Below are 121,896 nucleotides of genomic sequence, written 5' to 3'. Positions count from 1 at the left end.
CTGACATTGTCTAGAAGAGCAACCATGGGAGCCTTTCACAATAACTGGAAAAAAGTCCATTTAGGGCAAGCCATCAACATCTAAAATGGCACTTACTGTGGTAGAGAATTGCTAGCTAGTAGGTACCTGGTCAGATGCCCTTTCTCACTTACAGAAAGGTTGTGGTCAAGCTGGAGGTGCCAAGCGGCGAGAGGTGGGTGGGAACTAGAGGGGCAAAATTCCAGAGGCATTGGTCACCCTTGGGCTTATTAAGAATTAGTGGTATTTCATCTGTGGTAGCAGAGTTACTTAGTCAGAAGCATTTACCCCAACATGCATTAATTAATCTTCAGGCAAATTGTACAAAGATAGAACTTGCAGTTTTATTGAGGTAGATTCCATTGAGGGGATTCTCTTAGACTGCTTCACATCATCAGACCAGACTGAATGAATAAAAGGTCTTTATTATGAGATTACCACCATTAGAGCACAGTACAAAGCAATTGCCAGGAACACCAGGGCAAGGGCTAGTTATACTCTCCTCTCTCTTCCCCCTTTTTCTTAAGCAGAAGTCTATTAGACTTGACCCACGTTTCCTAGCAGGAAAGCTGGAAGGGGAAAGAGATGCAAGCACCGAGGCTCCAAGGTCATTCGTCTGGTTCCTAGGCGTCTCAAGCTCCATACCGCCCCCCCCCCCACACCTACAGACAGGGCTTTTTTTCTGGGGAAGGAGGAGGTGGAACTCAGTGGGTTGCCCTCAGAGAAAATGGTCACATGGCTGGTGGCCCCGCCCCCTGATCTCCAGACGGAGGGGAGTTGAGATTGCCCTACACGCCGCTGAGTGGCCACCGACCATGTGACCATTTTCAAGCGGTTCCGGAACTCCGTTCCACTGTGTTCCAGCTGAAAAAAAGCCCTGCCTACAGAGAAGACAGTTGAGCACAGAACAGCAGCAGCAGATAAAATAGCAAGAGAGCAGCAAAATAACTACAAACCATCCATCCCCCACCATAAAAGACATCGCTGAGTATGGCAGGCAGGTCGCAGGCCTGGCTGCCAGTCGCCTATTCCATTAGGGCTCAAGTCCTGTGATTTGTTTTCATATGGCATTTGTGTTGGGTCCAGGTGATGTGGAGGGAGCCCCAGAAGGGATGTTTGTCAAAGGGCTCATGGTGTCTCCCAGTAGTCCCAGCTAGGATTGCTAACTCTGGGTTGGGTAGTTCCTGGAGATCTGGGAGTGAAGCCTGAGGAGGGTGCGGTTTTGGGACAGGCGAGACCTCAGATGGGTATAGGGCATTATACCACCCAAAGCATCCATTTTCTGCACCGAGAGCTTTCTCCCTTGCAAGATTCAATGCGATGCCATCTGCAATCTTATACGGTAGCTATAATAAGATTGCATATGCAGATAGAGTTTGCCACTGTGACCACGGCAGTATTGAGACAGTTTCGCACATTCGGCTTTATTGCCAACTATATGCAGACGTGCGTCTCAAATACTTAAACTCAGAATGAGTTAATAGGAGGGGCCTCCCAGATTCCTTAAACGTCTCTCGCCTTCTGAATGAGTCCCTGCCTAAAACCACCAAGAAAGTCAAAATGTTTCTCTATACGGCTATAAAAGTCCATCAGGAGTGGTTCCAGAAATAGCCTTGTTTTTCTATGTTTTTTATATTGTGCCAACTGATGCCAAGAAAGGCTAACTGGCTGACATTTTCTGTATAGTATTAATCTGTATAGTCTGGTGATTTGTAGTAATTTTGGGAGATCTCCAGGCCACAGAGGTTGGCAACCTCGACTGAGAGTTACAGAAGGCGCCTGTGCTGGGCTAGTTTAATTCTGAGGCTCCCCCTTGGTGTTCCTCCAAGCAATACCACTAACAACTTTACAAATCCCTTGTGGCCTCAAAACTAGCTTACCAGACAATATGGTGGCTTCTCCAGAAAAACCACAATAAACTCCCTTTAGGTTTGTGGAATGAGATTCACAGTTCTTTGGACCTTGGTCTATCCCTGCTGGGCATACTGGGATTGCTTGGTGGGGGGCAGGGGTTGTTACATGCTACCTGAGACATACAGGTGCTGCCTGTAGGTGTCTTTCAAATACTGAGATGCGGGGCTTTTTTTCAGCAGGAACGCGGTGGAACTGAGTTCCGGCACCTCTTGAAAATGGTCACATGGCCGGTGGCCCCGCCCCCTGATCTCCAGACAGAGGGAAGTTGAGATTGCCCTCTGCGCCATGCCATGCAATGGCAATTTAAACCTCCCTCTTTCTGGAGATCAGGGGGCGGGGCCACCGGCCATGTGACCATTTTCGCCAAGGGTGATTTAAACTTTTAACCCCCCCTTGTTCCAGCTGACCCAAAGTGATGTCATTGTGCAGTCCTGAGTTCCACCACCTCTTTTCCCAGAAAAAAAGCCCTGCTGAGATGTGTCTGGTAAGCAAGAACTTGAAGGCCAGTCAAGTTATAGCTCAAGCAGGGAGGAGGTGGGGGGGCAGGGCAGTAAACAGAGGCCAACATCTTGGAGCTCCCCCGAACTGTCCACCACTTGTCACTCTCGGCACCTGTTGCCAGCTCTTCAGTAATAAAAAACAGTGCAGTGTAGTGGTTAGAGAGTTGGACTTGGATCTGGGAGACCCAAGTATGAATCACTTCTTTGCCACGGAAGCTCACTGGCTGACCTCGGGCTAGTCACACTCTCTCAGCCTCACTGCACATCTGAAGCGTAAAAACCTACTTTGACCTTGGTGGGAAATAGTGGGGAGTGAATATGCCAAAAAGACCCCTGCCAGTTCTGCCGTTGCCCGCAAGTGAGGCCGTCAGATGCTTGGACTCTCCAGTCTCCACTGGCCACTGACCTGCCTGTTCCTCCGCACTAATTTGGAAGGATTCCTGCGTGCCTCAGCCTGATATTGCCTGAGCCTTTGAACAGCAACAATCTCATCTTTGTCCTTCCAGATTAGCTGTTGAGCCAGAGCCCAGTTCGAGTCACATGCCCTTCACCCCGAGCAGCAGCCACTGTGCAAGAAGAAAGGATCTGTATCCCCTCGTTGACGGTTGCTGCCATTGTCCATTGCCAACAAGGTTTAATGTTTCTCTAGTTCATTATGTGCGACTTGGCCTTGCGCTCAGTTGGTGAGGGAGATTTCTTCATGTCACTCTCCAAGGGGAGGCGGCTTGAATTCTCTGCAGCAGGTCTGAAGTAGGGAGCCTTCTGTTACCTCCAAGCCACGGCCCTGGAGGGCTGCAGGGAGGCAGAACTGTGCATCATTTGTGGTGCTGGTGGCACTTCAGGGACCACTCGTCTCAGCTTGCCCCAAGACTGTTTTAAGGTCCCAGTCTGCCCTTGACAGGAAGTGAAGGTAAAAGTGTTAGAAGAGGACCAGCAGCATTCCCGGAGTGATGGTGTGATTTTGGTCAGACCAGCAGCATTCCCGGAGTGATGGTGTCACTTCCGGCATGACCCGGAAGTGACTTCATCACCCTGGCTTGCCCCCTCCTCCATTTAACCTGTCCTTTTTTCCCAGCTGCCCAGCTGGGCATTGCGAGGCAGAGGATGGTTTCCTGTTGGAGCAGGGGACCCTGTGGTGAATTGGGGCCCTCTTTCTTCTGCCACCCCAAGCAGGATTTGGATCAGGGAAGCTGATACTTAACTCTTAACCAGGGCTTTTTTTCCGGGAAAAGAGGTGGTGAAACTCAGTGGTGGAACTCAAGACCGCACACTGACATCACTTTGGGTCAGCTGGAACAAGGGGGGAGTTTTTAAAAGTTTAAATTGCCCTCAGCGAAAATGGTCACATGGCCGGTGGCCCCACTCCCTGATCTCCAGACAGAGGGGAGTGTAAATCGCCCTCTGCGCTGCCAAGCGGCGCAGAGGGCAATCTCAACTCCCCTCTGTCTGGAGATCAGGGGGCGGGGCCACCGGCCATGTGACCATTTTCAAGAGGTTCCGGAACTCCGTTCCCCCACGTTCCCGCTGAAAAAAAGCCCTGCTCTTAACTCATATGCCTATTCCCCACCTCAAAAAACTCCCATGCCACGTCTCCTCCAGGTTTCCAGTATGTTTGCTTCTCCAAATATGCCTTTGGAACTCCACGGAATAAAAGTAGTTTTGAGATGAACAATTTTCAGAGAGGAAATGGTCTCAGGAAAAGAGTTAATTTTCCCCTTCACCCCTAATTTGCTCCATTAAATTTCCCACCCAAGGGACTTTGTTGGACCTGAGATCCATGCATATTCATGTTCATGTAATTCCCTCCCAGAGACCAAGAGCATTCCCTCCCAGAGCATTCCCTCCCAGAGCATTCCCTCCCAGAGCATGCATTTTAAAGCACTTTAATGATAATTCAGGAATCTGAGTGGTTTACCAGGAGATTCCATGGGTCGTCTCTTGCTGTCTCTTGATGCGGGAAGCACCTAACTAGTGTGGGATTCACAGACAAGGTGCACCATCTCTCATTTAGCCTACCTTGGACCCTTAAATTATTCATTATTCAAAAAGTGGAAGGCAGTGGGCAAAGAGAAAGACTTAAAGAGATGGCTTGACTCAGTAAAAGAAGCCACATCCTCCAGTTTGCAAGATCTGAGCAAGTCTGTTAATGATAGGACTTTTGGAGGTCTTTCATTCATAGGGTCGCCGTCGGTTGGAGGCAACTTGACAGCACATAACACAAAACACACAATTCACACACAGGCCATTCTGAGCCCTGGAGGGCTCAGGGTTGTGTCTGGAACACCAAATATGGAATTCAGTGAATTCCCCAGGGAACTCACGTGCCTGGAATGCCTTTACTTATGGCTCCTGATCCCCTCGTGTTTTATCTCTGCTCTTATTCTTCTAATCACATGCAGTTCTTAGGATGTATTTATAAACTCAAAACATTTATCCTAGGCAGAGTTGGGCACTAAGAAGCCTACTGAAATCAGCAGGCTTAGTCACACCTCTCTTTGCTTAGGACTGGGCAGTACATCCTGAGCCAGGGAAGCCTGCAGCAGCTTACAATAATGAGCATAATACAATTTAAATTCAAAGCCTCGGCAAAGCAGCAGGCCTTCAGCACAAAATTGGAATAACAAGCGAATGGCTCAAATCCCGTTAGGACAAGTGAGAGGTTCAACAGGTTGGGCCTGGTTGGGTTCGTTCTTGCACGCTGAAGCCTTCTCCTGAAAGAACTGCCTTCCCTCCTCATGTGTAAGAGCTAGTTTTGGTATTGCACAGCTGAAGGACAAACAGAAGCACAAATAATTTGGAGGTGAATTGTGCTCTCAGAATGACGGACCAGACCTCTAGTCCCTCCAGATGCCTTCATTCAGACATGGTGCTAAACTGGAGTTGAATCAACCTGTGTTTTAAAACTGTATTTTGTCTTGTCTGAATGTAACTCCTCCCCAGGGCTGCCAGCAAGCATCCGGCACCCACTGTGAGACTGGGGGGGGTGGGGGCGGGGGAACGACACTGTCACATTGATGGTGTGTTGTCATTTCTGGGGAAAACCTGGAAGTGATGCCACACCGTTCTAAAATTCAGCAAAAACGTGCCATTGACATGACGGCATTTAGTCCTTTATTTCCCCCCTAGCAGTGGCAGGGGCCATGGGGTTGCTGGTGGGAGGTCTCCCACCATAGCAGGAGGTCTGGCAACACACAATCCAGCCTGATAAAAAGTGACACATACTAAGAGTCTCTCTACACAAGTTGGGGGGTGCAATGTTAGCCAGGAAGGGTAGTTTAAAAAGACAGAGCCAGCAGCAGGGCAAAGGCTTGGCTAGACACTGGAGCTGTGTGAAGGGGCTGTGAAATGCCAGAAGGGAAACTTCAGCCTGGTTCTGGAAGGCAGCTGCAGCCCATTTCCATTCCTCGCTGCCCTCTGCTTGAGATCCCACACAGCTGGAGAAGTGAAACTGACAGAGCCTTAAGGGAGGTGAAGATGAAATTAACAAACTCTCTGAGGAGCAATCTCCACCAGCTCTGTCTTTTTAAACTATGCTTCCCGGCTATCATTGTGTCTTCCTACACTTGATGAACACGTGCCGAGGCGTCTCCTGTAGAGAGATTCTAAGATTGCTTCATACAGTATAATTGTACATATGGAAATGCACGTGCATTCTGACAAGGGACTCTGGGCTCCTGCTACTACTTGGAGAGAAGGGGTAAAAATGAAGGAGGTGGTGGTGGTATGTGACACCACAACATCACTTCTGGTTGTGTATCTGGAAGTGATGTCACTTGATTACCTACAAATTTCTCAAATCCGTAAAAACCACAGAGAATGGGGGAATTCCTGCAGCATATGGTGATACGGGGATGTGACTTCCAGGGACACCCCTGGAAACAATGTCATCACGGTATCACACAACCCTGGATTCCAGAGTCTCTGCCCTCTTAGCACTGCTCAGGGTTGCAAGCTAAGGGCTGGTCTTCTGACAGTTATGAAGGGGATCCATCTGGGAAAACTGCACTTTAATCCTGAGCCTGCATGGGGAGAGGCTGTGGCTCAGTGGACGAGCCTCTGCTTTACATGCAGAAAGTCCCAGGTTCAAGCTCTGGCAGTTCCAGTTAAAAAGGACCCGGCAGCAGGTGATGCGAAATCTCTCTACCTGAGACCCTGCAGGCAATACTGATCTTGATGGACTGGCCGTCTGATTCACTACGAGGCAGCTTCATGTGTGTTCATGTATGTGTGAAATAAGGGCCGAGCAAGTATGGAAGAAAAAAGGGCCTGAATTCGTACGGATATGGCAAGAGTCTTCCAGCCTATTCCAGTTGTATCCATGATGGTCAAAAACTACCAAAAGGCAGGGCTTTTTTTCAGCTGGAATGCAGTGGAACGGAATTCCGGAACCTCTTGAAAATGGTCACATGGCTGGTGGCCCCGCCCCCTGATCTCCAGACAGAGGGAAGTTTAGAGTGCCCTCCATGCCGCTTGGTGGTGCGGAGGGCGATCTCAACTCCCCTCTGTCTGGAGATCAGGGGGCGGGGCCACCGGCCATGTGACCCTTTTCTCTGAGGGCAACCCACTGAGTCCCACCACCTCTTTTCCCAGAAAAAAGCCCTGCCAAAAGGTCATTTCCAGGATACAATCAAAGTCTTTCTCAACTTTTCTGACTGACGCTGGGAACTGGCTAGTTAAGATTTTAGACCCAGACAACACCTTTAGACACTCGTCCTACGCCTTTCTGAAGAGCTTGTGAATGACATCTGGAACCAGGGAATGGATCGTATGGCAATTCAAGTGATTGGAATTGTGTTCTACCTGTTCTGCTAACAGCTCTCTTGCTGCCTTCGAAGTCTGGGAAAGGCTTCGGAGGTTCAAACTGCACAGCTCTTCTTGGCCCCTGTGACTTCAGTGGATGCTGGAAACTGATTAACTCCACAGCTTTGACATTCTTCCCACAGTTAAACATTCACCCATATTGCAATGCAGTTGTAATGAACAAAAGGTACAGAGAGGTCTCTCATCGTCCTCTTTGAAATGAATTCTGACTGAAAAGTGAAACAGCTCCATAGCATTCCTCTCACCGAACTGGTTGCCTCATAACTCCATCTTCGATGTTGGGTCAAAGGCCAAATCCTCCCTGTCACTCTCCAGGCCAAAGCACCTTGTGCAGAAATTCCAAGTGCTGCATTCCAAAGGATTAGAGATATAAAACTTCAGAGGATGCAAAACTCTTGCCCACGCCTCAGGACTGAGGAGAATTCCTTAGCAATTTACAACCACCTCAGGACAGCTGGAACCAGCTGCTGGTGAACTAAACGCTGTACAGAGTCCACACTGTGTCTTGTGACTTCCTTTCTCCTTAGCAGGCAGCTGAGGAGAAGGAACCACAGGCAGGTCCCTTGGCCTTCTAAAGCAACCATGGTTGTCTCTTGCACAAGTGACTCCGAATATTGTGCCTCCACCAGCTGAACTTCTGAAAAGCCCCCCAAAGTTGGACTGCTATCAACTGAAGCACCACTACAGGCTCGTGATGGCAGAGGCTGTGTGGCTCAGGGGTAAAACATGCACTCGGTATATGCTCAAGGTCCCAGGTTCAATCCCCAGTATCTCCGGTCTTAAAAAAGACAAGTCAAAGGCATTTTCTGCATGCCCACCTTCCACCGGTTTTTCTGGGTATTTGTATTCACACAGCGTTCCCCTTCCAGAGTTTCAAGAGCTATCAAGAGGAGAGACCTTGAGTTCTTCAGTATTTCTATTCCAGGTTTCATTGGTAGCTCTAGATGAAGTGGAAAGGATAAAAGATCAGCAGTGGAGTCCAAAGGAAAGGCCAGGCAAGTTAGGGGAAATACAGAAGATTATTCGAGAGCGTTTCCCTGACCTAGATAGCCCAAGTGGGCCTGATCTTGTCAGGTCTCAGAAGCTAAGCAGGCATTGGTGAGTAATTGGACGGGAGACCTCCAATGAAGAGCAGGATTGCAGAGGCAGGGAATGACAAACCACCTCTGTTAGTCTCTTGCCATGAAAACCCCACCAGGGGTCGCCATACGTCAGCTAGGACTTCAGGGCACTCTCCACCACATTCCAGAGTGTTAGGCACGTTAATCTATTGCAGCAAAAATGAATAGGAATCTGGGGACACTTGAAAGACTATTCCAAGAGCAGCTTTGCTGCCTAGAGCCCACTTTACTCTATCCAGTGAAATTTTATGCTGGAATGAAAATTTGTGAGTCTTTAAGAGGATACTACACTCCTATTTATTTTACAATTTATGTTTATGTGACTTTCTTCCAGGCCTGTTTCTCTGCCCATACTCAAGAGTTCTTTATCTTGGAGAAGTCCATTTGGGAAAAAAAAAGCTGGTTGTGTATAAGATTTCTCTTCCACCTTGATTGAATTTACAGATTCCACTTTGTATCTGACAAATAGAGCTGTGGTCCTTGAAAGCTTATGCTACAATAAGGTTGGTTAGTCACAAAGGTGCCACTGGACTCTTTACTATTTTGCACCTACAGACTAACACGGCTAACTCCCCTAGATCTATCACTTTGGTTAAGTTTTCATGACAAAGCACCTGAAACTTTGCCCAAAGCAACAGGATATTTCAAGTAGATGCCTGGATGTGCTTTTCATCAGGTGGTAATTTTAACATAGTGGGATTGCCATGGGAGATTACGGCAACCCAAACCTTGATTCCCAAAAATGTACCTTGGACTGCAGAAAGGAGACACAGTTTGGTTATCTGAGTGGTGGTTATCCATCTCTTTGTGATGGTTAGTTTGGGACAGGGCTTTTTTTCTGGGAAAAGAGGTGGTGGAACTCAGTGGTGGAACTCAGGACCACACAATGACATCACTTTGGGTCAGCTGGAACAAGGGAGGAGTTTGTTAAAGATTAAATCACCCTTGGCAAAAATGGTCACATGGCTGGTGGCCCCGCCCCCTGATCTCCAGACAGAGGGGAGTTTAGATTGCCCTCCGTGCAGAGGGCAATCTAAACTCCCCTCTTTCTGGAGATCAGGGGGCGGGGCCACCAGCCATGTGATCATTTTCAAGAGGTGCTGGAACTCCGTTCCACCGTGTTCCAGCTGAAAAAAACCCCTAGTTTGGGAGGTGGGGAGTGTTTGGGAGGTGGGGAGTGTCTCTTGTGTGGCCCTTTTTGGACAACATCATTGAAACTTTGTAGGTACAGGAGAGCAATACAAAGCAAAGCAGAAAGAATAAGGAGATTTGACCAGTGTCAAAACGATTCACAGCAGCCTACATGTCTGTTCCACTCTCCCCGACCTGGATGTCACTTCAAGGTCACCTGGCAGAAAATGGCTGGTTTTGAAGATGCCAGCTAGTATTCTTCACAGGAGCCATTTCCAGCACTGTGATCCAATTGTGTGTGTGTGTGTGTCTGTCTAGTGTCAAACTGCAGTCTCCATAGCTCCCGGAGCTAATCCAATAAATTCCAATGTTACAAATGAAAATGGAATTTGAGAGAAGAGAGCCACTGATTCTGTTTGTCTCCTCCATTCTTCCAAAGAAATTGGAACAACTTTTGAGCCTCACATGAACCATGCAAACAAGGTTTAGTCCAGGGATGTAGTAGATTTGGCAAGGGGAGCCAGATTTGCTTGATCCAGACTGGCCAGGCCTGGGCAGATTGGCTGTTAAAGCTCCGGGGAAGAGTCATTGGCCTGGGGGGGGGGGCATACCACCACATCAGGTGAAAGAGGGGGTGCGCCTGCCCGGCCTTGCCTGGCTGCCAAGCTCGGCCAGGCACCTTCTTCTTGGGACTGGCTGGAGTGGACAGGTTCCCCTCCCTCCTTTGGGGTACAGGGGCATTTTCCAGGGTTGACCCTCCAATCTGAGCCTGGCTGCAATGGAATAAAGTGGGTTGTGGGAAGTGTAAGTTTAACATCAAAGGGGGCACTGGGATGAGACCAGCTGACCCCACGCCCGTCACCATGTTCCATTGCTTGAAGCAATTTTCTCCAAGCCTGACTCACTTTTGGAGTCAATGTACTGAGAGAGAAAAATGTTTTGGAGGATCAATGGGAGGAGAGGAGGTGTGTGTAGGGCAGAGTCTAGGGTGGCCAGCTCCATGTTGGGAAATTCCTGGAGATTTGGGGGTGGAGCTGGAGAGAGTGGGGTTTGTGGAGGGGAGGGGGCCTCATTAAAGTATATTGCCACTTTCTCCAGGGAACTGACCTCTGTGGCCTGAAGATCAGTTGTAATTCCAGGAGATCTCCAGCCACCACCTGGAGCCTGACAACCTCAGCCAGGGGACAGAAGATTCAGCTCCCTTCATCTGTGCTTCCCTAGGAGGTAAAATTACCTCAACCGCTGCTTTATGCACCAATGAGAGGAAGTGACACCACCCCTCTGAAGATTTGAGTCTGGCTGTCCCTTGTCCAGTGCCAGCATGGCCAGTGGTTGCTGCCCTTCACTGACTAACAGGCTCTGGATCCCTCCGCCCCCCAGTTCCAGTTCCAGTTCACTGGAACCAGGCCCGCAGAGACAAGAGACCAAGGCCTGCTCTGTGGTCCTCAAGTCTCCTTGGAATGGTAACTTCGAAGGATAATTATTAACGGGAAGCTCATCACTTTCATATTTGGCCATCAAGAGCTTCCCAGGGGAGGAGGCACAAAACCTGCCTTGCCCTGCACAGCTTTCCTGGCTTGCCCTGGGACTCGTTGTACTTTGCCACTCCTTGTGCCTGATTGAGTAACCAGATTAGCCTCCCATAAAAGTAATGATCTACAGAGCCATTTGCTTATCAGAAGGTACATGACTGAATGGAACTTTTATGAGGAAAGGATTTGAGGGGAAAAAAAAACCTTGGACTTTTCAAGGCTAAAGTGCACCCAGCCCCTCCCCTTTCCTTTCTCTCTCATCTCACCATGGTTAGCTGCAGGGCAGGCTCGGTCCCTCCCTGGCAGCTTGGAAAGCTGCAGGTCTTCAAGGAGGCATTTTAAGTGTTTGAGAAGATTTCTAGCTTGGGGTGCAACAAACAAAAGCAAAATCCTAGGGAAAAACTAGAGAAGTCAGGCAGGGGAAAAAACTCACTTGCTCCCCACAAGGGCTTTCCCCCAATTTTTCCAAGCATTAACAGGAGTGTCAGCTTTGGTTTGGAAAACTCCTGGAAATTTGCAGTGGAACCTAGGGAGGCTGGAGTTTGGGGAGACAGGGGACCTCAGGGGACTGTAATGCCGTACAGTCCACCTTCCAAAATGGCCGTTTTCTCTAGGGGTACTGATCTCTGTTGTCCAGAGATCGGTTGCAATTCCGGGAGCTCTCCAGCCACCACTTGGAGGGTCACAACAAAAAGAGAGAAACATGGTAATGGAAAGTTTAACTCAACAAAGAAACCCAGGAAAACTGACTAAATCTACTTAAAGGGAAAAGAGTATATGAAAAAGCTATGTCATACATTCAAGAAATCCATTTTAAGTAATTTAAAATTTTTGCACTTTATATATTCCTGTGCAATATGTTCTTCTAACTGTTATTAGCACTTTAAGCACCAGCACTTATTACTTATATATCCTATATAAATTATTTGGTCTGTATTATTAGCACCTTAAGAATTCACTCTCTCACAGTACAGAGTCACTTTATAAATATAAATATAATTGATTGTTTCTAATATTCTTCTCAAAAGGTTCTTTATTACTTAAAACAAGATTTCTTGAATGTATGATACAGCTTTTTCATATACTCTTTCCCTTTAAGAAGGTTTAGTCAGTTTTCGCGGGTTTCTTTGTTGAGTTAAACCACTTAGAGGGTGGCAACCCCAGATAATGAATGATCATTCCTGTATTATACTCTAGCTGTGCAACATATTTCCAAGGATATGCTTATTGTTTAACAGCCCAATCCTAATAAGGGCACGGAAAGTGAACAGGAACCGAACTAAGGCTTGCGAGGGCGCATCTAGCCCGTACGCCCGCGTAAGTGGCCTTCCGCCCGCGCTGGGACGTGGCGCTGGCCCGCCGGCGGGCCAGCACCGGTGCAAGCCACAGGCGCCCGGGCGGCGGCGCAGAAGTGGCGTAGAGCCCTACGCCGACGCAGGGGGGGGCGGGGAGCAAGGCGGGGTCAGAGTTAGTCCGCTCCCTAAGCTCCTCCAGAAGCGGGAACGCCCACAGCGGCGCAAAAAAGCTACGCCACGGAAAAAGAAGGCGTAGCCCATAGGCGTCCATGGAACGGCGAAAAATCAGCCCCCTCTCTGAGCGCCTCGCCCCGCCCCTATGGCCCGAAGGAGCATAGGATGAGAACTATCCCGGGGACCAATCAGCATGCGCGCCCGGCGTGGACGAGCCCCCCTCTCTGCACCCAATCACCTGCGACCGCGCCCTACAAAACATCCGGCCAGCGCCACCCAAACCCCCAGGTAAGTGAGCACTCGGCCGGAGGCTCTGCCCGTCTGCTGAGTGGCATTGCCCCTTTGAAAACCGAAACGGGCTGAGGGCATTCACATTGGCAGGCGCAGAATGCACTCCGGGGACTTTGCGAAAAACTGGGGGAACTTCGCATAAAGGGGAAGAGGTGCAAATGTCTGCCTAACTCTCTTTCTACCGTGATAGAAAGAATGACTCCACAGCTAACTGATGCATGCTAGTTGCTTCTAACTAAGCACAAACAAACTAACCCTTCCGTGGCAGAAGGGAATGACACTTTGCAAATTAACCGCATGCTCTCCCGTTTCCTTGCAGGTGCCCTGACTCTGGCGCTCCCACCTGGTGATGACCGACGGAGCGCTGACAGGTAAGGAGGAGGTGGGGGGGCATTCCGCAGATTAGCGCAAACCGCCCATTCACCTGAACCCACCCGTTCACTTGCCGCTTTGGGTGAGGCCCAGCAGGGGTGGGGGGCAACCATGGCCGCCCCTGGCTGCCTCAGAGGCAGGCGCCTCGAAAACCACATGTGGCCAGGTGTTTGTTGTGACCAGCTCATTCTCTCCCTTAAAGGTAAAGGCTTGCCAAGGCCGAGTGCATCCTCACCAGACCGTCATGCATCAGCTGCTGCCCTCGACCATGTGCAACCCCCCCCCGGATGGCGGAGTGTGGGGCTTGCCTTGCCAGTGGAATGAGGCAAAGCCCACACGTGTCTTTTTCCCCCACAGGCACATCCAGGGCATGGCTGCTCCCCCGCGCCCCGCCCTCCCCAAACATCTCTGACGGACGGTTGGCTGCAGCCCAGGAAGCACCGTCGCGCCGCGGCCTGCATCCCAGCCCCGCCCCTCCGAGCGGGAAGGAGGGCTGTGTGGAATGCTCCGGCTCCCTCGCCAGCCTAAACGCAAGCCCGCTCTTTCCAGTGCAATAAAACGAGATGTACAACAACTGTTTTCTGTGTCTGCGAGTCTGACTTCGTCCTCCGCCCCTCCCCCAACACTCCCGTCACATCTCCCCACCTGCACATTGCCACAAATGTATCCGACACACCCCGTCTTGCCTCCCCGCCCCCTCCCTCCCTCCTCCTCCCCCCTCCTCCTCTGTATTTGACCAGTGTCTGTACCACCCATCTGCCGAAGAGAACTTGATTCTCAGAAGCCTATGCCACAATAAAATTGGATAGTTGTAAAGGTGCTACGGGACCCTTTTTGAATTCGCTACCACAGGCTAACACGGCTAACCCCCCTGTATCTATGGCCAGGTAGAGGGTTGGGGCGGGGCATGTGAGCGGGGATCCCCGGTGGGGAGAGTAGCTGGCACACGATAAGCCAGGGAGAGGGTGGTGCGAGCTGCAGCTTCAAGGGGGCGGGAGATGGCAGGGCAAACGGTCCGCTCGCTGGAACCCTAGCCCCCACCAATGGAGAATCCAGGGTGGTGGCAGGTGGATGCCATATCCCGGGCAGGAGGTCTCGCGCGCCTGGGGAGGGTCGCCCCCATCGCAGCCGCAGCCCCAGCAACACAGTCCCATGAGCGGCCGCCTCCCAGAGTGGGTCCAGCCCCTCGGGCGTCTGCAGCAGCCCCATTGGTCATTCCAACACCTTCCACCCCAGGGCGTCCTGCCTCGCATCCAATCCCGTGGAGCAGTTGCCAGCCTCCCACGCCCACAGGCCATGGTTGTTGGGAGGGGTGGGGTGTGCCTCTCAAGTCCGTGCCGAAGCCCTGCTCGGGCGGCTCGTCGCCATCCTCGACCCTCCGGCCCCACCCGCTGCAGCAGCTCCACCCGCCCCAGAGGCACCCCTCCCTCGGGCCCAGTTGCGTGCGAGAGGCCGGGCCCGTGGACGGCCAAGGGGGTCCGGCCGCCGGCCTCGCCGGTGACCGCCGCTGCCGCCTTGGGGGTGGGGTGGGGTGTTTTGCTGCACAGGCGGCTCTCCTACACGCCTCCCCTTCCTCACGTCTGCTGGGGGAGGTGGGATGATATAATAATAAAGGCTGATTTCTGTGCAATGGGTGTCTGTGTTCTTTGCCTTGGGATGGGGACGAGGGGGCAGGCCCGCTGTGTCTGCCTCTTGGTGGCGGCCTCAGGCCAGCCCTCCCCTTCGGCGCCACTGGGGGGCTGTCCCCTGCTGCCAGAGACTGGCTGCTGCCCTGGATTCCTCATGGCAGGGCGCCTGCCAGTCCCATGCCAACCTCTCTGGACGCGGCCGCCAGGGACTTGGTGCTACATTGGGCAAACGGGGGAAAGGCTTCTCAGACTACGCCCACCCCTCTCCTTCCCGACTGCGAGCCCCGCCCGACACACGAGCCGAGGCAGTCTGCCAGCATGGGCGCGGTTTGCCTGCTGCTCTGGGGCCTGGCCGGGATCGCGTGCTGCCCATAGGCTGCGCCTTTCCTGGCCCCTCCCCCTGACGCTTGTCAGGAACAGCGCCCTTTGGCTGCGCCTGGCGGCGGCCGTGGATCAGACCCGCCCACAACACTTTCTGGTTCTCCAAAATTGCATCTCTGTGCCGCTGCGGGCGCCGCTGCGGCCACACTTTGCTGGCACAGGATCCGGCCCGGCGGCGCCGCCACACCACCAGTGCAGCCGCGTCGGCGTTGGGGCCGGCCATAGGATTGCGCTGTAAATGTCACTAACTTTGTCCACAATAACTTGCTGGAATGCCCAAATCATACACTTTCTTTTGTCCACCAGAAAATTAGTTTCATATTTTCAACTTTTGTTTTTCCTTACCTCTGAGGTCAAAAATTAAGATGCATGTGATAAGGTAGCATGGCATGCAGGAATTTAGAGCTTTCCCTGTCTTTCTTTAGTATTTAGTAGACAGACACACAACTTTGAGTGTAGAAATTTAAGGCATTTATACATTAATTTCATAAATATGCCAAAGAGTACAATTTTATACGCGAAGTTATAAATGGATTTTATGTTGTTCAGGTATTAAAGTAGGTTTGATTGCTAAGGAAGTATTGCATACATTTTTAAAGGGCACTTATCCAAAGAAGGTCAATATGGAGAAAATATCTCTTATGAGCCAATGAGAATCTTTATCGACTAGAGAAATTATGTTTATGGACTGTCGAATGTTAAGAGAGAATTAGTATAAAATATTTTTAGATGGTATATTTTTAGATGGAAATTGCAAAACCCCACGAAGACTATAGTGGAAAGTGCTGGAAATGTCAATGTATGGATGCAACATTCCATCACATGTGGTGGACATGCAAGAAAGCGAGAAACTATTGGATAAAAATACATGAAGAGATGCAAAAGATTCTAAAGCTCTGCTTTGTGTTAGACCCCAAAATATGTTATTAAATATTTTACCAAGTAATATTGCAAAAGAACACAGTAAATTTTTTCAATATATGGTGATGGCTGCGAGAGTAGTATATGCAACAAAATGGAATTTTGTCCAGATGTGACAGAATGGATTAATAAATTGTATGTTTACGCAACAATAGTTAAATTAACTTCTTATATGCATAATAGATCAATTTCAGAAAAACGGAGTCTTTTTTGACTATATGGCCAAAAGATAAGTTTTTTCTTAATATGCTGAGTATAAAATGGCGAGTATTATGTATTTTAACATAAATAAATGAAGAGATGGAGAGGAGAAATGTTATGTAGTTTTAATAATCTGCTGTACACTCTGTTTTTGATATTATGTTTATTCTCTAATGTTCCTTTCTATATTATGTAGTTTTAATACTTTGTTACATATTTTGGTTACTGTCTAATATTACTTTGTTATATACTCTGATTTTGATATTCTTTCTACAATTCAATGCTATTCTGTTTTAATAAATTTTTTTAAAAATTCCAGAAATTTTACACCTCCAGTTTCAACTTTGCCCCTGAGAGTTTCACAGTTTATCTCGATGGGATTTAAAGACGAAATCATTACAGATTATTGTAACGGTGTATGTAAGTGAAGCCTTTTGCCACAACCACTTCCCAATGAATAATTAGAGTGAGTAACAATATGAAATGCATTCCTAAAACATCCCCCTGCTTATTCTGTATGGAGTAATTGCTGTTTTTGCTTTACTTCCCCCCCCCTGAAGCAGTTACAGTAGCAAAGGAGAGCAGAGAATCTGTTCTTCTGGGGAAGATGTGATCAAGACGGGCCAGGGGAGGGCATGTAAATACACTCACATTATTGTTGGTGTTGCTGAATTGTGAAACCAGGTAGGTAGAGACAACCTATCACTAAATCTGAAATAATTGTGAGAACAGCAAGGCTTTTAACCTTCAGTCTCCAAAATTTATTTATTCAAGAGACTTACATTTCCCCCACCCACAGTCCTGCTCAAGGTGGCTTACAAGTAAAAATATACCATAAAATCTTAAGTGTTCAATATAAAAACAAAAGCCATTAAAATCAACCTGGGGCATAAAAATAGCAACTAGTGAGGACTCTGAAAAAAAACACCCATAAAACAGACCACAAACCAGAATGAGACCATAAAACAGCTAAAAAGATAAGCCCGTAACCAAGTTTCCCTCGGAGCAACCGGAGAGCTAATACCGGATGGAACTGGTAACAAGCTAACCAAATAACTAACTGTCCTGTGTCCCATTGTTAGGAATATAAACCTGCTACTGTTAATGCTCCCCACCCAAAATCTCAAAATTAACCAAGTGTTTAAATTGGTGCATTTGAGCTTCAGCCATTCAGCTTCTCTCTCTGGGTGTGTGGGGGGGGGGGGAACTATCCAAGATTAATGAATCTTCTTGATCCTGGCTTACATCTGTTGCACATTCCCCCCCCCCCCGCCCCTTATTGCTATAGCCTCCATCAGTGGTTCTTTCACTGGCCGACTACCAGCGCACATCACTGCATGAAGGAAGAGGGGGCTGGCCTTGTGGCAAAGTGGGAGAGCAGCAATAGGGGCTGCTACTTCAGCACCATGCAAAGGCATGGCGAGGCAACCCAACCAACTCAGCAGCGACTTACCTTCCTAGCAAAGACCCAGCTAGCCCCCCCACCCCTTTCTCAGCTTTTTTTCTAGGCTCAAAGGAAACTGCTGGGGAAGGAGGCAGGGAAGATCCAGCCGAATAAGGGTAGGATAAAATACATCATTTCCCAAAAGGGCATTCTGTTTCCCCCAGGCATCGCAAAACATCCACTGTCATCTTTATTTTTAGCCTATGCCTGGAGTTGAACTGCTTCAGTAGGACTGCGTGCTCTATCTTTGGAAATTCCTGGAGGTTTGGGAGGGATTCTTGTGGAATGTAGAGTTGGGGAGGGGAGGGGCTTCAGTAGGAACGGAATGCCATACAGCCCACCCTCCAAAACAGCCATTTCCTCCAGATAACCCATCTCTGAAGGCCGGAGATCAGTTGTTGTAATTTCAGGAGCCCTCTGGGCTCCACCTGGTAGGCAACTCTTCTTCAGAAGGTGAGGAGAGACTCATGAAGCCAGGCTCGAGACTCAGATTGCAGCTGGTAGGTAGGTCAAGATGGTAGGAGACGGTCCTATAAATATTCATTTATCTACTTCCTTACTTCATATAGTCTGCCTTTCTCACTGAGACTCAAAGCAGATCACCAGATTTTCAAAACTGTGATAAAAAGAGTACAAATATACAGTAAATGAAAAAAAAACCCTGCCTAAAAATTTCTACTGACAATAACTGCAATACTATTTCCTTTATAAAAATGCCCTCCTGAACAATTCCATTTTGCAGAAGGATAAAAGTCTCTGTGTGTGTGTTGTGTGTGCCTGCCTCCCCTGTCCCAAGCTCTTTATGGCCTTAAAGGCCAGAACCGGCAGTAGCGGCAAGATTGTACAAATTGTACCAGGAACTGTTACAAATCCTGCCTTTTGGCATGAACTTTAACAATCTCAATGATTGTAGCGGATAAGCTTGTACTTCGGAAATTGAAAAACGATGTTCCACTATTCATTTAATTCTTCTTTCAACAATGTTTTTGTGCTCCTGCTGAGATAGACTTGGGATACTTCTGGGCAGCCAACTTGGTGACACCAAGAATACATGCCGAGACTCCACCAATGCAAAAGGGACCTTATAGTACCACCCTGACAAGAATTATAGCCAGAACCCTAATTCCCCCCCCACACACACACATATTGTTCAATGCTTTATTGTGCAGGCTGTACGATGGAATCGAGTTCTCTGCAGCCGTGTTTTCTCTTCTAAGCAGGTTAAGATATAGCAGGAAAACATATTTGTCCTATAAGACATCAGCAACAGTACAAAATAGACTTCTGTGTGAAACTGCAGGCTACGAACAGCATGGTGTCTTAGAATTCAAGCGCAGGCAACATGTGTCCTCCTCTCCCCCATTTTAGTGATTTTTAAAATTTATCTATTGAAAATATTGATATCAAACAAACATAAGGAGGGACAGATCAAGATGGGTAGCCGTGTGAGTCTGTCTGTAGCAGTAGAAAAGAGCAAGAGTCCAGTAGCACCTATAAGACTAACAAAATTGGTGGTAAGGGGTGAGCTTTCATGAGTCACAGCTCACTTCTTCAGATACCTGAATACCTGGATATCTGCAAAAGTGAGCTGTGATGAAAGCTCACCCCTTACCACCAATTTTATTAGTCTTCCTATGCCAGAAGGGTAGAGGTTGCCAATCTCCAGATGGAGCCTGAAGTTCTCCTGGATTCAGGGACAGTCCTTAGAAAAGAGGCATCTGCCCATTTGCACTGGAGATGATAAATTTGCTGCCTTAGAGCCAAAGCAGGACACCGCTTTTTCTTCCGGTACTGTTACAGCAAATAGCATCTTTTCCTTTTGCACATAGAGCCGGGTGTGGCTCCAGGACGAACCTTCAAGGAGCCACATACACTAGATCCAGAGGAGTTAGCCGTGTTAGTCTGTAGTTGCAAAATAGTAAAGAGCGCAGTAGCACCTTTAAGACAAACCAACTTTATTACAGCCTGTGGCGGAACGGGCGCTGGCTCTCAGTCTGGGCAACTGAGCCGCTGTCAATGGCCTGCTAGCCCCACTATCCGCCTCCCACCGTCCCTGGTGGGCGTGGCTCACACTCTCCGTCGCTGCCACCACTCACTGATTTGTACACCACCTGACTGAGGGGCAGCAAGCCCCCTCTGGCTGAATTTCCCTACTGGGAAGTGAATTCCCCAATCTTTGGGTGGGCCCTGGAGAATTGGCAACCCACCCAGGTCTGGCCTGATCAGTTCTCCCCTTCTCGTAGCGGGCCAAGTGGGGGAGGTTACGTAGTCAGAGCACCACAAGGTCCTTTATATTCAAAAAAATATAATTTAATACCTATATACAGAGCACTATATACAAAGCAGGTAAAGGCACCACACATAGGGGCAGACCCCCCCCTTCAGCACTCATGGGGCAGAAAAATAAACTGAAGAGAACCGCCGTCTGCTTTCCCTACCACACTGTTCCCTGCTCTGCCTTAAGGGGGGGGGGGGTCTGAAGGAAGGTTCCCCCTTTTATTTCCTCTCTGCTGCCTCCCAGGCCCCCCACATTTAGGGCCCAGGCACCTGGGTCTCACCCCGCAGCAGGAGCCTCTCCCTCTTCAACCGAGAAGGCGACTCTTTTTTCTCCTCAGGATCGTCTGCATCTCTCCATTCAGGCTCCACCCCTTATTTTTCCCGCCCTTTCTTGGCCCGGGGCAGCTGGGAGTTGTAGTCCAGGAAGAAGGGCATCCCACACCAAGACTCCTGCAGGCCTCTCCCTGGCCCCACAGGCCATCAGACCTCATGGGGAACATTTCCTCCCCTTTCTTTAAAGACAGATTAACAGCAACTGGCACTCATTTCACCCCGGTAACCATTTCGTTACATAGCCTAAGCTTTCGAGAGCCAGAGCTCTCTTCGTCAGATGCTACGGGTGCTACTGGCCTCTTTGCCATCATACGCTAGAGGGACCCTTGTTCAGAAAATGTAGCCCTCGCTTCGCTCCATCATTTCTTACCTGGCAGCAAGAAGGAAGGAGGAGGAAAATTGTCTCTAGAGCAACCCATCTACGCTGTCAACAAGCAAGTCCCAGAGAGCCTCTCTTCAGGTAAACAACTGCACTGCCGGCACAACCAGCGAAAGCAGAGGGGGGTGAGGGGGGGGAGCGGGATTGGAGCCAGAGCCCTTTGAGAAGAAAAAACGGTACCTAACTCCTGATATTTACCTAGCAAATATCATCTCTTCAAATGCCCCACTTAATCCTCAACACAGCCCTCTAATGTTGCATTATTTCCATGTTGCATATGAGCATGGGGTGGGAGGCCAGCTGAGGGACCAAGAGACATGAGGCTTGCCTAACACCACCCAAGAGGATTGTGGCTGCGGTGAGATATGAGCTGAGGAAATCCTGGCTGACAGCTCCCCAGGCATTGTCCTCCTCTGGTTCCTGAAGGCCTTTGTAAGCTCAGTGCCCAGAGTTTAAAAACATGGATGACATTTGCAGCTTTGCCCTTTTAAAGGATGGCCCAAGAGGTCATGGTTCTTAATCTACTCAGCTATAAGCAGTAAAATTACATATCTTTGGTGAAGCTTTCTGAAGGCAGTTCCTTTAAACAAAAAGCTTTGAATCCAAGTTCAATTAAAGGTGTGATTTAAGATCTACAGAAATTGAAGATAACTGTCATGGCTGAAAATTGGATCTTGGAATATTATTGCAAGTTCCCCGTTTCCTCAACGATGAAAAGTCCCAGAATACTCCAGGCAGTTTCCTTTGAACTGGAGCACACGAAAGATTTATGTCATTGTAATTTTTTGAAATGCACAAATATAAGTGGACAGACATTCCTGCAGAAGTTCTTCCCATTAGATACCCAGACAGCAGCCCATGCAACCTCCTGCCATGCTCCTCCTCTGCGCTTACCTAAGACACGATGCTCTCCATTTATCTAACACATTTTCCCTCCAAGGGCAGTATTCTCACACGACCCTGCGAGGTAGGTGAGGCTGAGTGTGTAACTGGCCCAAGGTTACCCAGCAGGCTTCCATGTTAAGAGATCCACATTCAGTATAGAGCAGTTTAATCCTTCCTATTTGAAATGCTATTTTCATAACCTCAGACAGGATCCTGAATCTATTTGCTCTACTGGAAAAGAGTCACATTGTCTGTAGGGATCTACAGACCGAATGCTTCTAATCCAATCCAAACCAAAGCTGTAAATGCTCTAAATCTATCTATATATATAAAGACACGTGCCCTGACTGACTCATCAACACCCAGCAAAAGCCCCTGGACCTAGAAACATGAAATTTGGGGAGAACATTCCTTTCATGATGTAAACACCCACTAAGAAGGGGTTTGAAGAAATTCGCCCCCTAAGGAGGAAAATAGGGGTAAAATGAGTTTTCCCAAAGAGATACAGCTTCCCTGTGTGGCTGGCAGGCTACTGCCTGCTTCCTCCCCGCCCTCCCCACCCCCAGCCACTACCAGCTCAGCCACTCTTCCCTGATTGGGCCAGCCTTTCAAGGTACTTTGCATATGCATCCTGATTGGTCCTCAGTCCAACATTCTGAAGTCTGCGATTGCTATTGGGAGTCATTGAATGTGTCCTGAGGTCAAGTGCCCCTCCCAGTCTTCCCCTCAAAGTTCACTAGGGTTGCCAATCTCCCTGTGGGGCCTGGCTTCCCTGTGTGGCTGGCAGGCTACTGCCTGCTTGCACCTCCCTTCTCTCTGATTGGAGTCTTGTAACATCTTTCTTCAACTGTCTGCAGTTTCCGTGAGCTGATTTTTATCTCAGAACACAGTTCCACAGCTGACCAATCAGAGAGAAGGGAGGTGCAAGCAGGCAGGAGATAGAGATAACATGCTTTGCTTTATTCAAACACCTTTGTGAAGCTCAGGAACTATGCTGTCATACTACAAAACCAACTAACACCCCCCCCCCCAAATGTTACGTGCCCGTTAAGTATTATAACTGGATTTAAAATAGTTAAAACACCATAGTGAAGCACAGGTATCAAGCTAGGCTGATTATAAAGCGTTTCTGAAATTCATTAAGATTTTCCCTTCTAACAGTTCTTTCACTAATTATATTCCACCTTTCTCTTCAACGGAGATCTGAAGCAGCTTAAAAAAATAATTAGAAACAAACAAATAGGAGAAAAGATGGGAAGGCTTCTGTATACAGGACAGAATGCACTCGGTCTCTGCTGGCAGATTTCTTTCTATGACCAGGAGCCCTTCGGCTTGTGCTTCTGGGCACACCCAAGCTGTAACCCAACATGTAGCTCAGGCAGGCAGCTCCCTTAGCTTGGATTAACAAGCACAGTGATCTACATGAAACCTGAATGACAATCTAGGATCAGCTCCATGCTTGCATAATGGCAGGCAACTTCCCTGTGCGGTGCTGCCAAAGGTCCCAGAGTCTTGGCTTCGCCTTCCTGAGGCAGCCTGCACTTCACTGGCTCAGTGCGCACTCCATGGGCGGACGGGAGGGGGCAGAGGAGGGTGGCCAAGTCATACGATCCATAATTGATTTATTCTTCTAAAATGTACTCTGACGACATGTCGATGAACAGCTTGACCGAGGCAAGGAAAGAACAGTTCTTTGTCTGCCCCATGGGAACAAAGCCCTGTTTGTGAGCTTGGCATGGGGGCAAGATCAGCTGGCATGGCATCCTGCCCTGTTGGCACCAGGAAGGGAGAGCTGGGGGCTCGCGAAGGCGCTGGGCTGATCTACCTTCTCTCTGTCCACAGAAGTGATGATAGAGTTCAAAGATGGAGAACATTGGTTGAAGGCCAGCAGACGTTCAGGTGTATGAAAAATCTGGAATCCCTATTTTTAAATGAGGCTTTTGAATTCATTGGCAGCTTCTCCTTAGATGGGGCTCCTTGCTTGCAACCTACTTATCTTGGGAAAAGGTTTTTATGGACTCTTGTAACAGCTCTCCTTTAATATCTACATAGCAGTAATTGGTGTAATTTTGAGTTAGTCATTGTTAACGAAGCAGATAACTATGGAAAAGAGCAAGAGTCCAGTAACACCTATAGGACTAACAAAATTACTGGTGGGGTATGAGCATTCCTGAGCCACAGCTCACTTCTTCAGAAATCGCTGTGGCTCACAAAAGCTCATACCCTACCATTAAGTTTGTTAATCTTATGGGTACTTCTGGACTTTTGCTCTTTTCCACTACTACAGATAAACATAGCTACCCATCTTGGCAAATAACTATGTTGTAATAAAAATCAGAATCAAAGATTCTCTAATAGTATTGCTTCTATAACCAAACCTGAAACCTTGTACCTCTTGCCAGGAATTAAATGATCTGATATGAGAAAGCCAACTAGACCGCTAAGACTTCTTGCTTATATCTGAAAAAGGCCTGGCCAGAGTAATCCAGAACAGCCCGTTTTTCACCAATAGCAGAGTATTTTCAAAACTCAAGCAATACAAAAAGACTTTGAGACAGCTTTGAAATTCAAGATGTGTTTAGTAATTCAAGTACGATGCCCCAGCAGTAGGGAGGTCAGATTCCAAGATGGGGAAGCTCAGTTTTCCGTAACAGTCCAAAAGGGCAGAAAAAGGAGCTGGACTTACATTTAACCCGGGACTGATAACCCCTGGCAACAGCAATGCCCACTGCATGAACCACCCATTAATGGTAAGAAGAGGAGCTGAAGCAGGCAGCAGTTACCACCTGGCTGGCACCACGGTTTGCCTTCTAAGTTGCCAGCCCCATCCTCCAACAGTCCCTTTAAGATAAGAGGGCAAAGCACATTCCAGCTGTTCTCCGAGATCCCCAACCACATTCTGGGTTCTACTGCAGGGCTGGCCTTCTCTAAAACTCCACCATAACACTCAAGCTCCAGCTGCCACTCCCATGAGGCAGGGAAGACCCCGCAACTCACACAGTGACAACAAGTGACGAATGACACAGGTTGGACCCAGGTTTCTCTGTTGACAGAGGAAAAGCAGACAGGCTTAATGACTTTTTTGCCTCCGTTTTCTCCCTGAAGAAGTCAGGCACATCTAGAGATAGTAGAAAATGTGGCAGGACACCTGAGTGGCTAATTGACATTGACAGAGAGGTAGTGGAGAGGCATCTGGCTGCACTGGATGAATACAAATCCCCTGGGCCGGATGGGGTGCACCCAAGAGTGCCGAAAGAACTTTCCAGAGAACTTGCAGAACCCCTGTCCATCATCTTCAAGGCCTCCTGGAGGACTGGGGATGTGCCACAAGATTGGAGAAGAGCGAATGTTATCCCAATCTTTAAGAAAGGGAGGAAGGATGACCCGGGAAACTACAGGCCGGTCAGTCTGACTTCTGTTGCTGGGAAGATATTCGAGCAGATTTTAAAGGGATCAATCTGTAAGCATCTGAAGGACCACTCAGTGATCCGGGGAAGTCAGCATGGTTTTGTTCCTAACAGATCTTGCCAGACCAACCTCATTTCCTTCTTTGATCGAGTGACCAGCTTACTGGATCGGGGGAACTCTGTTGACGTGATTTATCTGGATTTCAGTAAAGCTTTTGATAAGGTCCCCCATGACATTCTGATGGGCAAACTGGAAGGCTGTAGAGTAGACTATAGGACAGTTCGGTGGATGGAGAACTGGTTGGAGGACCGCACTCAAAGAGTGGTGGTCAACGGCGTTTCATCAGATTGGAGGGAGGTGTCCAGTGGGGTGCCGCAGGGCTTGGTTTTGGGCCCGGTACTTTTCAATATTTTTATCAATGATCTGGATGAAGGAGTGGAAGGGCTGCTCATTAAATTTGCTGATGATACCAAATTGGGAGGGGTAGCAAACACCCAAGAAGATAGAATTAAAATTCAGCAAGACCTGAATACTCTGGAGAAGTGGGCAGCTGTGAATAGGATGCAATTCAACAAAGACAAGTGCACAGTATTACATCTGTGCCACAAAAATGAGAAGCACAAATACTGGATGGGGGATACACTTCTGGGCAGTAGTATATGTGAAAGGGATCTTGGGGTAAGAGTGGACTGTAAACTGAATATGAGCAGTCAGTGTGATGCGGTGGCAAAAAAGGCTAATTCAATCCTGGGTTGTATCAAAGGGGCCATAGCGTCAAAATTGCAGGAGGTCATAGCTCCTCTCTATACTGCCTTGGTCAGGCCACACCTGGATTATTGTGTGCAGTTCTGGAGGCCTCACTTCAAAAAGGATGTGGACAAAATCGAGAGGGTGCAGAGGAGAGCGACGAGGATGATCAGGGGTCTGGAGACTGAGCCCTACGAGGAAAGGCTGAGGGCCTTGGGAATGTTTAGTTTGGAGAAGAGGAGGTTGAGGGGGGACATGATTGCTCTCTTTAAATATTTGAAAGGCTGTCATTTGGAGGAGGGCAAAGAGCTGTTCCAGTTGGCAGTAGAGGGTAGGAAGCGAAGCAATGGGCTAAAACTACATGCACAAAGGTACCAGCTGGATATTAGGAAAAAAATTTTCATGGTCAGAGTAGTTCAAAAGTGGAATCAGCTGCCTAGGGAGGTGGTGAGCTCCCCTTCACTGGCAGTTTTCAAGAAGAGGCTGGATGAATACTTGTCAGAGATGATTTAGGCTGATCCTGCACTGGGCAGGGGGTTGGACTAGATGGTCTGTATGGCCCCTTCCAACTCTATGATTCTATGACACTTGTCAGCTTCCCTCAAGTTTTGATGGGAAATGTAGGCAGCTCGGCAGAATGTTGGACAAGTGACAGTTGAAAAGTCCATTGGACAGCAGTCGGAGAGCCAAGCTGCAAGACCAGGATGCCTACATTTCCCATCAAAACTTGAGGGAAGCTGACAAGTGTCCAACCTGTGTCATTAGTCATTTGTAGCCGGCCCTCCTCAGCACTCTTCTTGGGGCAGAATCCCATTGTCAAGTTAAAAGTGAACCGGAAGAGGAAAGAACATGGCCTGCAACTGGCCAAGAGTAGCTCCCCAGCAGCAAGCAGGCCCTCGCACAGTCTCCCAATTTGCTTCAGTGCAGCCAGACTGCAAGGTACTTTCCGAATGAAAGCTCTGAAATGCAAAGCAGGCTGTAGCCTTCTGCAACACTAGATGGATTGAGATGCTTGGTGCCACAGTAGTATCTAGAGGGGATGTTTTACAGGGCATAGAAATAAAGGGGTGTGTGTGCGCGCATTTTGTAGCAAGGCCCCTTTTCAGCACTGAGGAGTTCTAGCTCTGAATGCCAGATAAATGATAAAGATAAAAACAGCCAGAAAGCAGGCAGGAGCTTCAAAAGGGGAAGGAGTAAGGTGCCCCTCCTCTCCTAAGGACCAGACATGGGCACGAACGGAAGAAAAAAAACCATACATGGTGTTCGTTGTCATCCATAAACAACGAACAACGAACATTGATGAACATGACCTGTTCACGAACATGTTCGTTGTTCGTGGGGGCCAGCAGGCTCTCTTCCAGCCATCAAGATCCCTACTGCACCACTCCCAGAAACCTTACCTGAGCAGGCAGCAGGAAAGGTACCAGTAATAAATAATAGCTTGGCCCAGAGCCTGGCAGTAGCCCTGGAACTTGAAGAGGAAGATCCCTATCCCACCACCCAAAGAAAATTCAAGCTCCAATGCACTCTCCCTGTCTCTCTCTCAAAATGCCAACAGCAACTGTCTCTCCCTCACTGTCTGCAAAACCAGAGCTGGGCGCCCCCCTCCCCCCTGCTGTTTGCTTCCTTGTAACAAATTTGGAGTTCCACACTTGGAAGGAAGACCTGCCTATCAAGCTAAATTGGGCTTAGATTGGGGTTTCCAGGGCAACAGCAGGAGTTCAGACAGAGTTCAGGCAGTCCCTGCCTCTGGTTGCCAACAGAATTGATTGCAGGTGCCAAACTGTCTGGCTTGACGAACAGCAACGAACGAGACTTGCAACGACCACCTGTTCATTTAGAATGGGGCCTCAGGAACAGCTTGTTTGCGAACAGCAGATTGGGCTGTTTGTGGCTTTTTTTAGTTCGTTTTGCTATTTGTGCCCACTCTAAGGACACAGTTGGGCTAACGAGGCATGCTGGGGAAGTACCTGATCCTCCATCCGGCGCACTACCAATAGCTAAACCACAGCCTGAGACATGCCAAGAAAATGTTCTGCTTCCGTCCCCCGTCCCCCCAGGAAGAACCAGTTTTGAGGAAAGGAGGAAAATACTGAATCCCTGCGGAAGAGGAAGGGGGTCCTGCATCACATTTGATACTGATCTTCTGGTGGGCGGTAAGATCAGTTCTGCATGCAAGCAAAGACACGAGTGGAGACAAACATCCTCTTATGATCCATCTTTATTTGTAAAAGTCCAGATATAAAATCTTATCAGTGTCTTACAAAAACAAAAAGGCACACTTAAAAGTTACTCCAACTTCTCCCTCCCCACCCCCCAGTACTAGGCTGGAAACACTCCCTCTCCCCCTCCCGCGTCTAGAGCCTTCCGCTTTCTTCAGACAAGGGTTCTTGCATCCTCCTATATTCCAGAAGTGCACACAATGGAGAAGTACTTTAATAATAGGTTTCCTTCTCTACCCAGCCTACAAAGGAATTGGGGAGAGAGAAAAAGAAAGAGAAATGCATTAAGTTACTTTTCATGTTTCTGAAATGTATATTCCCCTTTCCCCCGCAAACATCTGAGATGGGCCGGGCCCCGTGCATGGACTGCTCAGAAACGTCTTTTCTAATCTCATGGATTTGGACAGCACCAGGCAGCCACAATCAAGATCCAGGCTACAGAACCGGTACCAACAGTTCTCCCCCAATTCTTGGCAAAGTCATGTAGTTAACAATGTAGGGGCTCAAAATCATGTGGGCCTCTGACCCACACATGCTCTGGACATGGCAGCAAAGTCATCTGGTCAAACCTAGATCAAGCGGCTGATCCTGAATGGCAAAACATGCTAAAGTTCTATCCAATGCAAAATTTCAGAAGAGGTTACAAGGAGTCAAGCTGCTTTTTGTGTGGTTGCATACTAGGATGCCACCAGGATCCAGGTTTGCAGTTTAGAAGAGAACTACTCAACATCACACACCCCACCACAAAGAGGGAAATCCCTCTAAATCAGAGAGGCTGCCGAACCGCCACAAATGGCACATTCTACGCACGCGTGTTGTCAGGCCACCAATTCTTACCTCCAGGGCTGCGTCTGAGGATGAGTTTTCTTACTTCATCATACAGAAAGATGAGGAGAGAGTACGGGAAGGCACAGAACCACCATGTCGGTCTGCAAGGGAAGGAGACTCCAATGTAGAGTGCTCTTGGGCATGGCCTGGTCTTGTGCAAGGCTCCACCATCAAGAGCAAGTTTCCTACTTACTTAAGAGGATACATCCTCAAGGCGATGTCCATCCCAGGGCAGTAAGAGAGGAAGGCGGCCAAGGCTGTCTCTTCAAAGAGACCAAATATAAGGATCTTGTTCCTGGGGAAAGATTTGAAAGAAGTCAGCACTCGGAGACCAACCCAGGCCCGCTCAGTCCTGGGACCAAGTAGAACTTCCAAGCACATCCTTGCTGGCAGTTCTGATCTTTGGCCCACATGATCTTCCCCATTGGGCACCCATCGAACTCCTGGCCCCTTTCATTTCAAGTCAACTTCTCCAATTCCCCTGCTACGCTCTGGTATCATTTAAGAGGCAACCCATCACCCCGGTACTCACTTCATGCCTTGCTGGAAGACAGAATTCCTTCTAGTCTTGCAGATGACCAGGTCAGCCCACTGCACCACCACGATGCTGACGAAGAAGGCCGTGTGACACGTGAACTCCACAATTTTCCGCTGCTCGTAGGTCTGGGGGAAGAGAGAAAAGAGGGGAGTTGGTTCTCCTGCCTGCATCACCCAAAGCCAACCCGCCTTGCCAACATCCTTTGGGGCTACTCGGGACACTCACCCACTGCTGCCCATAGCTGTCTTCAACGTCGTTGATCCACCGGTCATCCCAGCTCACTCTGATCCCCAGCAAAGAAGAGGGAAGGAAACCATTCTCAGCGAGGATCACGAAGTAAGTGAAGAATCCGCCCAAGGCTTGGATCATCCCTAATCAGATCCAGAAAGAGAGACCATTTTAGTTCGCCCAGAGTGGACGTCGGAACACGTTTTATGGATGAAACCACACGCAGATACCCAGCAAAGTTCAGGGTGCCTCTTCTAGGTCAATCAGGGAGACATACCTGCTTGCATACGGCCTCCTCACAGAGAAGCTGTAACAAGCTTTATTCTGAACTTCTGCTGTGATGCTCTGCTGCGCTCCTTTGCTATGACAGCTCAACTGAGGCTCCGCTGCTGCATCCCACGAGGTCTGAAGCCTCAGCGCACAAGAGTTTCCGTCTTCTGAATCCCAGCGAATCTTTAAGCCTTCCTCTGCCACCCCCCACCCCCACCCCGTTTGCAGAGAAGCCGGCTGGCTGCTCCTAAAGGAACTCTCCTCACCCTCCAAGACCCGAAGACTCCCAAGCACAGCATGTCACCAGGACTGCACAGAGACCATCTATGGCTGTTTTCACACTGCTTACCAGCCACGGAACATTGCGCCGAGCTCTCGGAGCAACAGCGTGTTCGTGGCGCAATTTTGCTGCTGTTCTCGCACAAAATTGTGCCAGGAAGACGCTGTTGTTCTAGGAGCTCGGCGCAATGTTCCGTGGCCGGCAAGCAGTGTGAAAACGGCCTGTGTCTCCAAAAGACCTTAACTGGAGTCTGCAACCTAAAATTAAGGACCCTTCTTCCTATTACTTCTAGGCCCCGGCACAGCCCTTCCCTCAGGCATCTGCTCCTCTACCATTCATTCTCAGATTCTAGTTCATGTGCACTCTTCTTTTTATTTATTTATTTTCTTTGGATTTCTAATTCTGCCATTCCCACAGTTCTGTACATTGTCGAAAAATAGCGAAATGAAGAATGCACTCCACACACGAGGTGTGTGGAGTCAAAGGTGCCACGGGGATGTCTCAACACCCTTGCTCATTAGGAGAGCTGCCAATAATCTAAAAGCCACATATCAAACCATTCATCAGTCACGCATCTTCCGCTACTTCCTGTAACCAAGGAAACCTTTGGCTTCCAATGCGACACTTGGGCAGCTTCTGGGACACATGCAGTCGCCTTAAGTAGTCCAGCTGAACGGATAATACATAGCCCAAGTACTGTGTATTCAGACTGGTACCGGCTTTCTCGGGTCTTTAACATCACCCACCACCCGATACTTTTAACTGGAGAGGCCAAGGATTGAACCTGGACCTTCTGTATGCAAAGCAGGTCCGCTACCATTGCGCCATGCCCCACCCACCCCCTGTAACCCCAGGAAAAGCTTTGGGCCTTCTTTGCCATTCTCCCCACTACTTCCTTCAGTCCCTCTGCCTCCGGGCAATCTGTTCTTCACCTGACAACTAGCAACCACATTTTCACACTGCGATAAAATTATAAGACACTCCACCCCCCCACCCCTCTGAGCATGCTCAGAGAATGCACCTCCCATCCTGACACACGAGAGGGCAGATGGCATTTATCAATCTGCAGATGCTACAAGGATCAAGCTAAACCCGTAACATATATTCAAAATAAATATTAATTACACAGCATTACAGTAATTGGGCCTGAATGTCAGGCTACATAGGAAAGCTATAGATAGCCGATAAACATGTTGAATAAATATCACAAGACCATAAGCGTTTTGATCCAAGGGCCTTCCTTAGTGATCAATAATACACACTTTAGGTCTAGTAGCACCTTTAAGACTAACCAACTTTATTGTAGCATAAGCTTTCGAGAACCACAGTTCTCTTCATCACATGCATGGAGGGTATGAAGAAACTGGTCAGATATACAGGTGAAGAGGGGAGGGGGGAGTAGATGCAATCAATGGCTTCTGATAATGGGATCAGTTTGCTTCTGATAATGAAATCAGTTACTTCTAATAATGAGATAACCATTCATAAACTCTATGGTTATCTCGTTATCAGAAGTAACTGATATGAAGTTTCTTCATACCCTCCATGCATCTGACAAAGAGAACTGTAATTCTTGAAAGTTTATGCTACAGTAAAGTTGGTTAGTCTTAAAGGTGCTACTGGACTCTTTACTATCATGGCTAACTCCTCTGGATCTTTAGCAATAAACAGACCCACACACCCAGAAACCAGTATGTATCAATGCTGCCCTGGTATTATTATCTCCTATATTGTCCGGTGTGATGTAAATTATTCCAGCAGGCCATGGATCCCTCCACATGGTAACTGAACTCACACCAAGCTCTTCACTGCTGTTATATTCTGGTATTAAGTTTTGGATATTTCTGGATGTGTATATCATCAGTCTGTAATTGAAGTCAAATAGTCTGTTTATTGCAAAAGTGTGTATTATTGATCACTGAGGAAGGTCCTTGGGCCGAAATGTGTATGGTATTGTGTTGACCTCTTGACATGTTTATCAACTGATTTTGGAGAACGTTACTGCTTATCTAAAGCTGTCCTATGTAAACTGAACCTTCAGGTCCTTCATTTTTAATTTTTTAATTCAGTTATTGTGTACATGGCATGATAAATCTTTTGAATATATTTTATGGTTTTAGCTTGACCCTTAGCTTATATTTTATGGTTTTTAGCTTGACTCTGAAGTATATTTTGCGTTGAGTTGTGGTCTTCCCTCTTTTCTTTGTTTGCTACACTTACCAATCTGGCCATAAGCCATGCTGATCAACCTCTCATTCACCAGTTTGTCCGTCTTGGGGTTCCTTGGCTGCCTCTTCATGATGTCGCTTTCGGCCTGCTCATATGCCAGAGAGATGGCAGGGACCTTTTGAGCAAAAGGAGAGAAATGTCAAGTTCTAGGCCGTGTTTCTCGCACTCATTTGGTGCTCCAGAACACGGGAGGTTTAGAATGTGGGCCCCAGGAAACTCCGCATGGGTGGGAGTGGGAAAGATTCCTTATGGTGGAGGCTTTTAAGCAGAGACTAGATGGCCATCTGACAGCAATGCTGATCCTGTGAACCTATGCAGGTCACGAGAGGGAGGGCAGGAGGGGTTGCACAAGTGCTTAGTTCTCGTGGCCCTTTCTTAACACTTTGGGGTAATGCAGATCGCCACTTTGGGGTCAGGAAGTAATTTTCTCCAGGCCAGATTGGTTAGGGATCCTGACAGTGTTTTACCATCTTCTGGGCATGGAACAGGGGTCACTGGGGCTGTGTGTGTGCGGTGGTGGTGGCGGGGGGGGGGAGGTAGCTGTAAATTTCCTGCACCGTCCAGGGGGTTGGACTACATGAGCCTGGAGGTCCCTTCCAACCCCACGGTTCTCTGATTCTATGCAAAGACGTCTCACTAACCATGTCAGTGCCCAAGTCAATGCACAGGATGGTGACAGTTCCCAGTGGCAGGGGAATGTTGGCGATGATGAAGATGAGGAAAGGGGTGATCTCGGGGATGTTGCTGGTCAAGGTGTAAGCGATGGACTTCTTCAGGTTGTCAAAGATCAGGCGGCCTGAGAAGGAAGAGAAGAGACTGCTGTGCGGTGGAGGAGTGGCTGCTGGCACCAGAAGTTGGGGCAGGTCAGGATGGATCGAGTTGCCTTCCAAAAGCAAGGCAACGCCCACCACAGCAAACGCAAGTTCCTAAATCCATGCCATTTGGGCTGCCAGCTACATTCCCACCCAAGGGCTAAGCAGGAGGAGGAACCCCCAAGGAGAAGGGCGCCATTCTCAAGCCACTGGGACCGCCAAAGCAATAAACACCACAAATGGCAGGGGCCTACCCTCTTCCACTCCCGTCACAATAGAGGCAAAGTTGTCATCCAGCAGAATCATGTCAGCTGCCTGTTTGGAGACATCAGAGCCCGCAATGCCCATAGCGACACCAATGTCTGCCTTCTTCAGCGCAGGCGAGTCGTTCACACCATCTCCTGTGACAGCCACAATAGCACCCTAGAAAGAAATAAGAGTTTCAGCTCCCAGCCCGGAGAAGATCTGGATAGTCTGATAAGGGGGCCTTCCCACCCGGCTGCCAACTCTGGCACCGGAAATGCCTGGAGGTTCAGGGGCAAACATAGAAAGGTTCTCCATACACAAGTAAGAATTGACCAGGTACAGCAACATTGTGGGGTACTTCGGATGAGAATATGCAACCGGTCTAAAGTCACTTGAAGACCGTTGCAGCCGAGGAGACATCAGAAGTGATTCTTATTGCTCTGATGTCAGTCCTGCTCTCTAACCACTACACCAATCTGCTCCCTGTCTCACTCAACAACTGTGGACCACCATCATACACTCAAGGAGGCTTCCGGGAGAGAGACAGGATTTTTTTTTTGCCTAACAACCTTGTTAATTAACTGACGCTGCCCGACTCCTGCCGAGAAGCCACACCGCAGGGGCAATGCCCTGCCCTTCCCTCACCTGCCGCTGGCAGCCTTCTACAATGATCAGCTTCTGCTGTGGAGAAGTCCTGGCAAAGACGATCTCCGTGTGGTGCGTCAGAATCTCATCCAGCTCCTGGCTCGTCATGTCCTTCAGGTCCGAGCCGTGGATCACGCAGGCCTTGGCGTCCCTGAAATTGAAACAAGGCCCGCTGAGACCGCCCAGAGTGTTCTTCCCACTCTTTGTCCTGAAAGCGCTGCTCGAGAGGAACACCCCCTTCCCCCTAAGTTGGGGGCCACTGCGGTAGCTTCAAGGGACAGGGGAGATGCCCCAAAGGCTCAGAATCTCAGCACTCGCCAAGTTTGCTACAGTGGTTAAGAATGGCGGGACTCTAATTTGGAGAAGTGGGTTTGATTCCCCACTCCTCCGCTTGAAGCCAGCTGGGTGACCTTGCATCAGTCACAGCTCTCTCAGAGCTCTCTCAGCCCCACCCACCTCACAGGGTGACTGTTGTGGGGATAATAACAACATACTTTGTAAACCACTCTGAGTGGGCACTAAGTTGTCCTGAAGGGCAGAATATAAACTGAATGTTGTTGCTGCCATTATTATTACCACTGAGAAGTAATGAGCTGCCTGGGTTGTGTTGGGGATGGGAGAGCTGAAGAAAAAGTGCTTTTTGTTCAGATTTGGCCCTGGCATTGTTTACTACCCTCTGCCACACTCTGCAGATACAGATATTTTGAGGTGGAAAGCTGGAATTCAAGCGTCCTCCCCCTCCCAGCAGCCTAGAATAACAATAACAAAAATAACCGGCCCTCCAGATTAGAGTCCTGCTGCTCTTAACCACATCACCCAACTGGCTCTCAGGTACTAAGCTTCTGCACATCAGTACCTGGGGTTGACTTGGCTGACGGGGATGTTGAGGCGAAGGGCGATATCTTCCACTGTTTCATTGCCCTCTGAGATGATGCCAACTCCTTTGGCGATTGCTTTAGCTGTGATAGGATGGTCTCCCGTCACCATGATCACCTGCAAGGTGAAGGCAGCCATGATGTTTTGACAGCAACACAAAGGAACGGGAAAGGGAAGGGCCTCTCTCTCGCTCCCAAGACGGCCTGCCGCTGAGCACAGGCCGAGAGGTCGGGGTTGCCACACATTGTAACAGGCCAAGGCTCAAAACAGAGCCAGATTTGCCTCATCTGGGCCTGGGCCCACTCCACACTCTGGTGCCATTCAACAAGCATTCTGGCAAACAGCAGCCATACCTTGATGCCGGCACTTCGGCATTTACCAACAGCGTCTGGCACAGCGGCACGAGGGGGATCGATCATAGAAATCAGTCCAACAAAGCAGAGATTGTCCACTGGGAAATTCACTTCATCCGTGTCAAACTGAAAGCCTTCTGGAAACTGCTCGTCCGGCAGGGCCAGGTGGCAAAAACCTGTAAAAGCCAGATGGGTTCGAGTGACTTCCACATGCTGGTATAGTGGAGAACAGACGTTAAACATCTTGAGTTTAGACATTCCTGACGCCTAAAGAGCCCATTCAGAGAAGCTTTAGAAAACTCAGCGTTGGCCAGCTAGGGAACCAATATAAGTGTTCTTCAGCCCCCAAATGCCATTTCCTTTCTTTGCATGAGACGGCAGCAGGCAGGCAAACCTCCATGAAATTAAGCCAGAAAACTACAGTTCCCAACATGCAGTGCTCCATGGCAACCATGTGATCTCTTGATTGCACTTCCGCACGGAGGCAAGCAACCATATAGTTGAATCGTGCATTCTTAAAATGGATCTTGGTGTATCAGACCCAAGCATCCCTCTGGCCAGCAGGGATCAACTAGATGCTTTCTAGAAGATCACAAGCAAGACCTGGAAGCGACAGCTATGGAGAGACAATTTCACGTGGCTATCACAACTACTTGCCACTGACAGACCTGTTCTTCAGGTGTGTGTCTCCATATGGCTATCCCAAGCTTAACTATCAGCTCCTATTAAGTAAAAGTTATCTCCACCTCACAACAGAAAAGCTCCAACCAACCCCATTAGCTTTCCCTTGTAGCAAAGATGCTCCAATCTCTCAATTATTTTTGTTTGCCTTTTCCTGAACCTTTCCCCGATGTAATATATGATTTCCCCTGGTGCTCTTTGGCAGGCTCAGGCAAGTACCCCTTCAAAATAGGGTATGTCCTTGTGAATCAAGGGCAAGTCCTCAATTCACCGTCCCACATTATTCTAGAATGCCCTCTCTTTGGTCTATTACGCAAATAACTCTTAACCGAACTCCTCCAGTATAATACTTCTATCAAAGGAGGAATTTTAGTCCACCTTTTAGAAGATCGTAACCCTTGCATTGTGGCAACATTTCTAGCAGAAGTTTATAAAGTTAAATCTAAGCATATTGCTGCACCTGATCGCTGAATGTTTATTAATTTTATTATTAACTGTTACTAGTGGCTTCTGCCTTATTGTTTATTAGACTTTGGTCTTTATCTCCAACTGTAGACTATTATTATTTCTAATGCCAATAAAGGTGATTGATTGATATAATTTCCCCATATAATATTCCAAACACTAGCGGCACCAGAAGAAAAATCACACTATACAAAGGCATGAAGCCACAGATCACTTTATGTTCAATTGCCTGGCGCCTTTTTCTTCCTTGGTTCTGCAACATGCTTCACCACTGAGGGATCCATCACAGCTCCCAGATCTTTCCTGGTCAGTCACTGCCAATCCAGACCCCAGTGTGAACTGTTTTGTTATTCACTTCCCAACCTGCATCACTCTATTACCAACCGACATGAATTGCCCCTTGCCATTCGCGTTCCACTGAGTCCTCGTGGGAAATGTGCTAATTTTAACTGCCATTTTTCTGCATTTTCCCCAGTTCTACAAAATCACAGGGCAGGGCTATCATTGTACCCCTCCGCAGAAGGTCTGTCCGAATGCCTTACCCAGCACTCTCTCCCCCAGGCCTCCCAGTTCGAGGTAGGCATTTTGGAATGCATCTTTGGCCTCTTCGTCTAAGGGCTGTTCTTTCCCATGGATCAGGATTGTGCTGCAACGGTCCAATATTCTCTCCGGTGCGCCTTTCATCACAAGCAGATATCGCGATTCTGATGGGTTTGCATTCATGTGGATAGACAGCTGCGTGTCAAAAGAGATTTTGAACAGTGTTACAAACTGACTTCTCTGGACGCTGCCTTTCTTGCCATCAAGTCGCAGACAACTAATGGTGAACCCGGAAGGTATTCCAGGCAAGAGAGGAACGGAAGTGGTTTGCCATTTCCTGCCTCGGCGTGGATGCTGCCATGGCGGTCTTCCATCCAAGTACTAACCAGGACTGAACCTGCTTAGCCTCTGAGGGCCAAGCCAGACGTGGCAAATTACACTTGAATGGCGAGTGAACAGGCTCACATATATTCCTCCCTGTTCACTTGCGCTCCACTTGCACTCCACTTGATCATGTGGAGTGCAAGTAGAGTGCAAGTGAACAGGGAGGAATACACATGAGTCTGTTCATTCAAGTGTAATTTGTCACTTCTAACTTGGCCCTGAGATGTGACAAAATAAGGGCCGCCTAGGCCACTGGACGCTGCTTTATGAGTTTTAAAAGTCTAGTTTTGGACCCACAAACTACTGTTTTATGCTTTAACCACCCCAAGTACTGAAGGGAGAGTTGCCCTCTGATCAGTAAACAATGCAATTTCACAGGGGTTAAGTGGAGCACAAGCTAACTCCACAATTAGTCGGAACTAATTTTTAGAAGTTTCCTACAAGGCTGCCTCCTACCTGGTATTTGTTAGTTGAGTTGAACGGGATCTCCACCACCTTGGAGTTCTTTTCTCTCAGTTCCTTGACGGACCCACAGCATAATTCAATGCATTTCAGGAGAGCCGACTCAGAGGCATCGCCGGCCACTGACCTCTAACAAAGGAGACAGAGCAACACATTAAGGGGGTTTTCCATGTAGGTTTTGTCAGTCCTGCCCCGTCCTGCACACGTTTTTTGCCTTTAGTTTTCATCCTCCCAATCCCCAGTTCTTTTAAGACCACTTTTAACCCTGATCTTTTTGGAGAAGTCGACTTTGAGTCAACTTTTTCCTCGTGCATAATGTTTGTTTCAGTTGTTTGTCCCACCCAGTCCCATCCACCTCCAACCCACTTTTTGATTGATAGGACATTTGTCATTATTGAAAAACTTCTCCCCGCTAACCTGGTTTTGTTTTTGAATTTTTTTAATCATCCATTTCATATCAATCTATCAACCTGCCATTGTAATAACTGGCCATGAAAACTAAGTCTCCAATTAAAAAAATATATATCTTACATAGTCTAAATGGAAAATTTTAAAAACCAGAGGCAATGAAATTAGGAAAATATATAATTAATACTTAGAAGGATTTTTTCTTAGCTAACACAATTCTCTAATAGTTCAATACACTCTTTATAACAACAGGGTTAGGTTAGGTAAACTTCCAAGCCACTCAAAGCGCCGCATGAGCGTCAATGAGCGTTAATGGCCACGCAACCAAAATTCCTATGTACAACAAGAGAATCTCAGACCAAGAAAGTGCATGTGCGTTTTGACCATTCACAAAGTATACAATCATTGTATGCCAGTTTGTAGAAAAATATTTCACAACTCATTTAGACTTCATACAATACAATAATCTTAAAGAGACAGTGCAACATAAGAGCCATTCAAAAATAGTTCATAGAGGCTCATAAACTGGCATGCCGTATTGCAGAAATTCCAGATCGGTCCTTGACTCCTTTTCAAGCAGAATATTTCCAGATGTGACCACAACAGGCAATCCGGAGCATTTCCCCCCTTTTCCAAGCATCACGTCCTCATCCTCTCACCTCTCACCCAGGGAAAAATGCACTGGTTTACTCTTTAACTGGGGAGAAAGTGGACACCGGGGAACACAACTGGCTGGTGCCACAGGCACCACAGTAGACATCAATGGCCTCGTGGGCACTGCCAGCTCTGCAAGAGGAATCGGCAGGGCCTTTTTCTTCTTCTTGTGACCTTGAAAACCCGATGCTTGTTAAGGGAGCAGAGAAGGAGTTTGTATATCTCTTGCATTGGGTTTATTCACAATTTTGTTTGTAGAAAATTGAGATGCTTCTACTTTGAAGTAGCATAAATGTGCCAGTTGGTGCACCGTGTTATATACTGATGCATTTTGCATTTTTAAAGCAGTCAACTTCAGGCTTGATAAATATTACACAATTTAGAAAGCTGGCATGGCGACCTACGTTTAAATCCCTGCTGAGGGAAGGGAAAATAACTTACCCGCTATAATCCACCCTGAGTCTCAGTGAGAAAGGCGCATTATAAACAAATACATTTTCTATGGTTTCTGTAAGCTTCACCTCTCTGGCCCACCAATGACCTCCATGAGTTTCATGAGGACCGTGGGGCCAAGACACCGCCCCCAAATGAGATGCTGCTGCAATTAAAGCAAGCAAAAGCCAAGGTGGAAGCTGACCTACCTTAAGAATGGGAACATTCTCCTGGCTAGCCTGAAAGACGGCACGGTTGCAGAGGCCGGCAACCCTGGCGAGGGCGGTCCAAGTTGCAGAAGTCTTGTCAAAAGTGGCCCCTGGGAGGGGAAAAGCAGAGATATTTGCTTAGCTCACAACCAGATTCATTCCACTCTACTTTTTCTACTCTACTCTACTTTTTTTCTTACAAAAAAGAAGAAAACGGCTGCAATAAACACTTAGGAGGGAATAAACGTTTCACCGTAGCAACATTTAAAGAGCAATTAAAGAACCGCAATTTATAATTGTGGATCTGTAAGCGTTTATATAAGGTGCAAGTGCAAAATCAGTTAAATTCACAGTGATCCACCATCAACATCCTATTACAATTCATAACATCCAATAACAATACAAATACATAACATCTGTTTCTGGCTTCCAACAGAAAGGTTCCAGTCTAACAATTAACAAAACAAGTCCATGTAAGGCACAAATTTTATTCTAGTGTGTTGTTTATATTTTGCAGAAGCCACGTGGTTCGGAGACTGTAGTGGCCGCATAATTCAACAAGGATCCTGGCTTGATCCTTGTTTCGCGATCTCTCTCAAGAATGCCACAGGCTTTGCTCCATCATATGTGATTTCTTTCTTTCACTTTCAGAATAACAACCAACATATTAACGACCAACTTTTTTTCTTGACAACCCCACTGGTGTGGACTCACACCAACCACTGGGAGAGTAATATCCAGCCTGAGGAAGTGTTTTATAAAGTTGGCAATTTATAGCTTTGTAACTTCCACCAGTCCTGATAAAATCATACGTGGATGCTCTTGGGCGGGTAATAAACCCAAACTCTGCAAAGCTCCAGGTAGGATATTACTGCTACTACTATAGCAGGCAGTCACTAAGTGGGTTTTCATTTCATAGCGAAAGGAAACTTAGGATCAAGCTTCTTTTTGAGGCCGCAGCAAGCCATGTGCCAAGCTATCAGCATATTTTCCTAGATTAGACCAAGAATAATTTGTATGCAATGTTAAAGACTTTTCCTGCAGTCGCTTAGCCACACAAGAGGGTCTTGCTGGCTTGCATTTTTGTCCATAAGCAGAATGCAGCCATGCATTCCCTCGTTAGCAGAGCAATCATCTTACCGCTCTGGTTTTCTGTCGTGTCAGCCTCGTGGATCTGGTTATCAAACCACATATGAGCAACAGTCATGCGGTTCTGCGTCAGAGTGCCGGTTTTATCAGAGCAGATGGTCGATGTGGAGCCAAGAGTTTCCACAGCTTCCAAGTTCTTCACGAGGCAATTCTTGCGAGCCATCCGCTTGGCTGTTAGAGTCAGACACACCTGGAAAGCAAAAGAGAGGGGTGCTCGTAGATAAGAGAGGCAGCTCCTGATGTCTTTGTTTGGGAGTTGCAAGAAGCTTGCTTCTGATACGTTCAGTGCTCAGCAAGCGAGCCGGGACTTCACAGAGCAGCTCTCTTGCCAACCCGCAGGACCTGCGCCAACTTACCGTGACAGTAGCAAGGAGACCCTCAGGGACATTGGCGACAATAATGCCAATCAGGAAGATCACGGCCTCCAGCCAAGTGTACTCCAGGATCAGCGAAAGGATGAAGAAGGAGACGCCAAGGAACACGGCCACGCCAGTGATGATGTGGATAAAATGCTCGATCTCCACGGCGATGGGCGTCCGCCCTCCTTCCAGTCCAGAGGCCAACGACGCAATGCGGCCCATTACGGTGCGGTCACCAGTGTTAATGACAACACCACGAGCAGTGCCTAGAAACGGGGACAAAGTTTTAGCAAGCACAACCATGTGCTTCCGGCAGAATGAGGACATGCATACATTTGCAAGGGAACTGAGGTCCACTGTTCTTCCAAACCACACTGTGCTCTAGTGCAAATAGGCAGGCACAAGGAAAGGTATTCTGGGGTTACCTACAAATCCTACAGTTACCCTCTCCAGTATCCTTGTTCTTCACCCTTTGGAGCTGCACAGGAGGCTGTACGCAAAACAGCCAGCAACTACTCTTGCTTCATCACCTGTAAAAGGGTTACTCATGCTTCGCCACTTTAGTGAAGCTGTCATTACTTATCGTATGGCGAGAACATCGTACAGGTTTCCCAGTATAGCATGGCAAGCTGCTTGAACCTCTGGGCAGAATGCCATCACTGGCCAGAGAGCACACTTGCAAGCAATTTCATGCTCTGCAAACCATCTCCTGCCACCTACGTCACGCCAAGTGAGAAGGTGCTCTTATTAGTAAAGAGTCCCAGCTCCCAGCTCTCTTTGTCAGATGCAACTTTATTGTAGCATAAGCTTTTGAGAACCACAGCTCCCTTCGTCAGATGCAACCTGACAGTTGCATCTGATGAAGAGAGCTGTGGTTCTCGAAAGCTTACGCTACAATAAAGTTGGTTAGCCTTAAAGGTGCTACTGGACTCTTTACTATTTGCAGCTACAGACTAACACGGTCTATGACCACTGCTTATTAAAACATTTCTTCCCCCCTTTTCCGCACCAGCACCTTCCAAGATCTAGCACTGCTGAAGCCTTTCAGACCACCAGCTCTTCTTAGTTTTCCGAGACTGACTACAGGGCCACTAGATTTAGATTAAATTAAATTTGAATTGTGGTTCTGAGTAGAAGTGTGTATTTACATTTTCCCCCATTCCAGTTTTACATATCTTAATATCATAGTTTTTAAAAACTTATAGATTTATATCTGTTTTATTCTTAGTGAATATTATATTTAACTATATACTATCTACGGTTTTATCTCCCATTAAGGTGATGGTTTTATGATGATTATTTTTGAATGTCTTGTATTCTGTTCTATTTCCAGTTATGTATCATAGGTTAAACCAGGGCTTTTTTTCTGGGAAAAGAGGTGATGGAACTCAGTAGTAGAACTCAGGACTGCACAATGCCGTCATTTTGGGTCAGCTGGAGTAAGAGGGGAGTTTTAAAAGTTTAAATTGCCCTTGGCAAAAATGGTCACATGGCTGGTGGCCCCGCCCCTGATCTCCAGACAGAGGGGGGTTGAGATTGCCCTAAACTCCCCTCTGTCTGGAGATCAGGGGGCGGGGCTACCAGTCATGTGACCATTTTTAAGAGGTGCTGGAACTCTGTTCCACCACGTTCCCGCTGAAAAAAACCCCTGGGTTAAATGGTAGATATGTATGATCTAAGCCTATGAGCTTGAGACCTCTGGTCAAATGAGCTAATAAATAAAGTTCTCACCTTCAACACAGTTGGTGGAGAAGAAAGCAATATTCCTGGTCTCTAATGGGTTTTCATTGGTGAAGTCTGGAGATCTGGTCTGAGGCTCTGATTCACCAGTAAGGGACGAGTTGTCCACCTGCGCAAAGAACAAGATGGAGAGAAGCATTCAAGCGGGTGCAGGGGGGCAGCTCAGACTGCAGAGCGGAGCTTTCCGTGGCCTCTTCTGGCTTCCTTACTGATGCACACGTACTTTGCAGCCATGGGCAGAGATGATCCTCAGGTCCGCCGGGATTCTGTCTCCTCCCTTCACCTCCACAAGATCTCCAACCACAACTCCTTCCGCATTGATGCTCAGCTTCTCTCCATTTCTGACCACAAGAGCTTGCTACAAGAGGAAGAAACGGCTTTCAATGTGACTCTGGGCAATCACCATGGTCAAGAATCAGCCACAAACCCCCTCTATGCCCGGACAGAGGCCAGGAACAGACTGGAAGCAGAAGAAGTGACATTCCCCTACCTGGGGCACCATGTTTTTGAAGGACTCCATGATCTTGGAACTCTTGGCCTCTTGGTAGTAAGAGAAGCACCCCGTTATGATGACGACAGCAGCCAGCACAACACCCAGATATAACTGCCAAGGAGATCACATTCATTTGCATCAGTTCAAATGAAATCTCAAAGTGCCGTTTTCAAACAACGGAACCAGCCTCATCAAATCTGTAGTAAATAGCGCGGTTGGTGTATGTGTACATGCGCACATTAAATCACTAACAGCCTTCTCTCCACCCCTGCCCACTGTATCAGGAAATAAAAAAGAGAAGAAATAAAGACCAGAAGTAAATGGCCAACTTGTTGATAACATTTCCATTGGCAAAGAGCTTGAAGTAAGTCAATGGCATAAGAACAATTGGGGGGGGGGGGAGAATGGGACCCACTCTGAAGATTGTGGCCTCGCTGCCAAGCCACAGGCCTAGCTCTCATCTTGCCTGACCAGCTAGCAGACCTTCAAGCAGCCTAAGTTGTTCAGGACTGCCCAACATAGGGTGGACCTCACAAGTTTACATCAAAGCACAAAGTGCCTGAGAAATTGGAGGATCCATAGCAGGTCACAGACATCTTACCTTGTTTCTCTGATGCAACTGAAACACAACAGTGTTGTTAAGCTGCACAGCACAACTAAGTCTCACCCATTCCCCCACCTGGGGTGGGGGGGCTGGCCTTTCACTTGGTGGTGGTGGAGAGTGCTGTCAAGTCATAGCTGACCTATGGCAACCACAGGCAGGGTTTTCATGGCAAAAGACTCACAGAAGTGGTTTGCCAGTGCCTGCCTCTGCAACCCTGGTCTTCCTTGGAGGTCTCCCATCCAGTTAATAACCAAGGCCGACCATGCTTAGCTTCTGAGATCTGACCAGATCGGGCACTCCTGGGCTATCCAAGTCAAGGCAAATGAAATCCTGCCCTCAAGTGATAGTTGATCTATGGCGACCCCTGGTGGTGTTTTCATGGCAAGAGACTAACACCACCATCATGGCTGCAGCCCAGGACCTTGTGGCACTGTCAGCGCTGCAAGGGCCACTCACTGGGCTCAGCCTGCCCCTCAGTTGTGCACATTGACTCACGTTATCATTGTTGGGTTCTTCCTCGGTTGCTGCTTGAATCCCATAAGCCAGAAAGCACAAGATGGCTCCGATCCACAGCAGAAGGGAAAAGCCCCCAAACAGCTGCCGGCAGAACTTCACCCATTCTGGGGTCGTGGGAGGGGGTGTGAGGGTATTGGGGCCATCCCGAGCCAAGATCTCAGCAGCTCTGGTGACTGTCAGACCCTAAAGACCATACAGGAACAAGAAGAACTCTGTTAAAGCATCATGCTTGGGGAGACAACTGCTCTGCTCTCTCACACTGTGCGGCAGACTTAGCTTTGCAAGGAACATTTCAAGGTTCCCCCCCACGGCTGATTCTTTCCCCTTAGAAAATAGTAAAAGAGTCCAGTAGCACCTTTAAGACTAACCAACTTTACTGTAGCATAAGCTTTCGAGAACCACAGCTCTCTTCGTCAGATGCATGGATGTGTCTTAAAGGTACGACCGGACTCTTTACTGTTTTGCAACTAAAGACTAACACGGCTAACTCCTCTGGATCTTTTCCCTTAGAAACACTTTTCACACAAGTTAAGCAATAAAACAGGCCCATATAAGACATTCCAACTTGCTTGATGTTCCTTGTTAATATGAACAACCCCGCCCTGCCCCGGCTGCCTGACCAGTCTCCAGCAACGAACAAGGCCCAGGTGCGATTTTACAGCACAATAGCAAACTAGCATCACACAGCAACAGAGCACACAGCAACAAAGAGCCTCTTGCTGAGACTCTGAATCCAGCCAGAAACAGTGGCAAATTTTAGCTGGGACGCTGCAGGAGGCAATACCCAGTCGAAGCAAGCACCTCAAACGGAGATAAAATATTAAGCACAAACACGTCTTGGCCGTGACGAGAACCTTATCTCCTTACCCGGCTTAGGTCAGTTCCGTATTTCCGATGAAGTTCATCAAGGCTGAGCTTGTGATCGTCCTGGCAAAGGCAAACAGAGCAGTGAGATGTGTTCCAGACGCCCCAAGAGCGTTTGTGACATGAGAAGGGTGTCAGCAAACAAACCACAGCAGGAGCAGGTCACCTTATTGCTAGAAGATCTCCTGCCCTGCTGGGCTTCAGCCAAACCCAATCTCCACTAGCTTACTGTTTACTGACCAAGCAATAAAGACTGCACACAGCTCTGTGGAATCTGCAAAGATACATACTGATCTCAAATATGCAACTCGGAGCCAGTACTGGCACTGCTAGAATTGGATCCAGCTTTAAGGCATTCCCTAGCCTCAAACTCTAGCTGCCCTTGGCCCAAGATGGAAATTTGTGTATGTTCCCCCCTATTCCATTCTCTGATTCAATTATTTGACCAATTGTGTAACACATTTACACTGAAAATTCAAGGCCATCCTTCGATTGTGAAAGTACTACCATGAAAAAAAAAAGGATCAAGGCCAAAAAGCATCTTCCAGACAGTTCAAGCAGGCCTTCAGCAGAAAGCAGGAGGGTCTACCTACAGGAACTAACCCTGGGCTTACCTCCCCCTACCCCCCCACCAAAACTACCTATGGAACACATTGCAGGATCCATGTGCCTATGTAAGGGCACCTACCCTATCACTGCACCCTCTGGTCATTTTCAGACTTGCAGTTTTGCCCCAAACACGTATAAGCATTTGTGCTTGACTGCAGACACAAGAAGCAATGGAAGCCACCAGACAGAAGCAAACACCTGAACTGTATGCTTCCACTTGCTTGCAATACTCCAGCCCTAGATTTCGGGGGATCGAGTCAAAGGCTTTTGATTTATTTTCATACAAACGTAAAAATCAATACCGCAAGACAAGAGCAGCTAGCATTTTTTAAAAGAACATACTCCTGCAGGAGGATTGGTCCATTAAGATGGAACTTCTGAGTTCAGAGGCAGAGCTCTTGTGAAAACTGGGAAGGGCTATTGCCTTCGGTGCCATGTTTGTGGAGGTCTTGAAGGCCTTTTAGCTGATCGCTATTAGACAAATGGGTTCAGGGCTTTGGCCTGATTCAGCAAAGGTACCCCCCCCCCATTTTAGATACAAGAGATTTGCGGCAGACAGGTAGCAGCCATGGGCCTCTGGAAGCTTTAAAGAGGGAGGCACATTTGGTCCAATGTGTTATGACCCAACAAAAGTCGTCCTTACATTCAGGTTCTGTTCTCCAGAGAATACAACCCAATTTTTCATAGCAGAGTGAATCGTGAAACCAGATAAAGCTTCATTTCAACAGCCTGTGGGTCAGCGTGCAACTTTTGAGTAAGCATAGCTAACGGTTACTTGCTGTTACTCCAGTGGTCCCCAAACCACTCCAAGCTTGGTTGTAGCAGGAGAAGAACGGAGGAGGAATGGAGAAGAAGTAGGAGGTGCCAACCAGGGTGCTGCTCATCCGAATTGGCCGTTTCTCTGCCAACAGTACCCAGGGTACAAGCTGAGGAAACTGGCTAAGAAGAAATGAGCGACAACCTAGAAGGTCCTGGGTGCTAACCTGGCCTCTGCTATGAACTCACTAGATACTTTTTAGGCAAGCGCCTCTTCGCAATGCAGGAATGTTGCTGACCAACGGGATTACAACATGCTAAGCAGCACTTAAAAGAGATGTGCTAAGTAGCATTGCTGTCATAAATGGAAGAGGCTCTCTGTCATCCATCTTAGGCAGCCAATAGAAAATGGACGCTCTACACTGTAACATCGATTTACCACATACAGTGGGGAGATGCCATCTAGGATTGCTGAAGAAGAAGCCAACAGCAGAGGATGAAATTTAGGAAACAACCTTTCTGAACCTGACAGGAAATATTACACAGCTCTGCACTCCAACCCTGACTTCACAAGTTTATCTTCTAACATTGCTATGAAAGCTGTAAAGTTACTCACCAATGAAACTTCCTTTTTCAGCTCATCCATGTCCTTCTCCTTCTTCCCTTTTTTCTTCTTGGCGCCATGCTCAGATGTTGCTGCAGGCTCATATTTGTCACGTCCAGTCTACAAGAAACCAGAGTGGCAACAGTGTCACAGATTTGCTTTATTAAAATGTTGTACATGTGCAAGAGTGCGCGCTCTCTCTCTCAGCTCTGTCCCCCTCCATCAAACACAGGTGCGGTTCTGTGTTTATTTAAGAGTATTTGGGGACAACCAAGTCCCCACGATCGCCGCATGAAACAAAGCAGCAGAATCTCAGGACCAGAAATACACGCAGGAGATTCAGCCGATCTCCTGCCTCCTCCTTCCTTAAACACACACGTGTTGCTATCAAATGATTTCTACCATTTTCCCAGGCGGTGCCCTTTTCTGTTTGAAAATTGGAGTGACAAGTACGTACACTTTTCTCAAGTGGGCAGAAAAAGCAAAGTGGAGCGCTGGTTTTCACCAGGAAAGGGTCTGAAGGGAAAGAGTTATGTTGCCAGCACAGATCTGCCCCCCCCCATACTGTAGCAGCAAACAACACACACATGAACACACACACACACACACGGATAATCATGAACTAAACAACACATGTAATTCTGCCCTAAGGGGGTAAAAAAAAGCATTCTACAGAGCTGGGTTTGTAGAGTTTGTGAACTCATCCCTCCCCTTCTGAACTTGTGCCGCCGCCAAGGTCTCTTCAGCAACACTCTAAGAGTCTCTCTACACGAGACATCTGACACACGAAGAACATGAGTCGGGAGATGTAATGTTAGCTGGGAAGGGTAGTTTAAAAAGACAGAGCCAGCAGCAGGGCAAAATCAAAAAGAGTCCAGTAGCACCTTTAAGACTAACCAATTTTATTGTAGCATAAGCTTTCGAGAACTTGATTCTCGAAAGATTATGCTACAATAAAATTGGTTAGTCTTAAAGGTGCTACTGGACTCTTTTTGATTTTGCTACCACAGACTAACACGGCTAACTCCTCTGGATCTAGCGGCAGGGCAAAAAGCTTTGCTATACATTGGGGCTGTGTGTAGGGGCTATGAAATGCCAGAAGGGAAACTTCTGTCCATTATAACCTCTCCAGGTTCAAACCCGGCTCTGGAAGGCAGCTCCAGCCGTTTCCATTCCTCACTGCCCTCTGGTTGCCATGCCTCACAGTTTTAGACTGGAAATTGACAGAGCCTTTGGGAGGCGAAGATGAAATTAACACACAGTCAGAGGAGCGATCTCTGCCAGCCCTGTCTTTTAAAACTACACTTCCCGGCTAACATTGCGTCTCCCTACTCTTGACAAACATGTGCATTTCATGTAGAGAGACTCGGGGTGAACAACTATGCAAGCCAGTCTGGTGTAGTTAAGAGCGATGGGACACTAATCTGGAGAACCGGGTTTGATTCCCCACTCCTCCGCTTAAAGCCAGCTGGGTGTCCTTGGGTCAGTCACAGTTCTTCAAGAGTTCCCTCAGCCCCACCCACCTCACAGGGTGATTGTTGCTGCGGGGATAATGATAACATACTTTGTAAACCGTTCTGAGTGGGTGTTAAGTTGTTCTGAAGGGCAGTGTATAAATCGAATGTTATGTTATTGTTAAGATCTTTGCACTGCTGCCGCCAAGCCCCCTTGCCCCACGCAAGGGCAGGTGTTGCGGAGATGGAAAAATTCAAGGGTAAAGTTTTGGGTTTTTCCCCCCACTAAAGCCTTTGAAAAACAATTCTGACAGAAGAACTGGGGGAACAGTGAAAAGAATCTCCTATGAAATATTCTTTTAGAATGAGTAAAATACTGAGCCAAGGCATAGTTTCTCATATTCAAAGTGTATAAGCATGCAAAAAAGTCTGAGGTTTTTAAAAACTTCTGCAATGGAAAAATAGGGTAATTGATGTTGCACTGAAAAAAACCACCTGTGAAATATTTGATTTTTTTTGTTCCATAAAGTATTCCAAATGTACTGCATTAAAAAGTTGAGGGCTTAGGGAGCATTTTTTTTTGTTTAGAAGGTCTTTTAGGAATTGCATTGTTGTATTTATTGAAGTTTTAATCTGATTTTAAATTAATGTGTTTATATATTTTATATATGTTGAGCCCGTTTGTGGGGAGAGTGGATTAGAAATATAATTAATTAATTAAAAATGTTAATTTTGGCAATGACAAGCTATAATGTGTTGAATAACTTTAACTTCCAAACCTGCCCTGGCTCCGCCACCATCTGGAGCAAGCAGAAATCAGTTCATCATGTTTGTTCTTCACTGTTTCGCTCACAAGGCCCTGAAAACTCTGAGGAACTGAAGAGGCAAAGAGGAATATTTACGTTCCTCATACTTCTGGAGAGCTCACGGGGCCATGTAGCTCTTGGAAGAACACCACCCGCCTATTTTTAATAAGTGAAATGGAACTTTGTCCCCCACACAAAAGGCAGAGCGGAGCGTAAAATGCCGGACTGAATTCACGTTCAGAAAAAATCTATTCAGACTAATTAAAAACAAAAGTTTCCAGATAAACATACATAGTTATTTCCACTTTGGTTCTTTTGGCCTTTTGCTTTCAACACAATGAGATGGAAGGGATGCTGGAGGAACACTCCAGACGCTTAACACAGGGTGGATTTCATTACTTCTTCCTTTTCCAGCCCCAAACGGAAGTGCAGCTGATGAATCATAACGGTGGCAGGGTACACAAAAGCCCTGTTTCATTCTTCCAATATCCTCTGCAGTCTCTCTCCCCCCCTCCCTGCCCCGGCCACTGCCATTACAAAAAGTAGGTTGTATATGCCAGTGTTCTCCATGCCAGGAAACCGCCCCCCCCTCCGGCCAACGCAACTCACATGGCTGGAAAACTCTGCAATGCCCCCTCTCTCGATTTCCTTATGAATTATTTCAGTGTACTTAAAACATTCCACAGCTTGTGTAGGCCGTGGTTGGCCAATCCACTCCAGACCGATGGCCTGACGTGCACTTCCCGTTTTTGGTGAAGGGCTCATGGGTAGTTGGTTTAGATGGAGTGCGGCGATTGTAAGAACTTGGGCACAGCTACCCCATTGCTTCACTGCTCAGCCGGGACCCATGACAGGCCACAGAGAGGGAGAGAAAGCAAGTCAACATAGGCGAAGCGTCACAAAGTTGCCTGCTCCTGAGTAAAGCTACAGGGCAACCAAAGAAGTGCAGCCCGGAGCAATAATGGGAGCCACAACACTGCTGGCAGGGCAGACAGGCTGTGCATTCCTGGGAGCTTTACAAAAAGCTGGTAACAGAAACCAGATCTGCAGGGGAAGAACTGAACGCGAGCCAATCCAAACTGACGGCAGGCGATCACTGAAGTTACCCGTCAAAAGGAAGCATCTTGTATCTATGAGGCCAATCAATGGTTCTCATTTACAAAGCAAACGTGGTCAGTATGTTGCGTAGCCTAGATCCACCCACACAAAGAAAATGCAAGTCTTCTTTAAAGGAGAAGGCGATTTTTGCTCCCTCCTTCACACTGACCCCCTTGCTATTTCTGAAGGCCCATTAACTCCACTGGATAAAGTGCCAGGGGCCTAAGCGACTGTACTGGGGGAGAAGGAATCAGCAAAACTCCCCCCCCCCTAGAAATCTTAAGGGCATTTATGTTTTCTTAACTGCATGATTGGATCCAAATCCATGTACCCTGGAACAGCTCACCAGTGTTTGAATGAAAGCAGAGGGAAGATCTGTCACCACGAATGCGACAAGACTTGATGTACGCACACAGATCTTCTACAGTTTGCTGTAGAGGCTAAGAGCAGCAGGACTCTAATCTGGAGAGCCGGTTTTGACTCCCCACTCTTCCGCTTGAAGCCAGCTGGGTCAGTCACAGCTCTTCCAGAGCTCTCTCAGCCCCACCCACCTCACAGGGTGATTGTTGTGGGGATAATAATAACACACTTTGTAAACTGCTCTGAGTGTTGTCCTGAGGGGTATAGAAATCAAATGTTGTTGTTATTATATCAGATTTTCATGGTCCTTCAACATCAGGAAAAGAAGTGAAGAAATGCATTTTGTTTGCAGGATGACAGGCCAGGACCCTCACTGCCTACAGAGGAACAGGCTTCCAAGCATTTTACAAACACACAAACTCACAAAACAAAGTACTCTGGGAAGGACAAGAGTTTTGCCGCATGGCCTCATCTGTTCCCAGCAGCATGCACAGCCTCAGGACAAAATCTCACAAGTTATCACATGCCAAAAATCATCATGTTAATAACGCTACGTTTTATGCCAGCTGTTCGCACTTGCAACAACATTTTTAAACACCCCAAAGATCTACACAAACACACACGCCGGGCTGTGGAGGGAGGTTCTATTAAGTTGCAGCAGGCTTTGATATCAAGAGCAGTCAGATGATACCCTTCCAGCCAGGATACTTCAGCTCCCCATCCCCCGGCCATAAAAATATCTCAGGTAACCGGTGTTGGGAAAAGCCAGTTCTCCCACAGGTTGCTGCCGGTCAAAGCTGAAAATATTGAGCTAGACAGACAAACGGTCTGACTCAAGTTTAAGCCAGCTTCTTATCTTCACTTGCGAAATGGGGATAATTTTGACCTACCTCACCAAACTGGTGAAAGAACTAGTAAGATAAGGCATGTGAGAAATAATGATGGCCCCACTCTTGCTTTAGAAACCTACATTGGAGGCAGCGATGGCCACAAACGAGGCAGAGGGAGTCAGACACATTAATGGAGGACAGATCCTCCAATGGCTACCAGTCATGGGGACTGGAGGAAGCCTCCACATTCAGATAGATCAAGACGGGTAGCTGTATTAGTCTGTCTGTAGCAGTAGAAAAGAGCAAGAGTCCAGCAGCACCTATAAGACTAACAAAATTGGTGGTAGGTTATCTGCCACCTTCAGATCTGAAGAATTGAGCTGTGACTCACAAAAGCTCATACCTACCACAAATTTTGTTCATCTTATAGGGGCAACTGGACTTTTCCATATTCAGAGGCAGTAAATGGCTGAGTATCAGTGCTAGGGGGAAAAACCAGGGGAAGGCCTCAGAGCCAAGCTACAAGTGATGCCTTACACGGGTTGGACACTTGTCAGCTTCCCTCAAGTTTTGATGGGAAATGTAGGCGTCCTGGTTTTACAGCTTGGCTCTCCATTACAGCTGCAAGACCAGGATGCCTACATTTCCCATCAAAACTTGAGGGAAGCTGACACGTGTCCAACCCGTGTAAGGCGTCACTTGTAGCTTGGCTCTCAGCTGGCCGCTGCATGAAACAGGACGTGGGACCAGACGGTCCGCTGGTCTGATCCAGCAGGGCTCTTGTGTTCTCAACACCACTTCCCAATTGAGGCATTCCAGTTTTGTGATTCCAACTTTGTGAAATCAGTTTGGGCACTTGAGAATAGAAAGTCAGGAAAAGGATCTGTAGCCAAACTGCCCCACGATAAAAATGTACTTTGGGGCCCATTCCCAGCCATGGTCACGCTGTACGAGAAAAGCAAGACTAGAAACAAAGCAGCTACCGACTGCAGGAACTGTGCTGGGGGTGGGAACAGGCAAGCACGAGAGCCTCTCTTTCAATCAGGAAAAGATAAACGCTCGAGCACATAAAAAACAAAGTCCCTGGGAATCTGCTCTGTTATTACGGTGACCTCATTAAAACAGCATCTCAAGGAGAGACGGAGCAGCTACTGTTCTGCAGCCTCAGCAACAGTTGCGACTGATCAGGGGGGGGGCACAACTGTAACCCTTTCCCAAATGCGATAGCCAACATACCCTGTAAAGTGGGCAGGGCAGGACCTACTCCTAGCTGTCCAGTATCTGGTCAGCTAAAAGCCTGTTTCATATCTATTTTGAAAACAGGGTGCCAATCTGGGGGGTGGGGGGGTGAGAAGGATGCTGGTGATACGGGCAAAAGAGTTATTCTTCGGCACCTCATTGAGGCCACCCACTGATGTGGACTGATTTAAGGACTAAGATTAAACATTTTAACCTCGCATGTTTATTTACACATAATTCTGTTTAATATTTCCACCCACCCACGAGTTTGCAGTGTGTTTATACAGAGGCCCTGCTTATGGCTGCAGCTGAACTAAGGGGTAGGATTTTTCTTAGAGCTGTTGCATGTAGTGGGCGAGAGAAGCTTGAACTGCAAGCTCAAATACTGGACCAGTAAAAAAACAACATTTCCACCCTCAGAAAAAGCAGCACGTGCTTATTTTCTACATGCAAGTAACTGATTTTTAATTTTGTTTGTTTGTTTCCATCCCAGATGAGTTCCCTGAAAGATCCTTAAGACTACCACACTGCGGACAGGGCTTTCAGCGCTCCCTTGACAAACATCTTTCCCCCCTTTTCCTCATACAAAGAGTGCTACAAAACCTGGAAGTCAGTTCACCGTTTTGATTTTTCAGGGCCGAAGGCTGGCACTGCCATTGCTCCCCCACCCCCCAATACAACAGGGGCAGTCTAGGGCTTGCTGTGTACACACAAAACCACTTCTGCACCCACCCCCAGTAATTCTGCCCAGACCACCCCTGCTGTCCACAAGCAAGCTCAGACCCAAGACGTGGCCAGACAGCCAGCCCGGTAGCAAACGCACCCCCTCAGAGGAGCGTTTCATGGAGAGAGGGGCTCCTCTGAGCAACTGTCCCAGTGGGCCTTTCGCTCCTTATAAGGGGCCTCAACATCCATGCTCAGAGAGCCTCCAATTCCAAAGGTGGGGCAGCTTCCCCAAGGAGTCATGCAAAACGGTAAGAGCAGCTCTCTGGAAAAAGGCAGCCACAGGGGCAGATCCCTGAGTCACACAAACCCTACACAGCAGAGTGAGCCACACCGCTACCTCCATAAAGCAAATTGTGTCATCATCACTCCCTTCTTCCACTGCAGGCACAACAGTGTCCATCTCTATGAGTCAGAGATGGAAGGAACCTCCAAGGTCATCTAGTCCACCCCCCTGCACAATGCAGGAAATTCACAGCTACTTCCCCTCCCACACCCCCAGTGACCCCTGCTCCATGCCCAGAAGATGCATCCAGAATGCCACAATTTCAGCAGCCAGTGCTACCAACCCCCTCCCAAGCAGTCAGCTGGCAAGGCCCCGTTTTACCACCACAAACCAGAAGATCACCCTGTCTGGTCAGAGGAAGGAAGGAAGCAACTAAAGTTAAAGAGTGGACCTCAAAATCCTCTTAGCTGCACTTGGGGGTACCATAAATTTATTCCTTCCCGAAGAAGCAGAAAACTTCTGCATTGCTACACAAGGGAACAACGTGGTTGCTGCAAGAGATACAGAACACAACAGCGACTGTTCAGCGTAATGATAAGTGGACAAGGAAATTGTAAATTAACTTAAGCGTTTAGCAAACAAGGATTTTTGTTTGAAATGCACACATTTTAAAAACAACCTGCGACTCCTACATGAGGAGTCTGACTGCACGTTTAATCACGCCAATGCCAATATCCTCCAGGCACAGGATATCCGAAGTGATCAAGGGTCACAGGATGATCAAATGGATTTTAGCTTATTTTAAAAACATATATAAAGCAAGTTCTATATAGATACATTTCATCGATGACTATGATTTAAATGGTAATATTTTATCTTTTCTTTGTATGACCTAGATGATTGTAAACGGCTGCAGCAGACAACTGTCGATGTAGGATTTAGACGACTGTATGACTGTAGCTTATGTTTTATGTTTGTGACTTTATTAACTGAAATAAAGACTTATTAAAATGTATTTCAGCTAACTTATATCTTCTTTTTTCATATTTATATGGCATGTTTCCACTTTTTAAAAACACCCAAATGTAACTCACAATACTAGAACCCCTAGATGTAACAACCATTATTCCAAGAGCTCTTGGGAAAAATAGACATTATTAGATTATCCCCCCTGTCCCCCCTGGTGTGGATTTTGCACCTCTGAGGTCAGATTGTGAACGCCGTGCAAGAGGGTGCCAAGAGTGGAACTGTGAGACAGAATCAGGGCTGATCACAGGCGCAGCAAAAGGTGAAAACCACTATCTCGTGAACTCACCAGAGTGGTGAGAGAGAACAGAACTGCAGTTTGCAGACACTGAGTCAAAAATATTTCTCAATACCCTTTGAAGCCAAAATAAAATTTTGATACCAAACTAGTCAAGAAACCCACCCAACCATTTAAAAATCAATAATAAAACTACCAGTAGCAAAGAAAAACCAAACACTTGTTTGGCTGAGTGTGTGTGTCAGATGCTCAGAGAATACCAGGGCAAGTTTTACCGCCAGCTGTTTGGACTAGAAAATGGACAACTCAGCCTCCTGACAGAGCAGGCCATTCTAAGCTTTGAGGCACTAACCTGAGTCATGGAATCTGGGTATGTATATTCTCTTATTAGGGGAAAAAATAACCCAAATATTGGTTAAAAAAATAACATGGATATGGTCAGAAATAGTAAAGAGTTCAGTGGCACCTTTAAGACTAACCAACTTTATTATAGCATAAGCTTTCGAGAACTACAGCTCTCTTAGTCAGATGCATTGTCAGATCCATCTGATGAAGAGAGCTGTGGTTCTCAAAAGCTTATGCTACGATAAAGTTGCATCTGACAAAGAGAGCTGTGGTTCTCAAAAGCTTATGCTACAATAAAGTTGCATCTGACAAAGCTGTGGTTCTCAAAAGTTTATGCTATAATAAAGTTGGTTAGTCTTAAAAGTGCTACTGGACTCTTTACTATTTTGCAACTACAGACTCACATGACTTGGCCAGAAATGCACACTGTAACAGCACTTTCTGGATGTTACAGGTTTAAATGAGATTTTAAGAGAACATTACTATCCAAAACTGTTTTTTATTCCATATATATGTCAACTGATTCTGCGAAATGGCACAAATACAGAGAATTCATGACTGAGTTTCTCAGGGGCTACTAGTCATGGTGAATAAAGGGAACCTCAATATTCACAACAGTAAAGTCCAATAGCACCTTTAAAACTAATCACCTTTATCGTAGCATAAGCTTTTGAGAACCACAGCTCTCTTTGTCAGATGCTAACTCCTCTGGATTTATATTCAGAGGCAGTAAACCTACGAACACCAGGGCCAGGAAGCAACATCAGGGGAAGGCCTCAGCCCCTATGTCCTGTTTGTCAGCCCTCCATAGTAACTAGTTAGCCTCTGAAGGAGACAGGACGCTAGACAAGATGGACCACTGGTCTGATCCAGGAAGGCTCTTCTTATGGTCTAATCTAACAACTCTCAGATACTGCAGTCTAGCATGAACAAAGAAATATTTAGCACAAGCAGAGTTTAAGAGCCTGTAGTACAGGGTTGCTCATACATATAACCAGGACTGGACATGGAAAATCACAGGAAGCTATTTCAAGCAGTTTCTTTAATAAGTCTGTTTTTTTAAAAATGAAAGTGCTACAGGCCAATAACCACAACCCCAATTACTGCAGTCCAGTCCTAATAGCATAAAAGGAATCATTGGGTGCAAGCAGGTTACATCTTGCAGCTGTAGTCAAGTTACACAAGCATCAGATCCAAACGTCTAACTTGGTCAAAGAGCAAGAGCAAAAACCACAAGTAGTTTTCCACTTTTTTTAGCCCCACGGATGAAATGCACTCAGTGCGCTCAGTTCCGCCATTCCCCTCGCCACGGAGGCAAACCAAACCTGGAACTCCCTTGGGGCATGTTTATCTACACCAGCATTAAACGAGCAGAACTCACAGACTGCTAAATGTCAGCATTGTTTGTTTTAACATTGCCAAGGGAAGAGCTGACAGTTTCAGAATGAACCCTCTTCCAGCCTGTTGTAAAGAAGGTTAAAATCACATTGCTGCGGCCGTGTTCTGCATCGCCTGGAACCAGTTCCTGGCAGAAGCCAATTCAAACCGATGCTCCTCCCCTCCACCCCCACCGTCTCCAATCTTATTCCCAGGGACGCTATCAACATACAATTTTTAAAAACCCTGGCAGTTGTGCCTAGCGGTTTCAGGGCCAGCTGATCATTCACCGTTTTACAAACCAGCTTCTCCACTGCTACTTACGCAACTGGTGCCCCCCAGTCACTGTCCCCCCCTCCCCAAAAACCCAAAGAACAGGCATTATTCCAGGCTCAGCATCCATGCGCATGCCACCTCCCTGGCCAAAGCAGGACAAGCAGCAACGCCAAGACGGTCATCCCAAAGTTTTTTTAAAGGTGCCATCAAGTCACAGGAGACACACGCTGACCCTGTAAGGTTTTTTCAAGGCAAGAGATGAACAGAGGTGGTTTGCCTTTCCCTGCCTCTGCACAGCGACCCTGGACTTCCTTGGCAGCCTCCCATCTGAGTACTGACCAGGGCTGATCCTGTCTAGCTTCTGAGATCTGATGACATTAGGCTAGCTTGGGCTACCTTACAAATCCCACCGAACCCGGAGAACTATTCTGGTTGGAAGAGCCAGAAGATCAAGGCACCAGGCAAGCAGGAAGCGGAGAGGAGCAGCCCTCTGCCCTCGGGACGGAGATTTTTCCAAAATGGAATGTTTTCCATGGCAAAATTTCCATGGCACACTTGTAAATAATAGTCTTTATTTGTAGCTGTCAGGGTGGTTGTGCTGCAAATCCATTATGTTTGATGGGTTAAATGCAGGATATGAAGCACGGACAAAATCCCCAATCCCTGCACATGATCCAAACCTGTATAAGCCAACCATTTGCGTTCTGCTTATTTCAATCAGAACTGGGATTTTGTTAGTCTTCTTGGTGCTACTGGACTCTTGGTCTTTTCTGTTATTTCAATAAGAACTGGATTTTTTTTCAATTTACATTTCCCCAGAAAAGTCTCACAAGACACACGGGTCGAGCCCAAGAAAAGCCAAAGCGAAAGATCCAAGCGGGTTTTGGTGTGCAGACGCAGGGAGGGACCCCAAGCCGTGCCAAGCCCGAGGGAGGGCAAGACGGCACGGAAGAGTGCCCTCCCGCCGCCGCCCGACGGCCGGGCGAACAGCAGCCTGCCCCAGCACGGCCTGGCAAGATGGAGGATTGCGACACCTGGCCGTTCCCCCGCTTATGCAACCGCCGCGCCCGCCGCCACCTGTCCGGCTCAACCGCTTTGCCCCTCGGGCCTCGCCAAGGCGCGGCGCGGCACATGACCGGCCCGCCGCCGGCGCCCCCTCCGCGGCCCGCCCGGCGCCACGCTTCGGCAGGAGCGCGGCCAACTCCCGGCGCAGGGCAGCCCCAAGGCGCCTCCCGAGCGCCGCTTCCTTCTGCGCCGGGGCCGGGGCAAGGCGCGATCCTGCGCGCCAAGGGAGCGAGGCGCCCGCGGGGCCGCCCAGACGGGAGGAGCCCCCCAGGGACGCGGCCAGGCATTCCTGCCCGGCGCCGGAGGGCTGGGGCGCGGCTCTGGCCCGGCCCCGCCGAAGCGGGCGGCCTCCTCGGGCTCAGCCGCTCCCCGACGGCTTCCGAAAGAATCGCATCGCGGGCAGAAGCGGCTCCGCGCCCTCCACGTGCCGGCCCGACTCCGATCCCCGCCCGGCGAGCCTCGCCAGCGGCGCCATCCCCGCGCGGCGGCTTCTTCCACGCTGGCGGGCCGGCCCTGCCCCTGCCCCGGCCCCTGCCCCGCCCGGCCCCGGCTGGCTCCGCTTCCTGCTTCTGCGGCCGGCCGGCGGGGATCGGCCGCTCCGCCAGCGCCGCTCCAGCCCGCCCCAGGCGCGCGTACGGGGAAGCCGCTGCCTGCCGCTGCCGGCGCCCGTCGGCACTCACCCCTCTGCCCATGTCGCCGCCGCCGCCTCCTTCGGGCCTTCTTTCCTTCGGGAACTGCAGCCACGTGCGCGACGGACAGCAGCGAGGAGGCCGGCTCCGCAACGCCGCTCACGGGTGCCGTTCCCTGGCCGACCGACCGACCGAGTGCCGCCCGCCTACAAGCGCCGACGGAGTGGCCGAACAGGCGCCCCGCCGCTCCGCATAAAGGCGGCCGGCCCAGCACGGCCCAGCCCCGCCTGCCCCGGCCCCGCCCGACTGGGAGGAGCCCAAGCGGCGGCGGACTCAGCCGGCTCTGGCGCGCATGGCGGGGGCGCACGGAAGGGGCGGCCTGGAGCGCCCGGAACAGCGGGGCGCAGCTGGGCATCGCTTCCCCCCGACGGGAAGGGCCTGGCGCTCCACGGGGCCTCAGCCTAGCGGGGATTGTGGCCATCAAGCACCTCCTCGGGTGTAACCAACTCGGGCTGGGAAATCCCTGGAGATTTGGGGTGAATTTAATTTTAATTTCATTTATTTAAATTTCTTTTTTAAACTTTATTTTTGAAAGTTTTTTTCTTTTTATGATAGTAATAAACATAGATTTGTCTGTAGTAGCAGTGGAAAAGAACAAGAGTCCAGTAGCACCTATAAAATTAACAAAATTAGTGGTAGCATATGACCTTTCATGAGCCACAGCGATTTCTGAAGAAGTGAGCTGTGGCTCAGGAAAGCTCATACCCTACCACAAATTTTGTTAGTCTTATAGGTGCTACTGGACTCTTGGTATTTGAAGAAGTGAGCTGTGGCTCACGAAAGCTCATTCCCTATCATTAAGTTTGTTAAGTGTTATAGAAGCTACTGGACTCTTGTTTTTTTTCCATTAATAAACATATTTCAATTACAAAATAACAACGTGAGAAACAAATTATCAACTATATACAAAAAGGCAAAGGTACAGATGGAAGTTGCATTAATAAGTTGTCCAATGACAGACCATAAAGTTTATGATGATTATTCTTTATATTGTTGTTGACTCTCAAATATTAAAAAGGTCAGTTTGCAGAGTTTGATGCCATAGCTGATCATAGAGTCTAAGACAGGTAGTAAGTTCTCCAAAATGTTTGATTGGAAAGTTTCTGAATCCGCTTGATCTCCATGAAGAAATGGTCCCAGATTTTTTTTATGCCATAATGCGATTGATGGAGCTTTGGGATTCTTCCATGAGATAGCTATGGTAGCTTTAGCTGCAGCTAATAGGATAGTTATTCGGTCCTTTGATCTTCCTGGTAAGTTGTATTCCGACCATCAGTTAAGTAAAATTAGCTCAGGTTTTAAAGGAACATCACATCCTGTAATTTGCTTAATACGTATTAGTACATTTAAGCAAAAGTTTTTAATACAATTTATTAAATTTCTAATCCTGCAAACGGGCTCAGGGTGGGAAACAGCATTATTAGACTACAATAACAATAAATACAGTATAAAATTAATAATACAATACAAAGTACAAACACAGTTTAAAACCAGGGCCTTTTTTCAGCTGGAATGCGGTAGAACGGAGTTCTGGCACCTCTTTCGCCAAGGGCGATTTAAACTTTAAAAAAACTCCCCCCCTTGTTCTAGCTGACACAAAGTGACGTCATTGTGCGGTCCTGACTCAAGTCCTGCATAAAACCATATCCAACAGCAGCAAAGATGTATTGTCGAAGGCTTTCACGGCCGGAGAACGATGGTTGTTGTGGGTTTTCCGGGCTGTATTGCCGTGGTCTTGGCATTGTAGTTCCTGACATTTCGCCAGCAGCTGTGGCTGGCATCTTCAGAGGTGTAGCACCAAAAGACAGAGATCTCTGTGTCACAGTGACACTGACAAAGACAGAGATCTCTCAGTGTCACAGTGACACTGAGAGATCTCTTGTCTTTTGGTGCTACACCTCTGAAGATGCCAGCCACAGCTGCTGGCGAAACGTCAGGAACTACAATGCCAAGACCACGGCAATACAGCCCGGAAAACCCCCAACAACCACCAGCAGCAAAGCTGTTCAGCAGTCGGAGGGGGTAGGGCAGTCAGGTTGTAGATGTTTCAGCAGACCAGGTAGCCTGCCCAGACCACTGCCATAGGCTAGGCAGAACATCTCTGTCTTACTGGCCTGGGGGAACTATTATAAGCCTGGGGAGGGCAAGGGTTGCGGAGAGGAGGGACCTCAGCGGGGTATAATGCCACAGAGTCCACCCTCCAAAGGATCCATAGTCCTGCTCTCCTTTTGCCACTTTACCTTTGTTGCCTTGCAGGGTCACGTGCCATCCGTCTATTGATAGCCCTGGACATTTACATTCCCCCCCCCCCCGCCTGCCCAGTATTGCTTAACATGTGCACTTGCTGGTTCATCACGTGGTGGCATAAATTGGTCCCTGCAGACGAAACAGGCGAAAATGCTCAGATATGAATGTTTTCCAGTGCTGTCCATTTACACCCTTCAGCTGTCAGTCATTGAGTGTCACCACGTGAAGCTGTGAGAACCGGAAAAAAACGAAAAAGGGGGAAATGAGATTCATTAACTGAAAGTTACTCCAGTCTAAGTCCATTGAAGTCAGCGGGTTTAGGCTGGAGTAACTCTGCTTAGGATTGCACCCTGAAAGAGTAATTGTGTAGGGCCACAGCTTCCCACCTGTATTCCGGACCTATTGACCTGTTTTGTCATGATACTGTGTCATGTTGGCATCAGCTCCTCAGAATCTCCCCGGGAATACTAAGCACTTTCTATTTTATTCATTTATTAACTTAATTTCTCCCCAATGTGAACCCAAGTGTGGCTTATATTGTTCTCCATTTTATCCTCTCAGCAACCCTGTGAGGTAGGTTAGGCTGAGAGTGTGTGACTTGCTCAAGATCACCCATCAAGCTTCCATGGCAGAGCAGGGATTCGCACCTGGTTCTTCCAGATCCTAGATCAACACTCTAACCACCACACCACACTGGCTTTCTAGACCATCTGTAATAGAAATGGTCCCTGCACATACTTTTTTACTCTCTGTGTTTGTTTAAATCCATGTTTTGTCCAGTGGAACTCAGTGTCACTGGAATCCAGCCTTGGCTGAATGCTCCTTGGGCTGGGTGCCAGGAGAGATGAGGGTTCCTGCTACTTTACCCTCCACTTAGCTTGCCAGCAGGCACCGTTATTGAGCTGAAAGAGGTTGGTCTTGGGCCTGGTCCTGAGGAACCCAAGACGGATTCCTTCAGTGGAGTTCAATATCCATGCTGAGACTGCCTTGCCCAGCCGAGCTCCAGACTTCACTGCCACCATTACAACCCTGGAGCCGCCATGACAACCCGACCCAAGCCAGTATATGCTGGCAGGGCGTGTTGAAAGTAACGTTGGAACTTTTCAGTACCAAGCAGATGTCTGACCATTCGGTGGTCCCCTTCTCAGAGACTGAGAGATGCAACTTGTTTCCAGAATACATTGGCGAGGAGGAGGCAGGTTGGAAAGACCAACCGTGGCTCTCTGTAGTTGAGGCTTCATGGGGTGATAGGCCTTCCTATTCCCTTTCCCTCTCTCAAGTAGACCTTGTTTGAGGCTATCGAGCCAGAGGATAGAGCCATGTCTGCTGGGGCTGTTATCACCAGGGCTTTTTTTCAGCAGGAATGCGGGGGAACGGAGTTCCGGAACCTCTTGAAAATGGTCACATGGCTGGTGGCCCCGCCCCCTGATCTCCAGACAGAGGGGAGTTGAGATGGCCCAGCGGCGTGGAGGACAATCTCAACTCCCCTCTGTCTGGAGATCAGGGGGCGGGGCCACCAGCCATGTGACCATTTTCTCCGAGGGCAACCCACTGAGTTCCGCCACCTCTTTTCCCAGGAAAAAAGCCCTGATTATCACCATCAACTCTCTCCCAAGATTCGTTGCATAATTGGTAGCACCCACACCTCCAATTTCTTGGGGGAGTTTCTATCATGGATGTAGCCTAGGTGTTGAGAAGGCCACTGCTCGTATATTAGATCTGTGTCCTGGGCTTTTAAAAGCTTGCTGAGAAAAAAAAATAAACCGAGCTCTTGCTCAGGTTCTTTGGGGTTTTCCTTAAAGCTCTGAAGGAGCCAGAAGTCAGGCTGTTCTTTAAGAAGCTAACATGGTGAAGCCATGAGCTTCACCACTTGCAGCCCAGTTTCTAACTTACCATCTCTGGGCAAAATGGTGACAGAGCAATGGCCAGATTGCCTGGGTAATACTCCGTTTCAATCTGGCCTCTGGGCTGGATTTGGGAGTAGATAGTTTTGGTTGCTGTGATGGATGATGTCCATTTTAACTTGAACTTCACTTGAAAGGCAACTTTCGATGCTACAGATTTTATAGATGATTTTGCTGTCATGGTTGCAACGTGAGATGGGTGTTCAAGAAGGGATTCTCTGATGGTTCCACGGTTTCCTTTGTCTGAAGAGTGGTGCTGGACATGGTGGATGGGATGCATGGGAGCTGATATGATGGCTACCCCAGAGGTTTCCGTCCTTTCCCCTAGATGCTTCTGTCACACTGTTGTAGCCAGAACTTCTGGTGGTGGTGGAGAGTGCCATCAAGTCATAGCTGACTTATGGCGACCCCTGGTGGGGTTTTCAAGGCAAGAGACTAACAGAGGTGGCTTGCCATTGCCTGCCTCTGGAACCCTGGTCTTTGTTGGAGGTCTCCCATCCAATTACTAACCAAGGCCGACCCTGCTTAGCTTGTAAGATCTGTCAAGATCAAGCTCGCTTGGGCTATTTAGGTCAGGGCAGCCAGAACTTCTAAGGGACAAGAAAAGACTTGAGTAATTACCAACTGCTTTAAAAGCTGTGGTTCTGCTGTTTCATCTTGTGGAGATTAGGGTGTCAGACTAGAATCTGGTTTGAAACTGCACCCTGCCATGGAAGTTTGCTTGGTGCAATTGTGCTACTCACACATTCTCAGCCTGACCTACCTCACAAGGTTGTTGTGAGTATAAAATGAAGAAGGGGAGATCAATGTGATAAGTTGCTTTGGACCCCATTGGAAAGAAAAACAGGGTATAATGTCTACATGAATAGTAATAACTTGGGGTAGGCCCCGTCACCTCTCAGGAGTTTCTTTTTTAAAAGTAACTTATTTTGGGGTGCGCTTCTGCACCATGTGGCGTCATGAGGCTTCACATGTGCTTGTGCAAAATGCAGGAGATTTCTTTTATGGCAGTCTGAGTGTGGCCCAGTTATTGTTAGCAAATAAAATATTTTAGACTAAATCTGAATATTCCAGATGCAAAAAAAAATGTGCCATATGCATGTGAAAATATGGCTCAGTTTTTCCTGGATGCAGAGCAGCCCCAACTTCAAGCTTTTTCATACAATGAGAACTTCCATAAGAGGACACATTAAAACATCCCTTGCCCTGTTGTGCTTCCTGTAGGTTGGAGTCATGAGTTAATCAAGGGAGACCAGGAGCAAGATCCGTGCCCAACAGCACCTTAAAGACCAACGAGATTTCCAAGGTGTGAGATTTGGAGAGTCAAAGCACCCAACCATACTGACTTCGAGGGACAGTACGCACCTGTCCTACAATGAGGTGAAGTGCCATTTTGGCTTGTATGAAATTGAGTGACTATCAGATTTACTTGTAACTACTTTGAGGGAAGAACACTCCAGAATTACCTGTCTGTAGTTACAAACCTACGAGTCAGCCTGGACGTTAGGACTCTTTTTAGTCTCTTTATTAATTTTGATGTAATTCTTTAAAGAATATTTTGAGCTGCTGTGACTCCCATTATGGCTGCGGGAGATGAATGGGAAATGTACTATATAGTAGCAAATTGTAAGGAATCACTTTTTGTATGTACTTTGACTATTTTTTCAGACCTGCTTGAAACATCAGTGGACCCTGGCACTTTTGTTATACCTTAACCAAGAATATAGGGTAAGAGTTTCTGTTTACATACTGAAGGAATTAAGGTAGCTCTTGCACTTTAAATATTGAAGATTCTTTAATGGAAGCTGTCTCACAACAGCTAGCCTTCTTAGATTGGTACTGCACCAGTTTGTTCCTTGTCTTTGGTATAGTATATGAAATGTTATTAATGATCATAGCTATTAAATATAATTATTGATGTTGTTGAATAATTAAGTGACTATTTTCTTGAGATACAATTCAGATACTAACTTTTACCTTTGTTAGTTTTCACGGCATTTTTTTAAATTGATCTTGTGGCCGTGATACTCTCATACTCTATGGTTCTGAAGGAAGAGCGGGCCCTCCCCTGAGGCTGACATGTTCCACAAAATCCTGACCCTGACCTTCTTTATAGAGGCTAATTGGATCTTGCTTATCCCACCGTAAAGAATGTTGGGCATTTTCCTGAAGGATTCTAATGCAGCTTGGCTCCAAACAGAAGAATCTGCATCACAGATTAACCCTGCAGAGGGTCTTCTTTCTTCCAGGAAGGGAGGGGTGTTGTTAATGCGGCTGCACTAAGGCATTCAAAGCAAAGAGTTACCTATTATGCCCCTGGGATCGCAAGAAAGCGGGGAGTGTTTGATCCGATCCTTGTTGATCACATGGGAGGTCATCCTTTGTTTAATCAAAGAGCCTTGACCAGTCGATGATGCTTTGAAGATAAAAAGCACCAAGTCCTCCCTTGAGCTTGAGTTAGGCTATTGTTAAACTGATTAGTTCGTCCTATAAGTCTGTCATTAACAAAGAGTCTTATGACTAACAGATTGCTGGAGGTGGGGGTAGCTTTTGTCTAATGCATGAAGCCTTCTCTGCAGTGGGTCTCAAGCAGGAGACAGACTGAGCTGTATATATACATGGTTCAGTGAGGGGGAAATGTAAATAGCAGGGCCAAAGGCTGTGCAGAGCTTGGAGTAGTGTAGGGAGGCGACCTTTCAAATTCCAGGAGGATAACACAATTAATGATAAGGCCATCTTAGCTTTGCTTTGCTAATTGATTTGGGGGAGGGGTGTTTCTGGCTTTGTGACCTTGGTCTCTTTGTTGTGACATTGCTCAGGGAACTCTGCTTATTCTCCCTTCTCAGACGCACACTGAGCTTTATGGGCACTCTTGGCTGTTGGGCTGTTGGCTGTCCCCCTTTTTAGGGGCTTACAGAGCACATCCTTAGAAAAGAGCAAGAATCCAGTAGCACCTATAAGATGAACAAAATTTGTGGAAGGGTATGAGCTTTCATGAGACACAGCTCACTTCTTCAGATACAGCTAAAATGTGAGTCTGTCTCACATTACTCCACTCTCCAAGATATAAGGGCAGATGGACTCACATTCTAGTTGTATCTGAAGAAGTGAGCCGTGACTCACAAAAGCTCCTACCCTACCACAAATTTTGTTAGTCTTATAGATGCTGCTGGACTCTGCTCTTTTCTGCTGCTACAGACAAACACGGCTACCCATCTTGATCCCCAATTATCCTTAGGATAATTGATATTCTGGTATTGCTTTTCCTTACTGAGATATGTATTTTATTTGGGTCCAGTTGAAGGGGTCTAGTATGCTTTCTCTTTTCTGAAAACACAATGCTGTTGACATCCTATTCAACCTCTCTAGCCCAGACTTCAAATCTCATTGTCCCGAGCTCTGTTGATTTCGGCACCGGTCCTACTAGCACAGCCCTTTCACTCTGGGTTTTGTGGAGAAATGTAGCTGCCCGAGCCAGTTCATGCATGCCTGTATACCATCTCCCTTTGGCCTAGTTCTTGCTGAGGCAGCAGACTTTTTCATGTGGGGCTCACATGAAGAACTGCTTCTCCATACATAACAATCCTTCAGGAAAAGAACGTTAAGCCTAGCAGATACACAGATAGGCCTGCGTTCCATGTGGAAAGTTTTTGTTTTCTCTGGAAGAGCATCCTTCCCCATTTGTGGTCGGAGCAGTCCAACTCAAAGACACGCTTGCCACATCAGCTTCTGTGATAATTGTTATGGCGCTGGCGAACTCCCTAACTGTAGTTGAGGTGATGTCAGGTGATGAGCGCACCCTGGTCAGGACTGGCTGTGTGGCAGTTGCCAGCCCTTGAGAGTTTCCCTCGCTACTGGAGCAACGGGCCTACACTTGTCTCCGTCCCATACCTCCCTAATAACTGGGCAATGCTTGTGCAGGGAAGAGCCACACCATCGGCTGCTCCCTTATGAGGTGGGGCTTGCACTGTAACCCCAGTGGCAGGGGAAAGAGCCTTTCAGAACCAGCGTAATGTAAGAATGCACCCAGTAATGTTCCAGTGTGAAGGTCTGGTGGTAGGGTTGCCCTCCAGTTGGAACCTGGAGACCTGCCAGAATTATAACTGATCTCCAGGTGACAGAGATCAGTTCCTGTGGAGAAAATGGCTGCTGTGGAGGGTGGACTTTATGACATAATACCCTGCTGAGGACCCTCCCCTCTACAAACTCTATCCTTTCCAAGTTCCATCCCCCAAATCTCCAGGAATTTCCCAACCCAGAGTTGGCAAACCTAGTTGGTGGACAAATAGAACTCGTTGCTTGATCCTGTGTTTGCTGAATGAGGAACATGCAAAGAAACACATCCTAATTGTGACTTAGTTAATGCGATTCACCCGCCTCCACCGTCCCCACACAGTTTGTTAACTAGATAATGCCGTGTCCAATCTACACAACTCTTCCTCATAATATCCCGTCTTGGGTTACTGATGTTTCATTGTGGTCTTTCCTATATGCTACATGGTGGAGGGAAAAGGTCAAGACCGGGGGGGGGGGCAGGAAGCAGACCTGCCTGCCCACTAAAGACCCCTCCACCCAAGTTTCAGGAAGAATAGACCCAGCGGTCAAATTTTATGGGCTCCTGGACAAGGTACCCCTAGAAACATTTCCAAGCCTTTCCAGGCACAGAAACAATAAGCAGAGGGGCGAGCCCTGGCTAAAAGACGCAGGTCTCAATGCAGGTCCGACTGCAAGCTGAACCAACAAAGCCCATCAGAACCAAACTGAAATGAATATCACACCAGAGAATCCTGCCAGAACCAATGTCAAAACAGAGAATCCAGAAGAACCAATGTCAGCCAAGAAAATCCCAGCAGAAACAAACTGAAGCAAGGAAGAAGACCTTTGCAAGGCCAAAAGAATCAAACAATCCAGGCAGGCAGAACTGAGGCCCAATGCAGGCACAGTGGGTAGATACACAAATTTATTCTTGTGTCCATAAGCCATAAGATCCCCACACATGCATATATTTTATTTTAAATATATTTTAATCTTTTTGTTGTGGCACACTGTTATATGTTGATATAACAGTGTGCCACAACAAAAAGATTAAAATATATTTACATAACAGGAGAAGGACATGAGGAGAGAAGGAAGCGGGAAAAAAGGAGGGGAAAGAGGACATGGTAGGAGAAGGGGAATGAGATCCCCACCCCCGGGGAAGTCCCTGTAGGTCCCCACTTCTTTATACTGCTTTAAAATTGTTCATGACTGACACCCAGACCTGGGATTCTGGGAATGGTAGTTTTGTGAAAGCACTGAGAATTCTTTAGCCTCTGCTGCAGTCCTGGCTGACTTCTGTAGCAGTACTGCAGCCAACGACTTTGCTTCAATACTGTTTGCACCCCAGAAACGCTGCTGCTGTGGGGCAGGGAAAATGAGGGATGAGTGTTTGTGCTGAAGGCCCGATCCAGTATTTTTGCTATCCCTGACCACTTAAAATTCTTTCCACTCTCCTCTGCCTCTTATCTAGCAGAGCAGAAACACATTCAGTGGTCAAGAGTTGACCTTGTTATTTATAAAGGTTGTCACTTCAAACTTTGCCAACGGCCAGAGTAGCTGACAGGGCCTGAAGTCTCTGGAGAGCATCACTTGGAAAGCAAGGGGGTGTTACCACAACGCCTCTGCACTCCTCTTTTAAAAGTGTTCCAGGGTTGCCAACTCTGGGTTGGGGAATTCCTGGAGATTTGGAGATGGAGTCCTGGAGGTGGGACCTTAGTGGGGTATAAAACCACAGAGTCCACCCTCCAAAGCAACCATTTTCTCCAGGAGAACTGAGATCTGCAGTCTGGAGATGAATGGTAATTCCAGGGGACGTTTAGGTCCCAACCTGGATGACAGCAACCCTAAAGTTGGGGGTGTTGCGCATACATGCATGCTCTCTCTCTCTCTCTGATGTGCACATGCCCACCACTGATTGGATCACTCACTCACTCACTCACTCACTCACTCACTCACTCACTCACTCACTCACTCACTCACTCAATCAATCAATCAATCAATCAATCAATCAATCAATCAATCAATCAATCAATCAATCAATCAATCAATCAATCTTTATTAAAACAGTCATAGACCAGCATAAAACATAACAGCAGTCATAACATTCAGGAGCTCAAAAATAAAAATTATTATAATACACAAGACTAAAAAATACCATGTTGGCATTTCAACAAGATGGGTAGTGGTAGGGTGTGAGCTTTCGTGAGCCACAGCTCAATTCTTCAGATACCTTAAGATACCTTATCTAAAGAAGTGAGCTATGGCTCACGAAAGCTCATACCCTACCACAAATGTTGTTAGTCTTACATGTGCTATTGGACTCTTGCTCTTTCCCCCTGCTACAGACAGACTAACACGGCTATCCATCTTGATCTGTCTCCATGGAAGGCGCCACGTTTAGCCGTACAGAATGGAAATCCATCAACCTTGTGAAGAAACTTGCACAGGTACAAACAGACATCATCTTTCTCACGAAATGGAGAAGACTGAACATTATACCTAGCATTTCATCAGTTATTTTTATACTTTCCATAACTGGCGAATTTTATAGGCTGCTGCAAAAAACTTCACACTGCACGCTGTAACCATTGAGTTTTTATCCATTCCTTCCTCTGGAATCAGCTTGTAACCATACCCCTACTTTTTCTGTTCGTTGTGTGTGCACACACCCTGATTCTGTGCATTTGAGTCCTTTAGTTTCCCTGGTATAAATTCGGTTCCAAGGCAATCAGGAAAGATTTGTGTTTTGCAGAGGATAAATTGCTTAAGGAGGCAATGCAGAACACCGAGTGATTGTGCATAACTGCATTCCCATCGACCTGCAGGGCCTAATCTTGGCTCTCTGTGGCCTCCCCTTGTGGTTTTAAAGAGATCACCTGAAGAGATAAGCCTCTTGGGCTGCTCAAGAAAAACTTGACACCATCCAGGTGTTTCAGGGCAATATGAAACCAGCAGGGAAAGCAAAAGAAAAGTGGTCAAGAGCCAGTGGAATGAGGGAGGGAGAGTGCCAGGAATGCCAGATCACTTTGATCTGTCTCTGCATTTAGGGCTGGATTGCCGACTTTTGAACAACCCCCTCTCCAGAGAGCTGTGTCTTTAAAAGCATTTGGATGTACAGCAACTAGAAAGGGATCATAATGGCCTATAAATCCTAACCTGCTGGTTTCCAGCAATTAAACTTCCTTCATTTATTAACCTTAAAAGGTTCTGGAGCATCTTTTGCCAGCCAGTTGGCAGCTACATGATTTGATGCTTCGGGAGCACATCATGTTCACAGCTGGACTGGTTATGGGGATTATGGTGCCGGACATTTGAGACAGTGCTGTACCACCCTCCCAGAAACACTGGTTCCTCCTAGCTTGTTAACAAAGTGTAACCCCTGTTTCGAACCAACATCTGGAAGATTTTTTTCAAACAGATGAAGGTGAACCAAGTGGAAGGCAGAGGTGATGTTGGTAGGGTTGCCAACTGCCTGGAGAAAAAAAATGTCCTGTGGCTGTAATAGAGGCTCATGGGATGATATTAGGTGTTAACATTCATTTCCGTGCCATGAAAATTTTCAACTGCCTCTTTCAGATCTCTTTCTATTTAATGCAATCAGATCAACGACCAATCTAAGACGATCCAATCCTTGCCTACTTTGTATAAATCCTACCTGATCTACATGTACCAAAGTTGAAGTCTGTTAGCAAGAACAGCAGTCAATATCTTAGCATTCACATTCATCAAAGAAATGGGTTGAAACCACAGCTACAATGCTATGCACATTTCCTTGGAAGTATGCTGACTTGACTCAGTGGAACTTATTTCCATTATACATTATTATTTTCCATTATTTTCCATTATACTCCTCCACTTGAAGCCAGCTGGGTGACTTTGGGTCAGTCACAGCTCTCCAGAGCTCTCTCAGCCCCACCCACCTCACAGGGGGATTGTTGTGGGATATTAATAACATACTTTGTAAACCGCTCTGAGTGGATGTTAAGGTGCCCTGAAGGGCGGTATATAAATTGAATGTTGTTGTTGTTGTTACTGTTATTATTACTTGTACAAGAAAGCATTTTATTTTGGAGAGATCCTTTCCAGTGCAAACCTGCAGGGACCACATGGCTACTTTGGGTTTTTCTTCAAGTTTTTTCCCCCCTTGCCCAGCTGTTTCTTCCCCCTCTGGAACTTGAGTTTCTCTTTTCCAATTCATGATCCTTCAGTTCTTTGAAGATTCTGCCACTTCTTCTTGAGCTCTCATACTGACAAGCCACTTTACATTTTAAAGTTTAAATTGAAAACCAATTAGGAGAAACATATAAGTAACATTTTTCTCATTTTAGCATTTTTTTTCAGTGTTTTCTTCAGAATCTAGATTGCCCACTTCCAGGAGGGGCCTGAAAATCTCCTGGAATTACAACTGATTTCCAGATAACAGAGATTCGTTCCCCTGGAGAAAACCGCAGCTTTGGAGGGTGGTGTCTATGACATTATACCCCACTGAGGCCCCTTCCCTCCCCAAACCCCACCCTCTCCAGACTAACCCCTAATTCTCCAGGAATTTCCAAAGTTGAATTTGGCAACCCTGTCGGAGTCTCCGGGATCACCCGAACACATTCAAGTTTGGTTCATGACCAAAAGAGGGGGTTTGCAATCGATTTTCCATCTACATAAATCAGGTTATAAATCTAAATTTTGTGGTGTCTTCATTTTCCGTCCGCTCTCACTGGCATTCATGGCTAGAGTTTTGCTGATGCCACCAGTTGTATCACTCTTTTGCTTTTAAATTCAGATCTTCTGGAGTCTGATGCTCTCATTGCAGATTCACAATCCACTTCCACTTGGCATGTGTGATGCAAATGTTCCTTGGCCTCTGACTCAGCAATCATAAATTTTGACTTGACCGGTTCCAGCTCTGTAAAATCCTGGGGCCTCTGCTGCATTAGGGACTCAGTGCGCCATTAGCACTTCAATTTGCAAGATTGTTGTAGCCCATAGATCATTTCAAAGAAAGCCCTTAAACAGCAAGTCCAGGATCCCTTTCATGGCATTGGTCTAACTCAGCATTTAACAAAATCTCAGAGTCATACTTTTATCTAAATTAAAATTGCAGGTATACTTCATTCTTGTGGCCAAATTAGTTTACGTGAAAGAGTAAAAACTTGCTGCCTTCAGAGAAGTCTAAATCATCCCTGATATTTCTTCATGAGTCACTGTTCTCAACTTGCCTCTGAAAGTCTCTGTATATGAGAGGCCTCGAGGCATGTTTGTCAAGTGTAGGGAGGCACAACGTTAGTTGGGAAGCGTAGTTTAAAAAGACAGAGCTGGTGGAGATCACTCCTCAGAGGGTTTGTTAATTTCATCTTTGCCTCTCCGAAGGTGAAATTGACAGAGCCTTCAGGGACCACTAGAAGAAAAAGGCAAAAACCTGTCGAAGGGACAAAACAATATAACCCTTATTAAATATATATTTTGGGGTTTTTTATGACCTCTTTGTATATATACTTTAAAGTGCAAAGTGCCCAAAGTGCACAGTGAATATAATAAATATGCTCAATACAAAAATAACACATCCTGAATAAATAATGCCTAAGACTCACAATTTAAAATCCTAGGAAAGGCTAAGTAAGCATATATATCATGTATAATATTATGTACACCACTGGTTGCAAAAGATGCTGCAGGGATTTGAATTAGATGCAATATTGCCGTTAATGTTCAATTCAATAGGTGGAAACAGTTCCAAAGTAGGCTTATCTTCAATAGCAATTGATAAAGTTTTTTCTTCTTTCTTTTACAGCTACACAAAATTGAAGACAGGATACACTAGAAGCAAGAATACTCTCACCCTCTCCAAGCTGTAGATGGGCGGAGCCTAATGGGCGTTGCCAGCTTTTTAAAATCCCATTTCATATAAAAACTTTATCAAAGGCTCAAAATTAGCACATCATATGCTGTAAAATATAACAACAACAACAACAACATTTGATTTATATACCGCCCTTCAGGACAACTTAATGCCCACTCAGAGCGGTTTACAAAGTATTATCATCTCCACAACAAAGTATGTCATTATTATCCCTGTGAGGTGAGTGAGGTTGAGAGAGCTCCGAGAAGCAGTGACTGACCAAGGTCACCCAGCTGGCTTCACGTGGAGGAGTGGGGAATCAAACCTGGCTCTCCAGATTAGAGTCCCGCGCTCTTAACCACTACACCAAACTGGCAATAAATACTATTATGAACAAGCCATCTATGGAACATTATTGTAAAAGAATCTCTGTAGCATTACTTACATACAGCATATCGCCCAGTTGGTGTGTTAGTGACGGAATAATTTTGGGCACTTTGCACTTTAAAGTGTATATAAAAGGAGGTCTATATAAAGTATATATAAAAAGAGCTCTGCGGGCTCCTCCCCCAAATCTCCAGGAATTTCCCAACCTGGAGCTGGCAACCCTACACCGGCTTCCACCACGGTCTCCTCCAGAACACTGCTTGCGAGGAAGAAGTGGAGCTGGTGCTGCCGTGTCCTTCATGTCACCCACCACATGAAGCCGAGTTACCTTTCCGTCATCAGCATAAGGTAGATCAGTGTTGTTACTGGATCAGTGTTGTTATTCCCATATTGCAGTGGGGAAGGGGCATGATGGGGAGAAAGGGGCTGCCTACAGCTATCCAAAAATGAATGAAATCCTGCCCTCAAGTCATACTTGACTCACGGCAACCCCTGGCGAGGTTTTCATGGCAAGAGACGAACAGAGGTGGTTTGCCATTGCCTGTCTCTGCAGCCCTGCTCTTCATTAGAGGTCTCCCAATCACTAACCGAGGCCGACCCTGCTTAGCTTCTGAGACCTGATGAAATCAGGCTCACCTGGGCTATCCTGGTCAGGGCTGCAGCTATCCAAGGTCTTCACAAAAGAGATTCACAGATTTGCAGACACCAGCTCATGCAAATTCTATGCTGTGGATATGCCAGGCATATGATTGAGGCCGGTCCGGCAGTAATCCGGAGAGCCTCCCAGACGGCCTCTTGTCAGGAGGGCCATCTGATCATCTGGCCCCCTATATGAGTTGCAACCAGGGCTTTTTTTCTGGGAAAAGAGGTGGTGGAACTCAGTGGTGGAACTCAGGACTGCACAATGACATCACTTTGGGTCAGCTGGAACAAGGTGGCAGTTTTTTATAGTTTAGATCGCCCTCGGCGAAAATGGTCACATGGCCGGTGGCCCCGCCCCCTGATCTCCAGACAGGGGGGAGTTTAGATTGCCCTCTGCGCCATGCGGCGCGGAGGGCAATCTAAGCTCCCCTCTGTCTGGAGATCAGGGGGCGGGGCCACCGGCCATGTGACCATTTTCAAGAGGTGCCGGAACTCCATTCCACCGCGTTCCAGCTGAAAAAAAGCCCTGGTTGTAATGTAACCTGAATGGCCTGATTCCCCCCTCCTTTTTCCTGCTCCCACCCCCATATTACTGGCAGGGGTAGATTGTAGGGTCGCTGCCTGGGGGTGGTGTTTTATGGAAAATGGTGTGATTTTATTGTAATTTATGTTTTATTGCTGTAACCCACCCTGAGCCTGCTTGTTGGGAGGGCAGGATAAAAGCCTAACAAATAAATAAATAAATAAATATTCACCATTTGCAGTCTTCTCATTGTGACCCCCTCCTGCCTACTCTTTTTGGGACAGTTGCAGAACTGGCCATGTGGTGCCTTGAATGTTTTCATCGGGAAACAAAACTTCTCTTTAGCAATTTGATTAATAAAAAAAAGGGATCCCTGGAGCATTCAGCATTCACCCAAGTGCTGTTCGCCACTCTTGCTCTGTAGGGACAGGATCCTTCCTCATGAGTGATCCTTACCTTTGATCACGTTTCCCAGTGGAGCGTGCCGAACGGCTGCTCTCTCCGGCTCATGGAATATTCCTCCCACCGCTTTCATATGACCTTGCAAAGTGGCTATTCCTATAGCAGTCTCATTGGTGCTTCTCACACTTCTCCTAGGAGCATAAAACAATTGTGTCTTCTGTATGAGCCCCCCCACCCTTTGCACGTGGGAAAACTTCTACTGATGTGTGTTTGTGTTTGTGTGTTTCATACAGTTGTTTTTAATAACTACAGAACCGAGCTCAAGGCTCTGATTATTTCATAACACAAATTGTTCCAGGAATTGTCTGACTTTATTCCCATGAGCTGGTAGCACTCAGATCGGGCGTGGGCAGAGGAGAGGGGAGTGCTAAATTGCTCAAACTCTTTGGGCATGCAGATTTGAAGGAATGCATTTGTTGCCTTGTGGAGGAGACTTTCAGTAAGAAGGGGGCTTTTAAAATCCATCCAGCCAACTTAAAACTAACCAGTGGCCATAGGGAGGAATGCTTAGTCCAGGAATCTCTCGCCCTCCCCAGCGATTGTATCTACTTTGTTTTTCAAACTAGCTCAGAGCAAAATTAACCCAGAGGAGAAGCCTTCAGCAAAATGTAACCATTTGCATCCAGGGAGCATGCAAAGTCGAAATAAGGCAAACTTCGTTAACATTATTGTTAGATGTAATTAGCTCTTTCATCAGTTATCAGTATTACCATAGAAATAAGATGCCGATTCCTGTACATTTACACTTACCAGCCATATGCCAGCGTAAAGATAAGTTTCCTGTATTGTGTCACAAAGAAACAAAAGGCAGAGCAGTTGAGGAAGCCGCGTGCTGCGTCTCTGCACAGGGGGACCCACAGACGCAATAGAGAAGTGTGGTACAGACTTCAGGCGACACCATGACGAATTATTTTTACTTCGGTTAGTTGTGAAACCAGCTTACACACGATCAGTAAAATCCAGGCTTGCCTTGACGAACAGTGGTATCTTTGCCTTTTCTGTAGCCAAGCCATGTGAGTCTGTAGTTCCAAAATAGTAGAATCCAGTAGCACCCGTAAGACTAACCAACTTTATTGTAGCATAAGCTTTTGAGAACCGCAGGCGATGCATCTGATAAAGAGAGCTGTGGTTCTCAAAAGCTTATGCTACAGTGGAAGAGTAGGGATTTGAACCTGGATCTCTCAGATCTTTGACCCGCACTCTAACCACTACACTAACATGGGTCTCTTCATAACATAGCAGGGCACATCTTGAGACTGGTTTAAATCATTCTTGGAACATAGCCTCGTGCTTCACCAGAGATGATCTGGCCTCCTGGATTCATGGCACAGTAACACCAAGACTAGACTACTGTAATGCACTCTACATAGGTTGACTTGGAGACTAGTCTAGTCTAGGCTAGTCTAAATTGGGAGAAGGCCTTTTTTGCCACTGCATTTATTTGCTTCTCTAGCAGGTAAATATAATCCAATATAATCCGTAGGCTTTTCCTTGAGTCAGCCATGGTCAACTGGACCTCATCAAAGGATGAAGGAGTAGAAGCTGTGGGAGTTAGAGGGGGCAGCATTTCAAGCAGGCACATGGCTGGCAAGGGAAAGGTTACCCCCAAACACACACAGCTGGTTCTCATGGGAACATGCTCTTGAGAAATGCATGTAAGGTGTTGTTCTGGCTTTGGACTGTTGCAAAAGGTTGTGTTTAGGCAAATATTTTCAGAGATTGGATAACAGAACTGATGGGTTTTCTTTCCTATTGACTGACTTACAGAGAACTTCTTGACAATTCGAGTGGTTCTTCAGTGGGAACAGGCTTTCTCGGGAGGTGGTGGATTCTCCTTCTTTGGAGGTTTTTAAGCAGAGACTACATGGCCCTTTGTCAGCAATTACTCCCTATGAACTTAGGCAGATTGTGAGAGGGATGGCAGGAAAGGCTGAGCCAGTGCTTGGCTCTTGTTGCTCTTTCTTATGTGCCAATTGCCACTTTGGGGTCAGGAAGGAATTTTTCTCCAGGCCAGATTGGCCAAGGATCCTGGAGGTTTTCTGCCTTCCTCTGGACATTGCCAAAAACTAAAGAGGCTCTCATGGGTTAGAATGCAAAACTAAGAGGACACCAGTCCACCCCAAGCCCCAGTCATTCGCTGTAAGGAGTGGAAGGGCTGCTCATTAAATTTGCTGATGATACCCAATTGGGAGGGGTAGCAAACACCCAAGAAGATAGAATTAAAATTCAACAAGACCTGAATACTCGGGAGAAGTGGGCAGCTGTGAATAGGATGCAATTCAACAAAGGCAAGTGCACAGTATTACATCTGGGCCACAACAATGAGAAGCACAAATACTGGATGGGGGATACACTTCTGGTCAGTAGTATATGTGAAAGGGATCTTGGGGTAAGAGTGGACTGTAAACTAAATATGAGCAGTCAGTGTGATGCGGTGGCAAAAAAGGCCAATCCTGGGTTGTATCAAAGGGGCCACAGCGTCGAAATCGCAGGTCATAGCCCCTCTCTCTATACTGCCTTGGTCAGGCCGCACCTGGAGTACTGTGTGCAGTTCTGGAGGCCTCACTTCAAAAAGGATGTGGACAAAATCGAGAGGGTGCAGAGGAGAGCGATGAGGATGATCAGGGGTCTGGAGCCTGAGCTCTAAGAGGAAAGGCTGAGGGCCTTGGGAATTTTTAGTGTGGAGAAGAAGAGGTTGATGGGGGACATGATTGCTCTCTTTAAGTATTTGAAAGGCTGTCACATTTGGAGGAGGGCAAAGAGCTGTTCCAGTTGGCAGCAGAGGGTGGGACGCGAAGCAATGGGCTGAAACTACATGCACAAAGGTACCGGCTGGATATTAGGAAGAACTTTTTCACGGTCAGAGTAGTTCAAAAGTGGAATCAGCTGCCTAGGGAGGTGGTGAGCTCCCCTTCACTGGCAGTTTTCAAGAACAGGCTGGATGAATACTTGTCAGAGATGCTTTAGGCTCATCCTGCATTGGGCGGGGGGTTGGACTAGATGGCCTGTATGGCCCCTTCCAACTCTATGATTCTATGAATTCCACTATCATATTACAAACAAAGTGCCGTGTGCTGATGGTATTACATTCAATCTAATATATTTCTAACATAAGCAGAGCACCCAGCTCAATAAATATTCCATAAATACTAGTCAATAAATATTCAGTAAATATTCACAGAAATCATGGAGCCAAATAGAATTCATAAGACCTTGTGCTAATACTCTCAAATCGTTTCCCCAAATGTGCAAAACGTGCTGCTACAGCCGATAAGCATATAAAGAATACAGTGTCCTCTGGCATTGAGCAGGGGTCACCGGGGGAGTGGTGGGAGTGGTGACTGTGAGTTTCCTGCACTGGGCAGGGGCTTGGGCTAGATGACCCTTGGGGGTCCCATCCAACTCTGTGTTTTTTTAACTTTAACCCTGAGCAGATGTAGAATGGGCCCCGGGGAGGGCGACTTTGTCCCCACTGGTCCTGCAGCCTGACTTGCATCCCAAGCGTTCAGCAAAAGGTCTGCTTGGAGCCCCATGTGTGTACTAGGGTTGCCAACTCCAGCCTGGGGGATTCCTAAAGATTTGGGGCTAAGATCCGCAGGACATGCCTGAGTTTGGCTTGGATCTTGAGCGAGGGGGTCCTGCCTTCTTCATTTCTACAGTTTCTACAGTTAATGGGCAGGAGTGGATGAACGCCTTCTCCTCGGTCGCTAAGCATCTCCAGCTAAGGATAGGGAACTGTGCCAGGGGCAGAAACATCATGCGAGCTTCTTCAAGAGAGGAAGACCTCAGGAGCCACAATGCCAGCAGCTGAGGGACTTTGCAGATGGGAACAGCCTGTCACCTCTGCAAGGGGGAGGGGGGAGCTGGAATGCCTCTCCTGGGATGTCAGCATTACGGACAGGGGGTGGGGGAAGCGGTGGCAATGCTGCTGCTAGGCAGTCACGACAATGCTGGCTGAACGGGCCCCCCCTCTCCCAGCTGTGGCTGATGGCCTTTCCTCTCCCTTCGAGGTCTTGGTGGCAGGTAGATTTTCCTCGCCAATGTGCCAGGTTACCAGCCTGCCTGAGGCTAATGACAATAAATCTACTACTAGTACTACTAGTACTACTAGTACTACTAGTACTACTACTACTACTCTGTTTCAGCATTTCTTCAACTCTGTATTGGATTTTTGCTAATGTTATGACTTTGTAAACCTGCATTTATTCATCCTCTGGCATTGTTTATGGAAATGTCCTTGATATTGACTGTGGCAGTCTCACAGTGTGTAATCCACCTCGAGTCTTAATGAGAAAGGCGGACTATAAATGACATAAATAAAAATAAAATAAAATAACAAGTCCTGCCCCAACCATTAAGAAGGCAGCAGAATCACTGCATTCTGGTTTTTATGGATCAGCATCTCTCTCTCTCTCTCTCTCACACACACACACACACACACACACACACACACACAGAGCAAAAGTTCCAAGATGGCACACCCAGCGAATGAGGGACTACTGAAAATGTTTTTAAAGAAACATGCAGTTTCATTGTTCAGATATACAGGATTATAGTGAAGAGATGAAAGGAGGCTCAACAACCCCCCCCTTCCCTTCCCACAGGAGAGCACAACAGAAGCTGTCAGAAGCAGGGTTGCTAGGTGCAGCCTGGCAACGTACAGGAGACGAGGGAGGCTGGGATTTCTGTACTGTGGGGGCAGCCTGGCAGGGGAATGGCATCTCTGGTGCATTCACATCATGTCCAGGGTGACCTGGAAGTGATGTCATACTCCGACCACCCTGGTGAGCAAAGGCAGATAACGAGCAAGGGACGGGAGATGACCCTGCCCTTCGCAGGAAGATGGAAGCCCTCTTCAGAAGACAGACTTAGAAAGATCTCTCTCCCACACACATATATTGCCTTATTCTTGTTGGGATTTGACATTTTATTTTTATGGATTTTCCACAGCACCGCTCATTGCAGGAGGCCAGCTGCTAAGACCTGACCTTTTTGAGACCTGAGTTGGGCGGCATGCAACAAGGCCGGCGAATTCTGCCTAGCTGCCTTATTCCCAGTCTGTTGATCCACCAAACCAGGGTAGGAACCCAGGTGTTTTACCAGATCTGAGCTGTGCAAAGTTTTATAGCAAGTATGTAAAGATTAAGATCTTTGGTGTAGTGGTTAAGAGCAGCAGGACTCTAATCTGGATAGCCGGGTTTGATTCCCCACTCCTCCACCTGAAGCCAGTTGGGTGATCTTGGGTCAGTCACAGGTTCTCAGAGGTCTCCCAGCCCCACCCCTTCAGAGGGTCCTTAAGAGACCTCTGCTTGTTCAGGGCATCCAGCTGCTGCTTTCTTGTAGTTTGGGGCCTTTCCAGCTGGATTTTTAAGTGTTCATAGATTAGGAACGCCTTAGTTGAATTATTTAAAGCAAATGAGACAAGTCCTGCTGGTTAAGGGCAGCAGGACTCTAATCTGGATAGCCGGGTTTGATTCCCCATTTCTCCACTTGAAGCCAGCTGGGTGACCTTGGGTCAGTCACAGCTCTTTCAGAGCTCTCTCAGCCCCACCCACCTCACAGAGTGATTATCATGAGCGTAATAATAACACACTTTGTAAACCACTCTGAGTGGGTGTTAAGTTGTCCTGAAGTCAGCTATGATTTGAGGGCATTCTCTACCTCCACCTCTTCATTTCCAGGGCTGAGGGTTTTTTTTAACTTTCTCTGGCATGGAGGCTGATGCTTTGTACATTAAAAAGAAACATTACAAAGAATGATAAAGTCTGTTTTGTTTTCCACTGAGAAGTTCCACTGCCATGCCTGCTGCAGGTGGCCAGAAAGGCCCCTCTGGCTACTAGGCTTGCCAGCTTCCAGGGATGACCTGGAATTCTGGAATTACAAGTGATCCACAGAGATCAGTTCTGTTGGGGGAAACGTCAGCTTTCGAGGGCATCATGTTCCTATTGACCTCCCGTGGTTCCTCCCCCAAATCTCCAGGAATTTCCCAGACGAATTTGGCACCCCTACTGCCCCCTGGCCAGGTGCTTGGAAAGTTGCTCTTTCCAGGACCACTTGGGTGGAGCTGGAGAGGGCAGAGTTCAGGCAGGGAAGGTTGCTCAACAGGGATGTGATGCCGTGGAGTCCATCCTCCGCACCTGCCATTTCCTCCAGGGGAACTGAGCTCTGTAGTTAAGAGATCAGCTGTAATTCCAGGGCCCACCTGGAGGTTGGCAACTGTAGGCTCTCGGCAGGCAGGGTTCGAGGTTAGCACAGCCTCTGCATTTCCCTCCAGCAGGGAAGATCACGTGCTCTGCAGGGCTGTTTCAGGTTAGGAGGCAAACAGGTAATGGCCCTGGACAAGTGCCCGACCGGGTCCGTCTCAGCTGCTACTTACAGTCAAGGAATGCAAGCAAGGCCCAGTCACTGTTGAGTGAAGCCCTGCTTTCTTTTTCTTTGTTCTTTCTCCTCCTCTGACACTGGCTGTTTAAACAACCTGGCCGGACCTGTCAACAAAATAAAATTGATTGGCCTGAGAGAAAAATGCAGAGAAAACAGAAGGGGGGGGGCTGCCTCTGCCCCCTGGCAAATGTGGAACTGTTTGTCCTAAAGACGATGGAGACAGAGGAGGGTGAACAAGGGGGGTTTCTGGAGCACACGGCTGCTGCTAGGGGTGCCAGCTCCAAGCTGGGGATTCCTGGAGATTTTAGGGATGGAACCTGGAGTAGGTAGGGTTTGGGGAGGGGGAGGACCTCAGTGGGGTATCATGCCATAGACTCCCCCCTCCAAAGCAACCATTTCCTCCAGGAGAGCTGATCTCTGTGGCCTGAAGTTTAGTTGTAATTCCAGGAGATCTCCAGCCACCACCTGGAGGCTGGCAACCCAGCTGCAGCCCTGCTTGCAGGTTCCTGAAAGTGCAACCCTACGGCCAATGTGTAAAGTGTTTAGGACAGGAAACAGCCTTCCACCTTATGTGGGCACAAGAAGGGGATGCACTGGCAGAATGTTCCACCAGCACCGCACACATGGGTAAAACACAGGGCTGGCACTGCCGTGACCCCCTCTGAGCAGCCCTCCAACCAGGCCAGTGACTCAGACCTGGAGGCAGGGCTCATTTCAAGGGGGAACGCGCAGGAACGCAGTTCCAGCAGTTCCCCAAAGAGGTCACATGTCAGGTGGCCCCCGCCCACCTGACTCTCAGCCATTTTGGGCCCGTTACAGCCTGGATTGGGGCCAAAACGGCCTGGATCAGGCCTCTGATGGGTGGTGGATCACGCTCCTGTTCAGCAGCGGCCCAATCCTGACCATTTTGGGCCCCTTTTTGGCCAGTTTCAGCCACTTTGGGCCATTTTGGGCCCAATTTCAGCCCTGAATGGCCAGGATTGGGTCCAAACCAGCCACGGTAGGTGATGTCAAGGGGTGTGGCATATGCAAATCAGTTATGCTAATGACACATTTCCAGTGATGTCAAGGGCCGTGGCATATGCTAATGAGTTATGCTAATGAGTTCCTCCAGCTCTTTTTCTACGGAATGACCCCTGCCTGGAGGGCTCAGAGGACCAGCAGGGCCAGGGTGGGCCTGGTGCTGCAGAGGCACTGGCTAACCACAACCCAGCATGCCAGAGACCACTCGGCCAGAGCCTGCAAGAGAGGCGCTAGCCGGCATCACCAGAGCATGCGAGTGAGTCCTTGCTGGGCCTCCGCCAGGCAGGACATGAACCAGGGCCCTCAGCCCCTCTGGATCACCTCCCAAGCCACAGGAACGGTGGCGGTAAAGGGCCCTGGCAGAGGTGGCACCAGATGGCAAAGTGCAAGGCTGGCAGCACGCCACTTCCCTGTAGGTTCAGAACAGAACACCGAGTGGGATAGAGTGGCATAGCGGTTAAGTGGCTGGGCGACAAATCAGCACTCTGCTAGTTCAACTCCCACTATTGCCATGAGCTCAGCAGGTGGCCTTGGGTCAGCCACTCCTCTCTGCCCCAACTCCCCAGCTGTTATGGGGAGTAATATCACTGGCCTTGTTCACCGCTCTGAGTAGGGCACTAATCTGTCCAGAGGGGCAGTATATAAGCACACCGTTGTTGTTGTTGTTGTTGTTAAAGAAGAGCAAGATTCAAGTTCAGTAGTGCCTTAAAGATTTCCTTCTGGAACTTAACTCTCAAAGGCTTGGTGGTGGAGGGTGTCCTCAAGTCTCTTGCGGGGTTTTCATGGCACGAGACTAACAGAGATGGTTTGCCATTGCCAGCCTCTGCAACCCTGGGCTTCGTTGGAGGTCTCCCATCCAACAGGCCGACCCTGCTTAGCTTCTGAGATCTGATGAGATCAGGCTCACCCGGGCCATCCATGTCAGAGCTCTCAAAAGCTTCCACCCTGGAAATCTTGTTGGTCTTCAAAGTGCTACTGGACTCAAATCTTGCTCTTCCACTGCAGACCAATAAAGCCGCCTTCTTGAAACGGTCCACACAGAGCACTGCTGCTGGCAACGGAAGTTTCAGCTGAAGCTGCTTTGGGAGGCGATGGGCGCCTTGCCTGCCGTTCCAGGTGGCAGTCTGAGTGGTGAATGTGCCTTCCACTGCTGCCGCAGCTGTGCTTCCTTACAGTCACTTTGCATGCCAGACACCTGTCACCTCAGGGATTGGCTTCTATTAAAAAAACAGCATGCAAAAGGGCCCAGAAAGCTGCCTTTCTCCCAAGCTTTTGTACCCATGCAAAAACAGTGCAGAGGGGAGACATTTCCACATTTCTGCTGCTTCACATTGAGGCGTTTTGTGCACATGTGGCAACAGAAAAGGGAAAACTCTCCTTCTACACACAGTTTTTGCTTTAGAAAAAGCTTGAGAGAAAGGCAGGAGCTTGCCCTTCCCTGGCAGCAGCTTCCTGAGCCTATTTGCATGCTATTTTTTGTAAATAGAAGCCAATCCCCAAGGTAGTGTGTGTCTGTGCAGAGAACGGGCTGTCTCTGTGCAGAACTTGTAAAGGAAGTAATGTGTCGAGTGACTGTTAGTGTCTCCTGCAATGACTCCCATCTCCGTGACTTTAAAAGGAAGGTTTGGCCACCCCCCCCCTGCTAGTTGGGTAAGACAGAACATTTTTGAGCTCCAAGCAAGCAGCTGGCAACTTTGGGGCGTGTAACTTCCTCAGACCTTTGATGTTCTTGCACCTGAGGACACTGAGTACTTGTGTTTACATAGCCGCGGCGCTTCCCGTGGCGTTTTCTGTACACAACTGTTCCACTGAGGAGCAGGGACCTGGCTGGGATTCCCTACTGCCCCTCCCCGCCCCCGGAGCCCTCTCGGCTTGGCATGGCATCATCTGCCTGCCCCGGTGTGACTCCTGGGTGAAAGCGGACACAAGCAGGGCGCCTGCCAGGGCATGGTGACAAGTGATTCCGGCAAGACTGGTCAAACTAGTTCAGGCCGAGCCTTCAGCTTTTCAGACCGTTGGCCAGCAGTGTGATCCTTGTCAATGTGCCCACTAATCTGGCGATGGAATCAAGCTGAGATGCTGCTCGATTTCCTCAAGGAGAAATCTGCGTAGGAGCCTCTGCGCATGTGCTGCACCCAGGAGATGTGACGGGTCTCTCTATATAAAGCTGTTAAAAACAACAGCATGCTGTCTGCCAAATTGCCCCCCTCCCAAAGGATCCAAGGATTAAAAGAACCAGTTTGGTGCAGTGGTTAAGAGTGGCAGAACTCAAATCTGGAGAACTGGGTTTGGTCCCCCACTCCTCCACTTCAAGCCAGCTGGGTGACCTTGAGTCAGGCACAGCTTCTTGGAGGTGTCTCAATCCCACTAACCTCACAGGGTGATTGTCACGAGGATAACCAGGGCTTTTTTTCAGGGGGAACGCGGGGGAACAGAGTTCTGGAACCTCTTGAAAATGGTCACATGGCTAGTGGCCCCGCCCCCTGATCTCCAGACAGAGGGGAGTTTAGATTGTCCTCTGTGTCGCTGAGCGGCGCAGAGGGCAATCTCAACTCCCCTCTGTCTGGAGTTCAGGGGGCGGGGCCACCAGCCATGTGACCATTTTCTCTGAGGGCAACCCACTGAGTTCCACCACCTCTTTTCCCAGAAAAAAAGCCCTGAGGATAACAATAACACACTTTGTAAAATAGAAAAGAGTCCAGTAGCACCTTTAAGACTAACCAACTTTACTGTAGCATAAGCTTTCGAGAATCACAGTTCTCTTTGTCAGATGCGAGGAGACGAAGAGAACTGCATCGGACGAAGAGACCTGTGATTCTCGAAAGCTTATGCTACAGTAAAGTTGGTTAGTCTTAAAGGTGCTACTGGACTCTTTTCTATTTTGCTGCTACAGACTAACACGGCTGACTCCTCTGGATCTATGACACTTTGTAAAGTGCTCTGAGTCAGCATTAAGTTGTCCTGAAGGGCAGTATATAAATCAAGTGTTGTTGTTATTATTATTAAAAACAACCATGCAACCTTATAAATAGAACTGTTGCAGGAATATAGAGACCTCCAGTTGCCAGTATCCAGGTAGGGTTGAATGAGAACTGATCCAGACTTCGTAGATTAGTCCCTTGGAGGAAACAGCAGCTTCCGAGGGTGGCCCCTGCAGTATTACACCCCTGCTGAGCTCCCCTCCCCCCTCCAAACTCCCCCCTCACCCAGGCTCCACCCTCAATCTTCAGGAAATTCCCAACTTGGAGTTGGCAACCCAACCAAAAAAGAAGCAGCGCCATTCATAACAAAGTTTCAGCCGCTGTTTCAGTAAAACAAACATAGCCCCGAAGCAGCAAAGCCACACCAAAATATTGAGAATGGGATAAAAGCAGCATCAGGAATAAGAACAAGAGGAAAGGCCAGCAGGAACACTTAGATAGAAGAGAGGAAGAAAAAAAAGCAAACAGGAGAGCAAGCTACTTAGGAGCAACTAATTAAAAGATGAAGGGAATAAAAATAACATTGCCTGGTACCTACAAGACTGCAAATTCAGTTGAGAGAGCTCTGAGAGAGCTGTGACTGACCCAAGGTCACCCAGCTGGCTTCAAGAGGAGGAATGGAGAATCAAACCTGGTTCTCCAGATAAGAGTTCTGCTGCTATTAACCACTACACCAAACTGGCTTTTTTAATAATTAGATCATGTTTGGGGCAAGACCCGGTGGGGAGAGAATTTCAGGAAAAGAAACGGCCCTCTCGCTAGACCCTATCCAACATGCATTGGGGGAAGGCCTCAACGGACCAGTACGTTTGCACAAGAGAAGGCCCACCTCTTGGTGCTTTGCTCCCAGGCCAGGTAGAGTTTTATAGGGAATAACCAGTACTTGGGATTGTATCCTGGAGCGAAGTAGTAGGCAATAAGAAAGACTTGATCTCAAGAACTGATGCCTGCCCAAAAGCCTGGCCGCTACTTTCTGGACCCGATAAAGCTCCCAAACGTGCTTCAAAGGCAGCGCTATTACGCTAGCACAGTCTGGCATCGCCAGCATCTTTATTTAAAACATTCCTACAAACACTTTTCTCCTGAGCACCTTGTGAAAAGGGCTGCAGGAGGTATACTAGCTGAAGTTGGTAAAATGTACAGTCTGCTACGTGTGTTGTTATCTGGACAATGAGACACTTTGGATTCCGAGACTCCAACACTCTGCCAGTAACAGAAAGAAGAACACAACTTCATTAAACAGAGAGGCTTAAGTAACTATATACACTCCAGGATTTCCCTCTTGTGTCCCCCGCTTCCCTTTAATCCCAGAACCAGGAACACTTCTCACACTGCAGAGGAGATCTGTAATGCTCTCAGTCTGTCCACTGGTTCCTGGATGGGTTACATCCAGTCCCACCCAGATGGTTAACTTATCAGTCAAAAACACTTCAGTCTTGTCAGGGTTAAGTTTGCATTTATTGGCTGTTATGCAACCCATTCTAACTTGAGACAATGGCTCAGGAGCTCCACCAACTTACTTCTCAGCTGAAAGGGAAAAAAAGGTAGAGCTATCAACTGCATATTGTTTACACCACACTCCAAGGGCCAAGCTAGAAGTGACGAGTTACACTTGAATGGCAAGTGAACAGATTCACATGTATTTCTCCCTGTTCACTTGCCCTCCACTTGCACTCCACTTGATGATTGAGTGGAATGCAAGTGGAGCGCAAGTGAACAGGGAGGAATACATGTGAGGGCCAAGCTACAAGCGATGAATGACACTTGAATGGCAAGTGGATTGAGTGGAGGGCAAGTGAACAGGGAGAAATACACTTGCTGTTCAAGTGTCACTTGTCACTTGTAGCTTGGCCCTGAGTCTGTTCACTTGCCATTCAAGTGTAACTTGTCACTTCTAGCTTGGCCCTATGTCTCTGGACAATCTCTTCCAGTGGCTTCATGTAGATTTTAAACACTATGAGGGACAAAATAGGTCCCTGTGGGACCCCAGTGCTGAGCAACAGTCCCTCAGTACCACCTTCTGGGAACTGGTTGTCCAAGCAGGAACAGAACCACGAATGGTGCCTCCAGCATCTATCTCACACAACCACACCAGAAAGACACATTGCTGCTGTTGAAGGCAGGACCGGATCGAGGGGGGGCAGGGGGTAGTCTGCCCCCGGCGCCACCAGGGAGGGGGTGCCGGGAGCAGCTGCCAGCTGCTAGAGGGCGCAGGCAGCAGTGCGGGCAGCCTTGCAGCCCCCCGCACTGCCTTTTGCCTGCCCCACAGGACAGGGCGGCTGGCTTGCCACGCACCCCCTGTCCTGCAGGGCAGGCAAAAGGCAGCGCAGGGGGCTGCAGGGCCGCCCACACCATTCGCCTGTCCCGCAGGACAGGGGGCAGCCGGCCACCCCCTGTCCTGTGGGGCAGGCAAATGGCGCTGGTGTCCACGCTGCCTTTTGCCTGCCCTGCAGGACAGGGGGTGCGTGGCAAGCCAGCTGCCCCCTGTCCTGTGGGACAGGCAAAAGCAGCGTGGGGGGCTGCGAGGCTGCCCACGCCATTTGCATGCGGGGAAGCGAATGGCGCGGGCGGCTTCCCAGCCCCACACGCTGCCCCCACCGTTCCGCCCTGCGTGAAAACGTCACCGAAGTGACGTCATAACGCAGTGTGGGGAGCACACGCACGTGAGGTGGTCAGCCTAGGGTTGCCCCGGGTGCGGGCGACCCTAGATCCAGCGCTGGTTGAAGGTCACTGAGCCATCCAGGAAAATGAAAAGTAAAAGACACGTTCTTCCTTGTCTCTTTCCCAGCAAAGGTTATCACTTGTGAACACCAAGTTAGTTTCCATCTCCAAACCAGGTCTGAATCTTTATCAAAATTTCTCATCAGGGCAGTATCGCCAAAGGAAATGGCTGCCATCCACTCAGCTCCGAATTGTGAGCAAGGGAATCCACCGAAATTTAATTTTATTTATGGTGGTAACCGAGCCAAATTCAACTGTACGCTGCCCTGTTGGGCCAAGGGATGGGCTGATTTTCAAACAGGCAAAAAGAAACCACCAAAGGAATCACAAAATGGCTGACTCTACATCTAACTTAGAGGACATGGGAACTATCTTGGTCCTGCTTTGGGAAGTGTCAAAAGACACAAAACACCTGAAAGAAGGGCAGGCCTCCATTAGAGCAGAGATGGACGATTTCAAATCCTCTCTTAACTGGGCTTTTTTTCTGGGAAAAGAGATCGTGAAACTCAGTGGTGGAACTCAATGACATCACCTTGGGTCAACTGGAGTGGGGGGGGGGTAAAGTTTAAATCGCCCTCAGCGAAAATGGTCGCATGGCCGGTGGCCCCACCCCCTGATCTCCTGACAGAGGGGAGCTTAGATCTCCAGCAGCGCGGAGGGCAATCTCAACTCCCCTCTGTCTGGAGATCAGGGGACGGGGCCACCAGCCATGTGACCATTTTCAAGAGGTTCCGGAACTCCGTTCTACCGCATTCCAGCTGAAAAAAAGCCCTGGTCCCAGCCATTATCTATCCTGGATCTCAGGCCCACCAAAAGGATATCAGATCAATCCTTACAACTGGTTGTATTTTTGAGGGGTCCCTCCAAAATACAACCAATAGTAACAACACACACAGAGAGACCACCAGGTGGCAAAGATTCCGTGATACATCATTGCTGGTAAAAGCTACTGAAACACTTCTGCCTTGTATGCCCTGCAGAACCTAAACAGATCCCTCAGGGGACATGTATTGTTGGGCAGAGCATTCCAACAGGATGGAACCACCACAGAAAAAGCCCTCGACTTGCTAGAAGAGAGATGGGCCAGTAAGCCGTGAACGGGCCGATTCTTTAAGAATCTTTCAGAATCTGTCTGGCACAAAGCATGGGAGCACTCTTGGGGCCTGTGTGAGGATGTTCAAAAAGTGAGTGCCAGGGCCCCCCTCCCACTGGGAGGATAAGGGGATCTGGCAACCCTATGCCCACCCCATCCTCTGGTTTCAAGCTCAGGGGACCTGGCAACCCTAGTAGGGCTCCCAGGTGCCCACCAGTGGCAGGCAAACTCCCAGGGATCATCCATTGATTGCCCAGCGATCAGTGGGAGGGGGCAAGCTCCAGGAGGTTGCCCGCCACTGGCAGGCACCTCAGGAATGCGCACCACATGTGTGCTCCCAACCGGTGTGGCGACATCACTTCCAGAAGTGACATCATCACACTGGCCACAAGAGCATTCCCGCGCTTCATTTGTGGCTGATTTTGGCCCCAAATGAGCTGAATCAGCCCTATGCGAAGCGCGGGAACACTCTCATGGGCAGCATGGTGATGTCACTTCCGGAACTGACATCATCACTCTTGCTCTGGAGCGTGCGCATGCTTTGTGCACGCGCATGAAGATCAGCACACTGCCAGCACGAGGTAAGTGCTGGGTCCCAGCGGGAGGATAGAGGGACCTGGCAACCTTGCCTGTAAGACGGAGATGTTCTGCCAGGCAAATGGTTGAGGCCAATTCCAAGCTATCGGGTGAGCCTCCATCCCCAGTCTCTTGTTGGGAGGGGGCCGAAATGTCGTCATGATCCCCATTTGAGTGTAACTGAGCATAATGTTGCCCCCTCCTTCCCTCTCCCCTCTTTCCCCCTGTTTCTTAGGTGAGGGAGTGTAAATGATAAGGACCGCCATCTTGGGGAGTGAAATTTTTTAGATCATATGTTTGTTATTGTGATTTTAAATTGTATTTAATGTTTGATGTGACCCACCCTGAGCCTGCTCATGGGGAGAGCAGGATAGAAGTCTAATAAATAAGAATAAATAAGAATAATATGTTTTTTAGTTTTAATATATAATATTTATTGTTTTTTTTAATTCTATAAAGTGCTTCAGACCTCATTAGAAGAAGAGCGGGTATAAAAGCCTATAAATAAATAAATAAATAAATAAATAAATAAATAAATAAATAAATAAATAAATAAATAAATAAATAAATAAATAAATAAATAAATACTCAGCGGCGCTTCCTCCCCGCCCCAAACGCAATCCTCCCCCGGCTCCATTCCCACATTGCCAGGAATTTCCCAAGGCAGAGCTGGCAACCCTCGGTGGCAGGCCTTTTTGGACATGTTCCTAGAGGCGCTCCGAGATCTCTGGCTATGATTTCCACACAGTGGTGCACCAGAAGTTAGGCCTGCTGCTGGCGTCCCTCGTGGGCTATTATCTTCAAGTTTCTACTTTCACTGTGAAAGAAAACCTGCTGAAAAGAGCATGTGCTACAGGCGCTTTGAAAGGGGGTTAAGACAATGGGGCCCTGTGCCTGTTCCAGCGCTTCTTCCCGAAGGACTTGGGAAGCAGAGGCCAGGTTTCCAGCAAGTGAAATTGCTGCCCACAGAAAGCATCTGGAATTGATTACCATTTCAAAGAGATAGTGACACAGGCGTTGGCATAATAATCCCTGGGGGTGGTTCGATACCACAAAAGTTGCAGAGGCTCCTCTGAGAAATTGGCCTGGGGCTCCTCTGAGAAATCACTGCCCAACCCTCCACTTCAGTGTGGGAAACCAGCCCTCAATTGCTTTTGAGTCTGTATCACTCTCTGATAAAAGCTTTGTGTTGGTTTAGTGGGCAAGACTTTTGTTTTCTCCTGAATTCTCTGCCCCCTCAGATTTTCCCAGCTCGTCTTGCGCAGTTACAACCATATTTGCTTTTTGTTTCCAGCGCCAGCTGGAAAACATGGCACAGACTCTTCATCTCGGTCTATGTCCAGTCTCGATTAAAACAAGAATGTATTGCAAAAGATGTGCTGGATAGGGAAGATAGATCAAGATGGGCAGCCGTCTGTCTGTGGTAGCAGAAAAGAGCAAGACTCCAGTAGCACCTGTACGACTAACAAAATTTATGGTAGGTTATGAGCTTTCGTGAGCCACAGCTCACTTCTTCAGATACCTCTTACAGGTGCTACTGGGCTCTTTTCTACTGGATTGGGGAAAGCCTTGTAATATATTGTACTGGTTCTCTAATGGGATACTGGTGCCATTGCATGCTGTTAGCAAACCTCTTTATCTGCTGCTAACAACTGAAAATTGGCCAGTCTTTAAGGCACAGATTTTGCACTCTTATTTATGATTTATTCATTTTATTTAAGTATTTATTTATGTCAGTTATAGTCTGCCTTTCTCACTGAGGTGGATTACATAGAGAGAGATTAACACAGGCAATATCAAGGACATTTCAATAAACAATGCCTCAGGGTAAATAAATCCAAGTTTGCAAAAATATAGCATTAGCAAAAATCGAATACAGAGTGGAAGAAATGCTCAGACAGCATAAGCGATTCTAGGACTGACATTAGATAACATAGAACTACCCAATAGGGTCATACTTAAGGCAACAGGTAGTGCCTAGGAGCACATACTTAAAGCAACAGATAGGACGTAAGGCAACATAGTGGTGAAGTCTATGGTCCCTAACTAATTATATTATATTGTGACATATTTTGACGGTTTGTATTGTGAATTCCCTAAACAGTAATAATTTTTTAAAAGTCATACATTGGAAGTGGTACTTAGTAAGTATCTGAAGACAGGTGGGATGGGAGTTACAGCAACCAAAGATACTGCATATTGGTTAATTCTATTTATTGGTTCAACATAGAACTACCCAGCAGGGCCGTACTTAAGTAACAAGTAGTACGTAGGAGCACATACTTAAAGCAACAGAGAGGACCTAAGGCGACGTCGTGGTGAAGTCTAGGCCCCAGGGCCCCTAACCTCTTTGAGGCCACTGTCTTACAGTACAGCCCTCCTATCTGAGTAGAAAGCCCTTTTGAATAATTCAGTTTTGCATCATTTGCAGAAAGCTTTCCTCAACAAGGACCCTAAGTGACTCACAACATTGTTCTCCTTTCCATTTTATCCTAACAATATCCCTGTGAGGTAGTTTCAGGTTGGTAGCTGTGTTGGTCTGCAATAGAAGAGCAAAATTTGAGTCCAGCGATCACCTTAAATATCAGGGTCATTTCATAGAAAAAGAGCTGGAGGAACTCATTAGCATAACTCATTAGCATATGCCATGCCTCTTGCCATCACCGGGAGTGTGTCATTAGCACAACTGATTTGCATATGCCACACCCCCTGACATCACCTATCCTGGCTGTTTTGGACCCAATCTTGGCCATTCAGGGCTGAAATTAGGCCCAAAATGGCCAAAAGGGGCTGAAAATGGCCAAAAGGGGCCCAAAATGGTCAGGATCAGGCCGCTGTTGAGCAGGAGAGTGAGCCACCACCTGTCAGAGGCCCGATTCAGGCCGTTTTGGCTGCAATCCAGGACAAAACAGGCCTAAAATGGCCGAGAATCAGGTGGGCGGGGCCACCTGACATGTGACCTCTTTGGGGAACTGCCGGAACTGCGTTCCTGCACGTTCCCCCTCGAAATGAGCCCTGTCAAGAAGCTTTTTCCAGAGTATACACTTTCAAGAGTCAAGCTTCCTTTTCCAGATACGAGTAGGAACAGAGACCTCTGAGTTCTTCTATCTCAGTCAGAAGAAGGTGGGAGGGGAGTTGCAAAGAAAGAAGTCAAGGAGATGCAAAGATACAGTACAAAATGTCATCAGCTTGATTTCAGCAGGGAAGAGGTACAGGTAAGTTAGGCTGTGAGAGAAGCAAACTTTCATGGCAGCATGGGGAAGCTGGATCTTGATCTGCCCGATCCAAGTCTGAACCGTGGTTTAAGTTGAGCCGAGGTTACTGGCGGAAAGCGCCATTATGTCACAGCAGGCTTATGGCAACCTCATCAGGTTTTCAAGGCAAGAGAAGAACAGAGGCCGTTTGCCATTGCCTGCCTCTGCATAGCAACCTGGGAATTCCTTGGTGGTTTCCCATCCAAATACTAACTAGGCGCCACCTATCCCCAACTTAAGGACTGGATTTTCAACTCCGATGCCTTGATCGATCACGCCCAGATTCTAAACTCAAAAGCAGTTCCGTGGTTCAAATTTATTAAATTAGATCACGTCCACACTTCTTATCTTGTTAACATCTCTAATCATAATCTTAGAACGTCCTTTGGCCTATTGTGATTTCAATCCATGCCCTTGGCAATATTGTCTGGTCGTTATTCTCAAACTTCCATAGCATAAAGACTCCGTATTTGTGGATCTCACACACTAGACGATTTACCTCATTATATCCGTTTTTTGCCCTTTATATTCTGACCCCGGATCTAAGTTTTTGGTGGGAATTTTATCCAGTCTAAACTTATACATAGATGTGGAGAAAATCCTCATTTTTGCTTTCTGATATTGAGGCGTATGTTTCATATTTAGTTTCATTTTTTGTCTTTGTTGCTTTGAAAATAAGTTCTAATGCAACAAAGAAAGAGGGAGTTACCTGAACTTGCAGTTAATCTATTGATTTCTGGTTTTAATTGACTTCTGTTTTAGTGCAATCCTCCCCATGTTTCCGTAAATCTGTATTGTATATATAATTGTATTTTACCTAATTTTTATTTTATGGGGTCTTTGTAATCTTGTGATGGCCTATGGCTATACACAATAAACTATGATGATGATAGTAAAGAGTCCATTAGCACCTTAAAGACTAACCAACTTTATTGTAGCATAAGCTTTCGGGAACCACAGCTCTCTTCATCAGATGAATGATGATGACGATGATGGTACTAATGAGGAGGACCGACCCTTCTCTGCTTCCGAGATAGGGCAAGCTTGAGCCATCCTAGGCTTTATGCAGCCTTTTAGCTGGAATTAACAGTAGACACCTATTTGTAATTTATTGTTACTGATGTGGTTTTATTATTTTAATGTAAATTATGTTTGTATGCTTTAATGCTATTGTGACCTGCCCTGAGCCTGCTTGTGGGGAGGGCGGGCTATAAATGAATGAATGAATTACTAGGTCAAATTAAGAACACTGTATTTTACACCTGTATCATGTTGTGGTATTGGACTAGGATCTGGAAAACGCAGGTTCAAACCCTCTCTCTGCCATGAAGACTCACTGGGCAACCTTGAAATTGAAATTGTTAAAGATCTTCTATTCCTTGGCTCAATCATCAACCAAATATCAAGAATATATATTATCTACAGGCTAACATCCCACCCCCCTTCCTAGAGGCTGGCTAGTTCTGCTGGGAACTATCTGCACAGGGGAGGACAAACCGAGTTTCAAGGTTATGTGGGCTCCTTTCCCAGTGGTTAGAAGCAAGTGTAGTCTAAGAGAGAGAATCCCAGGAAGTATGCACATCCTGGGAGAGTGAAGACACACAGCTGCAACAGTTAATCATAACACCATAACCTCCAGCCCCTCCCTCCCCGGTATGCGTATGGCAGATGAGAGCAGCATCTTGACACAGCCTCCAGTTTGCAAGATCTAAGCAAGACTGTTAATGATGGGATGTTTGGGAGGTCATTAATTCATAGAGTTGCCATTAAGTTGGAAGCGACTTGACAGCACATAACACTTGTGCCAGTCAGCCTAAACTACCTCACAGGGTTGTTGTGTGGTATGTGCTGGAGGAGAGAATGACGTTGCACTTTGGATCACTTTGGGGCAGAAAAGTGGAGCATTAACATGTGAATAAATATCTATGAATACTGAAAAGTAATTCTTGTATTTGTATTGTCGAAGGCTTTCATGGCCGGAGAACGATGGCTGTTGTGGGTTTTCCGGGCTGTATTGCCGTGGTCTTGGCATTGTAGTTCCTGACGTTTCGCCAGCAGCTGTGGCTGGCATCTTCAGAGGTGTAGCACCAAAAGACAGAGATCTCTCAGTGTCACAGTCTCTTGTCTTTTGGTGCTACACCTCTGAAGATGCCAGCCACAGCTGCTGGCGAAACGTCAGGAACTACAATGCCAAGACCACGGCAATACAGCCCGGAAAACCCACAACAGCCATAATTCTTGTATTTGTTCTCCTTTTTGTTTAGAATAAAGCAATCAAGATTATAATCACTGGAGACTTATCCCTGCATAGAACGTAATTTGCATTTGTTCTGCCCTATATTATGTCGGACATCTACAGATGGCCCATCCGTGTGTCAGTGTAATTTCATTCAGTCTTATTTTGCTGAAGGAGATTCAAGTTTATAGCCTGGAGTTTGTTATGCAAATGTTCCAGATTATCAGATGAAACCTACAGATTCCTTCCTTTGGTTCTATTTATATGTTGTTTTTACATTGCCCTTATTAGGCCAGTCCATTTACAATGTAATCCTAAACATAGTTATACCCTTCTAAACCCATTGACTTCAATGGACTTGGAAGGGTGTAACTCTAGGACTGCCTGGTTAATCATGTTTTGTTTGATTACTGAATACCCTATATAGATCTGAAGCGCCTCAAAGGGGTCAAACTAGATGTGCAGGTTTTTAAAGAGTTGAGTCCAGGTTTCCCTAGATCCAACTTAGGTTCCCACAACTACACAGTAACTGTGGGGAATGGCTGTTAAAAAAAATAAAGAGCCCAAATGGCCTCAGAAAGAACTCCACTGTAGGGGAAGGAAGGGCTCCTGTCTCCCCCCACAAGCCATTTCCCATATCAAAATAACATGGGGGGGGGGAATTTCCCTGTTTTTACCTGCTCCACATGCACAGAAAACTCTATGTGGAGCAGCAAAAACAGACACCCCCCCCCGCTATTTTGGAAAATGGCTTGAGGGGCAGGCAGGAGCCCTTCTTCTCCCCACAGAGGTGTTCTGAGGCCTTTTGGACTCTCCTTTATTATTTAATAGCCATTCCCCACAGCTGCTGTGTGGCTGCAGGGAACCTGAGTTGGGTCTGGGGAACCAAGACTTGACAAGCAAGACTTGACCCCTTGACATAGCAAATATGAAGTTATGCAGACCCTTGGGCCTTTTGGAAGGTGACTTCAAGTTTATTTTTACCTTGTTTTATTTTCTGATTTTTTTTTAAAAAAGTGTTTGAAACGTTTTCTTGCTGTCTTTTCCTATTGGTTGTGAACCCAAACTTCATGCTGCTAATTGCCTAGTAAAGTGACAAAATAACCAGCTGTTCGTTCCAGCCTCAGCTGCAGATCACCAAGCGCAGTATGAGGTGAACAGTTCCCCAAACCAATATTAATATACAACCAACCACACCAGTATCAGTTCACTCTAACCCTAACCCTAACCCTGACCTGGACAGCCCAGGCACCTAATCTTGCCAGATCTTGAAAGCTAAGCAGGGTCAGCCTTGGTTAGTGATTGTATGGAAGAACTGCAGAGAAGACCAGGGCTGCAGAGGTAGGCAACAGCAAACCACCTCTGGTAGTCTCTTGCCTTGAAAACCCCAGCAGGGGTTGCTATACGTCAGCTGTGGCTTGATGGTACTTTCCACCACCAGGGCCGTTCCCACACGGCTTACCTGAACCCGGAACGCTGCGCAGCATGCCGAAAAAAACGTGGAAGATCACGTTTTCTCTCGCGAGTTTTGTGCGATGTTGCGCAACATTGCGCAAAACTCACGAGAGAAAATGCGATCTTCCACATTTTTTTCGGCATGCTGCGCAGCGTTCCAGGTTCAGGTAAACCGTGTGGGAATGGCCCAGGTTAAATATATTTACTTGGAACATCAAGGGACTCATTTCCCTTAATAAATTCACAACAGTACCCAAGCTGATATTACCTTCTTCAAGATATGCATATCTTTGCTCGGGATTCTAATCTTCTCTGGAAAATCTGGATGAAGGAATGGCTAGTGTAAGGTCAATTCTGGTAAGGGCAGAGGAATTGCAATGCTCTTCCATGAAAAATTAAATGCAATAAAAATATATTCGCAGAGGACAGCAGATATATGTAATCAAATTGATTTTGCTATTTATTAACTAATGCCTGTGAATCAAATGTGAACAATGCTGAATTTCCTTACATTATCCATGCTCATGTTTTGAAATTAGATATAATTTATTTACAGTAGAGATTTTAACAAAATCATGGATTCTTTATTAGGTAGAAATGCCTCACTTCACAATCACCAAAAACCCAAACCTGAACTTTATTCTGCATCTTCTAAGCAGACGTGGCATTACGTGATACTTGAGGAGCAATGATGAACCTCAGCAATAGAGAATTAGCTTTGTATCTCAAACGCAGTTCTGATGTTTGAGCCTTGACTATTTTATCCTGAGATCCGGTCTCCCTGAAGTTGTTCATGTCTACCCCACCAGAAACAGGAGGTTGACCCTGGACCCAACTTTTTGCCTCTCAGCAGCCTAGCATTATGAGGTTTGTTTTCCTCACGGAAAATCTCATTGAACTGGAAGAGCTTCTGTCATCGTCAAGTGTCTTATCCTTCAACACTGCAAAGCTGTAATTAGGGTTGCCAACTCTGCATTGGGAAATTCCTGGGGATTTGGGTTTGGAGCCTGGGAAGGGCAGGATTTGGGGAGGGGAGAGACCTCAGCAGGGTATAATGCCATAGATTCCACCCCCAAAACTGCCATTTCCTCTAAGGAAACTGGTCTATGCAGACTTGAGATCAGTTGTAATTCCAGAAGATCTCTTGGGCATACCTGGAGGGTGGCAGTCCTGGCAGAGATCCCACCACATGTAAAAACCTGGACAGGAGAATCATTGGGCTTGGCAGTGAAGGAAAAACAGCATACAATATATGGGATGAAAGAATGAAATTTGGACTGAATTTTTAGAGCTTTGTGTAACGACATAGTTCTTTACTTGTAACTTCTTTGGTATGGTTCACCTCCATCGCCCTCCTTCCTTTTATTCTTTGTTTGTTTTATTGGTTTTGCATGTTTATTCTCTTTAATCGTTCCCTTTTCCTCGCCTCTTTTTAAATGTAGAAAAGAGCAAGAGTCCAGTAGCACCTGTAAGACTACCAACATTTGCAGCAGGGTATGAGTTTTCGTGAGTCACAGCTCACTTCTTCATATATGTATTCTTCAGGTATCTGAAGAAGTGAGCTGAGACTCAAGAAAATTCATACCCTATCACAAATGTTGTTAGTTTTATAGGTGCTACTGGACTCTTGCTCTTTTCTACAAGTAATCTGTAAAACATTGTCACTCCACTTTCCAGAATATAAGGACAGATTGACTCACATTCTAGCTGTATCTGAAGAAGTGAGCTGTGTCCCATGAAAGCTCATACCCTACCACTAATTTTCTTAGTTTTATAGGTACTACTGGTCTCTTGCTGTTTTCTACTGCTACAGGCAGACTAACACAGCTACCCATCTCTTTTTAAATGTTCTTCTGTTTATTCCTTTTTATGTCCTGTTTAGGGTTAGAGGAGATTGGATTTATGGGAGGGAGGGGCTCGTTGACAGTTCCCGTTTTATAGTTTAAAATTACAGTAAAATTTTAAAAAAGAAAATCAGTTTCCTCAAAGAAAGCCTGGAGTTGCGTGGCCACCACACCCTCATGCACCTTGCCCTGCCTGTCTGCTGTTTTTTAAACCCAGGGGGTGAAAGAAGATTCTTTAGGAAGGCTCTCAACAGCACAGAGTCTTTCAAGGCTGATGGAACCAGCGGGGACCCCTCTCTCCACTAGTGAAATGTTAACCAGCTCAGTGGCCCAGATAGGCCTTCTCCTCTGCCTGGCTACAAAAAAGGGTGGAACCAGGGCTTTTTTTCAGCTGGAACACAGTGGAACGGAGTTCCAGCACCTCTTGAAAATGGTCACATGGCTGGTGGCCCCGCCCCCTGATCTCCAGACAGAGGGGAGCTTAGATTGCCCTCCGTGCCACGGTGTGGAGGGCGATCTAAACTCTCCTCTGTCTGGAGATCAGGGGGCGGGGCCACTGAACAAGTGACCATTTTCACTGAGGGCGATTTAAACTTTAAAAAACTCCCCCCCTATTCCAGCTGACCCAAAGTGACATCATTGCGTGGTCCTGGAAGTGTGTGCGCACTTTGTGCGTGCACGTGGTACCAGGGACACCACTTCCTGCCAGGAGTTGCCCCCTGTGCTGGCAACCCATTGAGTTCCACCACCTCTTTTCCCAGAAAAAAAGCCCTGGGTGGAACACAGAAGCAATACAGGTAGAGGTGCCAACCTCCTGGTGGAACCTGGAGATCAACCGGAATTACAATTGATCTCCAGATGACAGAGCTCAGTTTCCCTGGAGAAAAAAAATTCTTTTGAGGGTGGATTCTACGCCCTTCTATGGCTGAGGTCCCTCCCATCGCCTAGCCCTGCCTTCCTCAAGCTCCACCCCCAAATCTCCAGGAATTTCCCAACCCAGAGTTGGCAGTCGTATTTCCTATCCAAGCAATTGTACTCGACAATAATCTGGGAGTCCTCACTTCTGTTTGTGCCTTTTAAAAATGTATTTTATTTATTTATGTCATTTACGGGTCCGCCTTTCTCACCGAGACTCAAGACAGATTACACAGTGGCCGTTTTCACACGTCTTTAAAATAGTGCAATACTCACGGAAGGCTGCTGGCTTCCTTGCACGATTTTTGATGCCATCCATTTACAAATTGGAGGCAGGCAGCCACAAAAGTGGCATCATCACAGATGGTGTCAAAATTCGTGTGAGGAGACTAGCAACCTTCCATGAGTATCGCGCTATTTTAAGATGTGTGAAAACAGCCAGTGTGAGATTAGTACAGTCAGTATCAAGGACAATTTCATAAACAATGCCATAGGGCAAATAAATACAAGTTTAGAAAGACATAATATTAGCAAGAATCCAATACAGAGTTGAAGAAATGCTGAAACAGAACATAAGCAATTCTATGGCTGACATAGGAGCACATATTTAAAGCAACAGATAGTATGTAAGGCAACATAGTGGTGAAATCTATGGGTGAAGTCTGTGGTCCCTAACTCATTAGCTAAGCATCTGAGAGCTCCTCCCTACAATGCAAAAGCCTTTGACCTCCTCTGGCAGGCTGTTCCACAGGGTAGGAACCTCTACAGAGAAAGCCTGTGTATGGGCTGCTGTTGATTTCGCCCATGTGCAGGGTGGCACCTGCAGAAGACCCTGTTCAGATGAGCAAAGCTACCATGGAAGAACATAGGGAGGGAGGCGGTCCTGTAGATATGCCAGAACTCCCAGATGCCAGCCACTCACTTGCCCTTCTGAAGTCTAGAATGAAGATGCTGGCTTGCCTTGCACAGCTGTTACACGGATTACAGCAAGACAGTGCTTTCCAGACTGAAAACGCAATAGAAATACTAAAAATTGTTCAAGTTGCCCATCTCCTGTTTTCTGAATCACCTGTTGTCCTGAGAAGATGTGGACCTGTGACCCCCTATGATGTGTTTCAGGCAAGAGTGTCTTCTTCCTCTTCCCAGGAGAATGCGACTTCTTAGCCTGGAGCACCAGCAGAAAGGAAATGAAACCTCAAGGACGTTTTCAGCCCCCACATGTGAACTCCATGTCCCAAGCCAAACAAAAATATTGCACTGTTCTGCCTGTGTTGCAACTCATGTTGCTGCTTGCGGAGGTTTAGCACACTGACGCCTAGCATGTGGCACCTCCTAGTCCATTGCCCTCTGTAGCGACATCTGCATCTCTGATGGCGTACAGATCAGGCCTTGTTTGTTCTTTAATGGTTCTTACTGAGCGCATCAATTGGGTTGAAATTAGGAAGCCAAAGCTGCCTTCCTCCAAGCTGGACAACTGATATATTTTGCTCCCATCAATGTTTTCCTATAAAAGTGTATTTACTTACTTACTCACTTTATTATACCCCACCTTTCTCCGCAATGGGGGACCAAAAAGCAGCTTTCATCATTCCTCTCTCTCCATTTTGGCCATACAATAACCCTGTGAGGTAGGCTAGACTGAGAGAATGTGACTGGCCCGAGGTCACCCAGCAAGCTTCCATGGCAGAGCAGGGATTCGAATCTGGGTTTCCCAGATCCTAGTCCAACAATCTAGCCATGACCCTAAGATGGCCACACACGGCCAACATCCTTTTGGTAGTCAAAATCTGCTACTTGCCTTTGACATGAGAGTGACGCTAGTAGGGGCCACTACAAGGACTCAGTTGAGGCCTAAAAGTCTGGCTCATTCCTGAGGGAAGATAAGAAAGAACAGGTCATTCTTGTGCCTCAGGGCGGGGCCTGTTCTGGGGCCAGGCCTCCCCAGCAGGGATGCCAACCTCCAGGTGGGGTCTGGGGATCTCCCAGAATTCCAGTTGATCGCTAGACTATGGAGACCAGTTCCTCTGCAGAAAACGGCTACTTCAGACTCATAGATTGGCACTACCCTGGGCATGTGGGAAGAGGCCATGAGAACTAAGTGTAATGTCTCTTTTCATGGGTTCTTTGGGGCTTAGGAAGCAACTTCCACACAATTCTAAGAAATAACTTTTTTTTCTTTTAAACTTTTTAACAATTAATAAAATACAACTTTTTTTAAAAAAAAATTAACTCTTAAGTGCAACCATACAAAAAACTCCAAATCAACAATGTCCTTGAAAAGGCAAACAGTTCAACATCCAAGAAGTGATGATGTGTCCTCTCTCATCCATTTGAAGCAGCTGTACCCCAGGCTTCAGGCTTCTTGTTGGGAATTATAGCCCTGCAAAAATAATACAACCACAGTAACACCAACTACACACAATACACGAGCACCACTTTAAATCATATTTTACATACAACCAGGGCTTTTTTTCAGGGGGAATGCAGGGGAACAGAGTTCCGGCACCTCTTGAAAATGGTCACATGGCTGGTGGCCCCGCCCCCTGATCTCCAGACAGAGGGAAGTTGAGATGGCCCTCCATGCAGCTCCAGGGCAATCTCAACTCCCCTCTGCCTGGAGATCAGGGGGCGGGGCCACCAGCCATGTGACCATTTTCTCTGAGGGCAACCCACTGAGTTCCACCACCGTTTTTCTCAGAAAAAAAGCCCTGCATACATTTGATTACCTTATTCAAGGTGATAAGAGTTTATAATTTATTAAGCTCCCCAGCAAACAGCCTCCTCCTCAGCAGCCAGCCTCTAGCTTCTGACTCCACCCCACTGGGCTAAACCAATTAACCTCACAGGGGTTACACAAGCCCTTCCTGCCTTCCTTCTCATGATCTGCCCAGGTTCACAGACTCCGCAACAACTACAGAGCAACCCTCACAAGAACTGAACCTACCAATATAATACAAGGGCAAACAATGTAACAACAATATACCAAATATAACAAAATTTAATATATCAATGATGAATAGAGGTTCAAAATTGAACCAAACATAAAATGAAGCCCCCAAACACAAGGGGGAGACAGAGCGGGACCACACGTGATGCCTGACACAGGTTGGACACTAGTCAGCTTCCCTCATGTTTTGATGGGAAATGTAGGCATCCTGGTCTTGCAGCTTGGCTTTCCGACTGCTGTCCAATGGACTTTTCAACTGTCACTTGTCCAACATTCCGCCAAGCTGCCTACATTTCCCGCCAAAACTTGAGGGAAGCTGACAAGTGTCCAACCTGTGTCAGGCGTCACTTGTGGTCCCGCTCACAGGCAGCAATAGTCAGTGCAGCATAGCAACGTTTTAAGGTGCAAGGTAAGTGCTGTGGAAATCTTTGAAGATCTTGTTTGAAGACAAAGCCTTTAGATCTTAATGTTGCTTGACTTGTGTGTTTTCTCTGCAGGTGTCCACGACCAAACAAGGGGTACAAAGACCCCAAGGACTCTACAAGGAGCCAGCAAAGAACTTGTTTCAATTTCTCTTCCTCAGGAGTCGAAAAAGCAGAGGAACACCTTGAACACAATAAAGCACCTAGAATCTCTATTGTGGCAACATGATGCCTACAAAGCCAAAAAGCCTGACATCATCATGCAGGGCATGATTCAGCCCAAATAAGACCTCTGCAGAGCACAGGAGCGCTCCTGTATTCCACAGTGGCCCAAATCCAGCCCGATTCGGCTCAAATTTGGCCTGGATTCAACCAATTCAGGCCCAAATCTGGCCTAATCTGGCCAGAATCTGGCCATTGTAGTACTCCCACACTCCACAGTGGCCCAAATCCAGCCAGATTCAGCCCAATTTGATCTGAATCTGGCCTAAATCTGGTTTAACTGGGCCCAAATCTGGCCCAAATCCAGCCATTGCGGCATGCGGGAGTGCGCCGTGCTGCCTGGGAGCATCCCCCAGGAGGCGCGTCCCTCCCCCCCGCTGGACAGGTAAGCGAGGGCAGAGGATAGAGGGTGGGAGCAATGGATCCCCCACCCCCAGCGGGGGACTGGCAATCTTATCAGATGGACATCCAGCCTCTGCTTAAAAACCTCCAAAGAAGGAGTGCTTGCCACCTCTCGAGGAAGCCTGTTCCACTGAGGGACTGCTCTAACTGTCAGGAAGTTCTTTCTAATGTTTAGCTGAAAACTCTTTTGATGAATTTCAATCCATTAATTCTGGTCCGACCTTCTGGGGCAACAGAAAACAACTCTGGGCCGTCCTCTATATGACAGCCCTTCATGTACTTGAAGATGGTTATCCTATCACCTCTCAGTCATCTCCTCTCCAGGCTAAACGTACCCAGCTCCTTCAAATTTTCTTGATAGGACTTGGTCTCCAGACCCCTCACCATCTTCATTGCCCTCCTCAGCACACGTTCTAGCTTCTCTATATCCTTCTTAAATTGTGATGTCCAAAACTGAATGCAATACTCTAGGTGAGGTCTAACCAGAAGGTGGACTCTCTGGATTCATACCCTCCTGAGGTCCCTCCTCTCTCCAAACCCTGCCCTCCTCATGGCCCACCCCCAAATCTCCAGGACTGCTTGAAGGGTGTTGGTGCTCTTGAAGGCCAGGGTTGCTCCAAGCCATCAGAGGCAGGGGAGGGGATACCTTTGAGGCATACCTTTGGGGGCCTGTGCCCCTCTCTCAGCCCAAGTCAAGCCCCTGCAACAATGCCTGGTCTGAAACTTTGCACCAGCCCTGCCTGAAGCCATCGCCTTCTCAAGACAGAGGTGCCATTGTATGTCTCAACGTCCTGTTATGCCCTGAACAGTTACACTGAAGCGTGCCTTGTGCCTTCATCTCCTCCAGGGCAGGTCTTGGCACTGAAGCACTGAGGGGTAGAGAAGATGAGGGATGCTAGCTGAGGTCAGCATCTCAGTGAGTCTGACCTGGACAGCTTCTTTGGCCCTATGCCTTTCCCAGGCACATTTTGTTTGTATTTAAGATGGCTGTGTGACTGGCAGTGAAAGGTGCCAGTCTTCAGTCCCTGCAACTTTTCCTATCGCCTCCTTCTTAACTGTTGGGTGTGATTGTTCAGTCCCATTCCTTGCAGTTTTGTGGCAATTTTCTGAAGGAGCCCTCACAGCTTTCTTCCCGAGTGACACTCTTCTCCCATCAGGCTTGGCTCACGTTTAAGGTTTAAATTACGATTGTCTGGGTTGGGAAATTCCTGGAGTTTGGGGGGTAGAGGCTTAGATCAGCTGATAAATATTTACTGGTGGTCCCTGGCCCCAGGGAGGTTCAACTGGCCTTGAGCAGAACCAGGGCCTTCTCAGGGCCAAGCTACAAGTGACGAATGACACTTGAATGGCAAGTGTATTTCTCCCTGTTCACTTGTGCTCCACTCAATCCACTTGCCGTTCAAGTGTCATTCGTCACTTGTAGCTTGGCCCTTAGTCCTAGCTCCAACCTGGTGGAACTCTCTGTCTGTAGATACTTGGGCCTGCCAAGATCTTTTATCCTTTCGGCAGGCCTGTTCCTCTAGGCATATGGTTGAGGCCGGTCTAGCATTCATCTGGTCAGCCTCCCTACTGGTCTCTTGTCAGGGGGGCTGTATAGTCAGTCCTGGCCTCCCACATGGGTCGTAGTTTGGACACCAATGGCTGTTCCATCTCCCCCTCCCACGCACTATTGGCAGGGGTGTGTTGTATTAGTTGCTGTCTTGGAGATTCTATTTTATAGAAATTATGATGTGGTTTTATTGTGATTTTAAAATGTATTTATATCTGTTGTAACCCATTCTGAGCCCACATGCAAGGAGGGCAGGCTAGATGCCTAATAAACAGGCAGGCAGGCAGGCAGGCAGACCTCTTGCCATGAAAACCCCCCAGGGGTCGCCATAAGTCACCTGTGACTTGAGGGCACCATTTCATTTTTCAAAAACAGAACAGAGTTCAGATTTTTCCTTTCAGAAAGCAAGCCTGGCTTCTCCCCTCCAGCATCCTAATAATTAAAGACACTGATCCATGTCTTGTAGATGACCACATGCATCCAGCATGCTTTCTGCTCTTCTGCTTACAAAAGAACTACTTAAATGGTTTTTTTTAAATTTTAATGTATGTCACTTTGTTTTTTTCAAAAATAAAAGCCAACGTGAACAAAAAAATAAATTGCAAAACCAGACCTGGTGGGAGCATAGGTTTGGGAGTTCACAGGTGCTAACCGCCATCTTTATTCACCTCCCCTATTCTAACTGGTTAGTAGTGCATTCTGTAAGCTGTTATTTAACCAGTTAATTGGTTATTTGTTACTAATCAGAATTCCTGTTACAAGATTCTTAGGGCCTTGCATTCCCGGCTTGTTAATCAATAATCTGACCTCCTTTGAGCGCTGCTTCCCTGAGAAAAATGCTTGGTTAGCTACCTGAACTTCTTTCAGACCTTGACCTTTATACAGCCTCAAATTACTTGATGCTGAATATTCATGTTCACAGTTGTCCCTGCATCTGTGCATGCCCTGGAATATTCCACTGTGGCTCCTGAAGGAGGCGGAGGGTTTCTGACTGGCGGCGGTTAAATGTCTTGATAGTGTGGGGCTGCAGAAGGCTCAATAAGATCCATTTTATTTATTTACTTACTTCATGTATAGTCTGCCTTTCTTGCTGAGACACAAGGCACATAACAAAATATAAAAATAAAGTCAAATAAACATGCCAGATTGGAACCAGTGTTGAATGGAGCAAAGAAGTTGATAGTACGATGCTTAAATATGGAAGCAGGGTCACTTACCCTGACCTGGATAGCCCAGGTGACCTCCAAGGAAGGCCAGCGTTGCAGAGGCAGGCAATGGCAAACTGTTACCAGAACTGCCATTTTATGGAGAAATTAGCTGCACTCTGGGTTTAATTATTGCGGATCTTAACCAGCTATACCAGAGTCCCTCTTCCAGATTACTTGTTCAATAAAGAGGCAAGACTAATAAAGATAAAACATGTTTTTACTAATAGTGTTGCGCATGCCTAAAATAACACACACAAGCAAGGTACATACAAGAAACTAGGAAATAAAGAGTAGGAAAAATAGAGCTGTTTGCATTAGCAGGAGGACCCACTTGAGATCGATGGAACTGGGCGATACGCACCTGGTCACAGCGAGGAATAAAGATGTAGCAGCGAAGCTTGGCAACATCTAATGCCTGCACTAGACACGCTGAGTGACGGTTGAGGTTCAGGATAGGAATGGCACATGCACCTCATGGCAGGGGAAGCCTGCTTAAGTACCCCAAAACATACCCCGGGGAGAGTGCCTTCCATGTGGTTCTCAAAAGGGGAACAAAGGCTTAATGGGTCTACAACTATCCCTAATGGGCCACTTTAGTGTCTAATTGTGTGATAGTGACACCTCGGGAAGAGGGGACAAAGGAGGGGAGGGGAGTGCCGGGCGGGTTGATTGGATCTTGTCAGGAAGCTGGAGTTGTCTTGATGGCATCAGCTCTGGAACGCAGTGGCTGTATTGAGATGCGTCCATTAGATGTTCCGGACAGCCGGCACGTCGCTTCCATTCCGGGGCGGCTTCCAAGATATGCATAGCTAGGAGAGGCTGGCTGCTGTGGACGTGACCAGCACGCTTTCACGAAATGGCAGCCTTGGAGTAAACTGTTCAAGCTGGCTCTTTACTGCTTGGTAACCTGGCTTCTTCCTTGGCATGGCTTGGGCTTGCTAGCAGGCTGCCCAGTGGTGAGGGCAGACCCAGTGACCGTCCTGCAAGGGGCTCCCCACAGGAACTGACCAGGGGGTGCCCGGCCAGGCCCGTGGAGGCTCCCTCCGGCTGGCACTGTGCTGCTGGCAGCGTGGCTCTGGGCCCAGGTGAGATAGGTGCCCAAGGAGGCAGGAAACAGGCCTAGGTGGCACAGTCCATGGCAGCAGAGAGAACAGGATACAGGCAAGGTCAACACTGCCCTTAAACAGAGTCTTTGGTGGATCTTTAAAACAGCAACACAGGAAACTGACACAGTCCGTGGCAGGCCCCATAACAGGAGGGGGGCGGGTCCCTGGCAACAAAACCACCCCTGTTAGTCTCCTGCCATGAAAACCCCACAAGGGGTTTGCCATAAGTCAGCTATGACTTGAGCGCACTCTCCACCAGGGTCACTTACCCGCCAGCTTTTCATAGATAAAAAAGAGAAAATCTATTCCCTTGCCAAGATGAATTATGATGACCAGTGTGCCAACATGCCTTGGGTGTATGTTGCGCTGTTAAACTGACTTCAACCATTTTCTTCTTCAGATTGTTTCATCTCAGAATGGAACTAGATTTCCATATTGTAGAAAGCCTCTGATTCAAAAACAGATCCTCAGCATTTACTGTCTGCTTAGGCATTTTACTTCCCTCAGAGACTAAAGCTTGAGGGTCCCGGGAGAGAAGGCTAACATTGCATCTCCCGACACAGGTTCTTCACATGTCAGATGTCTTATTGTAGACAGACTCTAGTCTGAAAATCCATTGTAATTCCTGGAAGTTGGCAACCCTTGTCTTGAAGAGGCACTTTTGATCAGGGGGAAAAGGAGGGAGAAAAGAATTGGGGTTCCCTTTCCCGTGCCACGCACACACAACACCCAGGCACCTTGTAGTCTTTCTGCAGCTGCATTTTTAGGGCTAAATTACACTCTGGAGTAGCTACTCACAGATCTCCATGGTAATGCAATTTGGCCCTAAGAGGAGGGCAAGTAGGAAGGGAGGCAGCAGGGAACAGACAGGTTGAAAGACAGAAATACCTGGAGAATTCAGAGGGAGGCAAACCAGCTGGACTGTTGCCAGGCAAAATTATAGCCAGCTCAAAAATCAGTTGGCTGCCAGGGCCACTCTGGGGATGGGAGAAGGCAGGGAGAGAAGAGACAAGCTTGCCCTTTGTCTTACTGTCTGCATTTACGAAAGCTTTGCCACCAAGTGCCCTAGGGCACAGCTTGGGAGGGTCCCAGTGCAGATTCTGAAAGTAACTCACAAAATAGTGTCGACAGACAACAGCCTAAAGCAAAACATGTTGAAACAGTGGCCTTGTATTCTGTGGACCTTGCTCCCATGGGGGTGACTGCAGGCAAGTCAGTGGTGGCCATACAGCCAACCCAGTTGCTGTGACTGGAGCCCAAGGGGCTGTAGGACCCACTGTGCCCGTGACAACGTCTGCATAGCCCTCGCAGCTGCCTGGCACCTGCCACGTGGCAAGAAAACCCTTCCCCATTTGGATCCAGGAGCTTTTCTGTTTCCTTAGCAGAGGAGACCAGATATCCAGTTGGAGCTGTCCTCTTCTCCAAAGGTGTTACAACCTTTGGCCTTTGCCCTTACAAAAGCATTGTGAGACAAAATTCAGGTCCAGTAGCACCTTAAAGACTAACTAGATTTCCAAGGTATGAGCTTTCAAGAGTCAGAAACTGGATATAAATCCGGCTCTTCTACTACAGACCAACATGGCTACCCACCTGAAACTAGATCAAGATGGGTAGCCGTGTTAGTCTGTCTGTAACAGTGGAAAAGAGCAAGAGTCCAGTAGCACCTCTAAGACTAACAACATTTGTGGTAGGGTAGGAGCTTTTTGTGAACCACAGCTCATTTCTTCAGATGGTGTCTGAAGAAGTGAGCTGTGGCTCACGAAAGCTCCTCCCCTACCACTGGTTTTGTTTGCCTTATAGGTGCTACTGGACTCTTGCTCTTTTCTACCTGAAACTGTGAGACAAGACACTCTTTTCCCTGTTGCACAGGAAGTGAAGCCGAGGGAGGGCTGGGCTCTCAGAGCCAAATCTGGCAGCACTCGAGTCCTGACCGCACCAGTTCACACAAGCTGTTGCTTGCTGTGGGGACCTTTTGTGGGAACTTTTCCAACGTAAGCAAAGGTGTTTTATAAGGACAAGGAGTCCCTGAAGAACTTTGCCTGCAGAAACCACGTCTGTTCTTTTCCTGTTTGCAGCTGGCAGCAAAAACCGTGCCTAAATAAGCTGTCGGTAATGACAGATTGCCTGGGTGTGTGATTTCTCTTACACTGGTAAGCAAACACCCAGCCCGGAGCAAAGGCCCGGTGCCCTCTCCCCTCTCAGGGACTGGCATCTCTTGACCCAGAAGAGAGACAGGTTTAGGTACTGAAGTGCTGGACGGAGCAGCAGCTCTGTTACAAGTGGACAGCTTTTTCAAACAGGCCATTGTGAATCCCTCCACACCACTAGACCCTCGAAGGAGCAAGATTTTCATTTCTTACTCTTTAGTTACATACTAAAAAGGTGCTTCAGCTCAAAACCTCACCCTGCCATGACACTCACAGCTTAACTTTGAGCCAGTTGTGCTCTCTCTCTCTCTCTCTCTCTCTTTCTCACTCACTCGCTCGCTCGCTCGCTCGCTCGCTCGCTCGCTCACTCACTCACAGAGCTGTCCTACTTTGCAGAGTTACCAACTTCCAGAATTACTACTGATCTCCAAACTATGTAGCTCGGTTCCCCTGGAGAAATGGCTGCTTTGGAAGGTGGACTCTATGACATTATACCCAGCAAGGGTCCTTCCCCTCCCCAAATGCCATCCCTAGGCTCCACCCCCCAATCCCCATGAATTTCCTGACCTAGGGTTGGCAACCCTACCTACCTCATAGGGTTATGATGAAGATGAAAGGAGAGAACATTGTACTTCCCCGAGTTTCTTGGTAGAAGAGTGGGATAAAGATGTAGTCAATAGATCAAAGTGCTTTGCAGACAGAGTGTGAACAGCAATATGTGCATGACATATCCATGGAATAACAACAAGAACAACAACAGTGTGCTTATATACTACCCTTATAGACAGATTGATGCCACTCAGGGTGGTGAAAAAAGTCAGTACTATTAGGAGAGCTGGGGCTGAGAAGAGTGACTTGCCCAAGACCACCTGCAGAGCTCATGGCAGTAGTGGGAGTCAAACTAGCAGAATGCTGATTCACAGCCCAACCACTTAACCACTATGCTACAGTGGAATGAATTGTGCTTTTGCTTTGCTGGAAGTTCTAGAAGAAGGGGCTGGAACTGAATGGAAAGAATGTTCTTATAAGGTGGCTCTCCCAAGACAACATTTAATAACAACAACAATAATTGTGCTTATATACTGTTGTTCTAGACAGATTAATGTCCCACTCAGAGGAGTGAACAAATTAGTGTTATTATTATCCCTACAATACAGCTGGGGAGCTGGGGCTGAGAGGAGGGGCTTAACGAAGGCCACCTACCGAGCTCATGGCAGTAGTGGGATTTGAACCAGCAGAGTGCTGATTCACAGCTGAACTACTTAACCACTGTGCTACAGCATCTCTCTCTCTCCCCCTACCCACCCAAATAAGGTCCCCAAGGCAGTGAACACCAAAACATTTCAACATTAAAACAAAATTAAAAAATAAAGTATACATAAAATAATCTAACAGGGAGAAGGGCTAATAACAGTTATTGGGAGTATGGCAAACAAAACAAAAGGGTCTTCATCTGCTGGCAGAAGACACTGATAGAGGGAGACAGATAAATCTCTTGGGGAGGGAGTTCCAAAGTTTTGGTGCCATAACTGTGAAGACCCTTTCTGGGGTGGCCACCCATCCAGGCTCAGATGGTGAGACCACCAGAAGCAGGACCTCCAAAGATGACCAGAGTGAATGGGCAGGTCCTTGTGGGACAAGAAGGTCCTTAAGGTATGCCGGCCCCAAGCCATATAAGGCCTGTAAAGGCCTTTAAGGACACCTAATTCACCTACGGTTGCCAGCCTCCAGGTGGTAGCTGCAGATCTCCCGGGATTACAACTGATTTCCAGGCCAAAGAGATCAGTTCCCCTGGAGAAAATAGCTGCTTTGAAGGGTGAACTCTATGGTATTATACCCCACTGAGGCCCCTCCCCTCCCCAAACCCTGCCCTCTCTAGGTTCCACCCTCCAGGTCTCCAGGAATTTGCCAACCTGGACCTGGCAACCCTAAATCCACTCCTGTTCAGGATAGTGAGCCCAAATCTAGGGCATTCCTAAATGGTGACTGTTCAGTAGGGCTGCCAGCTCCAGGTTGGGAAATTCCTGGAGATTTGCAGGGTGAAGCCCCCCAGGAATTGGTCCCAGCATCAACCCCCCTCCTCATGTTCTACAACAATCTCCCCTCTTTAATACAAGGCCCCCCTGCATCTAGTTTTGTCTTCTGGAACAGCAGGGACTTGCTAGCCTTGGCTCCCTTCCGCAGGACAGACCTTCAGGTATATAAAGTGCATAGTCAAGGCTTCCCTCCAGCTTCTCTTCTCCAGGCTGAGTATGCCTGGCTCCTTTCTCCATAGTTTCCCAGGCTTCCAACCATGTTCACAGCCCTCCTATAAACCAATTCCAGCTTGTCCATGTCTTTCGTAATGTGCAGTGGTAAGCTTGGTAAGCTTGGTAGATGCTTACCAAGACCTGGATTAAAAAAGTTGGCATCAGCCTTTGGAATTGTGGAGGCAGCTGGGCTCAGCATTTCTCTTTTGTCTTCTTTATTATTCTGTCCTCTAATATGGGCCTATTTCTCATTCACCATCTGCTAGTGTGTATCTTATTTGCAGAGCAAGCCAGAGATACAATGAAGAAAATTATCAATCATTCATGGCACACATAACAGCAAGCAACATGACCCTATTCCATACCTAGCCTGGAGGGAATACTTACTAAACATGAACGGGCTAGGAAGTGACCGCATGCATTTAGGAGAAGTGACTTGGAGGTGTAGGAAAATTTTAGGCCAATAGAGGATTCTCAGTCAGAAGGTGTTGCTGAGGTGGGAGAAGGGAATGGCTGAAATATCTCAGATCCTAGCATAGCCATTAAAAAATACACCAAATATTCAGTAGAAGAATAGAATAGTTTCAAAGGAGATGCTCAAACTTCCCCGCAAAAGCTCTATCCTTCCTAGACTCAGAGTCTCTCTACATGAGATGTCTTACAAGGGGTTTACAAGCGTAGTTTAAAAAGACAGAGCCAGCTGAGATCACTCCTCAGAGGCTTTGTTAATTTCATCTCCGCCTCCCACAGGGGAGGTGAAATTGACAGAGCCTTCCTGGAAGTGAAAATGAAATTAACAACCCCTCTAAGGAGCGGTTTCACCCGCTTTTTTAAACTCTGTTTCCCAGCTAACAATGCATCTCCCTACACTTAAGCATCTCTGTGTAAGATGTCTTGTGCAGAGACACTCATAGTTCACATGGCCAGAACCCTCCAGTAATCTGGATGTTCAAGAAGAGTCATCGATGCATCCAAAGCCACACTTTTTCCCATGGCTCATGAGTCTGACTCCAACACCGAAGTTAACTCCCACCAAACTCAGGGTTTCAGCATTCCAGATTGCAAGCTTTTAATTGTCTCTGTTTGCTCCCATTTTGTTTAGAATAGAAAACAGTAACTGCGGAGAATTTAGATATCCTTGGCAGTTTATTGTTTTGCTTGCTGCCTGCTCACCTTTTAAAAGACCTGGGATGTGGTGATTATTCTGACTTTCAACTCAGGTCTCATTACACATTACACAAGCCTCACGTCTGCCCTATTCTTTGCAAATGTGTGTGACTGTTCCTAGTACAGCATCTCGCCTCATATTTATAAGAACTTGAGTAATGAACGATCAACTAGCCAACTCATGTTTTGTCTACAGAATGCTAGCCAGTTGATGGTGCCTTCATTTTAACTACCCTCTAATTACCAGTGTTGTATATGATAATTAGAGACATTTAGGGGACTTGTTGCTATGAAATTAATCACCCTGATCCTGTTTGCCCACCAGAAGTCTTATTATTGGACTCAAAACATCATCTTTAATAAAAGCAGGGATTTTTTGTTGCGACGTTCCCCTATATGGAATACTAGCACCTTTTTGAGGGTCCTGCCAAGTTCTTAGGGAAGAATTGGTGGAAATCAATGCAGCATTATATATGAATATTGGCATCTTTTTTTAAAAAAATAGGCATTGCATGATAAGAATTATGCCCTGACCTAAGTAACCCAGGCTAGCTTGATCTTGTCAGACCTCAGAAGCCAAGCAGAGTGAGCCTTGGTGAGTAATTGGATGGGAGGCCACTAAAGAAGGCCAGGGTCACTATGTGGAGGCCGGCCATGGCACACACCTCTGTTAGTCTCCTGCCTTGAAAACCCCAGTAGGGGGTCGCCATAAGTTGGCTATGAATTCATGACACTTTCCACCACCCGAAGTAATTGTATTTTAAAATATCTGCATATTACCTCTATATGTCTGCATCTGCGGCTAAAAACATGCCTTGCTATATGTGTTTCTCTTTGATATGTTACCCTCTTGGCTCTGGCTTGGCAAGCAATTTCCTTATCCATGGGAGGAGACAATAGAGAGCAGGGCCTCCCTGTTCTTGTCAGCTTCTTTATGCAAATACTAGTTTGATACCCGTGCTTTGCTATAGTATTTAACTACTTTAAATCCAGTTATAATTAGAGATGGGCACGAACAGGAAAAAAACCGAACACGATGTTCGTTGTTCGTGGCCATTCACGAACATCGATGGACATGACATGTTCACGAACATGTTCGTAGTTAGAGGTTCATGGGAGCCAGAACAGCCCCCTTGGGACTTAGCTGAACTTGAGACGGGGAAAGGAGAGTCCATGGGTCTCCCCCTTTCATGTCATTTTCTCTTCACAGTGGCAAAAACTGGACTGTCTGCTGGAAGCTACTTTGAGGGGTGACAAAAGGACCTTCCCAATGTCCAATACCCACCAAATTTGCAGGGGACATAGTCCTCACTGTCCTTTGAAGACCCCCCCCCCAAATTTCAGATAGATTGGACCCCAGGAAAGCCATGATCCATGGGCCCCTCCCTTTCCTGTCATTTTCTTTTCACAGTGGAAAAAACTGGACTGTCTGCTGGAAGTTACTTTGAGGGGTTACAAGCCAGAAGGAAAGCCAGAAGGAGTTCAGACAGAGTTCAGACAGTCCTTGCCTATGTTGCCAGAGGAATTGATTGGAAGGCACCAGACTGTCTGGCTTTATGAATGGCTGACGAACTCCACGAAGTGGGCTTGGAACGAACACATATTTGCCAGGAATGGGGCCTCGTGAACAGCTTGCTCGCAAACAGTGGATTGGGTTGTTCGTGGCTTTTTTTTGTTCATATTGCTGTTCGTGCCCATCTCTAGTTATAATACTTATGGGTATGTAACATTTTTTGGTTTGTTTTTTTTTTTTAGTTGCTTTGTAGTGTAATAGCATAGTACCTGAGCTTCACAAAGGTGCTTGAATAAAGCCAAGTGTGTTATCCCTATTCAGGAGTCTTGGACCATCTTTCTTCAACTGTCTGCAGTTTCCGTTACCTGATTTTTTCCTCAGAACACAGAGTTCCACAGCTGACCCATCAGAGAGCGGGAGGGTGCGAGCAGACAGAAGTTTGCCAGCCACACATGAAAGCCAGGCCCCACAGGGAGATTGGCAACCCTAGAGGAGAAGACTGGGAGGTGTATTTTTACCTCAGGACACATTCAATGACTCCCGACAACAACTACATATTGTTTAGAATGTTGGGGTGATGACCAATCAGGCCACATATGCAAATGACCTCAGGGAAGAGTGGCTGAGTTGGCAGTTGGCGGGGGTGGGTGGGTTGGGAGAGGAGCAGCCTGCCAGCCCCAAAGGGAAGCTGTATCCCTATGGGAAAACACATTTTACCCCTTTTTACCCCCTTAGGGGGTGAATTTCTTAAAATCCCTTCTTAGTGAGCCTTTACATCACAAAAGGAACGTTCTCCCCAAATTTCAGGTTTCTAGGTCCAGGGGTTTGGGCTAGGCGTTGATGAGTCAGTCAGGACACTTGGCTTTATATACACAGAAGACTAGCTTGATGCCCGTGCTTCGCTACGGTATTTAACTACTTTAAATCCAGTTATAATATTTATGGGTATGTTTTTTTGGTTGGGGGGGGGGGGGTTGAGTTGGTTTTGTTGTATAATAGCATAGTACCCGAGCTTCACAAAAGTGTTTGAATAAAGCGAAGCATGTTGATGCCTAAAACTGATGAAGTGAATTTTGAAATGTAACATTTATTGAAGAGATTTTTAAAAGGAAAAGATTGTAGTGCAAGAAATAAAGTGAAAAATACATACAACCTTATTTTTCTACTGAAGGACCTCTTTGTAGATCTCATTGGTGGTTTCCCCCCACTTTGGAGCCCCCACTTTGAGGAGAAGCTTGTGGGGTGGGAAGCCAAGAGGGTTGAGCATGTTGAGGAACTCCACAAGGTAGTGGACTGCATCATCCATTTGCACCACTGAGTCCACAGATCTGTACTCCATTTCTGCCCCTTCGAGGGAGTTGTGTTTTATTAATGATGGCAGCCTTATCTTTCTTGGGGGTCAGAGTGGCACACTTGCACAGCCTGTCCATGGACTTCTTCATGATAGTGACGATATCAGGGTATATCACGGCTGATAGATCTGCTAGGGTCGTCACTACTGTGCCTAGGCCTGCAGGGATGGTCAACTTTTCCTTGGACTTGCACACTGCTGCTCAGTGTACTGCAGGAGTACGATGTGCGTATTTCTTTGTTGCATCTCTAAGTTGCTTCCTCCTTTTAGCATTGGTATATCTTGCACAACATCTGCCAGGAGGCTTCTTGGGGGAAGTAAGAGGTGATGGCTGCAAGAGGTGTGAGGTGGAGTTGGACTGAGGGAGGGGTGGTATGCTGGGCCCTTTGGCAGGTTCATGTGAGAGGTTCGCATTGAAATGACCTCTAGAAAGGTCGTGCACCATCTCCCCATGAACATTTAAAAACTCAGCTGCCATATTGACTTTTTCTCCAAGAAACTTGGACAGGTTCCATTATCTCTCTCGAGGGTTTCCTATCATACTCTGTGCCTGGGTTTAGAAGCAACCAGCAGGGTTGTCTCCAAGCAGGCTTAACCCTTTTGTTTCCCCAACATTCCAGATTTAAATTGTTGGAATTACCTGCTTGTACTCCTTTTGCCCATGCTTTCCAGTTTAGTTATGAGGACTTTGTTTTTATTGCTGTTAATGTTTATTTACCTCCTTTGCCTGATAAGTTGTCCCTATGTTCTCTTTGGGACTGCTTGGCTTTATATCTTGAGCAACTGGAACTCTGTTTTCCTATGATAGACTTTTATATGAAATCCCTTTTCAGGAGTCTTGTACTGTCTTTCTTCAACTGTCTGCAGTTTCCTTGACCTAATTTTTACCTCAGAAGACAGAGTTCCACAGCTGACCCATCAGCCTGCCAGCCACACAGGAAAGCCAGCCCCCACAGGGAGATTGGCAACCTTAGAGGGGAGGTGTATTTTTTACCTCAAGACACATTCAATGACTAGGACGTCATTGAATGTGTCAGTACTGTATGTATCCTGCCTGCTGTTTAGAATGTTGGGCTGATGGCCAATCAAGGCCGCATATGCAAATGACCTCAGAGCAGAGTGGCTCAGTCGGCAGTTGGAGGGGGGGAGGGGGATGAGTAACCTGCCAGCCCCACAGGGAAGCTGTATCCCTATGGGAAAACACATTTTACCCCTTTTTACCCCCTTAGGGGGTGAATTTCTTAAAATTCCTTCTTAGTGAGCCTCTACATCACAAAAGGAACATTCTCCCCAAATTTAACGTTTCTAGGTCCAGAGATTTGGGCTGGGCACTGATGAGTCAGTCAGGACACTTGTCTTTATATGTATAGATTATGTGACTCCTCTCTTCTCTCTATCTGACAGGGCCAAAAAACCAGAAACAAGGTGACAGAAAAAACACAGATAGCGTAATGTGCTGTGCAGCCCTTATATGCAGGCAGCCCCAGCCTGCCCGGAGTGGACTGGCAAAGTGCTGTTGAGGTACCTGGCCGGGAAAGTGGTCCTGTGAGGCCTTCTGTGACATGGCGGATGAAGCCCCAGCTTCCTTCCTTGTCTGTCGCTCTCCCTTCTGTTACACCCCTTTTTCTGTTCCTTTTTTGATTAAGAATTATTTTGCACCAAAAATATGGTTGTGTACGTATGTTCCTATGGAATAAAGATCCCTTCCTTTCTCCTTATTTGAGCCAAAATGTCTGGAGCAGTGAGAACCATTGGAGAAGAGGAGTAGAGCTATGCCCCCCACCCCCCGTGCCTAGCAAGTGACAGTGGAGATATGATTGAAGATGACTTCTCTCCTGGGGGGGGGGGTGGGATTTCCGCATCCAGCCCTTGTGTATGACAAGTTGAGATGAATGCACAAAATCCATAAACTAGGCTTGTTAGTGAGTACCATACTTGGATTTTAAAGTAGGGTTTGTAGCTGGTTTATTAATCTCTCTTTGTTCTGACTGTAGTTTGTTGCAATTTGGAACTCCACAAACAACATTTTGTTGAGGACCACCTCTAAGAGGCTATCTACACAAGACACCAGGGCACGGGTTTGTCAAGTGTCAGGAGACACAATGTTAGCCAGGAAGTGTAGCTTTGAAAGCCAGAGCCAGAGGTGGTTGCTCTGGAGGGGATGGATTCTCTCACAGCCCTCCGCTGCCTCTGGCATTTCCCCTTCCGGAGCTTTCACCCTGCCACCCTCGCTGCCTAAAACTTTGAAGTAACCAAGCCTCAGCAGGGCAAAGGCTCCAGAATCGGAGACACCAGAGGCGGTGGAGGGCTGTGAGAGAATCTGTCTGCTCCGGAGTGATCTCCACCAGCTCTGTAATTTAAAACTACGCTTCCCAGCTAACATTACATCTCCTGACATGTGAAGAACACGTCAGAAGTCTTGTGCAGAGAGACCCCAAGACAGGAGTGTTTAACTCTCATTGTCTGACCACAAAGATAGCAGTGTAAGAAGGTTGACCTCCCTGCTTTGAGGCAGGCAAGAGACCAGAAGGTTGCAAAATGGAGATGTTACTTGTGTCTGAACATGGTCTGAACAAACCATGGGTGACTGTGACTTCAGAACACAGCCCATTTGTTACTCTGCGGAGGCTTTCCACCTCAGTAGACTGCTAAATGGACACAAGGACAGCCAATAGAGGAGGTGGGCGCTGCCCAAACTTCACAGGCCATCTCCTAATCAAATCAATCATTTCCCTCCTAGCCCTTTCCATCCTGCCTGTGCTCAGGGGATTGCTCTCTTGGTTGCAGGAGTCACAAAGCAGAAAGAAAACTGGGGAGTTCGAGAGTTGCCAACTCCAGGTTGGGAGATTCTTGGAGATTGGGGGGTGGGCCCTGAGGAGGGTAGTGTTTGGGAAGGAAGCTCTGCAAGATATAATGCCATAGATTCCACCCTCCAAAGCGGCCATTTTCTCCTGAGAAATTGATCTCTGTAGTCTAGAGTATGGCAACCATACTTTGCTTGCTGTTTTGTGGCAATTGGGTTGGTCCTAAGCAAAGGAATGGGATTTTTTAAATGGACCCTCACAACTGCCTTTAAGGTCTGTGTGCTGTAAATTTTTTCTTCCTTCAGGCTAAATTTTGTTACCGGCTGTTTAATCCACCAGAATGACCAGAAGAGGGCTACCTCTGGTTGATGTAGCAGTAATCCAGGTCAGCTGGAATCCACTCAAGCACATGTGAGGGACAGCAGATCACATTTATTTTGGTTGTTGTGGATTTTCCGGGGTGTATAGCTGTGGTCTTGGCGTTGTAGTTCCTGATGTTTCACCAGCAGCTGTGGCTGGCATCTTCAGAGGTGTAGCACCAAAAGACAGAGATCTCTCAGTGTCACAGTGTGGAAAAGATGTTGGCAGGTAATTTATATCTACTCAGGAGGGTTGGGGTTGGCTGAGTCATCCTGTAAGAGTTTCCCAGGGTGTGGAATGCTAATGGAGGGAAGCTTCACTGTATCCTGAGGAGGTTCTTTTGCATATGGATTGGTGATTGATGTGCTAATCTTCTCTGCAGGGCTATTGTCGGGTATAGAGTGTTTTGTTAGCCTGGTGTTTTTCAGGACTGGAAACCATGCTCTATTCATTCTTAAAGTCTCTTCTTTCCTGTTGAAATTGTGCTTATGTTTGTGAATTCCAATAGCTTCCCTGTGCAGTCTGACAAAGTAGTTGGAAGTGTTGTCAAGTATTTTAGTTGTCAAGTATTTTAGTGTCCTGGAATAGGATACCCCAACCCTCCTGAGTAGATATAGACGACCTGCCAACATCTTTTCCACACTGTGACACTGAGAGATCTCTGTCTTTTGGTGCTACACCTCTGAAGATGCCAGCCACAGCTGCTGGCGAAACGTCAGGAACTACAATGCCAAGACCACAGCTATACAGCCCAGAAAATCCACAACAACTATCATTCTCTGGCCGTGAAAGCCTTCGACAACACATTTATTTTATTCATGTCATTTATAATCCGCCTTTCTCACTGAGACTCAAGATGGATTACCCAGTGTGAGATTAGTACAATTTGTATCAAGGATATTTCCGTACAGTGTCAAGGACATTTCTATAAACAGTGCCAGAGGGTAAATAAACGCGAGTTTACAAAGACATAGCATTCTCAAGAATCCAATACAGAGTTGAAGAAATGCTGAAACAAAACATATGCAGTTCTGGGACTGACATTAGACAACATGAAGCATAGGTAGTACACAGGAGTACATATTTAAAGCAAGCCGATAATATGTAAGGCAAGATAGTGGTGAGGTCTATGGTCCCTAACTCATTAGCAAAGCATCTGAGACCCCCCTCCCTACCATACAGCCCTCCTAGCTGAGTAAAAAGCCTTTTTGAGTAATTTCGTTTTGCATTGTTTGTGGAAAGCCAGGAAGGGTGGGGGGGGCTCTCCTGACCTCCTCAGGCAGGCTGTTCCCCAGGGTAGGGGCTACCATAGAGAAAGCTTGTGTACGGGCTGCTGTTGATTTTTCCCACATGCAGGCTGGCACCTGCAGGAGACCTGCCGGAGATGTCTAGCACGCAGACACATGCGCTGCCCCAGTCCCAGCGATGGTCCATAGCGTGTCCTGTCTGACTTGGCTCATTCTGGGCTGCAAGGCTAAAAATACATGAAGCTCACAGAAGCCAGCTCTGGTATGATTCTTTTGATTTAGGACAAATCATAGTGACCCAGTATAAAAGAGCAAGAGTCCAGTAGTTCCGATAAGACTAACAAAATTTGTGATAGGGTATGAGCTTTCGTGAGTCACAGCTCACGAAGAAGTGAGCTGTGACCCACAAACGCTGAAGAAGTGAGCTATGACTCATGAAAGTTGAAGAAGTGAGCTATGACTCACGAAGGCTCCTACCCTACCACAAATTTTGTTAGTCTTACAGGAGCTACTGAACTCTTGCTCTTTTCTACTGCTACAGGCAGACTAACACGGCTGAGGTCCAGTGGTATAGATGGAATTTTTCCAGACTTGAAATGGTATATAGTTAAATTAATCTCTTGCACAGTAATCTGAGCGGAGGATTCTAAGGTGGATCGCTCAGCCTGTTGCACAATATCATGGGGAAAAACACCCTTCTGGCAAGGGGAAGGATCTGTAAGAGAATACAGGCGGGAAGCTCTAGTTTCACTGACAAACGGCAACATGTTCTAAAAGGAGTGAAGGAGGGAGAGGCCAAAACCCTCCATTCCCCAGAGTACCATCTGGCACACTGGGACATAAATGCGCTTCCATTTGGATGTTTTTATGAGACATGCATTATGAAATTGCCACTGCAAAGCAATGTTGTCATAGCTGAATACTCTTGAAAGTCTGGCCATTTGGCTGAAATGGCTGTGATGAGTGGCCAGAGGATGTGAAGAGGAGAAGCCAGCCGGGCCCCCTGCTGACGTCACACTCTCCTGCCTCCCCCTCCGGCTGCAGCCCAGTGAAATTTTGTCCATGGGAGTCAGCAGCCCCACAGGAATGGCAAAATGGGGGTGTCAGCTCTAGGGAGAGCAGTCCATGGCAGACAGACCCCCCCCCCCCCGACCCCTCACAGCAAGCACTCCAGGGCATTGGTTGAAAGGTCTTTATTTAGAGATCCATTAAGTTCATGGCTACACCCATAGAAGGGAAAGTTGGCAGGAATGATTATACAGGCAAAGGCACTCTTGATATAGGGAGTACTATTCCCCCCTCCCTTGAAGCAGTTTGCATTTAGGTGCAAAAACCTAAGAAGTTGCATGAGAACATAATAGCTTAGTCTGGATAGAAAGGGCAGAAGATTACAAAGAAATCAAAGTCTTTCTCTGTCCCCTGGGAAATGGTTACATTTCTGGTTCCAGCTGCAAGGCCAGCGCCACATATTTTCAGAGATAACAGGCTGGTTACTTTCCCTGTGAAATCAGCATTTTCAGGCAGGCCAAGAATGGCGTGACTATGTGGCTACGTTACAAAGCACAACTATGTGAGCATGGCATGAAATCATACAGTAGATCAATACAGTGAACAGATCAGATCAATACATCAGATCAGAGAATACATTAATGGCATGGGCGTGTGCACACATGACAGGGGGGGTCTGCCACGGGAGGGGAACCAAC

The 121,896-nt window shown here is 47.3% G+C and overlaps 1 protein-coding gene and 2 long non-coding RNA genes across 3 annotated transcripts; 2 read left to right on the top strand and 1 right to left on the bottom strand.

Moving 5' to 3' along the window:
• The first annotated feature begins 12,319 nt into the window (after positions 1–12,319).
• Positions 12,320–13,659, top strand: LOC129345799 (uncharacterized). Its single transcript, XR_008598617.1, has 3 exons — positions 12,320–12,794; positions 13,117–13,168; positions 13,527–13,659. It is a non-coding gene; the product is annotated as an uncharacterized LOC129345799 (long non-coding RNA).
• A 14,317-nt stretch (positions 13,660–27,976) lies between these two features.
• On the bottom strand, positions 27,977–59,161 carry ATP1A1 (ATPase Na+/K+ transporting subunit alpha 1). The gene is made up of 23 exons (XM_055002441.1): positions 58,973–59,161; positions 47,242–47,349; positions 45,264–45,323; positions 44,376–44,579; positions 43,274–43,387; positions 43,007–43,141; positions 42,775–42,892; positions 41,041–41,309; positions 40,676–40,874; positions 39,536–39,645; positions 37,827–37,961; positions 36,989–37,181; positions 35,301–35,476; positions 34,928–35,064; positions 34,072–34,222; positions 33,435–33,603; positions 33,010–33,164; positions 32,360–32,483; positions 29,587–29,732; positions 29,356–29,486; positions 29,017–29,118; positions 28,833–28,924; positions 27,977–28,237 (listed from the first exon to the last, which is right to left on the bottom strand). The coding sequence occupies exons 1-23, from the start codon at positions 58,982–58,984 to the stop codon at positions 28,209–28,211; spliced, it is 3,069 nt and encodes a 1,022-aa protein (XP_054858416.1). The 5' UTR covers positions 58,985–59,161; the 3' UTR covers positions 27,977–28,208.
• Positions 59,162–59,283: 122 nt separating this feature from the next.
• On the top strand, positions 59,284–74,352 carry LOC129345665 (uncharacterized). Its single transcript, XR_008598586.1, has 5 exons — positions 59,284–59,457; positions 64,357–64,512; positions 64,801–64,860; positions 69,516–69,617; positions 72,956–74,352. It is a non-coding gene; the product is annotated as an uncharacterized LOC129345665 (long non-coding RNA).
• The last annotated feature ends 47,544 nt before the right edge of the window (positions 74,353–121,896 follow it).

Source organism: Eublepharis macularius, chromosome 18 (genome assembly GCF_028583425.1).
Source record: "Eublepharis macularius isolate TG4126 chromosome 18, MPM_Emac_v1.0, whole genome shotgun sequence".
Classification (NCBI taxonomy): domain Eukaryota; kingdom Metazoa; phylum Chordata; class Lepidosauria; order Squamata; family Eublepharidae; genus Eublepharis; species Eublepharis macularius.
This window is presented reverse-complemented; position numbering and strand designations above follow the sequence as displayed.

Coding starts and splice junctions, on each gene's coding strand:
- ATP1A1 (XM_055002441.1), bottom strand. Junction 45,324..47,241: donor TGAAAAAGGAAGTTTCATTG/GTGAGTAACTTT, acceptor TGCCTTTGCCAG/GACGATCACAAGCTCAGCCT. Junction 29,487..29,586: donor ACAGCTATGGGCAGCAGTGG/GTGAGTGTCCCG, acceptor CTCTTCCCCCAG/ACCTACGAGCAGCGGAAAAT.